Raw genomic sequence first — 144,179 nt, 5'->3', positions numbered from 1 at the left:
AAAATTTAAAAAATATTCCTCAGAAAATATTTAATAACTTGCAGCTGTTAAAATGTGAAAGAGCACTGAGATATTCTGAAAATATTTTCAGGACCCGGGCTTCCATGCAAGCGCTATTTCATTTCACAGTGCAAAAAATATGCTAAAATACTTCTAGTCTTTGTTGATCACCTGTCCTGTGTCGTACTGCCTCAGCACTGCTACATTCATATCTAAGTTACAGCATAAATCAAGAAAGCATCAGCAGAAAAGAAGAACAGTTACAAAAATAAGTGCTCATAAACCAGTACAAAATCTGATATTTTTGCTTTCGTCCATTTCCTGAAGTGGCAATAAAGCAAAATTTTCTGCCAAAAAAACCTTCAAGTAGCAATATTTAGCACTAAACTGGCATCCTTTTTGTCAGATAAGTGGGATTACTCATGTTAAGAATGGATAGGACCTGTATATCAAGACTGACAGGTCAGGCCCTGAAATGCTTCTGTAGTTGGCTATGTTTTCACAGTAGGATATTGCAGCATGTTATATGCAAATGTTAATGTTCATATACTGCTTTAGGATCCCTTGTTTGGGACAAACAATGTAAATTATACTAACAAATTTATTGTTTATTTATGAGGGAGAAAAATACTTAAAATACAAATTTGCTTTGGAAAGATTAATCACAGTTTGAATGTACGAGTTTGCTAAGTAAATTCAAACTTTCTTGTGTCTTCAACTGGGGATATTCCTGACACATTCGTCTTGTTGGGAAGACAAAAATCAAAAGCTGTGTACAAAGCCCAAGAAGTAAATTCAGATAACTGCAACAGGAATGAGCGTCTGCCGCCTGTTCTGGGCTGGCGGATACATCAGGAAGTGCTCATGCCTGGCTTGTCCAGCTCACTGCACAGTGTTTCTTACTTTCAATTGCTCCTGCTTTGCTCTGTCCCCACATTTTTGACAGGCAACTCCCTGCAGATCTCTATTTTAATATTTAACAGCTGAATTGGAGCAGTTGTTTGGGGAAAGAAGTGGTGGTTTTAGTATCTGGGAAATTTTTGCCTGGAGACAAATGAGACTTTCTCATTGGAGTGGTTGGCTTATAATTGCAGAGATTTAAATGTTCGTTTTTAGATTGCAGTTGTGGTCTATTGAGATAGATGTAGCACTTGACATCTTTCACTGCAATTGTTTCAGATCTCTGGAGGGTCAGGGAGATTGCTTTCAGCTCACGTTTTTTCTTTAGATTTTTAGTTTCTTCACAGCTATAGAGGCTCACTCTTTGAAATGAAAGATAAGGTTCTTTTCCAAGAGATCTATTTGATGACCATCAAATTATAAGTTAAATAGGACTCTAACCATAAATATGAATCTTATCTACCTATAGCAGGCAATGGAATGGGGTGTGCTAGTTTTGGATCTGTCAAAATTCAGAGCTTGATATGTGTGCAGAACTGGGTTGTCTGTGGAGCACTGCTGTCTTATTTCCCACAGCTCTTCTATTGTTTATCACATGTAGAAGTGTTTTAGGCACTGAGGTAGACTCCTGCTTACCTGAGCTGCTCCACACAGACACACTGATGCAGAAGCTATTTGGCCTCTCCTGAAGTGGAGCAATTTGTTCAGGTGTCATATCTCCCAAAGAACTCTGAGCTGTGCAGTAACCTGAGTGATTCTCAAAACTCACAGTCTCATCCCATCCCTTCACTCCCTCCCTCTCTCTCTCTGCTCTGATGGGACGTTTTTTGAAAGCTCAGATTTTCACACCTGTTGTTTTCCTCCTTCCTCCTCTAGCACCACTTTTATAAGCCAAGTTCTGGCAAAACAATACATGTTTCACAACGACCAGGTGGAAATTCAGGAATCCTGAAGCAGGGTTCATTGGTTATTGTCTCACTGATTCCACCCCACAATCTGTGAAAACTGATTTAGTCTTTGATGACAGAAATCTCTTTCTAAAATATAGAGTCTGACTTAACAGATGCAACTATTTGGATTTATTAATATTCTTAACTACAACTTTGACTAAGAGCACTGAATGACTGCCCCAGCTATTCTAGTATTATTCTATTATTTTTCAGTTATTGCTGTGTTATAGCCTTTTATATTTGGATACCTTCTCTATTTTATTTGTTAAATATTTTCTTCATTTGTTTCAGCTGTTCATAAATTGTGCCTACAATCGAGATAAAAAGCTGTATGAAACTCCAGAAAGGATGAAAGAGTAATTCCCATCAGATAGCTGACTGGAATGACCTAGTAACCTGCTTTCTTCACTCAAAATTAGAATTAGGATGTTATTTCTCTTTTCTTGCCATTCCCCTCACCAAAGACTCAATCCAAAGACTTCTGAGTTCAGCAGAGCTCTTCTCAGTAGCTTTTTTTTTTGTCTGAGCTGTCCATTGGGAACCTGACTGCGACACAGATGTAGATCACTGAATACTGCAAGTTCTTTTAACAGCTTTGGAGAAATAAAACATGCTTCTGAACCAACTGGCCAAACGACCAGAACTGCAAAAAACAGGCGTATGTATTTGCAAGGGAGAAGAGCACAGAAGTCAAGCACAATCACTCTTTCAGGTGCAGAGTGATAAATCTCTGCTATCTCTAGTGTCCTCTCAGTAAACACAACCACTGAATTAAATAAATAGATATTATAACTATTCACAAAAAATACTCAGATACAAAATATGGTTTCAGTTAAAAAATTATCGTAATGAAATCAGGTGTTCTCCTGAGTACAATGAACGCAGACAATAATAAAGACAAAGTTGAGAATGGCTGCCTTTCCCCCACTCTGGTTGTGCTGGGGTACTAGGGATGTGTGGCTAGCAGAGTGAACTTGTGCAGGAGGGAGGAAGGGTTCATGGTGTCACTTGTCAAACAGAGGTATTGGGGAGCCCCTAGGAATGCCATGTCCTTCCTGGTGGTACTGGGAAGAAGGGTGTTGCGTAGGGTAGAGAGCCTGGCAGGGCAGAGGGTCCCAGTTGTGCCACGCTCAGGCTGCTGGTGCTGGGGGGCAACTGACCAGTGGCTCTTTGTGCTGCAGGGCTGCTTTCCAAGCACAGCCTGTTTCTTGCAGGCTGATCCCAAGCAAAGGCCTGTGATGGCCCCATTTGGCAACAGAGGAAGACATTGACGCTCACCAGGTGAGTTTTGGAAGGAAAGGCAACGCTGGGCTCAGGCCGAGCTGTGCTCACTTTTCTCCTGAGTGTCATGCAGGTGTGGCACCTGGTGAGAAGACATCACCTGGACGAGCAAGGACACCCGCTGGGCAGCAGTCAATGGACATGGTCCTGCAGGGACAGAGAGCCTCTGCTGCTGCCCATAGCTTGGAAAAGGGCAGGGCAAGGTTTGGGACAGGCTGTCCTGCTGACACACCAGCTCTCAGGAGCCTCTCAGAGGGATCCACAGTTGCAGTTGCCGACTCCTTGCCTGTCCTGCTGCATCACTCAGTATGGCACGGAAAGCAGGGCAGAGCAGGTTGTGGGAGAGCATTGCACTCAGGAAAGTAATAATATATGTGAGGATCTTAAAAATATATAATTCGATCTTCTTTATTACCAAATTTTATGACAGTGTAATTATGCAGAATTTTCTACATCTGAATGTTTTTTTCTTCAAAGACATCAATACACATCTTGCATATCTACTCCATACAGGTAAGAAATTCAGACTATAATTTATTAAACAAATTTGGTTATCTGTTTTTTGTTGCTGCAGTATAAGATGATGGGAGGTAAAAATAAGAAAGGATTTAGAGATACTGAACTGAGCAGAGAGGTGTAATAGGTTATGGGGTTTTTTCACAGAATATTTTGCTATGGTTGCAGTATCAACCAAAATCTTACAGGCCATGATTTAGTTCACTATTTCTTTTCAGGTAAGTTTTCAAGCACATTTGTAGTCAACAAAACTTTTAAGGATATGCTTAATTCTCACTGCCTTAAAAACTGTAGTCAGTCTTTATTTCAGCTCAGTATCACTATAAGAGTCTCACTAGAATGCATCACTTTTCATGCCCTAGATAGACGTTGCAAGATGAACTTCTGAAAGCATTATCCTTTGAACTGGTTGAACTTTGTGTATGTTTGTACTCCTCTGTCTGTGTCAAATCTAGCCTTGCAGATCTGACAGAACAGCTGACTGTCTTCATGTATCTTTGTTCTTTCTATACTAAAGCATCAGGTATAGTCAAAGTAGTGATTTAAAAAAGGTCTTGGAGGTTTAGGGCATATGAAAGGGTCCATTATTTGTTTCCCTTTAGTCATGTTTGGATTTTAACATTGAATTACAGGGGCAGTATGACAGATGAATTTAGTCAGCTATTAGTTTACTGAAGTTAGAGGGAAGTCAAGGATTCTGTTTTTTCCCCAGAGATGACATGTTAGCTTTAATAAAAATTTGATACTCAATATAGACACCTGACATAAGTGAATTTGAAGTGCTTGCCTTGAAATGGCATGAATTGGCATTCTCATAAGGAAAAATTAAACTAGTGTTAATGACTGTAGCCCCAGATAAGCTGATGGTGCTAAATAAAACCTTAGCAGCTGAGTATAGTGTGTATCTTAGTATGACCTCAGGCATTTCAGTCAAGTATCAGACCTGAGAAGACGAGTTCTGTAACTAATGGTAGGTGCTTCCTGTTGTAGGTTTGATTGGTTCATGAGTGTATTGACACCAAAAATAGCAGAAACTGTGAAAGGCCACAAAACAAATTCTGCCAGAAATCCAAAAATTGTGGCCAATCTACACATATCCTGGAGAAAGATATCAGCCAACTGGCCTAAGCCTCATCAAATACTGACCGTTTATTTATCTTAGCCCTTGATAGGACTGTTCAAGGCTTCTGTTTTCTCATTTTGACTTTTATGCTTTCTCATTATGATATTCCTGAATAGATTATAAGAATACAAAGAGTTAGATACAATAGCCCAAATAAGCACTTTTGTAACATGAAAGTAAGCTATAGAGCAAGCTGTTAAATCTCCCTTGGTAGGGCTATTGTTCAGACTACAAAACATTCTTATGCTTCTTTCCTAACCTCACACATTTTCGCCATCCATTTCAGTGTGAGAGTACCTAAATTCAGTGTAACCCAAGTCACCAGAACAACCTAAATGAGTAACTGCATCTATACTAGATGACAAAAGAATATGGCAATTCCACGAATAATAGTTGTTAAGGAAAAAAAATACATGTCTATGCTACAGACATGGTGGGATTTGCCTCACTCCAAAGGGCCACTCAGCTAGCTGGGCTCCTCAGAGAAAGCATCTGTGGCTTACAGACAAGGCTGCTGAGGGTCAGGCAGCTGCAAATAAATACTACCACACTACAGACAATACCTGCAGTCTCCACAAAACCCTAAAGCAAACAATGGCTACTGCAATACAGCAGAGTGGCATATATCCAAAAAAGTGAAGCCCAAGAAAGCCACTGTACTTTTAATCAACCTAACCTGGGCTCTCAAGCAATTTAATTAAGTACATTTGACAAGACCGATTTTATTTTAAGCCCTATTGACTGTCATTAATTCTGCTTCAATCTTTCAACCATTCCATCTTTTGGCCGCAAGTCAATGCAAGATTGACCTAAAATTACTTAGGTCATTTCACTTAACTTTCTAAAAATATTGTCATGACTTTCATTCTGTCCCTAGATTCTTGGAACATATGCAGTTATAACTACAAGAAATTGTAGGCATGGCCCAGATACATCTACTACAAATACAAGCATTTTTCTGTCATTTGGTACCCTAGTTGGAGTCAAAAGGATGGAAGAGGCTGGAGGAACTTGGATCTCCAACCTGTGCATTTCTGTACCTAGGGGTGTTTGTCTGCTCTAGTTGGAGGTGGTATTTCATTAATCCCTACTACTCCCATACATCCCTCCTGGCTATGCTCTCCTCAAAATCTTAATGCATATTAGGGTGCAGTTTCCTTATACTAAGGAATTTGCAATGGGCACTTCTACAGAATTCCTCAGGCTTGTCACTTGTCACATTAGCAGAAAAGTATGCCTTTCGAATAGCCAAGAGACAGAGTAAAAAGAAAGGGATAAGAGCAGTGGGGCCCCATGTTCCTTGGCAGAATTTACAGATCACCCAAAGAACAAATAGGGAATAAACCACACTCCTGTACTCAATTGACGTGTATTACATCGTGACCCTCATCCGTTTACTTGCTGTGTTATCAGGTGATCAAGTGCCAATAAACAAGGGGTCTGTACACTTGTAGACATGGGGGTGGAGGTCACAATAATACATTGCAATCCTGACAAAATGCAGAGTCAGAGCACCCCCGTGTGGGCTTAGGCAATCAATCCATAGTGGGGAAGCTTAATAAATTGAGAATGCAAATTGGTGATTTGAACCCTCATAACTATTCTGTTATGGTTGTCTCGATTACTGAATACATCCTAGGTATGGATGTGTTGTAGGGCTCTACATTAGAAATCAACAGTACCTATTGGGCTTTCAGTACCATGCCATGGCTACATGCCAGAGCTATCACTGTGGGACTCATACAGCAGGAAGCAGATATTCCCATAGCTACAGAAACTGTAAACATAAAACAGCATAATATTCCGAGAGGAAATGCAGAAATCCAAATGACTATTAAAGATTTTCTACAAGCAGGAGTTTTCTGTTATGCACATTCCCCTTTCAATAGCCCCGTCTGGCCTGTGAAAAAAAAGCAGATGGCAGCTGGAGAATGACTGTTGATTTTAGGGCAGTAAACAAGAAAACACCCCCCCCATAACTGCTCCTGTTCCTGAGGTTGCTACATGAGTACACCAAATTCAGGCACATCCAGGGACATAGTATGCTATGTAATTGATGTGGTTAATGCATTTTTTACAATTCCTATTCCTTGTATCACTCAAGATCAGTTTGCATTTATCTGTGGAGGAAACCAGTACACTTTTACACATCTTCCCCAAGGCTGTAAGCACAGTCCTGCTTTTTGTCACTATGCAATACATCACACTTCAGTGCAACATACCTCACCTGCTGAGGTACAAATTTTACAGTATGTAGATGATATTTTGATTCAAGGATTTTGTTTGGAACAGGTACAACCAGAAGTAGATGCTATTCTTTCATTATTAGAGCACTATGGGTGGGCAGTCAACTCCCAAAAAATACGGGGTCCAGCTCAGAAAATTAAATACCTGGGCATTACGTGGACTCAGGGAGTTCAATAAATCCCAGAGGAAGTGCTAGCTAGTGTCCGAACCTGGCCCACCCCCACGGGATAAGAAGGGGGTACAGCGCTTTTTCGGGGCTGTTGGGTATTGACAATCATATGTGCCTGGCCTAGCAGTGTTACTTAAGCCTCTGCACAGAGTAACTCAGAGAAGGCTCAGTTTGAATGGGGACCAGAACAGCCTACCCATTAGATTCCCAGTCACATCAATAATGTATACTAATGGTGAGGTATATCAGGGCCAAGCAGAAAACGGATATCTATCTGTGGTGCAGGAACCTGCACTGACATTTCATCCAGGAGAAGTCCAGTGGTTAAAAACAGACCTGGTGATAAAAACTCCAGAGGACCTATAGGTGTTTTTGTATTTTCTACTTACCCCTGCTTTAGTAGCAAGTGGGTTCGTAGTGTTAAATCCTGTACAACCACATCCTAAGGGACCACTCTCTCTAAGTGTTCAAAACACTGTGTCATCTACTCATATACTTTCCAGTGGAAAACTTGGATCAATTTTTTTAGGGGTTATGCCCCCGATCTCTATTCAAGGTCCTTCACAATTTCACTTTTCAGGTGCAAAATATAGTATCAACCTCCTACGGAACCCGGCCCTATTGCTGTTGAAGTTATAGCAGCAGAAACGAATCAGGCAGTTACTATCACAGTTCCAGATACGGCATTGGTGCCGAGTACCCACTCAACACCTATGCTGGCGAGAGTAAAGGAAGGGAGCAGAAGGTGGGGGAGGGGAATAATAACAACTCTTCTGTTTATATCTTAACAGATTATTCCAAACTCATACTCCTTTGGATCGAAATGTCTGGGTGACTCTGGCTAATGCGACCAGACAAGATACCTTATGCCTCAGTACCGCCATGGCCCAGAACCTGTTCATGTGTCTGATCAGCATCCCATTCACCACCCTTGAGCTGCAGCAATTGTGCAGCAGCACCGCTGCATCTTTGGCTTGTCCAGACACCAGACTGTGGCCACACCTATCACAACTTGGGAAATTCCCAGCCTTACCACCACAGGAGTTGCACCTGTAGTGTACCTTGAATGCAGATGACTGCACCACGTTTATCTTTACCAGCACAAAGAGTAACGCTCTGTCTTGGTGGGTCAATGCCACGATATGTTGCCTGTGTATTTTGGTGCTGAAAAAAATCTCCGGAGCAGTTAATTAAGGGTGAGATAAGAAAGGGTTTATTTACCAAGATGTTATACGATGCGCACGCACCCGTGCCTGAGAGGTTACATTTTATAATACCATCTATCCAATCCCAGATGTGTCCACCCTTTGGCCCTTCCTCTGGTCCGCCCCTGGTCCTCCCCCTAAGAATTGGGTCTGGGGACTTTTTGGGACCACCTACTTCATCATCTTCAGCTTCATCAGAGCACAAAGGGTACATAGTTACCTAATTTTTGACTGTATTCTGTGGTTTAGGCCCTGATATGCTGTTCTGTCAACTGTTTAGGCCTTTGCCTTGACAGAAGACTAAACACTGCTGTATTCAGAAGCAGATTGATATAGAAGGCATAGAATGGGGTAAGAGGGTTAGGGAATGTGTAAACAAGGGAAAGGAACAAGGGACAAAGGGGTTTCTGCTTTTAAAACCTTACCTATAAAACTTACAAGTCTTACAAATATTAGAAAATAAAAAAACCATTAGGGGCTTAAGGCATCAATACCATGGTATAAAACCACTTCACACTGTGTAATTCAGCCACAGAAAGTCCAAACATGAGTTTTAATACACATATGCAACTCCCGTCAGGTATCTTTTTAATCTGTGGGGACCAAGCCTGGGTCAGAGTACCAGAAGCAATCAAAGGTGGCCCGTGTACTTTGGGAAAATTAACCTGCTTATCTCCAAACACAGTTGTTGTAATATGGCTTCAACAAAACTGAATCCACCATTGTAACACACAAAACATACATGCTTTTACTCCTGATTGCAAAGATACAGTCGAGTTTTGGGATGCTGCCAAAGCAATCACTGCCTCTTGGCTGGTTCCTGGGGTACCAAGTGCGCAGGCCCTCACTAGCTTAAATAAACTTGGTTGTTGGTTAGCAAAGTTTAGCAATGCCACTAGCACAGTTATATCAGATTTATTAATCAATGTAGACAGCATTAGACATGCTACTTTACAAAATTGAGCAGCAATTGATTTTTTGCTTTTAGTGCATGGACATGGATGACAATTTTGACGGATTATGTTGTATGAACTTAAGTGACTCTTCCAGCTCCTTCTGTGCACAACTACAACAAATGCAGACACTCACTCCACACCTCATCAAGAATAACGGCTAGAATCCATTTGCTGGTTGGACATGAGGCTGGGATTGGCTAAAGAAAGGATTGGTATTGTTTTGTGCCTTAAGTGTTGGGGTTTTATGTATTATATGTTATATTCCCTGTTTAGTGTTATTAATATGATCTTTAATAGTATGTTGCATTATACTGTTGTTCATACGGCAGAATACCAACGTGTTCCAACCATGGACCACATGGTGGCATGTGTCAGGGACCTGAGTCATGTCTGAGGCCCTACCACAGTTGGTCCGTGGTTGTGCTCATCAATGTGGCATGGGAAAATATAGTATAGTTTCACTGTTGGGAACTAAACCTTGGAAGGAACAACAGGAGATTAGGACAGGAACTGAACCTTGGAAAGAGAAACAATAGGTTGGGTTTACTGGTGGCAACTTGACTTTTGGAAGAGAAACAACAGAGCTGTTGTTGGCACTGAGTTGGTATCACAAGCCATTGTGGTCTTGGTTCACACGCTGGCCACGTGTAGGTCAATGTCACAATTGGAAAATGCCACTCCTGTGAGGGGGATATAAGAGGTGGTTCTGGGTTGGACGGTGAAGAGGACGAGACGCACACTGCTTTGATCCAGGGGACGCCCTGGAAGGTGCATTGCCTGCCTGCCCCTCCTGCCGAGTGCCATGCTCTGCGTCCTTCTCTGCTCAGCGGCTTTTCAGAAATCCAGGGGTCGGTATGTACTAATTGCTATCATGAGTAATAGAATAAAGTTGCTTTGCTTTGTGTCTCGGTGTCTGTGATTTTGGGAATTCTCACAAACCTAGAACAATGACTAACAGGGAAGCTTACATATTCACTGGCCAAACTGAAAGTATAGCATGATATTTTCAGGAATATATACTTTCAGGAAGCACTTCAGCCTCCAGAGCAGTTTTTTACAAGAATGAAAAATCATCCGAGGACACTAAATACTTAAAAGGCATCTCAGCAAAGCAAATGTCTCTATCCCATGAATCTTGCTCTATCCATAAAATATTCACCTTGCGATAAAGGCCCCAAAGATACAATGTGAAGTACATCAGCAAAGCACTAAGTGACTGAGATGAAGTGCTGAAAAGCGCTGCAGCAACCCATTTCTGAGCATGATTAGGCAGGTGCTTGGTACACACAGGCATTTGATTATGGTACTACAGTCTAGTGTTTGTCTAATTTGAAATACAGTCTCTTGTATTTGAGATGTGAATATACTCATTAAGAAACTGATAGGAATCAGTTGTTCATTTGTCATTCAAAAAAACCAACATCTTTGTGAGGTCTTTCTTTGTGGAAGCAGTACAACACTGAGTGGTGTTGGGACACAATTGTTATTCAAACAATGAACAAAGGTTTATGATGCAAGATTTATTTTTTTTTTAAATATCCATTTTTATTCCATTTACCAGCTACTTTCACAGACTAGTAACATGATAATATCAAGTCCTGAAGCAGAGAAATAACATAATGTTTATAATGTCTCCTTTGCCTATGGGTCTGGAATTAGAATTTTCCGATGTTAACTGAATGGTAGCAAATAGCCCAAATTGCTAATGGAAGCAATTTATAAACTAAGGATCATTATGAGGGCATCTTTATAAACAACCAAGAAGAAATACATCTCAGAGAATGCTTTTCTTAAGTGACACACACTTATCCTCACACAAACGTGCATATTAAACGTCTGCATTTATGTACAATATCTGCAACTGTGTAAGAAAATTTGGAACTTGGCAAGTATTTTTTTGTTTCCTGCTGTTTTCTGGCTGTAAGGTCCCATTCGTGATGTTTGCATGTGAAAGCATTTGGATCTCAGAACTGTCCTGAAAAAGAAACCCCACACTTCTATGCAAAGTCCCACACTGAGATGTTACAGGTCAAGCTTACTGAATTTTTCTGTTGTTTTACCTCTCTATCACACATACATACTCTGAATGAGCCTTGCCCTCTAATGGAGAGTGGAAAATCTCTGCAGTATGACATTAACTGTTGCTACCAGATTTCCCAGAGCCCTGTACCACAACTGTCACTCTCTGGTGCTAAGGCAGTGCTCCCAGACAGGGTGGCTTCCTGCAGCCAACCTTGTCCAGCCAGCACTGACACAGCCACTCTGCTACCGTTGCACCCAGGAGCCGGCTGACTCAGTTTACTCTGACTTGCATGGGTAGGCAGGATTCCCTGGGAAGCCACCTGTAGAGGATTGTGAGCTCTTCTGCCGCTCTGTCAGGGCTATTTTAGTTATACTTCCGAGGTAAAATAACTACTCTGCTATCTGTGGAGGATATCCTCTGCTGCACTCTGGTTCTGAAGCAGACACAAAACTGTAACAAAGCTTTCCACTACTTGATGAGTTGGCATCAGCAGAAGAGTTAGCAACACAGTGCTAAATATCACTGCCAGAATAGACTTTCAAAGCACCTATAGAATCAGTTAGGCGAGTAAAATCATTCTCATTCTATTGAGTATTATATAAATACCTATTTTTAATAAGATGCTGGACTTTCAGGCTGCTAGAGGGGACTCTGGTCTGAAGGTCAGTGTTGATCACTAGATGCTAAGGCTCCCAGTAGGCTAACTAGTGTGGCTATCAGAAAATTGCTTCTTTAGTTAAATTACAGCATAATAATGAAGAGAATTCCACAAACCTGACAGCAATGCTTATAGGCAAAGACAACTAGAAGAGATCAGAATATAAATAAATCATAAAAAAAAATGAGAAAGAAGAAATCACTGTATGCCTGTACTGGTACTTGATTACAGAGTAATTTGCTCATAATTGCATGTTACATTTCCATAATATGGTTTCATGTTCAAAAAGGTTTACCCTTTCCCATAACACATTGCTCATTCTCATCCGTTCAGTATCAGTCACCATCCCTTAAAAACAGTTGGCTGAGGATGTGAAAAAAAAAGTCAGGCAGCTGGTGGCAGTGTGGCCAGAAGGATCTTAGATCAGCTTTGCTGCTTAAAACTGTAATACGGGATTACATCATTGCTCTTTGCACAAAATGTCACTTAGCAGCCTTGACCTGAAACAGATCCCTTCTTCACTTAATCATGACACAGCGCTGGTGGCATAGTCCTTAAATAAGACACAGATGCTTCAGGGAAACCGGTGTGCAAGTGTCAGAGAGGAAAAGATTACTGCAGTTTCTGGGCTGATTGTAGGGTAAACTCAGGATGCTACTAAGTGTGGCTAATGTAATAATCCACAAACAAAAGCACAAAGACAGGAAAAGCAGGCAAAACACCTAGGGAAATAGAGAGTCAACATGTTGGGTCCCATGGAAATGGGACAAAATAGCCAGGGACAGTCCAATAGCTGAACTTGTTGAAACAGTCCATTCTTCTGCCAGGACCCTCGTCAAGCACACAGTTTACAGAACTAGAGGGTATAAAGTCCTAAAAGGTGTGAGACTGGCTAAGTAATGCCAGGTGAAATAACAGTCTTCTGGTCAACACCTTCAAAAATGATAGTTTTATAACTTCGATGTCTCTAACTAGTTAGAAGGTTTCTGCATTGCCTCCAGAGAAGCAGTTTCCTTCTTACATTAATTTTGTTTCCTTTTTAAGAAAAATAAAATATTTATATCTGCTTAAACTTACAGGCAAGAAGTCAATAAGTCTGGGAGAATAGGGACATATGTAATTCAAACTTTACCCCACACGCTTGCATATATGAGACATGTGAAACAGTTGTCTGCTGTAGATTAACTTTTGAGGCTGTCTTTCCTTAAAAATAGGAGCTGCTTGAGAGGGTCTTGGTGAGGGTTGGGGAAACAATCAACAAACTAGAAAGCAAGACTTTTAAAGACTGAAGACTGATAAAGAAGTTGGCGCAGAAGGTCATACTTAAAAAAGAAATTACAAAGGAGGAAGGGATGTGATAAAGATCTTTAAAAACTCAGCACACTCCTGAATAGAAAAGAGGGTGATTTGTTGAAGTCCATCATACATAAAATTTTATCAAGCAAGCCATACTGCTGCAGGAGAGAGTGACTCTACCAATACTGTCTAGGGAGTCTGTGGAAACTCCCATGTGAGGGCAGGTTCAGGGCACGTTAGGTAACCCTGTGTCAGGGCATAGTCATTAATGATCACCTCACAGCATGGCACGGACCCTTCTGCATCAATTATTCTGGTATTATGAAGGAATCATTTACTGAGTTGATCAGGGAAAAAAATTTATCTCCTATGTGTTGTATAAAAGAAAGTAAAAAATTCAAAAATACTCTTGCTGTTATACTTGGCAGTAGACAGTACCGTGATGGTGTCCTTTCCAGACTTGAATAGTTGTATTGCTTAGGAGGAGATTCGGAGATTCAGATATACAAGGAAGTGCTTTAGATGCCTACAGCCCCATCTAGACAACAAATTTAGAAAATGTTCTCTTGCCTGAGCAGCCTGCAGTGTAAATGGGTTCTGTGTCATCTTTTCTCCTACGTTTTCATTACCAGTTTAAGAAATGGTAGTGTGGTCTTCTCCAAGCTCTTTGGTTTTACGATTATTTATAGTCTTGGACACACAGTGACTGCAAATTGAGTGTTCAGTATTAGAACAAGCTGCATGTCCTTCTGGGAACATAGTGAACATATGCCAAGAACAGCCTCCAGCTGAGACAACCAGAGCTCAGCCAGAGGAAGGCTCCACTTCGTCTCACCTGGGGCTGCCCACAGACCATATTGTCCCCTCTGCGCAGGCCTGGGGGAACAAGGCAGTGTGTAGGCGTTGTAGGAACAGCTGGCACCAAGAACAGGACATGATCTCTTTACTACAAATGTGGGAGGGATGCAGAAGAGAAGGTAGTTGGTATCTGTTCAACTTTACTCCTAAGTGGGGAAAAAAAATGGTGTTTCAAAAGCTTACTCAGAACTTAGCACTTGCAGGAAGAGAAAGAACTCAGCACTCTTTCGGGAAAAGATGTGCATGCCTGTGTACTCACACAAGCAACCCTGATCACCCACTGATCCAGCAGCTGAGAAAGCAGATCTGGTGCCCAGTGCAACACTTAATTTTAGTTGCTCCTGCATATGGTGGCAAAAATCTGAGTTATTTAGGCTTTTCTAAAGAGAGTGCAACTGTAAGTCTTAAGCATGTTTTTTAGATACCTTAACCAAATGCAGGTAGGAATCTCTTTTTCTCTCCATAGGCCTGATCCTCAGCACTGCCAGGTGATCAAATTTCTTTCATTATATTTTACTGTATCTGTCTTACATGTTCGCTGCTGGGTAACCTTTAAAATCTCACTTTATGAACTAGTAGGGCACAGGATATTTTTAGCCCTGTAAAAATATGTACCTAATGTGTACAACCTGCCTAGTACCTAATGTATACCTGGTGTATACATCCCAAAATTTGTTCTTGCACTTTGCAACAGCTGTCTTAGTACCAGTGCAACAAAAGCAGACAGAGTGCAGGACTGGTAATCCTGCATCTCCTATCGCACCTAGATGGTCCACCGGTGTCCACACCAGGGCAGTGACCAATTTTGGCCAGCACTGCAGAACACAGATTCACTGTGGCCCTTCTGCACGGGGGACCTGGGTTAGCCAAGATTCGGCTGCTCTTTGGCAATCCAGCGGTGACTTGGCTTTGCTCTCTTCTGCTCTGCTCGGGAACCTGCTGGCAAAGCAATGTCTCTTCTGCTTCTCAGCTCTTGGAGGGGCTGAAGGACTCCCAGGGACTGCCCATCAGGGTCGAGATCTCTCCAGGCATCCGGCAAAAGCAACAGTGTCCGCACCTGTGAGGCTTTGCGAACCGCTGCCCCCGCTGCCGCCTGCCAGCTGCGGGTTGGTTCGGGCGCTGCTGTGCGGGCACAGCCGCTGGGGTGCCCCGGCTGTATTCCTGGGAGGTGGAGGCGCCTCTTTCACTCCTGGCAAAGCTGCCCGTGAGAGCTCCCGCATCCCCGCGGGCTCCGCGCTGGCCCCGCAGCCGCACCCGCACCGCGGGAGCTCCGCCGGCCGCAGGAGCTTGGCAGAGCTGCTCCCTGCCGGCAGCACCGCGGCACAGCGGCGGCCAGCCGGGAAAAGGGGGCGGGATGGTTCTGGTCGTGGGGTTTTGTGGTGGGTTTTATTCATGGGTGGGGGGGCTTGGTGGTTTGTAGTTCTGTTTTTTATTTATTTTATTCGGTTAATTTGTTTATGTTCTGGATTTTTTAATTTGTTCGTTCGTTTCCTTTTGTGGTTTGGTTGGCGGTTTCTTTTGTGGTTTGTTTTGGGCAGTGAGGGTTGTGTCAATAGGGGCTGCTGTACCTTGCTGCTGGACAGGAATTCCCACTATGCTTACAAACCTGCCGCTAGCTCTGATTATGGCAGGATTTCATTTTGGGTGCTACTCAGCAAGATTCATTTTGAGTCACACCTATACATGCACTGTTCACATGACTCCTTCCAAGGTCACTGGGAGGGTCACATTCCTAAAAAATCCCATGTATCTTGGATGGATGGCCAGATACACTGGAATTGAAGCAAATATCTTATGCTTTAAAGCAACAGAGTTTTAAACTGATTGGTACTGTGGGTGCTTGAGACCAGACACCCCTTGGCATGGAGTATTCAGATATTGTTAGTCTTTGACCTTCTTTTTTTTTCCTCACTGACATTTAGAAATGTTTTGCCTTTATAGCAGCTAATTTATATTTGCTTGCATTGAAATACACCCTAACAGAGTGTATCCATACATCACAAATTAATACATCTATATCTCTACGACCTGCAGCAATCCCATAACTGACTTTGAGCAGCACAGTGTATTGACTGCAGCTGCAGGTTTTCAATTTACTTCCAACTTTCCCCTTTCTTAACCCGGTCCTGTTGCCTGTCATGGCACCCCAAGTAGAAATGCATGTTCCTTGGCCTTTTACATGGTCTAATCCGACTTTTCTTTGTGGTCTTTCGGTCTGTCATCAGGTCAAAAAAAAAAGGAGACAGATCTGAACCTCTGTTGCTTATCTGCTCAAATCCACATCCTTCCTTTGGATCTCCAGGTGGCCCCTGTGGGGGGGTTGCTGGCCCTGGCCCAGCAGTGCCCCTCAGCTGGCCATGCAGGAAGGGCCCCACTAGTACTGTTGCAGAAGGGTTCCCTGTGCAGTCTCATCTAATCTGTCCCTTACAATTCATCCCAGGCATCTGCCTCACAGACAGTCTGGAGGGCATCCAGTATAATCCCTCTTGCCCAGCGTGTCTGGACAGCTCTTCCCCCTGTTGACCTTTAGATTTGGTAGTAAAATGGTAGAAAAAAACAAACCAGTCAAAGGGCTGCAACTTTTGTGTGCAAGATGCAATGGACAAGAACCCTGCCAATGTCCCAGAAAACAGACTCTGTTGCTATAGTTTCATGCATTCAGTGGATCTCCTGCAACTGACTTCGCTGCTCGCTTCTCTCAAAAACAGAAGAAGGCAATATCTTACAAAATAGGGGAAGGCACTAACTTAGACCTTCTACTTATTGCTTCCCAGTGTTTAATGAAAATATAAGACCTCTGAAGAACAAGGAGCTGAATGCTTTATGTCATTAGAAATTCTGTTTAAAAAGGGTTCTGGCTGCACTGTACCCACAGCAGTTCACAAGAAGTGCTGTGACCATCAGCTGCATGGTTTAATGGCAACATCGTAAAGGAACTAAGTTCATGACTTAATGATATTAATTTTCATATCTGGAAGACTGCAGACTGCACAGTGCTTCTTCAGCTGAAGAAATCCTATTTCAAACTGAATCTGAGCTTTTAAGTAGAAGCAGAGTGATCATGCTAACCACCATGATCTCAGAGGTTAAAAGTCCAACCACGTGATATCACTGTGTTTAAAAATGCTCATGCAATGAAAAGTAAAGCATGCAGGTGAGTAAGAGGAGAAACAGAAGAGATTTCTTTGCAACAAAAAGAAGTCTAAGACTATTTCTTTGCAGGAATCTAAGTTTTCTTCATAATATGCTATACATGTGCTTTCACATCTATTGTTATGATCTTCATCTTTCTGTAGGCATACACTTGCATCTCTCCAGCACAAAGCTAATTTGCAGTTGAACAAAATGTGTTGTTCTTGGCTTCTTTTGGGGTCTGTTCTGGAATTTATGAAGCTACGGAAGTACAGTGATGGGGTCTTGAAACTAATACAAGAAAGATGGGTTGAAATTACGTTCTCAAAGCTGGCTTTGTTCTGTTTGCTTGGCTTTATCTTTGACAGCCTTTTTGTGTGGAAGATATTCTGCAAAAGGAAATGATCAGTCAATGTTTTGTCAGTAGAGTACACTTTCTTAAACACAGGAGAGCTGAGCTTTCCTGGAGGGGATTAGCTGTTTCAAAATGAGAAAAATTATTTGGTATTTTCCAACTGAGGCTCAACACATGTTTTTCTTCTTTCTTCTATTGAATCCAGCAATAGGTTTTAATAATTAAATGTGCAAAATTTAGCATAAAACTTAAATAATCTCAAGCTTGTTAGTGTTAACTGTGTCAAATGACAGCTACCCAAGGATCAATTCAGGGCTTGTTAATGAAGGTGTAGAACAGGGCTTTCCTTCCACTTCAACAAATAGTTTGGTACTTGCAATATTGTAGTCTTAGCATTTTGCTAAGATAGAAAGCCCTAGCTGTTAAACGAAGCAAACTAATATTAACTACCTGTTAAATATTTCTGCCACTATCTATATCAGCATATAAATTATTTTGCAAGCATTTAGACTAAACTTATTATATGAAGTGGAGGGGCAGAGAGATAAAAATGTTCCGGTAACTCAGTTACAGAAAAAAGAATTAAAAATTGCCAGGCTCTTGTATGATGAGGTTACAACACTAACTAATTTTTCTGAAAAATTTATAATCATAGCCTTTTATCCTTTTCCAATATCTTGACTTAATGCTGTTTTGCTCTGACTTTTTATTTGCTTCAGCAAACCTTGGAACAAAGTCCATTTCATAGCTTCAACCAATTTTGGGTTGAATATGTTTTGGCTTAGTCACACATGAAGTAAACACATGTGAATGAATCCTAAACTTGCTTTGGACACTGGATAAATTCAGGCCATAAAACCAGAAATGCCGGGTTAAAGAACATGGTTAAAATCCTGTCTGCACTAAAAAGAAGAAATAATTACATCTGCATCAGACATCTACTTTGTTAGTTCAGGAACACAGAACCCATAGGTCACTTAGAGTTTTGTCTTTTTTAAAATAAAACTTAATATTGTTTTATAATTAGAAAAAGTTGTAGATTTGTTTTTTTGTTTTTTTTTTTTTTTCTCAGTACCACTTGCTTTCCCTTTTGGTATCATTAACAAATGAGGGAAGCACAGGGAGAAAAAAAGTTTTGTATCACTTTAAAAGGAAATAACCAAGTGTAAGAAGTTCAGATTTTGCTAAATCCACAAAGCAAGCACAAATGTCAACTAGTGATTAAAAAAATCTTTTTTGTATTGATAAAGAACATTCTTCTTAAATCAGAGTTCACCCTAAAGACAACTTAAGAACTTCCAGCAGATTTCTCAATGTTGAAGCTGGCAAAGCCAAACCTAAATTTGTTATAGCAAACACATTGCAAATGTGAACCATATTGATGTCAACTTTGAAACACAGTATGATCATTCACTGAGTCATACTGGGGAGGTGCAAGCTTTTAACTTAATTTCCAACAAGTTGTTCTCTGCAGACCTACTTGTTGAACTCTGTTTCAACAGGCTGTGCATTGCTTAGCATAACAGCTGTGGAAAATACAAATATGTTCTCTCTCCTTCTTTGCTTTTCAAAGCCTTTTGATTGTTGCTCTTTAGCATACTTTTGCATTGTATGTGTCATATCAAAGGGAACAGAATGGAAGCCACTGAAGCAGTGGCTTTATCTTTGGGTTTGCATTTCAAAGAGGAAGAACCATTTCCCATATTTACTTCAAAGCAGCCACCCCTTGTGCCTTAACACTTCTTGTATGTTCTGTTGAGGACAGCCCGATGCTACCAGCAGCATTGGAAAATACATTAAAGCTTAGGTTGGTCCCATGTCAAAGAGTACTTTGTGCAAACTTAAATCGTTCACTTCTCCCTTGAGAAGTAAATGGGTATTTGTGAGACTGCACACTGTACAAAGCAAAGCACACACTCACTATACATGAAGCAGAACAAAGCAGGCTCAGCCTGTCTCCCAGGAAATACTTCCAACAGCTGTGTGAAACCACATAGACCATCTCTCCCAACTATTTTAGTTTCTACTTATCCATCAGTATGTTTTGAGTATGCATTCTTATTAATACTTCAGCATTTCTTCCTTGCTGCCCTACCGCATGTTCCAGACTCACTAATACATGCAACTGACTTTATCAGGATGAACCTGGAGCTAGCTCTGGCAGGAGTGTCCTGGAGCAGAGGATCACACCAGAGCACCAGGGGGAGTTTTCCTAAACCAGCAAAACCTCAAAGTTAGCACTGACAGAGGTACTCTAGACCCTGGGCATGGAGAGCTGAAGCTCTGAGGGACGGCAGCTATCCCCCTCATGGACAACAGCCCCCAGTGGAGCATGAATGAGCAGGATGGGCAGAGCATCTGCTCACTCTGCCTGAAAAAGCAGCTTCTGAGACGCAACAAAAAATGGTGGCAGGGCCCCGAAGAAAAGCCCACCAAAACAATGTGTGCTGTTGTACTGACTGGTCTCACTGAAAGCTAGAAAAAGTGTGCTGGAAGATAAACTCATGTTCAGTCACTCTTGAATGCATTTTCACCACAAATCTGAATACTGTATGTTACTGCCCTTTGATTACAGCAGTAATGCACCAATATGGGTGCTGTGACTGCTGGGTGCTGGCTGGTGCATGGGGAACTGGATGGGGCTCAGAGATGGCCAGCCTGCTTCCGTGGACAAAACACAAACTGGATAAAGTAAAAAAAAAAAAAATATCTATAAATGAGCAATAGTATTAAAGTATTTGGAGAACAAATAGGATTTGCAGGGAGAAATCTTACTGGTACATCCTTTTCTCTCTAGTGTCTTGAAAATAGATTTTCCATCCTTTTTTATGATGTGACTGTAACAAAGTGCTCTGAAAGAAAATTAAAATAATACAAACCTGCTACTATACATGATTTTTCTCTCATAACAACTCCTAGTCTTATCCTTCTTCATCCTCATTTTTCTGTCTCAATAGCTTTCTAAAATGGACTCCATCATCATTTTAAAAAAAGATAAAGAAACAGTTTGAGTTACATTTACTTTGTGTAAGAGTTCGCCTGCTCCCCTGTGAAGTAGGAAAAAGTTTTAATAAAACCAGCATGAATGAATTCACACCTGCATAAACACCCTGAAGTATCAGAGGGTGCCTGATATATAGCACCTTCTAAATAAGGGAAGAAGTGACAAATTCAACTCGGGCCTGGAATGGCTGTGCAAAACCTGCTTCCTTTGCTAGTTATCTTCTGGGTAGTCTGTGAAGAAGGGTTCTTCCCCTTCTTCCTCACAGCAGATGCTGTGGGGGTCCACACCCTGAGTGGGTATCCTGTAGACATGGCCACGGAGTGTTCCTGCCAGGGCAGAGATACAGGAACTGGGCTTGAAAGGTGCTCCCTAACTTCATTCCCAACTCTAGATCCTTATAGTAAGTCCCAAGAAACAGTAGGGAGGAAGGTGACAAGTGTCTGTGTTGTCTACAGATTTGGTGAGGAAAAAAATGAGGAAAAGTAATCCTGTCAGCTCCACTGGAGTACGTCACATCATCACATCTTCTTCTGACTTAGCGTTTGCACATACAGGAGATGTACCATCAGCACAGGCACAGGTCCTTCTGTCCTACAGTAAACAAGCCCTTCAGCCTGTACACTTTTGGGTGCATAGGAAATGACCATCCCCTGCTACCTCAATAATCTAAATACCTGGATGCAATGAACACACTTAATCCAGCACTATGCAAAATCCTGAATAAATTGGTCCTAAGAACCATTCCCAGTATTATTTGAATGAGTCTCGGTGTCTTCTGACCTTCCTAAAAATTTCATGAGCAGTCAAGGAACTTTCTGGAATAAAGATACATGCACTAAAGCACAAATATAAATGCATATATCCAGATGTCTATAATATAGGTAGATTCAGTGAGGAATTAAATGAATTGTTTTCCCCAGCCAAGTAGTTAGTTCAAATTCCTGCAATTCTCTTCTGAAATGACTTCTCAAATGAATTCTCAGTTTATAATCATCATTCATTGCTTACCTCAGTTTTGAAGGAGTATTTATGAGACTTTTTCTTAAAGGAAATTTTTTCCTTCCACCAGTTCAGTCATGGTGGTTTTGCGGCATATTATATAGCAAAGTAGGATGACTCACTTAAATTGCTTTACTAAAATTTCTACCCTTAGAAGCCATGCCACAGTTCTCTTTTTAAGAAAGGATAGACAGATATGAAGACAAGAGTTTTTTTGAGATGGACATCTTTTAAATCAACACAGAGTCTAAATATAATCTTTTTTTTTTTTTTTCCTAAGCTCAGGCAGAAATGAAGTCATTTGCACATCGTGCCATTTAGGAAGAAACTGGGAGAAACACACTGAACGTTCCCCTGTTTTAGCCCACCAGGTAGCCATGGTGGGCTGCACCACCCCCACCAATCCGAGCAACGGCCACTTCTGGACCACATGCCAAGTGGTTCCGCAGGGTGTCCATATTTAGCAGCACCGGTGGGAATTTCCTCTGCCTGCCTGGCTCCATTCCCTGCTCAACCATCCTGGGAGAGCCACCAGATAGTTTGAGAAAGAAAATAGTTCTTTTTCATTTTCTCTGATTTTTTAAAGTTTTTTTTTATCCCAATGTGAGTTTTCTGTCTACCCAGGGCACTTTCTCTCCATCTTCATCTGATAGGTTGTATCTCTACAAGTATAAAAGTATAGCTCTGTATTTTTTTTAATTCCTTCCCATATCATTACAGTGATCAGAGGAGGAGAGGATACTGCTGCTGTAGTTGTTTTCAGGTCTGAGAAAAGAGCAGCAGGAAATTCAATAACTGCACCAAAGCTGAGCTGATATGGGCATGATAGAGGGAAAGAGAGGCAGAATTTAAAACACTGACAGTAGAAAATTAATGTTGAGAAAAGTATTTTTTTAGACTGCTTGAGTCCCCCACTTTTCCATTGCAAATGTCTTATGGGAGACAGCAGGCAGAAGGAATAAAAGGGTTAAGAACAAGGACTAAGCCTGTCAAACCAGGCAGGCTAGCTAGAACAAATGGATCCTTTCAGCCTAAGTTGAATTTGCTCAGTGCAATGTTTATAGTTGGGCAATAAATAAACAAAAAGCCTTACAATTTTGCCAAGGAGCTAGAAATATCCTTCAGGCCAAGTCAAAGCCTCTTCTTTCTAATTTGAGACTCCAGTGCAAACTGAAATTCCCTCTCACACAGATGCACCGTTTGTTTTTCTGAATCTCAAAATAAGCTTTCAGGAACTTGGTACTGAATAGGAGCTGAGCCAAAGACCATCTCAGCCTTCCCCGATGGCAAGCACCCCAGAAAGCAGGAGACAGCTCTGCATTCATGTGTTGATGAGGCACTCAGAATATTCTTCAGCACAAGCCTTTTTCGAGAACTTCCTCAGCCACCCTTCTGTCTCTATAGTGGCAGTTTTACTATGCCTCAAGCAATAAACAAACCTGTCATTTATACCTTCAAATTACATACTTGAGGATGGCAGTCAAATCAAAAAGTTGCTCGTGATTCTGTTAAGGAGCACTGAGGCACTCATCTGCCAGCCTGATAGAGAGGCACAAGAAGTATGCTGCCTACCAGGGCCTAAGATCTGTGATGCTGCCAAGAGGGTACCCCAACCTGTCAAGACCATGGGCTACTACCCACTACTACTGTTTCATGTGGGTACAAATGGTGTTGCAGGCCAAGAAATGGCTAGGATCAAGGAAGATTACAAAGCCCCAGTGAGGCAGGTGAAAAATATCAGTGCCCTAGTCATCTTCTCATCTATACTACATCTATATACATCTATACTAGAGAAATGGGGACAGCCAGAAGTAGACACATAGTGCATTGACTGCTTTAACTGCACTAGCACAGCTCACAGGACATTGCCTGTGAATACAGCCTCCACTGCAGCTCACACAGCTGGCCTGGAGGCAGCAACCACCAGAGGCTGGAACTTTAAAACATCCTGCAAACAGCAACATTGACAAATGCAAACACTGAATTTTTCAAAGGTATGCCAATTTAAGCACTGGTACTAATTTTCAGAACTGCAGAGTAAGGTAGGTCCATCCAACCCGACGTTTCTTGGCAGAGCTGCTCAGGTTGGAGAGCCAAGTACCATCTGCTTCCTCTGTCAGGGAATGTGTAGGTCCCCCTGAAAATGCCCAAGAGCCAAGTTCCTTCTGGATGCACATTTTCTTTCCCCAACTGGGGAGGGAGGCTCAGGCAGCCAAGTTCCTAACATCAGCATCTTAAGTAGAAGCCTGGTACTCAGTCCAAACTAGACTCCTTAGTCCTCCTAAAATCAGAGGTACTGGTGTATGGGCAAACACAAGAAACAAAAGCAGTGCTTTCTCCCCTCAAGTAAGTTATTGTCATGTATTGCAGAAAACATTATTTCAACAAGGGTATTTCAGATGTAATAATGTGAATTACTAAGATACTGTATTTTCAGCTTTTATTAAAAAAAAACAAGACATCACTTTTACATTTCAGAATATGTTTTAAACAAGGCCTTTCTGTTAAAGCTTTAGATTATCTAAAAAGTGTTTACACGATTCACACCTGCATGAAGCTTTGCAAGTCACACCATAGTCACCAAACAGCTATATTGCACAAAGATCCACACATTATCACACTATTTTTAGCTTAGTCTACATTGTAAAGTGCTGTTTCATAGGGATAAACTTGAAAAAATAATTATCTGGATAGGCAAGTACTGCTGAACTGCATTTTTGAAAGTTGACGCTTCCATGGTAGTGGAAAAAATATCACAGCATGTTGTCAGTGCCTCTTGACAGTGTGTTTTTTTATTTAATAAGCTGAAGTAAGCACCAAAGAGTATTGTCTGGAATGCATACTAAGTATTCAAGTAACACCAAAAGCCAAACCAATTTTTAAACTCAGAATGAGATAAATTCAAACAGATGTATCAAAAGGTAGATAAAGGTTTAAAGTAGCATCAGTTTCTGTCCCGTAGAGTAAGTAATTGCATAGCAGAACACATCCTAAATGAATTTAAAACTATAGTAGGAAAAAAAAAAACTTAAATTTTTAATTTCTTACTTCTGTATTCTCAACCAGTAATCCCCTTTTTTAAATCAATGAGTCTGAGACACTGTCTTCATATCTAAGATAGAGTGTTCCATTTATGAATATTTCCATAAAGTAGCAAAAGGCCTGGTGATATCGATCCAGATGCTTATAAAGAATCTAAATGTGGAACTGCAGAGTGCTAACCACGACATAAACCCTCAAATTTAGCAATTTCTGAAACAGAGGAATCAAAAGTGAAACATTTCTCTAAGGAAGGAGATTTGGTCTGGAAACAAGAAATCAGAAAGTTCAACCCTATGATATAGCTTTAAGCCAATGTTACATTTGGTAGATGAACCAATAAATGCCAATTATACAATAGGAGAAGTCACAGCTACTGAAGTGAGAATCCCTTCTCCGGGGTCTACTTGAGTGCTGCACTCAAGTGTCACCTACTCAACAGTGTGTATCAATATGTAAGAGTTTTCAGTGTTTGACTCGTGGTTTAATAAATATTGAAGGGTAAAAAAAGTGGGAGGAAAGAAAAGTTTTAAAAGTAGATAGACTTACTGTGTCTCATTACAACTTTAATTTACTCCAAGACCTGAAAACAAACAAACAAACAAATGGTCATGTTTGTGTTACCTATGAAGCTACTCAGGAACATCCAGGTCTAGAAGTGATTGACGAGCTGCAGAAGGCCCTCAGAACTTTGTGACTAGGTAAACAAGCATTATCAACATTAACAAATGCAAAACAACACACCGGGTGGGGAAATCCCTATGTGCAAAGCTTGTTTACAACTAACCATCAGGACTGCATGGAAAACAAGGGAGAAGAAGCTTCATCAACATCAGTTTAGTATCAACGAAAAAAGGCAAATACAATTTTAGGGCTATGGAAAGAAGGAAACGCAAAATGTTTTCATCCCTCACAGCAACAGTATCTTATGGAGCGCTTCTTCAGTCAGCCTCAGAAGATGAGAAGAGGGCAATGGCTTCAATCCAGCAAGAGGAAAGATGAAGGAGAAGGAATGATGGAAATGAAAGGCTATGATGATAATCACCTATCACAAAAGAAATTACCTAAAGGATAACTAGTGGGGGACAACTTGCCTTTTCTCCTGCAGGAGAAAATTCCAGAAGATATCCGCTGCTTCACATCTGCTGCCTGGGACAGGAAAGTGTTTCTCACACAAGCCCACACTGAAGCTGGGGAGTGCACTTCCACACAGCCTTTCCAAGATAGAAATACTTGCAAGTGAGACCCAGACAAGAAGTTGCCCTTGCTGGGCCTTTCTAGCCCCAAGTGGGCTGTCATGCTCACCTTGGAGCAGATAACATTTCTGCCAAGTTTTTCTGACAGTGGCCACCAGTCAGAGGCTTAGGAGAGAGAACACTGGGAGGGGCGGATCTGTACAGATCAAATTAGTACAACAGTTCAGACAGTAAAGCCTACAAAAGTTTTGCATTATGGCCTACATTCATTTAACTGTATTGTGATTTTCAGGTCTCATTTCACAGCTCTACAGCTGTATACATGTACTTAGTAAGCATACTTCACACACATTCATCAAGATGAAACACTATCCCCAAATTACAAAGCATATCCCCAAATTAGAAAGCATATCCCCAAATTAGAAAGCACCAAGTATTTATCAGAAACATCCTTCACTTTAGATCCTTACTTTTCCACAAATTGACAATGCAAGTAACCTATTCTTTTATATATATGTTTCTATAAATAGAGGCAGTCCACCTCCATGTCCCGTAAGATCATGTAACAGATTCACCTGGAAGATAAGTCAAAACTTATGGAAGACAAGAAAGTAATCAGGGACAGCCAACATGAGTTCACATGCCTGATTCACCTGGTGGTCTTCTGTGACCATGTGACTGCATCAGTGGATAAGGGAAGAGTGACAGAAATCACATACCTGGACTTCTCTAAGGCTTTGATAGGATCCCCCATAACATTCTTACCTCTAAACTTGAAAGATATGGGTTTGATTGGATGGACTGTTCAGTGGATAAGTAATTGGTTGGATAGCCACATCCAAAGAGTCACAGTCAATAGCTCAATGCCCAAGTGGAAACCAGTAATGAGTAGTGTCCCTCAAGGGTCTGCACTGGCACCAGTGTTCATGTGGATCTCATGAGGTTCCCCAAGACCAAGTACAAGGTCCTGCACCTGGATCCAGGTAATCCCCAGTATCAACACAGACTAGGGGATGGTGAGCAGCCCTACAGAAAGGTCTTGAGCATCCTGGTGGATGAAAATTTGGCCATGAACCAGCAATGTGTGCTTGGAGCACATAAAGTATCCTGGGCTACTGGGTGGCCATCAGGGTGATTCTCCCACTCTGTTCTACCAAGACCCCACCTGGAGTACTGCATTCAGCTCTAGGGCTCCCAGTACAGAGGAGAGACACAAAAATTGTCAGAGGGCTGGAACACCTCTCCTGTGAAGACAGGTCAAGAGAGCTGGAGTTGTTCAGCTGGGAGAAGAGAAGGCTCTGAATAGACTTTATTACAGCCTTTCAATGTACAAAAAGGGCTTAAAAGAAAGATGGAGGAAGGGGGAGAGAGAGAGAGACTTTTTACCAAGGCCTGTAGAGACAGGACGAGGGGCAATGCTTTTAAACTAAAAGAGCTTAGATTTAGATTGGATATAAGGAAGAAATTTCTAACAATAAGGGTGCTAAGACACTGGAGAAGGTTTCCCAGAGAAGCTGTGGTTTCCCATCTGTCATAGTTTGAAATTGGCCCCCCCTGAGAGTTCGGGGGCTCAGAGGTGATTGGGTGCCAGGGCAGTGTTCCCTGGAGAGCAAATCACCATTCATGTTGTTTGCTTCTGCTGAAAAATCATATATCACAGCACAGGAAGCTGCTGGCAGTGTTTCTGTTGGCATCTGCTGCGTGTGGGTGGAGAAGGCCAGGGGGTGGCTGGGCTCCTTCTTTCCCCCTCCGGAGGGGAGGGGGAGGCCTGCGGCCCCCAACTCTGCCTAGGCCAGAGTTAGAGTCAGCATTTAGAGTGAGTGTTTGTGAGGGATGTGACTCACAGCACCTGAGGTAAGAGGAGAGAGGCAGGCTTTGCAGCCAAGCCCTCTCCCCTCTCCTTTCTGCAGTTAAGCTGTGGAGGGGGGCTTTTTTTTTTCTTTCCCTTTGCTGTAAAGTGGAGGAGAGGCTCAGCATTGAAGCTGAGCCAAGAGATGGGCCAGAGAAGGAGGCTCGGCGCTCAGGAGAAGAATCCCAGGTGAAATTGGAGATGGGCCAAGAGCTTGGGAGTTGCCCTGCCGAAGCTGACCGGGGGCAGCCGAGAACTGACTCGGAGGACGCCTGATAAGCTGAACTACACTGCAGCAGCCTACAGACCGAGATATGAGATTGAGAAAGAGAGATCACGCAGCAGACCGAGGAGAAAAGACTCAAAGCTATCTTCTTGGACTTTGTGAGGAGGAAAAACTTCCACAAACAGCTAGAGCTGGGTGAGGGGGGAGCATTTGGGTTCCCCGAACACTCCCACAAGGGAGAGACTGGTTACTCAGCAGCCTGAAAAGGCTTCTCCTGGACTAAATTTAAGGAGAGGGGTTTAAAAGGACTGATAGAAATGTAACATATATATATAGTTGGCATTAGTTTGTATAGTATTTATTTGTGTAAAATAAATGTATATACTTCTCCCTTCCCCTATAGAAGTCTCTGGCCTGAAAGTTTCTCTCCGGTGTTGGGATAAATTGTGGGAAGGGGTGGGGGGAAGCCTGGAAATTGGATTTTGGATTTCTAATGTGGCTCAAACTGCCATCCCTGGAAGTGTTCAAGGTCAGGTTGGACATAGCTTTGAGCAACCTGGTCGAGTGGAAGGTGTCCCTGCCATGACATGAGCATTGGAACTAGACAGTCTTTAAAGGTCCCTTCCAAACCAAGCTATTCTGTGTTTCTATGATTCTAGGAAAAACTACTGTGTGATACAGTTTTTAACATTACAGGAACTGAAAGTTGAAGGGAGACATCCTTTAAGGCAGAAATTAGGTCTCAAAACTTAATCAGTGCACTTTTAACATTCTTACTAAGAAAAACCCAAGCTGCTACTAGATAAAAAAAATTAACCTATAAGAGTGAGTATTAAAAGAAATACCTGATTTTTTTTTCAAGTTCACGTATGATTACTCATGTCAATAACCCCCTTGGTTTTGCTTAAATACCAGGTACTATTATTCACAAATGCAAATACTTCTGATTTTTTACTCCAAATTCTGACTTTTAAGGTTAAATTGCACTTTATTTTAAATAGCTTATAGTAAAAGCATGGAAGAGTAAAGAAACTTACCATTATGCCACCAACTATATGACACTATGTGTCAGAACTTGAGTTTTAGCTTACAATCACATTAAAGGTATACAACATGCAATCATATTCAAGTTTACCCTCCTCTTTCCAAGTATAACTTAAATGTTCAACGACATTTCTGATTTCTTCCTGTTTTATATTGCATTTTTTAGAATGCTATTTTGTGCTGAAAGGCCCAACTGGTGCTCAGGGGTTAACAGGAAAATATTTGACCCCTCAGAGGCATTCAGGTAGATTTCTTAAAAGAAGAATAGCAATCACTCACTGTCAGCTTTGACTTCATTAAATACAAAACTGACTATGTAAGGATTTAAGTTAAATAAAAGGCAGATTTCTACCCCTGAAGAGTAAGTTTTGGTTGCTAGTCCTGAAGAGCAAATTTTGGTTGCTAGTCAAACTTCTTCCCTGCTTCCCCCAGGAAAAAAATCTGTGGAGGACAGCATTGCACAGATCACAAGAAAGGCAGGAGAATTCCTTTAGTGCGGAAAGTGCCTGGACCGTTTATCTCAAAAAAACATGGGCCAGAGGCTTGTGAGCAACACGTAGGTAGAATATAATTAATCAGGACTGAAAACTAAGGTAGAATTCTTCTGCTTTCATTTTCCATCTCAGAACAGCAATGGGAAGAGATCACTGCACTAGATGTCGTCATTGTACTCCCTGTACTTTGCTGTGGCAGCTTCCTCAAGATGAACTGCAGCACCACCCATTAAAGCAAATGCTGGGTACATTATGCCAGAGCAATCCACCTCGCACTCATAAAGGCATTTCATACGGCCTGCATCATAAAACCCTACCCTGCCTCTGTCACAGTCAAGGCAAATGCCCAAGCATGACGGCAGGGGAAGGATTCTGCTTGCTGGATCCTTGAGAGCAGCAGGTGTAGTGGGGATAAAGAACTTCTTCATGCCTAAAGTGACCAGTGTGCAAGGCTGTGATGAGTCAAAGAAGGCATCTTCACTCCCGCTGTCATGACCACTGTCTTGCTCGTATCTGGAACAGAAAAACAACCACGTGCATTTGTCAAATTCTGAAGCGATGTGAACTGGAGAAAACATGTTTGTAAGAAAGGAAACACCACACGATCACCCACAAAAACCTCAAAGAATATCAGAGAATCATAGAATACCCTGAGTTTGAAGGGATCCACAAGGACCATCAAAGTCTGACTCCTGGCCCTGCCCAGGACAACCCCAATAATCAAATCACATGCCTGAGAGCATTGTTCAAACACTTCTTGAACTCTGCCAGGCTTGGTGCTGTGACCACTTCCCTGGGGAGCCTGTTCCAGTGCCTGACCACCCCCTGGGTGAAAAACCTTATCCTAATATCCAGCCTAAACATCCCAACACAGCATTATGCCGTTCCCTTGGGTGCTGTCGCTGGTCACCAGGAAGAAAAGATTTGTACCTGTCCCTCCGCTTCCCCTCAGTTTCCTGTTCCCCAGGCTGAACAAGCCAAATGACCTCAGACGCTTCTCATACGGCTTCACTTCTAGACTCTTCAACATCATCATAGCCCTCCTTTGGATGCTAACAGCTTAATGTCTTTTTTGTATTATGGTGCCCAAAACTGCACACAGGACTCGAGGTGACACCACATCAGTGCAGAGCAGAGAGGGACAATCCTGTCCCTTAACCAGCTGGCGATGCTTTGCCTGATGCCCCCCACGACACGGATGGCCCTCCTGGTTGCCAGGGCACTGCTGACTCATATTCAACTTGTTGTTGATCAGGACCCCCAGGTCCCTTTCCATGGCACTGCTTTCCAGCATCTCATTCCCCAGTCTGTCCATGTATCCAGGGTTCTCCAATCCCAGGCTTAGAATTCAGCACATCTTTCTTAACCTGCATAGGGTTGGTGATTGTCCAGTCCTCTAATTCGTCGAGATCTCTCTGCAGGGCCTTTAAGGAGTAAACATCTTCTCCCAGTTTAGTATCAGCAGCGAATTTACTTAATGTACCTTTGAGTCCTGCATTCATTTGAGAAGATATTGAAGAGAATTGGGCCGAGGAGAGAGCCCTGTGGAATCTCACTGGTAACCAGTCACCAGTCTGATGCTACCCCATTCACTAAAACTCTTTGTGCCCAATCCATGAGCCAGTTGCTCACCCAACATACAATTTATTTATGCAGCAGTACACTGGGTGTTTCATCCAGAAGGATCCTGGGAGAAGCAGTATCAAAAGCTTTACTGAAATACAAAGAGATTACAAGTGGCTTCCCTTGGTCAGCTAGGTGGGTTACCTTTGTCATGAAAGGAAAGTAAGTTTTTCAAGAAGGACTTCCCCCTGGTGAACCTGTGCTGGCAGTGACTGATGACTGCACTGTCCTTCAGGTTTTGTTCAGTAATTCCCAGAATAATCCTCTCCATAATTTTACCAGTCACTGAAGCAAGACTGACAGGCCTGTAGCTACCAGATTCATCCTTCCTGTTCTTCTCAAAAACCAGAACATTTAACAGCTTCCAGTTGACTAAGACCTCTAAAGACCACTGAAATACTAGTGAGATCTCACAATGACACCAACCAACTCAGTACCCTAAAGGTGAATCCCCTCAAGCGTCACAGACTTATAGAGATTCAGGTGGAACAGAAAATCCTGCACAAGTTTGGGGTTGGCTGGGAGTTGATCATTCTCACAGTCATAGTCCTCAAGCTCTGGGACCCCTAGAGCCCATCAAACTGGTGTTGAAAACTGAGGTGAATAAAGCACTAAACACCTCTGCCTTATCTATGCTCCTGTTAGTGAGGTGACCATCCCCATATTGTAATGGGCCAATGTTATTTCTGACTGCCTTTGGTTATTAATTTTTTTTAAAAAAACCCTCATTTTATTGTCCCCCACAATATTGGCCAGCTTCAATTCCAATTGGACTTTGGCCACGTGAATTTTCTCCCTACAGTAGCGAGTGGCAACTCTGTATTTCTCCCATGATGCCCAACCTTGCTTTCATTGGTCTTTCTTTCTTTTTTTGCCTTAAGTCTAGAAGATCCCTGCTCAGCCAAGTCAGCCTTCTGCCTTGCCTGCTTGACTTCTGAAATTTTGGAATTGCCTGGTCCTGTGCCCTTAGCAGGTGGTGCTTCAAAAATCATCAGCATCTTCAATAGCATTTTCCCAGGGGACCTTACTCACTAGTTCCCTGAGCAGCCTGAAGTTTGTTCTCTTCCTGTCCAGAGTTGAAGCTTTGCTGGCACTTTTCCTCCTGACAACAGATATTTTAAGCTCAATTACTTTGTGGTTGCTGTGGCCAAGACAGCCACCAATCACCAATTCATTCATGAGACTCTCACTGCTAAAAAAGAACAAATCAAGGAGGGCACCTTTCTTAGTCAGCTCCCTTAGTACCTGTACCATAAGGTTATCATCCATGTGTTTTAGGAGTCTTCTGGACCTGTTTGTGCCAGCTGTGTGATGTTCCCTATTAACATCTGGCAAGGTGAAGTCCCCCATAAGGACAAGCACAGTTGATGGAGAGATGTCCCCTGGCTCCTTAAAGAATAATTCATCAGTGTCATCATCTTTGCTGGGTGGCCTGTAGTAGACTCCCAGGATGACATCTACTTTATCCCTTAATCCTTACCCAGAAGGTGATGGCTCAACTGTGCCATCACCAACTGCAAGCTCCATACATTCCAGCCCCTCCATTACACACAACACCACCCCACTGCCTCGCCTGCCCTGCCTGTCCCTCCTGATGAGCCTGCAACCATCCAAGGTGGCACACCAGTCACAAGACTCCTCCCACCAGGCGTTGCTTACACCAGTGATACACATCTAAGCCAGGAAGGAAGACACATTTAGTAGGTGGAGAACACTCACTTGGGCCACTTCAAATAATAAACTCTAATAAGGACAAGACCACAAAAGGCTTTACTAAGGAGCGGATGTGTCTAAACGTAGTTTTGCTGGGCAATCATTAATGAACCTACAGGTATAGTAAATTAGCTAACTTGAGAAGTAATTTAGCAGAAATGACTAATTCTTACAGATAAGATGATGTCCAGTGAGTTTTCCATACTGTTGCTATATTACAGTATCTTTAAAATTCACAACAAAAGATAGTGGCTTCGTGGTTTAATTTTTGGGGCTTTTTTTTTTAAGTGCTCTGTCTGAAGGCTTTTCTGGACCACTTCCCATATGGTTACTGGATAAGGTCCTAGCCATATTTGCTCAGTCTACATGTTTTTCCCCCGACCTCTGTCCAATAAAGACATACCAGAAAAGCACACATTTTTCAGTGCAGGCAATCCCTACCTAGGGACTCCAGGTGTTTCAGTTTCGGGGGCTTTGAGCGGCAGTTGGATATGCGTTGGCTAAAGTTTTGCAGATACATGTGTTGATAAGGAAAAAGAAATCAAGAAATTTGGATCTAATTTTTCACTTTGCAAAAATGCTCCGACTTTAATCAGCTCAAGATCGAGTTGACACACTTCCAGTGTGCTACACAGGTGGAAGCCAATATATTTGTTAAATTTCTGAAAAAGAGTCCGCAGGAGATAGCCTCCCAGCCTGCAGTTCCTACACATATCCAGGTTTGCTACAACTGTACTTAAGAGATGGATATCTTTTTATTAGTTTGCCCACTGTACTTTGGCTTGTGCTTAGTACTGTAGCACTCCAGTACTGTATGTAAGCATACAGCCTGGGATAAGCCAGTGACTTGGAATCCACTGTGAAGCAAGCTACTGCAAAAATATGCAAATATGCACAGTGAACATTGTACCTCTGAATGGCTGCCAAATCCAGTAAAGGGGATTCCCTAAGGGAATTAAGGCAGAGTCTTACCACTGATAATTAAGCATTGCTTCGAACTTACAACTTTCGCTTTTTTTTTTTAACCTTCTTGCTTTAACTGACATACCTTTACATCTACAGGAATCTGACTTCTTTCCTAAAAAGAAACAAAATAGGACTCTGGATATCAGAACATCTTCCTGTTAACAGTAGGGATGAACAGGACAATCTGCTTATACCATGTTCTTCAAACCACTTTTCACTGGTTAGGCTCATTTTGCATACTGAGACCAGACTTGCCCTTAATTTACTTTTTAAACAGCCATCTCCTTATATAGAGTATACATTAAGCAGAGTCTGCAATTTACCTTGGACTGGTCACATCATGGGTACTGTGGAACAATTTCTGTATCTTGTTGCTAGGAACAACTCCCACTTTTACCAGGTATGAATAGGCTTCCACACGAAAGGCCCAGAAGTGCTTCCCTTTGGCAATCCCAGTGTCACCAATGATGTAATCCAGGGTTGTGTAACATCCAACCTGCAGGCGCTCAGATCCCAGCAGTAAAGGAAATCCAGCCCTACTTTCCACAGAGGTTCTTCTTGGGTTCAGCTGGAGATGTTCATTGTTGTACCCACATTTGTCATCAAAAAGAAAACTGAAAACTGAAAAACAGTATCCCAAAAAAATTCTGCTTAGTTAACTATTTGGCCTTCTGTGCTTATAAACTACATTATGAGTCACACTGGCATTAGAATTTCTCACTTCTAAACGCTACCAGGAATGTCATGCAAGCAACCAGTCTCTGTATGTTACCTACTTAACTTTTAATAGTGCTTCTAAACATTTATGCAACTGGTAACCATGTAGTGGACATCTGGGAGCTACTGGAAAGTACTTACAGCTCTTAACACTGACAGACACAGAATCACCACATAAGAAAACCCAATACCTGGAGCTGGAGGTGTACGCAAAATAACTTCTCGGCTCCAAGGGCTACAGATGGACCCTTTATATCCTCGAACTCTAAAGGCATAGCTGCTGTCATCATCTAGATCAGACACTACTTTGCTCTTGCCACAAACTTCAGTCTTCTGCCATGTCACATTCTCCTCTTCTCTATTTAGCTTATGATACTCAAGAACATAGATGTCAGCTGAGTCTGTCTTCCCAGGGCATTCCCAACTGATCAGAGCTTGGTTGTACATTCTGCTCTGCTCTTCATTGATTTCTGGTATTTCTAGACCTGAAATAAATGAGAAAAAACCACTCAAATTTAGATATACTTTGTTTTAGAATTAACCATCCAACCCATTTGTTGAGTGGCTATAGCCCTGTGTAAGGAGTGAATCTGACTCACTCAGTTAAAGAGAGCAGATGAGGGTGGTTTTCTGTTCATGCACTTAAGTAAATCTCTTAATTTTTGTTTCTACTTTGAAAAGCTCAAGCCTTTATTTCTGGCAGCCAAAAAATAAATGTATTAAAACCTATTATTTTCTGCCATGCAGTAAGAAGCTTCTAGGAAGACCGAGTATGATGTAACTACAATATTTTGGAAGCAAGTGTAAACTGGTACTGAATCCAACGGCATCTTAGCTTCCTTATGAAAGCTGAAGATAACACTGCTGCCAGGTAATGTTTTCAGGATTACAGACACAGAAGGGACAATGCAAGTCACATCACAAGACTGAGCTCTGCAACTGCTGCCCTGTGTAAGTTTTGCCTTTCCCCAGAGAAGCCCTTAAAGCCATAACTTGAGAAAGACTTGATGCCCTCAGAATTTACCATTGGAATGGAAGGACAAGTCACCAAGGATGTCTTCTTGCTTAGCAATGTCCACCACAAAGTCTTCAAAAGTAGTTTCAGCTGCTGGCCTAAAGGTCTTCAGAGATTCAGTAGCTTTTTGGATTCTGAAAACAGAAGCAGCAGAATAGCAGAAGAGAGAAAAGGGAATTCAAGTAGGCATTCCTTAAAGTAAAAATGCTAGTTTGTGCTTAAAAAAAAGTTCCACTTTCATGTACTTACTGATGTCTCCCAGAAATTTTTGTCTCTCTAGACCGAATTCAAATGCAAAATTTAAAGGCCTTTTGTACATCAGTGTAAGCATAATGCACAGGTAATTGTTCAGGTGGGAAAGCATTTAAACAATTTGGAGCATTATGTTCAAAGAACAACATAGATGTGAAGGGTTAGTAGAGAACATAAATATCAAAGAGCTTAAAGCCAGAAGAAACCTGCTAGATTAACTTGCAAGTATCCGATACAATCTCTGAGCAAAGGAATTTGTCAGGGAGCCGAACAGACTACCCTTCCACTGCAATCCCACTGAACAGGGCTAGGCACTGTTGCATGACAGAGTTCTTACTCTCCTGTGTGTTGTTTCCTAATGCACACTCTACTGTAGCAATTTCGACTGAACAGTACCAGGACCATTTCCTGAGCCTCTGAAGTGTAAGGTACTGTGTTCAGTACTTTGCTAGCAGGTGCCAAAAGAACACAACCACATGGAAGTCCTGGAACAGTACCTGTATCTCAAACACAATATATTTTAAGATACCTGACATGAAGTTGTTTTGCTGTTTGAACAAAACAAGAGGGATCAGTTTCTTTAAGCACTTCTTGAGCATATCCTACAAGGCCATTATTTTCCAGGAGCCCTTGATATTCTTCCACCTGCGTTTGCAATTTTTCCAGCCTTATATTCTTAGAAGTTTCAATTGCCCTAAGAGCTGCAGATTTCTTCTCTTCCAGAACATGATATAATTTCTCAAAGCTCTGAGATGCTTCTTGTTTAGCTCTTTCACTGTTGCACTAGGAGCAAACAAAAGACATTTTAGACAGATTCCACAGCACTGTGGCTCTGTACAGAAACATATTTAAGTTTGTTCAAGATATCATAGTGACCTAATCATCCATTTCACAGACAACACTAATGAGCTTTGTTATGCTCTTTAGCACTGAAAATGAGATCAGCACTGCACCCAAGCTAGTCAGCGTTTACTGTCTTAACACAGAGGATGAAGAGCAGGAAGGTATTCCTCTGATTATATCTTGAGTTCTACATTACATTTGTCAAAGTAGCTCATGAAAAAGCACTTAAAAACAGGTCAGTCTCTGAAATCCTCATGCACAAGAGCTATGTGCTCTTCCACCTTCCCCAATAACTCTGAACCGAGGATCCAGCCGAGTTTCTCATGTATACCCTCTGAACTGTAATGTCCTTTCTGACTACTGCCCTCAATAAAAGGAACTGCAAAGCACAGAGGCAATCTGTAATCAAGATACACAGGAGCTCCTCCAACTTCTCTTCTGTGTTTTTCAGCTTGTGTGTGAGGTTCCAGCTGTGACTCTTCTGCAGGGAGATTTTGCCCTTAATTCTGACCTCCTCAAGGCAAACAGGCAGTCTAAATGGTGCAGCACCGTTAATACACAAATGCCATTAGTCCAACGCACCTGCCTTTGGTTAAGGTATCAATTAAGCTTTGTTTTATTTAAATTTACAGAGGCACACAAAAATTACCTTTCCTCTGTATGCTTCCCTATTTCCCACACTGACAGGGTTAGGTCTCACCTCACTGTTAACACAATTTGTTCAGAAACTGCTTTACTACTTAACTGAAAAAAACCAAAGTTTGCAACACTTCACTGAAAACAGTTTTGAGTCCTTGCTGTGTCTCTAAGGGGCATCTCCAGACAACCTGCAAGCCACTCTTACCTCTGTTTCTTTCAGCAGCAGATCCAGCTGTGTGATGTGAGCTTTCACCTGGCTTTCCTTACTGATGAGGTACTCGATATCTTTTGAAAGCTTCTCCTGTTGAAATAAAACAGTAAGATGGCAGAATAAGGGTATCCACCACAAAGTGACAACCAGCACAGGCAGGTCATCAAGCTAGTGCTCAGTTTACATGGCCACAAGGACAACAGCCTACAACCAGTTATGAGCAGCAACCCTGTGGAGAATTGCTTGGTGACCTGAGGTGACTGCACAGGGACAGCAGGACTGGGGACACAGCCTTGAAGGACAAGAGGTAACAGTGTCAGCAGGCTTATTCCTCTCCAGCCACCCAGGAGTCACCCTCTCTTAGGTTAGGAACACGAGGCTTCAGGACATTAATAAAACTTATAGAAAAGAGTTGTTAGTTATTAACTCATTTGTAGTGAAATATGCTAGAAAAATGAGTGGATCAAATGACAGTATTATGAGGGTGTCTGTACTTCCTTAGCTGCAAGAGTTAGCAGTTGTACAGGAAAAGCCTTGCAAACTGCTGAGGAGGCCAAAGAGCAGGCTAGTCTGTTTTGTTTTTTTTTTCTCTCCTGTGAGCAAGGGAGGAAGAAAAGGAAAAGGAGGAAATAGGAGCAATCATCACTTATTAACAAAGCAATGTTTGCAAGTTTTCCCTGTTGTGCTTTGTTTAGGAAATTAACAGCTATGCAACTTCAGAAACATTCAAGGTCCCAACAGATACTTCTGATGCAAACTTTTCAGAAGTGCTTCTGAAATATCGGCTACCCCAAGCTACCAGAATATTTATATTAAAAAAAATTGACTGCAAAGTATTAACTGCTTAAACTTTTTGCATTGTATGTACTGCTGTACAGTTGGCTAAAATTAGGTGAAAGCACTTGTAAGGGTTTATGTTTCAAGCCTCACAGAAAACACAGTGTAGTTTCTAAGACATGAACTACGTTACACTAATATGTACATTAACCAATGTTGCACAAGAGCACACCTCAAGAGTAGTTCAGGGTCTCCTAAACACATGTCCTGGCTTCCAGCCAGAGGGAGTTTGCCCTTACACCAGAAGCTCAATACTCTTCCTCGTCTTAAAGCCAGGTCCAATGATATTTACTTTTACCTTAAGGGTTTTGTAGGCAGTGCTCATGGTTGTTACTCTATGGTTTGCATGACATCCACCCAGTTTACAGAGATGACAAACAGGCCTTCTGCAGATTTCACAGTACATGTTTACCCTCTCCATTTCATGTTCTGGACACATCAAAATCTGTGGGGGGGGGGAAAAAGCAGAAAGAATACAGATTTACTTTATAAAACCGAGGTCCTCAACAAACTATCAAAGCAATTAACCCAAAGCAGCCTGAGATTTCATCAGTGGATTTTCTTTATAGTCAGTTTATCTTCCACATATTATATTTGTCAATGTCACATAGTTTCACAAGGTTTATGTCTAACACTGTCTGTGCACCAACATGCCATGTAGCCTCCATACTGCAACCAACCCTTTTGCTAATCCCTGCCCAAGTTGTTTGCATGCCTCCAGCTCCCTACACTCCTGATCAGAGATGTAAATGCAATGTATAACATACCCAGCCTGTCAAACAAATAAACAAACAAAAACCCAAACAAAACAAAACAACCCAAAACAAAACAAACCAACCAAACAAAAAACCCCCAAAACAAAACAAAACCACAAACAAACAAACAAACAAAACCAAAAACAAAAACAAACAAAACAAACAAACAAAAAAAAACAACGAAAAAAGTTCATGCCAGCCTCTCTTGAAACAGCTATGAACTGTTTCTTAAAGCAAGAGCTGACATAATACTGCAACAATTTATATGATAAACCACATAGTCACAGGTCTTGGAGCAACAAAGTAAACCATCACCACCAGCCACAATTATTTTAAAGACAAAAGGCTCCAGTGTTTCAATCTTTCTGTCTGACTCCAACTACAAGTTGTTCACACTGATGCTAATTCCAGGATCAGCTTAAACAGCATTGCAAAAAAACTGGTGTTCGCTAAAAATCATCTTTCCAAAACTGAACACATTGAAATAATTGCTCAAAGAGAAAAAAATGTGCCACTCAACTCCAAGTTCAAGCAACAGATAAAAACATATAAAAGGGGTGTGTATGTGTATTGGTTTAAAAAAAGAATAGCTTTTGAGAAGTTTTTCAGTTTCAAGATGCCCATACACAGAAAGGACAGGAAAGGGCACAAAAATAGAAAACTGTGAGTAGCACAAATATAGACAAAACAAGCTAAACTGCAGACCGTCTCTGAAATCAACTTTCAAACCTCAAATGTTATCTTAGGGTATGGTGAAAAGCCCAAAGACACCAGTCTCACTAGTGCCTTGGTACATTGAGACTATCATTAAGCCAAATATGCAATAAGCAATCCCGTTTTCATTGACTACTGGATTTGGAAGGAAAAAGAAAAAAGGGAAAAAAAAAAAAACTGCCAGGAAAATCAATTGTGCAGGCAGACATCTCCAAAAACTACATTCAGTTAGTCTGTGGAAGTTATTTTTCCACAGCAGCGTATAACCACACCTAACAGAAAACATGTATTTTTATTCATCTCCTCAAATAAGCAAGAATTACAGCCTGAGAGCTAGAGACAGCAGAGGTCAGCAGACTACCTTGTCTAGTTCTCTCAAAACTCAAGAACAATCAGCCCAGTATGTTCTTCTCCCATCCACACCACACACACTACAAAGTGCTCTCCAGTCTGCTGGTAAATTAAAGTGACAACTGTCAACATTGTTTAGGAAACCAACAACTATGCTTTCAAGTCAGGTCTTCAGAATGCAGGGCAATGAAAAATGCACTTTTCTTTCTTTACATAAAACTCAATCATTCCTTAAAGAAGTCTCTATAGGAGCAAAGTAAAGATCAGTTTACTGATGTTGGGAAGCTTTTCCACAAAGTAGACCTATCTATAGTTGATTTACCTATACTATGTTTTTCTTCTTTCTTTCCCCCTGTTCTTCACGTATAATTAAAAGAGCTAAACCTCACATGCACAGACATAGTCAATACGTCCATGTCAGAACAATCTAAACCACTTCTTCCCCCTTTGCTCTGCTTTAACAAAATTCAGCTACTGATTTTCAATCCCACATTCAGTCTGCATGTAGTACAAGATCATCTGGTACCTTTAAGAATACCTAAGGATCACAAGATGCCTCTGGCATTTTCAAGTAGCAATGTTACAGCTGTGAAGGTTTAGATACCATAGAAGCAAAGATTTTAAGGAGCTGTACAGCATTTTAAAGCAAGAGCTTTAAAATGGAAACTTTCACCTTTCTCATTTATCCCATAAAGGGACATTTCATACAATGTATGTGCTAGCACATTTGAAAGCATATGAAGGTCCAGTCTCAGAAGGAAAGTACACTACTAAGTCAAGACCTTATTACACACCACACATTAATCGAATTTACTTAATTTAATCAAAATTAATCAGGACTCCTTGACCATCAGCATTTCTGTTATCTGTGGGACCTCCAGCAAGGTCACCAGCCAGAGGCACAAAGCATGTGCTGGGACATTAAGACCTATTGTGGTCCTTTGTTAGAGAGATGGCATCTGTGACAGTTTCTCCTGTTGTGCAACTTGAATTCAATAAGGCACTGCCATGTACTGCACTACACTTAGAAGGAGAAGCAAATGTAACAGCACTTTGCAATCACTCTGCTTTGAATGCAGCAACAGCAGCAGCAGTGTGTAAACTATAAAATTTGCCATTACATTTTTCTCTTCTAGATGCTAGGAAGGAGAGAAAGAAGATACTTCGAGATGGATCAGGCACAAAGCATCCAAGGGGAATGTGTCTTAAGGGGGTATGGAGGAAGCCAGGTGTTTTGTTTTTTTAAGTTTACCACACATCCTCCCTATGGCAGTGCCATTTTAGATGCTCTTCTGCAACCCAAATTCTGTAAGATATGGTATACTTACCTTGGGTCTGAAGTTGGTGGTTGGTCCTACATATTCATGCTGGGCTTTCAGAGTTCCCCAAGGATGGTGTATTTTGAAACATTCATTGCAATAGCTTGCACTGCAGTCCATGCAGCTCTTTGTAGACTCCTGAGGTGGAGGTTTGCAGAAATCACACATAATAGCAATGGCTGCCCTGGCTGCCTGTCTGTATCTTTCCACAATGGTTTCCAAAGTAAAGTTGCGAAATAAGCCATTGATGCCACGTTCTCCGAGGTCAATATCCCGCTGGCAACCCGGACAAGGAAACAGAGTTGATCTAGGAGTCAGTGAATTGCGTTTTCTGCCTGTGTAGACACCAAATTCCAATTTAAAAGCAGCATAAACAGAACTGGTTTAGATTTTAGAAGACATACGGGTATGAACCAAACTACTGTAACACATTGTCCAAACTAGTACAACACCAATTCATATGCAGTCTGCCAAGCCAAAGAGAATACAATTACCATGACAAGGTAGTTTAATGTCTGACTCCAAGGGACATTACTCCTTGAAAATGTAATACTATGTTAAAATAAATTTAGCTGTTCCAATCCTATCTTCTTCATCTAGTTTTGGATGCACTTAAGTTGTAGTGTTTTGAAACACTAAATACAAAACATTGTGGAAGCCAGTTGGTTTTTAGGCTGACTGCCCATATAGAGAGCAACAGCTTTGTAGCATATTGAAGTGAAAGACATTTATTCCCAGAGCAAAACTACTTATTCCCAGAAAAAATATAGTCAACTTTGAGCTCCCTGAAGTTTGCTTTGGCTTAGTTAAATTTATCTTGCTCATCCCAAAAGACATCATAAAAAAAGGGGAACAAGAGAACAGTATGACATGTCAGCCAAATCATTTTGTCAAAAAATACAGAGGCTGACTTGATGCTTGTTAAAAGGCCTTGATAAAGGACGGCTGCTAAATAAGCCCAGCACACCACAGAGGATCCTCAGGTATTTATGTCTGAGAGATTCCTCTACCCTGAACTGAGAAACCACAGATCTCCACTGTTACACAGGGTACATCCATTTTTATTCATTTCAAAAGGAAAAGATGCCAAGCAGATGCACTCCTACCAAACAGCTACACCCGAATTTCTTCTCTCTCCAAAATAAAATCACAGGTTCAAGAAAAGCCACAGACCTAAGGAGCCTTTGGAGTCTGTCAGGGGGATGGCTCACACAGACTCAAAGGCTATTTACAAGGTAATGTTGTTGAGTTTATCAGACAGGGAAGTGCATCCCATGTCTCACTCATGAATGCCCAGGACGCAACTATCAGAAGGAATCCTTTATGTAATTTAGGAGCAGGCTAAGCCAGTCTTTAGGCTTAACTTGTATTCTTCCAGCTTCTCCATACAAAGAAACAAAAAAACTCCATCTTCTGTAGCTGGTACATTCTTTTAAGACCCCTTTGAGAGCACTGCATATTGGTATAACTAACTGTTCTGGTTTCAGCTGGGTTAGAGACAACTTTCTTCTTAGTAGATGGTACAGAGCTGTGTTTCAAATTCAGTATGACAATAATGTTGCGAACACACTGATATTTCAGCTGTTGCTAAGTAGAGTTTGCCCTAAATCAAGAAATTTTTATTTTATCATGCTCTACCAGTGAGCACAAGAAGCCATGAGGGAAAACAGCCAGGACAGCTGACCCAAACTGGCCAAAAGGATATTCCGTACCATAGAACGTCGTGTCCAGTATATAGACTAGGGGGATTCAGCCAGGAGTGGTGGATTGCTGCTCTGAAACACGCTGGGCACCTGACAGTGGATGAACAATTGCATTGTGCATCACTTGCTTCTCTTGGGTTTTATTGCTCTCTCTCATAATTAATTTTTTTTATTATTGTTGTACTCCAGTTATAATTAACTCTATTCCAACCGAAACCAGGACGATAACAAATTTGTAAATGGAGGTATGACTTTAAGGTGAATTCTTAGTGTTGAAACTGGTTCTTCTTCTGAAAGGGAAATTTGTTCTCCACTGTATTTAGTCAGTATTTTCTCATTAGAAATGCTGATGCTTTATTTCTTTCTGAAGTGTCCTTTGATGTTACCCAAGACACCTGCCTTGTGCTGTTCTCCTGCTGGTGTTTCACCTAACAATTCAAAACCTCCATTCCTATCATGCCCTTTCTAGTCTCTTCAAGAAAACACCAAACCAACACTCCCATAAGGAATTAGTTCCTTTAAGTATCTTTGAAGTTTGACCCATGGTAGTTATACATGATTGTCAGCTAAGAAGCCACAACCAGAGCATAAGTAAGTGTGTACTGACTGACAGTCTCAAACTCAGCTGGTCTCGTGCCTTTCTGCAGGTTCTGAGTAGAACAACTAGACTGCATTACGTAACAAGGATGGGTAACACGAGGCACAGGTGTATAACTGTCTTGCTAAGGGAAGCTGAGATTTTTTTCCTAATTTTATTTTTTCTTCAGTACTTACTTGAAGTGAATTAATTACCCAAACTGCACATCCTTCAGTACCTGTAACTTGGCATACACAGCAACACAGGCATGCAAGGTACAGTAACAGCAGTGAAACACAGACTGTATTTCCAATGTATGCTCCAAGCTAGCAGTGCACACAGGAACACAGAGAGAGATCTTCTACACAGACTTCTACAATGGTCTAAACAAAAAGATGACTTTGCATGCAGTGTCATGCAGAGAACAGCTACAAAAAAGGATCTGAAACTTTTGCTGAAACTAAGAAAATCATACATTGTGGTGGTACATATGCTATAGCAGAGAGCAAACAATGACTAAGCAAGACAATAAGAAAAAAAAACAAACACAGTGCAGTGGTCAAGTTTAAAAATACAATCTGAAATTCATATTCATCCCTATGGAGACCTTTTTTTCTGCCCATGGTGGACCAAAATGAGACTGTCATCATGAGCCATGCTCTGCAAAGACTGGTGACACTGCTTATGGAAAGCAATCCAGTATCAGGGAAGTCCCATGCACGTGTAGATGTCTCATCCCTTTTCATTGATAGCACTCTGAGGGTCTAAGTTGAGGGTTTTTTTCTGTTTTAAATCCCCAAAGTTTACTTGCTAAGCTCCTTGGAGTGCTCTGGCACTTTAATACTCAAAAGAAAGGAAACATTCTCTTTCTGCCTAACAAGTCTTAAAACATTATTATGCCGTAAGAATTAGTCTGCTTTCTGTTTAAAGGGTTTCTACACTCGTATTTTAAAAAAAAAAGCACTGATTAAGTAATTACTTTGAGCACTATCTTTCCTATCTGTCTTGTGTCCAATTTGCTAAAACGAAATTTTACTTATACACAAAAAAAACCCCAAATAAACAAAAAACCACATGGAACAGAGCAGCACAACCCCTGGATCTTGTAGACATGTCAGATATGAGCTCAGTGAAACTTAGGTCCTCCCCATATTCTCTTTTACACTTTGCCAATCAGGTTGCAACAAAAAAATATGTATTTTGAGACGTATTTTTGTAAAATATTAGGAATCATCACAAGAAATTTTCCACTGTGGTTTGTAAACAGATTGCTCCACTTGCAGTAAATTGCTCGATCTGTAACCAAAAAAAATCACAACATATGCTCATGCTTAGATTGCAAACTCACAAATATTACCATACAGATTGCAAAGACCAAAGACTCAAGTCAAAGAGCAATCTTAAGTATGTCTTTTAAAGGCAATGTTCAAATGTCCTCTTCCCAAGGAATTGAAAAGTCCAAGCTGCAGTGAATGGTTAGCAAAGGGATAAGACATCTTAAAGATAAAACTGTGTTTTCCAAGTAAACAGTATTACCAGAATTCTATGGTTGTGGAAGACATGGACATTAAATGTGTGAAAGTTTAAAAAAAAATAAGATTTTAAAAGTCAACTGGATTCTCTTAAAAGGTTGGGGGTTTTATAATATAACTGTATATTACCGCCCCCCCCCCCCAAGTCAGTTAATGCTTTTGGATGAACTTTGAGGAACAGAAAAAAAAACAACAAACCATGAGAGAAGTCAGTAGCTCTAAACTGTTACTTTCAGATACCTTAATTTTTCACAAAACAAGGGTGCTTTCCGCAGAAAGAGCAGATAAGGATAGCTTTCCAAGAGCTCTGATGGTATCATATGGTATCTTTGTTTTACGACACTTTCAGCCTTCAATTGAGGCACTTTAAACTTCCTCTTGTGATTAGCTGCTTTGTCCTTCACTGAGAGTGAAGTTCAGATTTGTGTTTAGCTCACATCTTTCTTGTAGGATAACATATTCCTATGGATTGCTCATGTGCCTGTGAATACTGTTGCAATATGGAGTTGAGGGATTTTTTTCCTGTTTTTGACAGAGCATCACATTAAAAAAAAACCCCAGTATTAATGTTAACAAGTCCACACAGTGGCTGAGTTACGCAGATGAGCTGACTTTTGGAAGTGAGATGTACTCAAAACACTGGCTATCCTTCAACCTAACTGTTTCATTCATTAAGCACACCAAACATTACAAGTCTGGAAGTTTAAAATGTTTAGCTTCCCTTGTATATTCATGTGCTTTGCAAAATTTTCAGATCCAGAACTAGCTACTCATATTAACATGGTGTAAATTTCAGTCTGCTTCTTTACCAAATTGAGCAGGTTCAAATACAATGGAGAACCAGTAATACCTTCCATTTAAAAGTGATGGCCAAACATGACCTTTAAAGGTTGGGAAGATCCGTCTAATAATTACACTTCACTACCAGTAAGACAGCAGTTTCACTAAAACTTGAGCACGTAAACTCATGAAAATTAAAAAGTAGGGGGGTGGGGGAGGTGGTGTGGTGGCTACTGGGGTTTTGTGTGCATTTCTGCACCCATCAATGTATATTCAGTCACATACAAACACAAGGAAAAAATATAACGCAACTCTTAACTGAATTCCAGTCCAGTTGACCTTTAAATCAATGTTACACAGAATGAAAAGCTGTCCTTATAGAACTTCTTTGCTGTACCTTTGCTCACTGAAAAAGCTTTTTTTGTGGACTTGACCACTGACAAAAAGCTATATGCTAACCAACAATATTTAACTCGAAATCTAAATGCTAGACTATCTGTAGCCAACACAAGAAGTGAAGCAATTCTACCTCTCCACCCAAAAGACCTCCTCTGTGAGGCTGCAAACAATGAACAGAGAGCTGTTTAGACACCAAAAAACAAGATATACCATTGGTTTACAATGGTTCAAACGAAAAGCATCAACTGTTTTCTCTCCTGTGGCTGTTAAACTTCTGCAGGGCTGAAAGGCAAGAATGTTTAGTTTCCTAGCACATGAAACAACTCTAGTATTTAAGCAAAACAGAAAAAGGGAGAAAGAAGAGATTGGGGGGGAGGGGCACAGGGAGAGATATTTCAAACATTCAGTTTCTGCATTACCCATCAGTGCTGCACAAGCGTCAACATAAACATATTACATGTTTTAATTACATTAACATTGTAATTACAGTAACATTACAGAAAATGAATTAGCAATAAGAAATATCCTTCATTTTACATGCAACTTGATTTTTTACATTAAAAAGTATTTTAAATATAATATAAACAGGAGTGTTTTTAAACCAATACACTGGATTTTAAGCAGCACACGCACTCCATGTGAAAAATACAGTTCTACCAGTTCCATCCTTTTTACATTAAGATAAACTATATTTGTAAATGCAAGCTGTGTGTGCACAACAAGTACAGAACATGAACCATTCCTTCTAGAATTTCAAGAATTTAAATGCCAAATCCATTTAAAAAATAGAGTATATTCCTTACGGAGACAACAGGGATTCCCTAAGTGGAAAAAAAAAACAAAAAAGAAAAAACACACAGTGGGGAGAAAATGTCATATCCATTTTCAAATGTGACACTGATGTCCTGACAGTGATATGCTCTGCAAAAGCCTACCAGAAGTTATACATGTGAGAACATACTTTGGATGTTTTCTAGAACATTTTCTCAACTATGGAGGTATTCTATTACAAATTCCCCTATGGATCACAAAACAAATTAAGCAAGGCAATGCACATTATGAGTACCTCAGGTGCAAGATGACAAACATGCAGATGTAAATTGCAAGTTGGTTCACCATTACTGGTACCAATCTGGTTTGAGAGCAAATCCCACACCCCATACAGCAATGAAGCTATAATGCCTGTAACATTAGAAGTGAAGATACTATAACTTGAATTTACAAATGTATTCTTTAAAGCTCCCATTTCCATATGCTTTTCATTTTGCAAATTTGAACTGCTTGAGATGATAATTTTCCTGTGATGTGCATCTGCCCAACGCTCTTTGGGGGCAAGTCCATTATGTCCAAGTCTCAACCCTCTCTTGCTACTCATCCAACAACTCTTCTGGAAAGCAATCACCCCTCTAGTAGCAGGTCAGATGAGGAGATATCTTCCCGTCAGTTTGCTGGGACGGTGGCAGACTACTGCGAATTTAAAGATTACAACTCCTGCAACAACTTGTGTGCATATATCTCAGGGCAGTCTGAAAGTGGCGGGGGGGAATACCAAGAACTGGCTTTTTGCTTATCAAACTGATTTGAAGGAGTACCGGTACTAACAACTCATTAATTGTTTAAAAGAAGCGGGTGAAATTGCACATTTGAACTGTGAATACTGGGGAGGATGAACTTTAGTGTGGCCGGAGTAGAGAGATTTCTCTGGACAAATTTTCCTGCATTTTGTAGGCCTTGCTTGACATGACTGTAGAAGTTGTAAGAGGTGTAATGTTTATACTTATAAGCTGTGTGAAAATATGCAATGTTTATACTTGTTAGCTGTGTGTTTATAATTATAAGGTATGTGAAAATAGTATGTTTATAGTAAGAAAGCCTTGAGAAATTGGAGATAATGAGACACCTGCAGATCTCAGGAAAACCCCTAAGGGCAGATCAATAGAAGGGACTTTGCATGCCAAGTATGATTTCAGGCCGTGTGGACAGAGCACCAGGTCCAATAAACTGAAAGCATGAGACGCGTGCACAGACTGAGCTATCCAATCACCTTGTTGTAAGCATGTACCCAGAACAAACTAAACTGTATAAAAGTTAACTCATTTCAATAATAAATTGGACATTTTGCCAATCAAATTGGTCTCTGAGTAATCTGTCCGTGCCTCTCCGCTGATACTTTAGTAGCAGGAAATGCAAGACAGAGCTTTAGAGTTTGCCTTGTTGGTGACTCTTCCAAAGCACCAGGGAGTGTGGTTTTAAATGGATAATTATGTCGGAAGAAAGCCTAAAAGCCAAGATGAGGTTTCTTTCAAGAAGTACAGCATGCACAAAGCACTTTCAATGTGTCTCTGTAAAAAAAGATCAACTCATCTGTGAATTACACGGACAGCTCTAAGAATCTTTCTAATATGATACCATGAAGAGCATGAGGAGTCCTATAGCTAAGTGCTCTTTAAAGCTTTGAGCAGACCACACTGAAAGAGATCTGTCCTCCAAATCTGCAACTGTGCAGTAATCATAATCAATGGGAATTTATTTACTGTAAGCATAATGAAGTGGGCAGGTGTGGTAGTTTGGTCTAGGCCTTCCTTGGTGACCACTTTGTACCCAAGGAAGGGCCCAGATTTACCCAGTATTCCCTACGATTTTTACGTAAGCCAGGCTATAAGAAGAAAGGAGGAGAGGCCTTCGCTCTCTTTCCTTCCGGCGGCTTGGAGGTGCAGGTTCCCTGCTGTTGAGTCTGTCGTGTTGGGGAGCGAGGCCTGGTAAAGCCTTGTCGATCATGGGAGACGGAGGTTGCTGGCGATCGTTCCAGAGCGACTCTTCGTTGTCCCAAGGAGAGTAGTAAGATAGTTTTTTAGCCAATTCTTTTAGTTGCTAGATATTGGGCTACTAATCGGGATGTATATATTTTTTATTTTGGTTTTGTTCCTTTTCCCTTCCCCCTTCCCTTTCCCTTGTGAAATTATATATATATATTTCAATTGTATATAACTGTAACGTAAGTGTAAATATATTTATATATATTGCTTTAGTTGTCTCTCTCTCATTTTGGTTTTCTTGGTTGTTATTTCCCTCTTCTCCCTGAGGTTTGGGGGGAAGGGGGACTTCTTGTGGTAAGGTTTGGAGACTTGGCAGGGAGCCAGCTTCAAACCATATCAGCAGGACAAAACTATAACTTGCAAAGTCTCTCTACAAGCTCAGAAGGAAGTCAGAACTACTGCACTGAGGCTGGCTGAAACACAAGAGAACTACCTCAACCGTGCTACTGACAGGCAATAAAATCGCTGAAATCTACATCTCCACGCTACTGAACATGATGCTATTGCATTTCGGTGTAACTGAATTACAGAAAAAAACAAACACAATGGTTATAAAGATTTACAGGATGCCACAAAGACAAATCTATATGAAACAGAGCGCATTGTCCTTAAAAATATTCCCATTGTTATTGACACAAAATGAACAAGACTTGCACTATCCCTAAGTCATCTCTCTAACCGCAGCAGGAGTAATGGGAAGCCATTTTACCAATGCAGATACCAGTCATCTTAAGCCAGTATACTAATAAAATTAGGAAAACATGCACAAATTCTTACATACCTGATCTACTAATCCTGTCAATTCTGTCCATGCTAGAAGCAGAGATTCTGATTCGAGGGCTACTCTGATTAGAGGATTCAGAGCCTCCATCAGCAAAAGAGTCTTCAAATGCAAAAAGTATTTCTTTCACACATTTGTGACAGACATTGTGCTGGCATGGAAGGATCAGTGGATGGGTAAACAACTCCTTGCATGCTGGGCAGATAAGCTCTCTTTCGATACCCTTAATGGCAACCTTCATGATAGAAAGAGGGAGAAACAAGTGTAAGCGCAGGAAAACACGAGCCATTAAGATTTATGGCACTGCTCTGTCACCAAAATTCCATCTTTGTAGAATAAATCCACACAGTGTTATCTGGTTTGAGGCACTTCTCTGGCTAAAACTGCAAACAAATCTCAATTAACATTTATGAAAGCACTGACAGTGTTCATTTCAACTGAAGTGAGCACTGCCACTAGGCAAACTCAGTTCATCTTTAGGTCATGTCTGCATTGCAGGGGAGGAAAGGAGGGGAGTAGTCTTAATTCCACTCAAGGACCTAGTGGAATGAGTGCAACCATACTTCTTAACAATAGGAGTCCATATGTTTAGCTTGCTTGCTCGCTTTTCAGGAAGGGAGGGGGAAAAAAATGATACTAAGTGTCAGATACTCAGTACTGGTTAAACAACAGGCTTTCCTCACGCGTAATTCACAATTAAGAGCTGAAACTATTAGGACTATAGTTCTGAGTGCGGAACATCATTTATTTATTTGTTTCTGCGTTTATTTACGTCCTTATCTGCCGCACAAAGATCCGCCCGTGGATCGGTGCAGCTCTTCAGTAATTCCGTGGCCCCCACGGTTCCCCTTGGCCCCGCGCCCCGCTAAGCATCAGGTGTCGGCGGGCGCAGGCACCGCCAGCCCAGTCCAGCGCCGCTCCCCGCGCCAGGGCCGCCGCCGCTCCGCCCGGGCTCCCTGCGGGACCGCTTCCCCCGGGAGCGCTTCCCCTGGGAGCGCTTCCCCCGCGCCCCGTCGGAAGGGCTCCGAGCGAGCCCTGCGCGCCGTCCCAGCTCCGCGGGGCTGCCGCCGGCGCCGCTCCCAGCTGGGCGGGCACGAAGCTGTCGGCGCACACCCATGAGGACGGACAGACGGACAGACGGACAGACAGACAGACAACCTCCAGCCCCCCGCACCTCAAGCGGAGGGACGACGCACCCCGCCCCGGCGGCCGCGCTCCGCCGGTTCCCCCCGAGCTCACCGCGCTCTCCGGCCGATCGCCCTCCATTCCGGTGCCTCCTCCTCCGCCGGCTCCGGCGGGCTCCGTCAGCCCGGGCGGGGGGCCGGGACGCGGACGGGGAGCGCCCACGGCGGCGCCCGGCGCAAAATGGCGAGCGAGGAGCGGGCGCGGCTCGGGCGCGGGGCAGCGCGGGCGGGGCGGGGCGGGGTAGCCGCGCCCGCGGCAGCCGCCGCAGAGCGGAGCTGTCCAGCCGCTCCCGTCGCTCCGGTCCCCGCGGGAGCCGCCGATTTCGTGGCTATTGTTTTGGTTCTTGTCTTTCGCCGAGCGGCACCGGAAATGCCGGCGGTCCCGGCGGCCAGGAGTATCGAGTGCTCTCCCGCTCAGCCCCTGCCATTGATAGCCTCCCTTGGTGCCCATGTCAAGGAATCAATGAATCGTAGAACGCTTTCGGTTGCAAGGGACCTTAAAGAGCACAGAATCAATTAGTTTGGAAAAGACCTCTGAGATCATCGACTCCAACCTATGAGTGAACACTGTGTCAGCCAGAACATGGCACAAAGTGACATATCTAGTCTTTTATTAAGCATCTCCAGGGACAGTGACTCCGCCATCTCCCTGGGCACCCCATTCCAATGTCTAATCACCCCTTCTGTGAAGAAATTCTTCCTAATGTCCAACCTAATCCTTCCTTGGTACAGCTTAAGACCGTGTCCTCTCGTCCTGATCATCTCACTCCAACCCTCCGCTATGGGCGGGGACAACTTCCACTAGACCAGATTGCTCAGCCCCCCATTCAACCTGGCCTTGAACACTTCCAGGGAGGGGGCATCTACAGCTTCTCTGCACAACCTATGCCAGTGCCTCACCACCCTCATACTGAAGAATTTCTTCCTAGTATCAAATCTAAACCTGTTATCTTTAAGTTTGAAGTCATTCCCCTTTTTACACTCTCTGCCCACTTAAAAACTCACTCTCCCTCTTTTTCATAAGCTGCCTAAGTACTGAAAGGCCACAGTGAGGTTACCACTGAGCCTTCTCTTTTCTGTCCTGTGCAGTCCCAGCTCTCTCAGCCTGTCTTCACAGGAGAGGTGCTCCAGCCCCCTCATCATTTTTGTGACCTTCCTTTGGACTTCTTCCAGCAGGTCCATGTCTTCTTGTGCTGAGGACCCCAGAGCTGGACACAGTACTCCATATGGGGTCTCATTAAAGCAGAGCAGTGGGGAATAATCAGCTCCCTCACCCTGCTGTTTTGATCCAGCCCAGGATAATTGGCTTTCTGGGCTGTCAGCACACACCATGTTGGCTCATGTCCAACTTTTCATTCACAAAAATTTTTCCACGGGGCTGCTCTCAGTGACTTCTTTTCCCTGTTTGCACTTGGACTTGTTGAACTTCATGAGATTCTCCTGGGCCCATTTATCCAGTTTGTCCAGGTCCCCATGGATGGCATCCCTTCCTTCTTTTGTGTCAACTGCGTGACTCAGCTTTGTGTCATCTGCAAACTTGCTGAGACTGTGCTCGATCTCGCTGTCTGTGTCACTGATAAAGATACTGAAGAGCACTGACCCCAAGACAGAGCCCTGAGGGACACCACTTTTCACTGGCCCCCACCTGGACATAGAGCCATTGACCACAACTCTCTGGCTGCATCCATCCAGCCAATTCCTTATCCGCCAAATAGTCCGCTGCCCAGGCTGCCTCATATCTTAACCTTTTTAATGAGCTGAGCTGCACTGGTGAACACCAGGTTCAGTAACCCTTCTCCTCCTCTGGCTGCTTTTTCTAATATTTGCACCAGGAACTTGTCCTCAATGCATTCCAGGAATCTCCTGGACTGCTTACAGCCAGCTGTATTGCTTTCCCAGCAGATATCTAGGTGGTTGAAACCCCCCAGCAGGATGAGAGCCCGTGAGCACAACGTAACTGAACCGAAGCAAAAAGTCCTCACCAACAGGCTCCCCCTGGTCATGCAGTCTGCAGTAGACCCCAACCACAGCATGCCCTTTGCTGGCCTGGTCATTGATTTTTAGCCGTAAACTTGTTCATGGCAGTTTCTCAGAGGCAGCTCTTCACAGTCCATCCATGTTAGAAAGGTGTGTGGCTTTCTTTGGGAAGAACACCACCATCTTACATGCAGTGTGGGAAAGGCAGCTGGACCGTACACTTTAAGGGTGCAGGAGGTACCAGGCAGCTTTTGTGGCAGCCAGGATGAAAAAGAGGTGGGGAAGTGGTTATGACTGTCAGTATCCCCTACTCTCCACTTACAGTGTATTTCCATTGGAAAAGGGATAGTAAATACCCTTTTCACCATCTGCCAGAACAAACAAAAATACTTTTAAATCTCCAACATCTCTGGGTTTTGGGAAGGGTGTGGACACCACCATTGCAGATGCAATAGTTAATATAGCATTAAGCTAAGGGATAAAAAAAAAGGAAACTTGGAATGAAAGCATACACTGTATGTACATTACACAACGGAAGGAGGTTTAGTTAATTAAAACAGATGAAGCCTGAGCTGTGTGAATGATGAAATGCTGTCAGTTTGACAAACCCTAAACTTGACCTACTTGCCTATTTAAAAAACAAACATCAGGATAATAAGTTCATTTTCCCTCAAAATTACCCTTCCTATGAGTCAATGAAACAAACATACTTGAAATGTCTTACTTGGGTATTATTTATACCTGGGTTTTGGTGGTCTGGACATGAAATTCAAAGGGAAAATTCCACTCAGAAATCAGGAAGGCAGGTGATTTTTTGCATGTCCAGTACTACAAAGAAGAACTTTCTACAGAAGACTTACAATGTTTCACATTTACTTTAGAAACCACCCTCATAAAAATAGAGAGTACTGTGCTTGAAATTGTTCTGATAATGCCAGTAAATGGACAGTATGCATATTCAAATTGAAACATGTCACTTAACTGAGAAGGTGGGAGAATGTGTTGGTAAGGCCATGGGTTGTCAGCCTTCCAACTACATTTTGAGTAATGATTTGCAAGCCTCTGAATCATTATCTTTATACCATTTGCTATTCTTTAACCACCTCTACTATCCCCAAATGATGCTACAGGCAGGCTTTAAGGTTGCAGCTCTTTATAAGCCCTTGTCTACAATAGCACACTACCCATTGTTGACACTGGGTGTCGTTGATTTGGGGGCCAGATAAACGATCAGCTGCAGATTAGAACAAAGACCCCTTGGCTGCCTTTGAAACAGTAGGAAGAAATGTTGTCTTTGGTGGCAGAACAAGGCAAGTCATTTTGCATTCATTTCAGAGCTGGAGGTGCCAGCACAGGTGGGTGTTACTGGTGTGGCCAAACCTGGAGCACACATTTTCCTCCTGTCCTCCCACAGCCTTCACGTGGGCTACAGTGCCGACTACTGTTAACGCCAGGACTTGTGAGTGATTCTTTTTTCAATCCCTTAATAGATCATTAAGGTATTATCTTGTTTGTATGCCTGTTTGCTCTGGCTTCAGGGTACTTTACAGCAGGATTGTAATTACCACCTCCATCACATTAAGATGTTACATGGGTGAAAATGTCCTTGAAGGCCTCCAAAGGACAAAACTTCCCCTTCTGCACTCACACCTTTTTAGTAGCCTCCACCAGCCTAGGACTACTAAATTTGCAGTGTCAAAATTTGCATTAGCTTTATGGTACTGAGAACAAAACACAGCAGTTAGGAATCACTGATACATTAAAAAGATAAGAGCAGGAACCAGTGTCAGAAAAGGCTCCTGTCCTTAGCCTCTGCAGAAGGGGTTAGTAAGACCGACATTGCCACAGAGCTTGGACCTACTCTTCTGCTTTGCTTCCAGCTAAAGGCACATTTCAATTAGACATCTGTTCTGCTCTCAAGGGACTCCCTTTGCATGGAGTAATGTCTGGGAAGTGTCAAAATAGTTCTAACACATCCTTCAGGAGGCAGGGTCTGACCAGGCATTATGGCGTACCTTGCATTCACAAGACAGCAAAAGATAGAAACTGGAATGGGTAGGGATTACCATCTTGTTTTCCCTCCTCCCTCAGATTAAAAGTGGTTGTTAATTTAATAATTGTTATGCAACAATCTCCCAAGTGCTCATTCCCATTAACTATCAGTATAATTTCAAGAAGGACGCAGCACTGGTTTTCAACTAACTGTAAAAATCCCATACTTGTTAAGCAGTGCAGTTGCAATCCTACTGCGTGAAGCAACACAAGCCTGTCCCAAGGCACCAGGGAGGTTCTGCAAACACCTCCCCTGCCTTCAGTAGTCAGGTCCTCAGACCAAAGTTTTTGAAGATATTTATTTTCATGCTGCTTTTGCAACCATGGCTCAAGACTCAGTCAGTTTCCTGATGGTCTGCACTCCTCTGACTGAAGAGTAGAGTCAATGCATCACAGCAGAGATACGCAGGATGAAGATGGATTTTTTTTTTCCTGAGCTAACATGACTGACTTAGGGATCAATCACAGACACTTTTCTCTCTGTGCAATGTAAGTATTTACTTCCAGGAGGGATGCAGAGGGGTTTTAGCTTGCATCCCGCTCTCTGTAAATTGTCAGTGATACAGTTTGCTTCTCTACTTAGTCCTGAAGATGACTCCTATCCAGAGGATTTTCCCAATCATCCCAAGATCTATTTTTAGCTCAGCAATAAGGCAGGAATTTATGTTGCCTGAGAGAAACGTGCCTGTTTTGGCTCAGAAATACAGGCTTAACTTTGTCTTTGCAATGGTTACCCTTCAACCCTGTGACCCTGAACAGCCAGCAAGGATCTATAGACCTTGGGTGTTTTAAAGTTATTATGACTTGAGAATTTCTTGTTGTAAAACAAAAGTATCAGTCCCTACTCCTTTGACTCAGGATTGTTTATCTTCTCTGCAAAGATGTCCTACAGGTCCATAACCCTCAAGTTTGGATGGGATTCCTAACAGATCCCATAACCTGAATCTGCTGAACTGAACAAGTTTTGAAGGTCCCACATGACACTGCTATGCACAGAGCACTGAGTCAGTAAAGGCTATGCTCATCAAACTGTCAGAATATTGGGGCTGCAATCAGCTTTAGGTAGGATTTGTAACGAGGACATCTCAAAGTATGCTAAGTTGGCTCAGAATATCTTTACTTTTTCACTTACTGCCATATGTACAGTACTGTGCTTCATGTCCAGGACACCTGGAAAGCAGTACTTGTGGGAGACCCAAGGAGCAGCTACAGGCAGCAGTCCACACAGAGGACTCTGCTCTTTCCCTTCATGCATTGTAATCACTTGCCAAGCAAATGAAAAAATTATAATGAGAAAGCTTTACAAAAATACATGATATTCAAATCAAAAACTTCCAGCTCTGAATTAGGAGAGAGTCATACCTGTGAAGAAATGACTACTGTTAAGTAGAAAGGAAGTGTAAAGGTTACTCTCAAAAGGATTTCGAATATAAAACATTTACATTTTTTAAAAAATAATAAAATCAAATTTACAGGAAGACCAGTCACAGACTACATTTCTGACACCATAAAGGTATTACATGAAAAATAAGGACAGTACACATGGAGCACATGGGGAACCTTCTCTCCTTCACTTCAGATTGTAGATACCCCTGTCAGAGAGGACAGGGTTGTCAGCTCTCCCTTACCATGTCATATCCCGTGCATTTGAACATGCTTCAGGGAACCAGCTACCGGAAAGATGAGGACCTGTCTAAGATGTGGAAACACACCTTTGTCACACAGGCTGACTAACTCAGCTAAGTAACTGTGATTAAAAGCCTGTGAAGACAGGCAAATTGGATTCCAATTGCTCTTGACTGCTGGGTTTCAAACTCAGATCCCTCTGTAGTATCTAACTTAATATTGTTACTTAAAATTGAACTCCAAGTTATCTTTACGTGCTCTTTCACCAAAGTCGTCTTTTTGTGCAAATACCTTTCACAATATATACACAGTCTGGCACGCTGTAAATCAATACTCTGTAAATTGAATAATTCACTCTTAAAGGTGAAGTCCTCCTCATAGGCACCCAAACCCCAAAGAAGTGCTTTTCTACACATAAGCAAGAAATACGTAAAGCCTTATCTTCTTCAACATGAGGAACAGATCTCCAGTTCCACTGAGTCAGGCAGCCCAGAGCAACCTGCCAGCCCCCACTACTAAATTATGCTGCATTTCCCTTCTCCAGCTTCTCATGTGGTTTGGATTTGGACCCCTATATGGCTCTATCCCTTAATTTCACCCCAATAAAAGCTGAAATGCTACCACAAGAGAATTTTCCATCAGTCTTTATATGAACCGAGCTGAAGAAAGGGACAGAAATCAGTGTCACCTGCTGGTTCCAGGTGCAGAGCATGCAGAATTTCAAATGTTCTTAAAATTATCTTTATATATTTCTCATGTTCACATCATGTGGGGTTTAGGGCTTGTTTCTACTAGTGTCTATCTCTCTACATGCTTTTTCTGGAGAATTGTTTTAAAGCTGTTCCTCCTGAACCACAAATTGTCAGTTTCTGCAAACAATGTGGAGGGTAGGAATAGATGGTAAAACAAAGCAAACAAGTGAGGGAAAAAAATTTAAAAATAGGGCAAGAAATCAACAGCTAGTGCACAAGGATAGTGTCAGTGCCATTAGTCTATCTTTGAAACTCACACATATCAGCTTATTGATTTTATTAAGTTACAGAAAAATGCCCAAAAATGGTTTTACAAAACAGATAACAAGCATTGGTGTCATTTACCCCATCAGTTATGAATATTTCTTTACAGCACCTAAAAATTATTTGAAGTTAATATTACAAGAGAATCAGATTCATTAAAAAAACCCAAACCCATACATCTATGCAAGTAAAACAGTTTGAAATGGAGATTGGGTGAATAATTGGGGGGGGGGGGGGGGGTGGGTATGTGTGAGTTTTGACTACTGCCAAATTCAACTTACAGGGAGGAAGTTGGGAGTAGGACAGGGAAGATGGGGCGTTGGAAGAAACCTAAGACTGTGTCTGGAATATTACATCATTTTGAGATGGTTGAGTGTTCGTCCTTGCTGTTATTTGAGCTGATACTTCAGAGTCCTGAAAAAAGGTCATATAATCTCCTTCTGCCCCAGTGACTCCGATACAAAATGCAGTTAGTTGTTAATCTATCTCACAGGGGTATTTTGGAGTTCTCAGATGCTTCTGTGACATTCGTGACAGGTGCCTTGGAGGCCCAGAATATCTCAGACATTGTGGATATATAACAGATGTTGTGGATATATGGATTACACAAGGACTGTTTTATTGGGACTAAAAGTGCTACATGAACCTTTCTGTTCTAGGTACAATATGCAAGTTGTGTATGTGAAAGAGACTCACAGAGGAATAATTAGTATAGATCATTAATAGAGACAATAGGTTTTTGAAGTGACATTCCCTGGGGAAAAGTGATATATAATGATTTGCCCTGTTTGAGAGGCCTGACAGAGGCTGCAAGCTAAGTGGAAAAACAGCATGCTTGCCAAAAGATGTCACATGCCCAGCATCTAAGAGCTGATGCATCGTACCTGTTGGGACCCATCGGGACCCTACGTATGGAGAGCTGAGTGTGCAAGTGTAAAGGATTCTTTATTGATCCTGTTGTTCTAATAGTTCTTTGTTCAGTGAAAGACAAGATGCTTAGCAGTTAACTCAGAGCACGTTAATGCTTCCAGGTTTTATGGTAAAAATTTTATTGATGTAGGGGAATGGGAAAGGGAAAACTGGAGTTCTGGAACCTCTAAGCAACAATACCCTGGCCTCAAGCAAGTAAAGTTTACCATACAGAAGAGTCCTTTTGCAGACATGATTTATGTCATCTGAGAAAGCAGTTTAATTATCCCAACAGAACACCTCCAAGCTGCTGGTTAACATCAATAAATTACAAAGTGGATGTAATCTAAAACCCTGGTATGAGGGGGAAAAAATGCAAAAGGCAAATGTGGAGAGCAAGAGGTCTCAGAGCTTGGCATTGGAGAGGGTCAAGCAGTGACCGCCACTATGGAAAGTCTGTGAAGGTCACAGAGCTGGTACTGCTCCTCTTTTCTTCGAGTACATCAAGTGTCTGTGATGATGGGACTTGGCAATATTTTTGTTCATGTATAAACAACAGCACTGTTTGTGATTAACTTGCATATTTCACACTACTGTGCTAACTCTGCTGTCTACTGAGCCATATGCTCTTCCAGAGGGTGCCTGATTAAAGCACAAACTGTTTAACTGTGGGAAAAGGGACACACATAGTGCGCCATTACAGGCTAAGGTAGCTTCTGGCCTGAACCCCTTTATGATTTTGTTTATTATGTAAAATAAACAGTAACAAGACTTGTTCATCTGAATTTTCCTTTAAGGCCACAGGCGTGGTTACTCCTGGGCAAGGAGAAGAAAATTATGCAGGAAGCGCTTCATTCACCTGCTCTAAAGGTTCATCCAAAACTTTTAGAAGAGGGAGGGAGGAGAGGGAGGAGGAGAAAGATGTGCGCAAAGAACAGGCTGTAAAGGCAGCCTTTGGAGATATGCTAGAAAGTCACCAGGATGCATTTGAAACAATCTTTCCAATAGCACCATTGTTTGCTACACTTGTTTTTAAGTTTAGAAATATTGTGACTGCTTCAGTGTTTTGAAACCCACTGGCGGAGTCTTTGGGGCTCCCGGGTTTTCATATATACCAGCAGTTCACAAGTACAAAAGTTGGATTCCCTGCTTTTTTCAACAAAAGACACGTGCAAGTCTCCCTCAAAACACTTGCTAACTCTGAATCAGTTCCTCAGAGAGACACTTCAGCGCTGCCCGCAGCCAGTTACTCACAGTAGAATCCCTCAAGGACAGGGGTGCACCGGCCGTCGCACCCCACATCCCTGAGCTGGCAGACCGCCGCACACGGAGCAGGGGCAGGGCTGTGAAGGCGCCGGATGCCCAGCTGTGCTGTGCTGAGGGACACTTCGCATTGAAATTTAATTTTTTTCTTTTAACTTTTTTACCCCACAGCTTCGGAAGCGTGTGGCAAATATAAGTCGAGCCTCCGAAGTACATTAGCTCTAAAGACGAGTGATTCATCTCCTCAACCTCCCTCCAAAACGCCCCCCAAAAAAACATTTCAGGAGGGAACCGGCTCTCCCCTCGGGCTGTGCTCTCCTCCCCGCGCGCTGTCCCGGGAATGCCGAACCACGCTCCGTCCTTACCCTGTCCCGCTTCAGCAGTTCCAAGATGTAGGAGAACCGGCTGCTGTCCGCTGCCACCTCCATGTCCCCTCAGCCGTGCCGCGGGATCACGCCGCCCCTCCAGTCCCCTCGTCCCTGCAGCGCAGCCCTTGCCCTCGCTGCTCTCCGGGGGAGTGCCGTCGTGCTGCGACAGATGCTCCGCCCGCCCACCCGCTCACGGGTCTGAGGATGCCCGTGAAAACCTCTCACCCTGCAGCAGCGCGGGACGACTGTCAGGTACCTGGAGGTGCTCAAGCACACCTCCTCTGCTCAGACGCTGCGACCGTAAAAGCTGCGTTAAGGCTGGAAGGGTTACACCTACTTATGGTCTCACCAGATCTGAGTGGTACTGTATAAATCACTCTCATCTTGCACGGAGCTGATGGTGGTGCATGCCCACAAGGCCAACACCCAAGGTGGGCATGCCTCTTTTCAAAGAATGGCTTGATGTGGGATATATGCTGAGGTACAGCATGATGCATTTGTCCCCAGGCTCCATTTGGTTTTCTTAAATTCCAAGTATTTGTTCAGATGAAAAATTGTGTCTAAATACATCTGCAGAGAAGAGCATCTACTAATATAATGTATGTAGGTGTGTGTATGATCTGCCTCATGTGTTTGCACCTGGCTAGTGGTGTGTTTGTGGGGTAACTCAAACAGGAGAAAAACTTCCTATCATCTCTTTTTCTGCATCCCAGAAAAATTTCTCATCTCCCACTAGAGATGAGGTGGATACAAGATGCCTATATACAACTGTGACAGAAAAACTGGTCCCAGCAACTCAAGTACCTTCTACTCCTTGATTAAGGCAACCCTAAGGTCCCACTGAAATGTTCACACCAGAGGGGAGAACCAGCTACCAAGAGAGGCAGGCACAACCACCCAGACCCAGTGGGCAAAGGGGCCCCAGAGGAAAGCTGGGGAATGGTGATTGAGACATGGCAGACATCGCATTCCTGCTCCCTGCCTGTCTCCACTCCATGATGCTGCTATACCTTCCTTCTGGTTGAGGCACTGCAGGTCACTTCAGCCAGCAGCTGGCTCATTTCTTCCTCTTCTAGTCTCAAACCTCCCTGAACCCAAAGGTACAGCTGCATCCAAGACCTGGGGGAGAGGGACAGGTGAATGGCCAGTACACTGCTCTCTCACCAACTCTATTCCAAACTGAGAGGTGGAAGGCAACAAGCCCTTCTTATGCTGTAGCTATCAGGTAGCCCATGGAGCATATCATCCCTTTGTGGTGAAAACATACCAAAGAGTATTTTATAACAGTATAATGTATCCCCTCAGAGGCTGTATTTCCTAAGCATACTGATATAGTAGTAATGTTATCCCAGATTCTTCCTTCAGGTTACTCACTGAAACAGAATATTCTGCCTTTCTCAGGAAACAAGATTCATGAATAGCTCCAGACATTTCTGTTACTAGATACTGTACAATTATATGTATCAAGTGACTCATTAATCAAATAGCTTGTTATTATGATATAGACAGGCTTTCAGTGCTCCACTTCTTGCTTTTGTGCAAACACCCTGGGAATAAACAATGGGCTGTGCTGCTGGGGACAGTCAGCTGCTATCACCCACATAGCTGAGAAGTCCTCAATACATAACTCAGCTCAATGTGAGATATTTTGCTTCTCTGATCTAATTTCAGCTCACCAAATGGCAGTCATGTAGGAAATTTTCAGTACTGTAATTTCTTTGGGTCAGTGTTGGGCTCTGGCAGAGAGCAGGGCTGGCCAAGGCTGGGACAAGGGACTGCCTGAAGGGATGCCTTGTTTCTCCCAAGCTGCTCAAGTCCAGTAGTCATCTGCAGGAAACCATGCTGGTTGTGGCCTCAGCAGCAGTGGCACTCCCACATCCAGGAAGGTTGTGTCACAGTATCGACGTGAATCTCCGGATGATAACCAGCACCAAGCAGCAAACATACCTTTGACCCTACTTTGTGAAAAGCCAAGGAATTTACAACCCCTTCTGTTCCACAGTGCAAGAACACAATATGTAGCTGTTTACACTACTGGAATCCTTTCATCTGGAGGTACACCTACATTTGAATCTCGTTGCAGAGTTGTTATGTTCATGTTAAGTGACTCCCAAGAACAACCTGACAAAACCTGTGAGACAAAGGTCTTCTGTGGTGCACAAACCATGGGCCTGCTCCAAATCAGTACTTCTGTCTTGCCTTCTTTGGCCATTAACCACACTGTTTCATTTTGAACTATGTGCTCTGAATTTCTGGCTCCTGTCTCATCTTCTCATTTTTTTTTTTTTTTTTTGAGGGGGGGTTTGTTCTGTTTCTGTTAGGTGTTGTAGATTATGGACAGCCTGGGTTGTAATTCAAGGACTTGGGACAGAAGGGATGATTTCTGGTTCCTCTCCCTTCACCTCCTCCTGTCCCACTTCCATAAATTCATTAATGTAAATGTAAAGAGATGTAAATGTAGCTCAAGTCATGAACTCAGCCAGGGCAAGAAGGATATAGTAGAAGATGGAAGAAGCTGATGGTTCTTTCATGATCTCCTCTTGGAGTGTTTTTGTTTCAACATTAGTGCTGTTAGGACTCCAAGTTCAGGTGGCTGCCAGTGATATTTAAGCAGGACGATGCCACAAACCACTTTTGCATTAATTTCACAGCTTCAGCAATGGTATCCTCCTAAGCAGTTCTGGCTGGGATGATCCTGGCCTCTGCATGATAGCACTCTCTTGCCATCAAGCCTCTGACACTGTCTCCCACAGCATACTCCTGAAAAAGCTGGCAGCCCACGGCTTGGACAGGAGCCCTCTGTGCTGGGTTAGGAACTGGCTGGAGGGCCAGGCCCAGAGAGTGCTGGTGAACGGTGCTGCATCCAGTTGGCATCAGTCACTAGTGGTGTCCTCCAGGGATCAGCACTAGGCCCAGTCCTGTTTAATATCTTTATTGATGATCTGGATGAGGGGATTGAGTGTACCATTAGCAAATTTGCAGATGACACCAAGCTGGGGGAGAGTGCTGATCTGCTGGAAGGCAGGAGGGCTCTTCTGAGGGACCTGGACAAGCTGGAGAGCTGGTCTGATCCCAACAGTATGAGGTTCCACAAGGCCAAGTGCCAGATCCTGTGCTTTGGCCACAACAACCCCCTGCAGCGCTACAGACTGGGGACAGAGTGGCTGGAGAGCAGCCAGGCAGAAAGGGACCTGGGAGTTTGGATTGACAGGAAGCTGAACATGAGCCAGCAGTGTGCCCAGGTGGCCAAGAGGGCCAATGGCATCCTGGCCTGGATCAGGAAGAGTGTGGCCAGCAGGTCCAAGGAAGTGATTCTTCCCCTGTACTCAGGGCTGGTGAGTCCACACCTGGAGTGCTGTGTCCAGTTCTGGGTCCCTCAGTTCAGGAAGGATATTGAGGTACTGGAGCAGGTCCAGAGAAGAGCAACGAGGCTGGTGAAGGGCCTGGAGCACAAGTCCTGTGAGGAGAGGCTGAGGGAGCTGGGGTTGTTCAGCCTGGAGAAGAGGAGGCTCAGGGGAGACCTCATCACTCTCTACAACTATCGAAAGGAGGCTGTAGCCAGGTGGGGATTGGTCTCTTCTCCCAGGCAACCAGAAGTAGGACAAGAGGGCATGGTCTTAAGCTGTGCCAGGGGAGGTTTAGGTTGGATATTAGGAGGAAATTTTTTATGGAGAGAGTAATCAGACATTGGAATGGGCTGCCCAGGGAGGTGGTGGATTCAGTGTCCCTGGAGTTTTTTAAGATGAGATTGGATGTGGCACTTAGTGCCATGGTCTAGCAACCACGGCAGTGTTAGATCAAGGGTTGAACTTGATGATCTAGGAGGTCTTTTCCAACCCAGTTGATTCTAAGAGTCTATGATCAGCCCTGCAGAAAAGTGTATGTCTGCAGAGTCGTGCAAGCCTGAGCAGAACCCTTTGGACCATTCAGTATAATTAACACAAGTTGCGTCCATAGATCCAGACTAGCTAGGAATTTGGGACTATCCTCTGCAGCAGATATCAATTCCTGTAGCCATTCTACTGGCTCACGTTTACCTTCCCTTGGATGGAAGACACTTGTGCTAGTCTTTGTCTTGAGTGACTGAAGGCTGACAGGGGAATGTGCTCTCGGAAGACTGGAGGTGGATGGAGAAGCTTCACATTGCAGCTGGTGGCCCAAGGACTTTCACCCTTCTTGGTAATGATTGCTGTGTTTTACATAACCTTTACTGAGATGGGCCGTATGTCAGAAATAGCTGGGAGCTCCTCACCTGTTCCACAGAATTGCAGATATGCAATTTGTTTTCACATTTTTCTTCCTTTTGTTTCATCTCTTAGCTCAGTTCCTTTCTGTGGAACCAGGATGTCTGAAAATTAATTTGAACTTTCTGTTGTCATGAAGTTATCAATATCAGACTGTCATATTATGCTAAAATGAAGCAGTAGGATTTTATTTGTTTTCTATCACTTCAACTTGAAGCAGATCTCCAAAAAACCAAGGATCCCAGTCAGATTATCAACTGATGTAAACTAAGTTGTATAATTTTATATCAGTAGAAAAACTGGTTCTGTATTGCAATCCTGAAATACCATGCAACACATTGTTCTGTCCTGTCATGTTGGTATACAAATTAAAATACAAAGGAAATTTGTGTGTCCTGACCTGTGAATTATGTTAATTCTCACAGGACAACAACAACAGCTCTAGATTTTCTGTTTGATCTCCTTCTCTGTCTTACTTTCTAATTCTGAACCAAATTGAGCAGTGAAGCCTATTCAGATGCTCTTCTGTTTCTGTTCCCCTAGGATTGTAAGATATTTTCCTACTTCCATTGCACAGGGAATCCACTCAAGCATGCACCCTTGGCAGCTGTCTAGCACCATGGTGGGGTGGGTCTTCTCCCTGTACACCACACTTGAACTTGTTTGCCGTCATTACCTGAGGAAATCTACTTAAAGAGTGTTTGAAACCAGTTGCAGGTGGTGATATGAGAAGAGTTAACACAAATAATTCAGTACAGAGGAGAGAAAGAATGCTTCAATTCTATAGTATGCATGGGGAAAATGGATCTGAGTAGATGTACTTTCATCTCAGACAACTCCGGTATCACTGAGTGTTGCAATACTAGAGCAATGCAGATACAAGAAAGATGATGTTAAAGGTAGTAAAAACCAGTAGTGGTGTTCAGCATGAACTGCTTCAGTGTTAAATTGCACATGTGAGCAAACACTGCAAGTCATGAAAAAAACACCTCTGAAATGCATATCTAAGTGTGAATGCTTCTGAAAAGGATTGTGACCTGCTTTTATTCTCTTAACAGCATTCAGACCTGCATCCAGCTCAAACAATATGAAAGAGAATCCATGTAAATAGTTTATGAATTTTAGATAAGCTACTTCCTTCCACAGGGAATGATGTAGATGTGAACTGTCACTAGCAGAAAAAACTACCATGAAACAGATGAGACCTTCTGATGGTTGGAAAGGTATTGCAAGCAGAAAAATGAGACCAAATTATTTCAAAGATCACTATATTTGCATGCAGACCTAAACCTTTTTCTGCATTAAACCCCATTCCCTCTTGTTCTTTTAGGTGCCACAAGGGGATTTTTTCCCCCATTCTCACCTGTGCTGCTCTGGGTTAGAAAAAGAAGCACAACTCTCTGGACTCTCCTAATGAGCAGTCAGGAAACCATCTTCTTCTCTGTCTCTTCCACAGCTTGGTTGAGCTCCATCTTTAGCTGGAGAACTCCTGCACCTTTGCCCTGTCAACTGTGTTAATAAATCCTACTCAGGATTCAGATTTAGCCTGTGATTGCGTGGGATCCCCAGATCTCTGACTTTGATGCATCTGCCAATTCATATCTTCACTTTCTTCTGGAGATCGTGATTTTTGCCCTCTTAATGTCTCTAGATTCCTTACTGATCCAATTTTTTTCTCCCCATCACCATAGACTGAAACAGAGTTTTAGATATTTTTATATACCTTGTTCTAATAGACACTGCCAAAAACATGAAGGTCACTAAACCCATAAGATAAAATAGGGCCAACAAACAACGTGAGATACTGAAGCAGTTTGGCTGCTGCTATATGGTAAGTCAACTCTATTGCTAATGGCCAGAATAAATGTTCTCACCTTCACCCATACCTCTCATTTCCCATACTTCTGGCCTATCCTCAGCCATAGGCAAATGTAATAAAATCAAAAAGTGAATTTCAAATCCACAATACATTGGAGCCAGATATTTTGTTCTACTGTGCTCAGACCTATTTGACACTGGGCATTTTGTCTTCCTTCATTTGAAGACCTCTATTCAAGTACTATAAGCATATTCATTCAGTGTTTGTGATACATAAACACACAAAATAAAATTATTTGAAAATTACCTTTATGCATGATTTCCTCCTAGCTTGTCCCATGCAACCCTACTACAGTGCCACATGCCCCCGGGAACAAGCTCATTTAAGAAATATGGGTTAAGTATGTAGACTACTATTAATATTTAATGTATTGAGTATGTTATTAGATATTTATGAAGAATCGGCTAAAGTACATAATGATGCATACTATGAATATATAATGTAATTGCCATTTTTTGTTGCAACTACAGTTAATCAAGTTTGACAAAATAAAGAGAATTTTGGGTATCTAGAGTTTTAACAAATATTAATTGAGCAAAACACAGCAAGCTTGAGTATATTAATTTACTCATTAAAAGAAAGTTGTCTAATGAAGAAATCAGAGACATGCAAATCAGGGAAAGATAAGGTAAAGATAAGGACTGCTGAGATCTGCATGCAAATGTTGTGATGTATGTTTTAGTGATTTTGTGTGTTTTGCAAAAGGAGTAGATCTGTAACAGTGAAGGCTCTGAAGAGTGAAGCATAGACACAAAAGCTTTTCAGACTCAGTTGGTCTTCAAGGATTATTACGCTCCTGTACAAAGGGGATAAAGCTTGTCCAGCTCTCGTCTTCAAGGTTTAAACATGTCATCTGGGCTCCTGCAATTTTCTTTCAGCTTAAATACACCAGGATTAGGTTTGAGTTAACTTTCCTTTTTCAAAATGGCCTGCCATGTTCCTGCAACAAAATTCTTCCCCTGCGTTTACCCATGGGTTAATGAAATCTTTAATATCCATGGAAATTGGATTAAGCTCCCTGTGGATTGACTTTGCACAGAGCAAGACTGGTGCAGAGCCCACTACGCCAGACAAAGGCTGACCCTCCTGGATCACACGGCACCAGAATGAACCTACCCCTTTACAGCAGATGTCACGTTGCTGGAGTACCTGCCTGCAGGAGCACTGTCTCTGCTGGCCTGGGCAGGTAGCACTGCACTGGTGGAGTTCCTGCATCTCTTTACCTCTGTGAAGGCTGACAAAGGTGCTGGTGACCAGTCAAAGAATGACTGGCTCAAACAAAGTGGACTTATGTATACAAAGGGACATGCATCACAGAGCAAAAGGCCAGAAATGTCACTTTGGGGAATTTATCTGAAATCACAGCAAAGCAAATTGTTCCTTGTAGTGTTAAGAAAAGCTGAGGGTAATGCACAGAGACACTCCTGCTCCCTGGTCCCTTGTGTGGAGCATGAAGAGGATCTGGGCCTGCAATTTTTTCTGGACCTGAGACTGATGCTAAGGCTGGCCAGCAGTTTTTGGGGTCCAACTCCTCAAATCATGACTCTGCCTGATTCCCCGTGTGTGTTGCAGTGCAGAATAAGCAGAGCACCAGGATGCAGAGCCACAGCAGCAGAGCTGCAGCTCTGAGTGCTTGTCCCTCACACTCTGCAGTGTAGAGTGAGCTGGTATGAGCTCTGCTGTGTGAGCCTTGTTGCTTTCATCACATGGGCCATGTGCAGAAGCACAGTCTCTCACAAGCACCTATGCACTGTACTGGAGTTTCTAGAAAAGGAAACTTCTCTGGCTTTCCATTCAAGTTCCTTTTCATTCCTTTGACCTCTAAAGGCTGCTCAACAACTACAGCAGTTCTCACTGGCACACTTAAAAAGGCCTCCCAGATGCAGCAGCTCAACTGAGTGGAACAGATTTCCCTCCAATTCAGTTATGACACACTAAATTCACAGAGACATGCTTGCTCTGCCCTGTGAAGGAAATTCAAATGCATGTTGGAGTGCTAAGGGTGGCTCCTTCCAGTGACCTCCCCAAATAACTTGTCAGCTGAGGATTTCAAAAAGGTTAAAGACAAGACAAACTCCTATTAGTTTGGAATATTGCATTATTTATTACATTTTTACTGGTTTTGCATTGAACTGAGGTATGTGAAAGGACACTGGCAAAAGGACATTTTAATCTCATTTAATTTATTTTTTTTTTTTTTACCATTAGTTTAAAAACATAAAGAATAATCTGTTCCCAACTAACTGCAGTAGATAAGCAGAAGTGTTTAGGCAAGAGCTGTCTCAACCCACAAGACAAAACACCTCTAAAGTGTCTGAATCTGCATTTGCCAGTGTTTGCAGTGCACAGACCTTCACTAGAGTGATTGACATCGGGGCATTTACTTATGAAAGCTGTTAAAAAAAAAGAAGCCTTCCTTTACACCCCCGTTCCCTCGAAATCTGGCTAGCATCAAAAGCACCAGAAAGCGCAGCTTATTCTAACAGGAGGGATGGTCTGTGGGTAGTTGAAGTAAGCAGTAGGGATGGGAGGGAGGTCCAGTCCAGGCTGGCTATCAGATCAACAGCTGCGGCAGACTTTAACTTCCTTTTATAGAAGGGAGACTGTGGGAACTGTTGCTCTCCATAGCCCATGGAGTCTTTGGTTTAAAGAACTGCTCCCTGGGGAACAGACACTATGTAACATCTCAAATGCCGGCCTGAGCGTTTGCTCAGGTTTCCACTGCAGCCGAAAGGAGTGCTTGTGTTCACTGCAGGCAGGGACTGTGAAGTGTCTCTGTTCTGTGCCTCCCGAACCATGACCTGGAGTCACAGGTGAGAAAGCCTGCAACAGTCCTGAGGGAATATAGGCAGATGGTAAGGGAAATGCAGAGTTAAAGCTGTCCGGGGGCAGAAGGAGAAATGCGCTAGGAAATGTGCTGCTGTGCATGGGGCCCCGTGGGATGGAGTTCAGGCTCTGGTGCCTGCCTGAGTCCTGTGCTGTTGGCCACTGAGCACAGGAGCACACTGGCAGCTGCTACAGGGCTGGGGAACAGCTTTCCCACCGATAGCTGTCATTCCCAGCTCATACTCAGAGCTGGCAACACCCCTCAGCAGCGGTGTGTGCATCTTGGGCAGAGTAAACATGTGCCTCTGCTGTTCCTCATTCCTGTGTTTAATAAAGGCTAGGATAATCCAGGGGCAGCAGAAGGGAAAGAGACAAGGCTTGTCTCATGGCCAGGGAAGTTGACTTTTTTAACATGGTTGGCACCTTCCCTTTAGATGCCAACTACCACAGTCCTCACTTGTACCAGCAGCTCCTCATTCTGTAGAAGGAAGTTGCTTCAGGCTGGAGTTTTTTTTATGCTGAAAACAGATATCAAGGCATGGAGCCATCAGAAAAGTTTGGTGGTAGCGGCAGTTTGCATGGTCTGTGGAAGAAGCTATCTATAGAAACTAGGAAGTCACAGGGGGCACATGTTATCACTGCTCCGCAGACTCACTCTGGCCGTACACAGAGAGTTATATATAGAGCCATATACAAAAATACAGAAGAGCCCAGTGCCTGTGTTGGGAAGCCTCATCAACACACCTCTCTAGCAGACTCCTCTCCTCAGCCTCACCAGAGAACTGCATATTTCAGAGGATACTTTGGAAGGACGCTGGACAGCCAGCACCTCCCGAGGACAGTTGATCTGTCAAGTATGAGCATACAGACCAGGGTGCAAATATACCCAATCTGTCTAAGATTTCTCATTTTCTCTAAAGTATTTTTGTGCTATTTATAGAAACATTCCCCTCGTCCCACTTCCCATCTATGTGCCTCGCAGATTGGCTCTATGTTAAAGTGACCCACCAGCAAAACTTTCCTTAATTTAAGAATGTAAAGGCAGAGGAGGGGGGTGGGTGGGTGTGGTGGTGTTGAGTGTAGTGGGGAGTGGTGTTAAAAAAACTAAAATGTTAGAGTGGAACTAAAGAACTGCAAGAAACAGTCCAGGAGTCACCAGGGCCCACCAAAGAGCCCCAAGGCAGGACAAACAAACTGTCCCCATGCCATTCCGACAGTTGTTAGTCTGACGTGCTGTGAAAGAGCCCCCTGACAAATGCTCCCTGGACAATATGTTTACACATATGATACCTTTCCATATGATGCTTCTCCACAATGATTCTAAGTTTAAAGGAGGCTTTAAGGCATATAATAAGCAATATGAAGATTGACAAAGATTAAAATGTAATTCTGTAAAATGAGCATATTTTAGTGGCCATAATTTGAAGATGGTTGTTAAATGAAGGCTCCTGGACAGCACAACAGCAAATAAATATAGCTCTGTGCTTAGGGAAACCTTAAAATTAACGAAAGGTAGCATGCAATTTCAACAGCAATCTTGCATATTTAGCTTTCTAGGCACCATAAGCATCACTCCTGTCCTACAAGCACTCAGGAAGGGTGATGAACAACAGAGAACTTGCCTTGACTTCTATTCTGTCATTTTCACTTCAAATTGTCATCTTCATTTCAAATTATCCTTTTGCAGATTTCACATAAAAGGATAAAGTGGGGTCCTCCCTCCCAGGGTGAGGTAGAGCCAAAGGGAACAAAGAGAAGATAGGGACAGTTTTGGATGGAAACCTGGGGATGCTGTAGAAGCAGCGTCATGAAAGCCTCCATGCTCTCTCAGACTGTGAGTATGCAGGGCAGTTGATTGAATGGTGCACACATCACTCCTGGTCCTTTTACCAGAGCCTGGTTATCATCCTTTTACAAGTTAACATGGAAGCCACCTTCACAAGCATACCTGACTAAAACTGTCAAAACACAGGGAATATCTCCCTCCTTACATTTGTGAGTTTAACATAAAAAACCTAATCTGGCAAGTTGAAAGCTCCTTCCCTACCCACAAACATTTCCTCTCCTATGCACATTTCTAAATTCTTGAAGTGAGAGGTTGCAGATGGTTCTCAGAGTTTTCTCTTCCTTGATGGACTTCCCCTTTTAATTGTGAGTCAGGACTGTTTCCTTCCTCAGAATCCGACTTGTTCTCCAGTAACAATGACCATTTCTGTCCCGTCCCATTCCCAATACAGAGCCTGTATCAACACACAGACATTTTAAGGGACACCAGCCTCACCTTGGTACAAAGCAGGATCATGGAGCAGATCCTCCTAGAAACTATGCTAGGGCATGTGGAAAATAAGTTGGTGATTTCTTACGGTTTCACTGTGGGCAAATTGTGCCTGACAATTTTGGTGGCCTTCTAAAACGGGTTTACACTGGTTGTTGTGGGAAGAGCAACTGATATCACATACCTGGATTTGTGCCTTTGACACTATCCCACACAACATCCTTGTCTCTAAATTGGAGAGGGTGGACCACTTGATGGATAAGGAATGGCCTGGATGGTCTCACTCAGAAGAGTTGTGGTCAACAGCTTAATGTCCAAGTAGTGATGAGTGGCCCTTCTCAGGGGTCAGTGTTGGGACTGGCACTGTTTAACATCTTTGTGGGTGACAGCACCAAGCTGAGTGGTGCTGCCAACACGCTGGAGGAGAAGGATGTCATCCAGGTCCCTGGACAGGCTTGAGAGGTGGGCCTGTGCAAACCTTATGAAGTTCAACAAGGCCAAGTGCAAGGTCTTGCTCCCGGGTCAGGGCAATCCCAAGCACAAGTACAGGCTGGGCAGAGAATGGATTGAGAGCAGTCCTGCCAAGAAGGACTTGGTGGTGCTGGTAGATGAGAGGCTGGACATGACCCAGCAATGTGCACTTGCAGCCCAGAGAACCAATCATGTCCTGGGCCATATGAAAAGCAGCATGGCCAGCAGATTGAGGGAGGTGATTCTGCCCCTCTACTCCACTCTGGTGAGACCTCATCTGAAGTGCTGTGTCCAGCTCTGGGATCCTCAGCATAGGAAGGACATGGACCTGTTGGAGTAGGTCCAAAGGAGGGCCAAAAAACTCATCTGAGGGGTGGAACATCCCTCCTGTAAAGACAGGCTGAGAGGGGGATATTCAGCCTGGGAAGGACAAGGCTCCAGGGAGACCTTTTAGAACCTTCCAGTACCTTAAGGGAGCCCACAAGAAAGCAGGAGAGGGACATTTGACAAGGGCATGTAGTGACAGAACAAGGGGGAATGGATTTAAACTGAAACAGGGCAGGTTTAAATTACATATTAGGAAAAAATTCTCCACTCTGAGGATGGTGAGGCACTGGAATAGGTTGCTCAGAGAAGTTGTGGATGCCCCATCCCTGGAAGTGTTCAAGGCCAGGCTGGCTGGGGATTTGAGCAATCTGGTCTAGTGAAGGGTGCCTATACCCATGGCAGAGGAGTTGCAACTAGATGATCTCTCAAGTCCCTTCCAACCCAAACCATTCCATGATTCTATGATGTCTCACAATGTAGTTATCAAACAAGGCGCTTTGCCAGTGCTTCAAAAATAAAGCAGTAGTGTGAGGGTTTGCTGCTGTAGGTGGGTCCAGCTTAAAAACCTTTGGAGGTTGTAATTTTCTGCGCCCTTGAGAAGTCAGTTCCTCACCCAGAACATGTAACTTGCAAAAAATGACATCACAAGAGTTACAGCTCACAAGGAATTATACTTTTCCCTCAGTTTCCCAACAGTTCATTGATTTTATTGAATCCAGAAACTAATCAGGCAAACAGAGATCAGGAAGACAAAAGCTTTAAAATGGTGAACTGAAAGTGTAAATCTGTGACACACTGTAACCACTCAGTGGAGTAATTTAATAACCATTTAGTATAAAGATGTTGAGACACACTTCTTTTTCACCCTGTGCTTGCTAAAGTGAGGAAAACCTAAGTAGTCTCTACCTGCAATAGCAAGAACTTTTTGAGAATCACCACAATATCTAACATTAACCTTAAGACACCAATAATCTCATTCAACTGATGAATTTTGGAAATGTTTTATATTTTAGTTGCAGCAATAGCATCTTCCTACCAGGGGTCTCTCTCCTCATGTCTTGACATGTCTTCTACCTCCACAGGGACACCGATAGCAAGGTTCCTCCAAAATGCAAGGAGATGGGGTCTCCACAAGGCCTCTGACTTTGGAAATCATTGCTTCTTCTCTTTTGCGCTAGGCAAACTCACACTGAATGGCTGCCTCAGTACAAAGTTGAAATGCATTTTTCAGGGAACTCTTCAGTTTCCATGGGGTATTTAATTTTGTTATTGGCATCCATGGAGAACAGCATATTTGATGCAGCTTCTTCAGCTCCTCTCAAGTTGTCTTTTACCTTGTTACAGCACATTTAGGCATGGAGCAAGGTACTCTTAATAGGTGCTTCAGCATACATATTTTAGTTATTTCTGCAATGCCTAATTTACTTGTTAACAGCTGATGATTGTTCCATTTAGGAAAACAATTATTAAGATGAAAAGTTCATAAATATGAACATACTTAACAATAGTCTTCCAAAATGGTGTTAGCACATCTGCCAGCACCTATGTACAAACCAAGTTGCTGTGAAAGCCCTAATTCTCATGGCTGGGCTTTGCGAACAAAGATTTGGGAAGGGCTCTACCCACGTTTGTTGCAAGCGCGTTGCTATGAAAGCCCTAATAACATTTTTTAAACCCTCAATCTTCAGATCCTATTGAAACGATACTTTTAACTTCCTTTGTTGAATACACCATTTCCAAGCTGTTTTTCTGGAAGAGAAGCTAGAGCCACAGAAATAGGTTGCGAGTCTTTCAGATAGGATAGGGGCACTCATACATTTGTCAGCCTGAGCCAACACCAGCAAGCTTTGAGTGCTCCTGAGGATTATATAAGGCAACAACTTTATAAATACATTCTCAGTAAACATGAGAAATTAGGCAGGGGGTCTCCTATAGACCACCAATGTAAGAACACTAACAGGTTGTGGCAGTGCAGTACAGCTGCTCTACGTAATCCAAGCCCTGATAGCCAAGAGTTTTTACATCCTCAAGCAGGTGGTATCAATTTATTAATTTCTTAGGTTCAGCCTCAGCAATGTAAAGCTGTGGTTAACACAAATTATTGGAGCTGGGTAGTAATCACTGCTTTGCTTTTTCTAGCTACATTTAAGCTTCACAGTTCACATTTAAGTTTTAGCTGCATTTGGACATATCCATTTTAAGAGAGATTTTAGGTCATGGACTTCTTATCTGTGAAACTGTTGTCCATTGATTTATCATTTAACATTTTTCTAGTCAGAAGACATGATAAACCACAAAAATGGTAGAGGCAATTCAATACACAGTGAGAATCAAAATGTTTGCTCCACAGGAACATTCCATGTTCATCATTTGTTTGCCTGACATCAGCTGGGGCACTAAAAATGTCAAATCATGCATAGAGCGTTGGTTGTTAATATAGATTTTTGTCAACCTAAAAAGATTAAAGATTTCAAACCAATTAAAGTAATTAGATACTCAGAGTGGGGTGAAGGCATACACATTTTGTTGGCTTCATTCAAACTTTGGGAGTTAATGCAAAACAAATATGCTTCGTGCAACCTTTAGAAAAGGGTAACTCAACATTCAGCCTGAAAAGATGCTGTTCTTTACTTGGGAAAAAAAAAAGGGGAGTTGTAGAATAACTGTGGGCCATGGAGATTGAAAGGTAAAATCCATGTAAACAACTCAAGATAGCTTACAGATATAGAAAACAAAGCAAGAAATATTAGCTGCTTTTTGAAGGAGAACACTGTTAAATAACTTGCCATGAGAATTGAAATTCTTGTTCACATAATGTGATTTTTCACTGTTAGCCCTTATTTCTGCTTCTCTACTCTGATGAGTAGAGAACCTCATCCCTCACAGATGAGAACCTGGTCACAGACATGGAAACTCAGGAACCATAATTTAGAATTCTGCAAGTATGGATTTGCCCCACAATAATCAGGTACATAATTCCTCATGAAGCTAAGTAAGAATCAATATTTGGGCTGTTTCCCAGTAGAGCCTAAGAGTATCTTATTCAACTCTTCTGAAATTCAAAGGTACTTCCTCTAACAGGGTATGTAGTAAATGCTAAAAAGCTTGTACATGGTTCACCTCATCTTCATTGTAACTACACCATGTTCCACCCCACCCTACCATGATTCAACTTGTGGCCACCATCTGATGTCAAGACAAACAAATACTGTGCTGTTTTGAACAATTTTTACTCCAAGATTTGTTTCGGTTTTCAGCTAAGGTGACCTCCCTGATCTGAGTCTTCTGTTCAGGGAAGCTACTTCAGTCCCAGCTGACCAACATCCCGCTAATCCTCTCCAGGAGAACAGGATTTCCACAAGAACCATTGTAGCGAGCTCCCAGCCTGGTAGTTCCCCCTCTTTTATGTATCTTACTATTTCTTTTTATTTGTAGCTGAACTTCTGGTCATCTCAGCATGTGGGAAATAAAACCAATCCCCAAGCTCTGTCCTCCTCCTTTGATTCCCTCATGTTGCTTGTACCTCAGTACCTCTCTTTTGCTCTTGCTCCCTTAATCTTATCCTAGGCAGCTCAAATCCTTTCCAGCAGTATGGTTTCGTTCTTACTCCACATTCCCTTCTCTAGTTTTCTCTTGCCTCCACCCTTCCTATCTCCCAGTTTTCATTTCTCTTACTCTGTACCAGTCCTACTCAAGCACATCATTCCCCCTCCGCAGTACCAGCCCCACAGTTCTCTTGGTTTCAACACTCCCAACTTAGTTTTTACAGCCATGTAGCCTCTCCTCCTCCAAGGGAAGTGTCCGCTGGGACGTGTCCAGATCACGTATTTTACTGCCCCCTGGTCCTCTTCTGCTTTTCCAAGCAGTTCACTTGCACTACTGATGTTCCCAATGCTGCCATGCAAACTAATCTGCTATAGAAATAAAAACAATTTATTTAGGTAGGAAGGCTGCTACAGGATTGGACACTGGGATTGTTCTGGTAGCCTGAAGATGCTTATTGGATCTCTCTGACATGTGTGACAGAAGTACAACTATGCTACCCTTTTCACTTGCCTCGCATTGCAGAATCAGGACAATGGTTACCCCTGAAGCTCTGCTGACTGAAAGGGTCTATATTCTGTCTCTTTGGGCTCAGCAGTGGTAAATGGCATACTTAAACTGTTTTCAGAAGTCTTCAGTTGTCTGTGTTTAGAAGTCCTTTAGAAAAAAGAATGTGCCCTAACAACTGGCAAGCAGAAAGACATCCTGGTGTCTGCTGAACTGGAAATGCACAAACTGACTGGCCAAAAATGCATCAGCTGCAAGGTTACTTCCTTCAATTCTGAACAGCACTTCATGCATACAAAGTAAAGCACCACTACCAAATGAGAATGTTCAACATCACTCTAACAGTACACCACTGCTGCTTACTTTAAAGCCCAGTGTTTCGCTCTTTACACAGAACGGTTATGAAACTTGGTATTACTTCACACTAAGAGAGAAATATATATGAAAAAACCACCAGAGTGCAGTTGTACAATTTTAATGTATTGCAAAGGCTTGTCTTTGGAAACAGGTTCTAATGCTACTCTTGCACACAGGTACACTTCCAAATGACTGTGCTGAGTATCTCTTATTGACACACATCAATATGCCACACTCTTACGGAATTTCACATGAAGAAACTATTTCAGATGAGAACTCTTTGTTTGCCTAACAATGCACTGCAACTGTGTAAAAACTACTCAGAAGAATTATGAAATCCATTTAGTAAGGCCACACAACATTAAAAGTCCAGTATATTGAATAAAATAATTTTATTTAATTCATTTGCTTTTTAAAAGAAAGTTTATGGAATCTGAAAGTTTATGATAAAAGGTAATTTTTAACTGAGACTTAATATGGGAGATTCTCTAGCCAAAATATGTCAAATAGTAAGATCATAAAGAACTCCAAGGTTCTGTGCTATACTGCATGATATGTAAACAGATTTTGAAAATATTTCCCCATTATATATTTTGACACAGTATGCACAAATTTAAAAAAATAAACTTGAAATGAAGTTTAAACGCCTCAAGGGATTTCCTAGAAGTAAAGCCATTTGAAAAGCCATTTACAGTCTGCGGTGACAAACTTCTATATAATCAAAATATCTCCTTTTTTCACAATGCAGAATAACCTGCTGAAGGCAACTCCCTACTGAAGTGATGCCAGCAACACAGATCTGATTGTATGACTCCAGCACTTAAAAGAGCACATTGGTTATACATGGCTTTTAACCCTGGGCTACAATTATGCTACCAGAACTAAATTCAAGTCTAAATCAGTCACATAAAGAAGTGTGTGTTGTCTGAACACTGTTTAAAGTCCGTGTTTTCCAGATCTGATGAAGGTGGTGAAGGCGCTCTGAGGTTCTTGTGCTTACATTCAGGGCAGGATGAACTTTGCAAATACCAGATTCTCCAATTAATGACAAACCACAGATCCCAAAGTAGGCATGTAAAGCATCTGAAAGAAGGACAGAAAAGGAAAAATAAAATTATCTCAGGCTGTAATAGCCAAATGTTCCTATATTCAAACACCCCTGAACAATTACATCCAAGGAAAACAAATAATCAGGTGCTATATTTTAAATCTGAATTTTGACAGAAGGAATCAGTTTTTGTCCAAAGCAGAACCAGCATGAACTAGTGACTAGTTTTGTTTTATAACTACTTGCACACTACTTTACTTTTTCTGAGTGCCATGGCCAAAGAATTTAAGCATCTGGAAACAACTCCAGTCCAGAAAACAAATTTTTTTCATGAAAGCATTTTTTGGCTGATAATTTTATGAACAGCTAAACTATTATGAAGTATTATGAACTTCCGAAACACTAAAATTAGTGCCAGCAGCTGCCAATAGCAAGATTTAGAAGAATGAAAGAAGTAATTACTTTTCCTAGCTTCACTCCTTCCTGAGAGAATACCCGAAGGATAGGAATTCATGCAGCTTGATCAACTGCCACCATTTCTTGTTCTATGTTGCTCCTGCTGCCCACCTTACACCAAGCACTAAAGTTTGCCAAATCTGCCTCCTCTGGGTAAAAGCAAGCTATCAGATTGGATTATCTGCCCATGGAATCATAGGCTAAAATGGAAAGAAGATGTGAACTTCATACGCCCCTTGCAAATTCTCAACATATATTAATCTGTGGAGGTGTCAGTAAATTCATATTTGACTAAAACGACCACAGAATCATTTAGGAAAAGACCTCTAAGATCAGAGTCCAACCCTTAACCTAACACTGCCAAGTCCAGCACTAACCCATGTCCCTAAGTGCCAAATCAACACATCTTCTAAAAACCTCCAGGGATGGTGACTCCACCATTTCCCTGGGCAGCCTGTTCCAGTGCTTAACGACCCTTCTGGTGAAGAAATTGAACTATACCTCCCTCTTTCCATTTCAATCATGATATTCTCATTACATTTTGAGGGATTTTTTTCCTTTTTTTTTTTTTTTTTTTTTTTTTTTGTTGAAGGAGACAACTTCCTTTATGCCTCTCAGATGTCGGACTGCTGCAATGTATTTCTAGCTTAGAACATACTCACCATAATATTTAAAAGTAATTTTACCTGGATGGCTATCTGGCCACTTGGCAAATCCACCAACAAGGCGATCTTGAGTTGACAGGATGTAATTTCGGTTTTTCTCAAAATTTGTATATTGGAATATATTCAAGAGCTGAAATTAGACCATAACAGTAATATAGTAAATCTTAGTATATTTTTAATACTAAAATATAGGGCTTATTTTAGAGGTAAGCAGTGACAGAAGGGAAAGCAGTAATCTGGTAAACCTCTATTTCCTGCCTTTTTGCAAGATGAAAGATCTTTATAATCATCGGTGCATTTGTGTTAAATATCTAACTCTTTCAATAGAGAAAATGATGCTTAAAGAAATCAAAACAAGTCAATAACTACCCTGTAGCTGTTCTGCACACTACCTTCAATGTTGCTCCCACCCAGAAGGAATAGCAAGTGTCTACAGGTTTGTTGGGTCGTCCATGGTAGCCATTCTGTTGTCTCATTATACACCATCTTCTTATTCTGTTCAGTTCTTTTTCTGAAAAAACTTCTTCCAGTTTACCCATCAAACACAGCGATGCAATACCACAGAATGTAGAGCCACCTGTGAAAAGAGAATCTTGTATTTGCAATGCTTTGATACCCAGATTTTCACCAAAACCTGTATGATCTCAGTCAGAACTTTAACTAAGGTGTTAACAATTAAATCAATGGATTTTTAGGAGTATGAAAATGTTAAGTTTAAAATCCAAATAGATAGAACACTTTAGTTCAGCAGGTATGTCAAAGAGGAAAAAATGCCCTCAACCCAGCTCTTGCACAAATAAACCTGAAATAATTTTCTTAAAGCTGGTTTTTCTCTCAATGCTGTGCATTTCTTCATATGTAACTTAAAAAAGAAAGCTATTGGGATGCCAGCAATCAGAGAGAAGCAGAGATGCCAAAGCCAGTCTCAGATACAATCCCCCAGAGGACATAAACAGACAGAAGTATCTGGTGAGCAGAAACTAAAAAAAAATTAAAGAGCATAGTTAATACCGTGAAAAGACTCTTGGACTCTCATGTTTGTAATATGTACAAATTGTGCTTCTAAGGAATTTTATGCTGTCAAGGAAACTCCATGGTAAAATTTGGAATTAGAAGAGAAACTCATGTTCTTTGTTTTTGTAGCATGATCATCACTTTTTAAAGCCCATCTACACTTATTATGAGTTTATTCCTTGATATGATAAAATTAGAGGCTGGGAAGGACCATAAATAAGCTGTTGACAGATGATCTGGGGCCCAAAGTTCCTCACACTATCCTGGTCCTGGAAGACCCCAGGAGCTCTAAGGTTATGTTCATTCTGATGCAAGAGAAGGCTGCTGCCGTAATGCTATCTGTTATCACTAGCACTCTACAGAAATTTAGTTAACCAATTGTTTTAATATGTAGGGATATAATTTAAGTTTTTCAGCTTTATCGATTCTGCAAGAAGAACACAGATGAAATCCTATCAAAGCTCAATAATAAGATAAATAAAGATAATAAATAATAAAGATAGCAAACATTTGATAGAATCATAGAATCACTCAGGTTGGAAAAGACCTCCAAGATCATTGAGTCCAACCTTTGACCAATCCCCACCTAGTCCAATAGACCACAGCATTAGATTTAGTATCACTCATATAAAAGTCAGTAGTTTCTCTGTCACAAGCAGACCACTACTTCATGGCATAGAAACATTTTGCTAAAAACCAGCAGTCTCTTGGAGATTCCTATCTTCAGAACTACTACCAACTGTCCACAAAAACTAACTGCTGCTGCTTCAAGATCTGAGCTGACAACAGATGCTGTGACTTATGAGAGGAAATGTTTCTAGATTTTACTAATAGCTGCTGAAACTGGAGATCATCAGGTGCATTGCACAAAATCTCTTGCAGATAAAATCCACAGAGTAGCAATGGCACGTGTGGAAAAAGTTTGATCTGTCAGCAAGAGATGAGAACCACAGCCAACACTTTTCAGTAAAACATTAATGAGGTAAAATTAATGGAGTTGATATATTAAGAGCCCATCTGTTCTGATATTAGGCTGGAACTAAGGGAAGAAGACGTCATATTCAGGGACATGTTTTGGATTTGCTCCTCCTCATCCCACTTCCTCAAAATCAGAAAAGAAGGAAAGGTATATCCTGCACCTCTTACAGCATTTTCAATCCCAGTCTTAAAAACAGGTTTAGAACATTTTAACATTCTTACCATGAGATTCCAGTCCAGCTCCCTGGGCCAGGCCGTTATCATAAGACTGAAGAAAAAAAATCCCACACACCAGTTGGTTTAGTACCACATCACTTTCACAGACATTGTAATTTCTTAGTTTACTAGCAAAATTGTCATCAGACCATAAGCACTATTTAACCTGATTAAATTCTGGACCTCCAAAAGCTCTTGGCCCCAAGCAGTTAAAAAATCAGACTTATTTTAATGTAGGCAGGTTTTATGACTTCCATGGAATTAATTTTAGTTGTGACGTATGTTAAAAGTCTGCAAACGGGTAAACATATCTTTGCCAAAAAGTAAAAGCATGTGATGCAGATAACCATTAAAGAAAAAGCCAAACCCATTTTTTTGTCCTTATAAAGAAAAAATGGGTACGTAATCAAAACAAAATTAAATGGATAATGTAATCTGTCTCTAACCCAAGAGCTGGCTAACATGCAAAAATTCAAGGTACTACTGTGTGTACAATACTCAAATCCAAGAAGTGCTTTAGTAAGAAGCAAATGTATCAGGCTTCAAAAAAAAAACAACAGAAGCAGTAAGACAAAATCTTTCCCCCATCCCCTCTACCGACTATGAATTTCTCATGTTTTCTCCAAAACACTCAACAGTGGCTAGTAGATACAGGACTCCTTGACAAACCACTAATGACTCCCACAGTCCTAACCAAAGAATGGCTACAGGACCTATCATGCCTTTAGGAATTACCTAAGGATTGTTTTGTAGATCTGCTTTTAAAGCTGACATTGAGAAGAAAAAGGGAAACAGAAGCAGACAAAGAAGTTAGATTAAAACTACATTGCTCGGTTTTTGAGTTGTTGCTGCAAGTTTAAGCAACTAAAAAGACTAACATCTGACACATACACTTCAAGCTGCAGCTTGACTTTCTAAAATTTGAACCAGTTAATTTTAAGCAATCCCCATGAACGTCTGAATGTTAAAGCACATGGTGTGACCTCTTAGGCACTGCCTTTTGAGAAAGCAATGCAAATGTTCTACCACACTCCACAGACCCATTAATTGCTATGCAAAGGCAAGTTGATTAGCAAAGCTATGCTGGCAAAGCTAATTACTCTACAAACAGCAATTGTAAGGGGAGGTGGTTTGCTTTAGTATGACAAAGTAATTAGCTCCAGAAAAAAGCTGTTAAGAGTGTATCCCAGGCAGTCTCCTATACTGGGCTGTTCAATTAGCTTAAAATTCTAATTGACAATAGCTGACCTTTGGCTTAACTTATTTATTTACAGGCAGCAGCTGTTTTTCGGGGACTTGTGTGCATTAAAAAACTAGGGAAATACTTCTATTTCTTTGTCCTTCTGAAAGAAATCAAGAAGCTATGCAAAAGAGGTTCTGGGTTACTGCAACATGAAAACTTCATAATTAAATACTATCCTCAGAAAACGTGTAAATCCAGTTGGGATTTGAAGCAAATCTTTGCTTCCAAGTCTGAAAGTTTCACAACCAGCTTAATTATATCAACAGACTAATATAATTGCATTTCAAGGAGACTCTAGGATACTGGCACAAGCAGATGCTATACTTAAAGCTTCTTGCAATATCTCTACTTTAAAAAAAAACAAGTAATGTTGCAAAAAGCAGTATTATAGAGTCTCTAGAACTAATGTAAAATTTCAGCATTTTAGTGTCTGTTGTGTTTTGATTAGTGATATACCTGACTTTTGAACATAAAAGACAAATATCAACCTGTACTGATAAAAATTGTGTGATTGAAATTCAACTATTTTACTGACAATAAAACTGGTCTAGAATTATTTTTGTGATCAGCATTGCATAAACACTTTTTAGTCAAGCAATAACAATAAGGCTATCCATTCTGTATAAAGACTCAATCCTTTTTAATATTTTAAATCTTATTTAATGTACCAATCTTCTACTGTTCTTGATATGCCTAACTACACAAACATGCTCCCTCCTTCAGCTGTATTGAATTGTATCTGTCACAATTCTTATGCTGCATCATGGAAAGGAACAAATTTCAAAGAATAAGCTAAAAAATTCAGAACCTTATTACAAAGATTACTGTGTTTAACCAGCCATGCTACTCTCAGTCCATATTAGTTGCACTTCACATGTATGCCAATCTGGAAAACTGGAAAAAGTTCTGTTAACTGTCATGTGCTTCATTTATGTGCAAATGATGACATACAATAGTAAATCAAACCCACACCTCAAAGCAGTTTACTACTGAGCAAGGCAATCTCTTTTGTTCTGTAATTAATGAAAGTGACAAAACAAGGTGATACTGTAGCAAAACAGGAATAAGCATTTGCAATAGAGTCTATACCTATATGCACTGCATAGTTAGCTACACAATGAGTAACAAATGATATGATCTCAAATAGAATTTCCTTTGAATTGTTCTATACATAGGTTATTTTTAGCATCATCTACAAAGTCTTAATGGGAGAAATCGAGCTTACATTCGTGGATGCCACATTTCAAATTCATTGTATTTATTTATGAGATACACTTTCAGAAATACTGTGTTCATATGAGAGGTAATTGAACTGGAATACATCTCAAGGAGAGTGGTGGAAAGAGATGAATGAAAGGAAGGAACAACCACTGCTGTGAAATGATTTTCACAATGAATGTCTGAATCCCTGAACGTCTGAGTCTTCTTCAGACACATCTTTAGCTCTAAGTGTGACTAAGCAGGAGGCAAAGGTTGTGTGTAGTTTCCTAGAAGTACCAGACACCTTGCAACTGAACTAATGCATTGAAATACTGTCTGACCAAGCAGTCCAAACCCAGAAAACACAGATGAAACTGGTGCACATGTGCATACCAACCCTAGAGTGAATTAACAGCACACCAATGGTTTTTAAAAAGTCCTACTGAACAAAGTGTATAGTCAACTTACCAATTCACAGTAAACCTGGACAAAAATACAGCATCTCATCACACATTTCTACATGCTAAGATTACTGCTGTCTACAGAACGCTGCTGATAGGATCTCTATAAGTTACTCTCTGAGCCAGCCAGGAAAAGACACAATCTTCATTATAAGCCACAGTAGCTTCTCAACTTTGACCATGCCCAGACTCCGGTTTTACATCACTGGTCAAATGAAGTATTAGTACAAGCCCTTCCAAGAAGTCATGCTCTGTTCAGGCTTCAATTATTTTAATTATTATTTAATTATTATTTTAACTGGTATCAATTATCCCAATAGGAACACAACAATTGGAATTTGCAGGTATAAGGATTAATGCTAAGTTCTAGAAGCAAAGCATAAATTTGGTTCAAGATCACTGTAGACAGTAAATCTCCAGTGCCATTTCAAAGCTCCAAACTTTCAAAGAATCTCCACTTGCCTGCTCCATTAATGGCCTTATATGATACTCTCTAGCTTGTCTTAGAAAGAGTTGCTTCCTCCTCCCTTCATCTTTTCAGTGCTACTTATTTCTTTACATACCTCTGTCACACTGCACTTAACAATCTTATTTCCAGAATAAAGAGTCCTAGTATATTAAATGCTCCTTTTACACAAGCTGGATCATACTTTCACAGTTCCATTCAACTTTCTTCGTACCCTGTCCAGTTCCATCTTATCTTTTGGGACCAAAACTGCACTCAAATGCTCAAAATGCTAACAGTCAATGTGATGTACAGAACTACAAAATGAGGATTTTGCTCTTTCGTTTTCTGTTCTTTCTTAGTATTTGATTCTCCTATTCGATTTCTTCTAAGCTATTTGACTAAAGGCTAAACTCAGTAAACCCAAAGGTCCAGAAAGGATCAGAGGAGGAAAAATCCTCCTGACCTAATCAGTAAAAGCTAGCACTCTGCCTTGGCTCCTCCCTCAGACTGTGAAAGGAGAATGGATAAATCACTGTCCCCAGGTGAAACCTACCAAGAGTATTCAGCAGGGATATTCTCACCCTGGGAACCTCTGCTACTAAGGTGAGTTACCACCCAGTGGGGTAACGGGGCTCTTATGGGATGCAGGGGAAGAAAACTGCAGGATTATATAAAAAAAACCACCAACTTATTATGGAGTGTTCTCTGGGGAATGCAGGAGTGTGCATAATTTATTATGGGGTGTCTAGGGAAAGGATCAATGGTGAGAAAGGGAAGTATCAAAGCAGACTGAGGAAGAACAAGCAAAAGAAAACAAAGGTAAAAGGTGCTACTAGAGTGTGAACAGACTGCAGGTCCATATGCTTCTATGACTGAGCCCTGGCCTTAACCCCTTAGTCCGTCCAAGACCATGGCAACGTGTCAGAAAGCTTCTTGTGAGGTGCAGTAAAAAAAACTTAGGCATCCAACTACCTCCTTTAAAAATAAACAAGAAATAAAACCCAATTTGGTATGAAGTAGGAAATTAAGCCTTTTTTAGACTTGTTTCTCACATAAATTTTACAATCTCACTGTTGGCAGCAACTGCTCATTTACAGCAGAAGTTGTACGTTGTTATAAATTTGGGTCTTTTTTGTGGACCGAAAGAGTTTACTACACGTTTACTCACATTCAAGGAACTGCAGTTTTCAAGCTTGCTCAGCTTCTTTAAACAAAATTTATTTTAATCTTGGAAAATGAAACTCAATTAAACTAATGAAATATCACGGGGGGGAAAAGAGGAAAAAACTCCTTTACTCCAACCAAATATGAAGACAGCACACAGATACAATCATGTGTATTTTCCTTCATTCCAAGTATCTAATAAATAAATAATGAAGTGCATAATTGAAAACACTTATTAAGTATGAACTGATGTCAATAATTAGTTTTTCCTTTAAATCTGTGTATCTTTTAAAAATCAGGCCTACAGGTCAATGAAATGTGAGGATTTTATTGATACAGCGCTTTATATACTTTTTCTAAGTTACAGGAACATCAGGCCTCAGTTTTCAAAAACTTGCTTTAAATTTTTTAATGATTTTATATATTTTTAAAAGATGTAATTTGAAATGAACAAACACACCAAATAAAATTATCTTGATAGCACACCCATTACAATGAAAATACAAATGCAAAAAAACCCAATGTACTTTGTCAATTTCGATTTGCTAAAGCAGGAAGAGGAAATAAAGGAATTACCATAATACATAAATTTGGAAAAAGATATTTTTTAGCCATAATTAAGAAATAAAGCTATAAATGTTAAACTGTAGAAAGAAATAACATTTTGTGAATACTCACCATACTTCTTCTGATGTAGTCTATAGCTTTCTTCATATCCATGCCTGACCAGTTATCGAGCATGTAGCAGATACAGGAAGCACAGTACACAAACCTCATATCATTCTCACTTCCTTCCAGCACAGCACAGAAACTGAAAGAAACATTTCTGTCTTAGACACTGTGTCGCCTGTTACACCAGAAAATGCGAAAAGCAGTTCATAGAATTGCACTGTGTTTCCTTTAAAGATTAGTTACTTCTATTTACAGTAGTCTCATAAATATAACCCAAAGCTATGCTAGATTTTGTTTTTAGAAGACGTGACTCTAAGCCAAGGAAAATGAATAGAACTACTAACATTTCAGGGCCTGGGTGACTATTTCCAGCAATGTAATGACACTGGTCTTTATTTATTCATTCATACCCTTTATAGTATATACTGATATATGAGTTAACATTTTGACATTTACTGTTTTGGGCAGAATTTTTTGCCTTCCTAGGAATCCTAATAGCTCACAAAGCTTTCTTTCCTGATTTTATCTTCAGGATCAGTTTCCAATGTATGTGTAAATGTAATTGCTAATACTAAAACAAACGGTGAAAATAGCCTTCAATTCAGTTTTTCATTTCTTATGGTTATAACCTTTTCAAACTCCATGAACATTTTAAAATTATTGTATCTGGGTTATTTTGGCACAGTCTCAGAAACTCTTAAAATGATGATGGATTCCATGATTGTGACACTTGTATAAGAAAGTGGCCAGCAGGGCCATGACAGTGACCGCCCCGCTGTTCTCAGCACTGGTGAGGCTGCACCTCAAATCCTGTGTTCAGTTTTGGCCCCTCGCTACAAGAAAGACACTGAGGTGCTGGAGCGTGTCCAGAGAAGGGCAAGGGAGCTGGGGAAGGGTTGAGAGCACAAGTCTGATGACGAGCAGCTGAGGGAACTTGTAGCAGTCAACCTGGAGAAAAGAACACTCGGGAGACTTATCACTCTCTACAACTACCTGAAAGGAGGTTGTGGCAAGGTGAGGGTTGGTCTCTTCTCCCAAGTGGGACAGAGGAAATGGCTACAAGTTGTACCAGGGAGGTTTAGATTGGGTATTTGGAAAAATTTCTTCACCAAAACAGGTTGCCCAGGGAAGTGAGGGAGTCACCATCCCTGGAGGTATTTAAAATACCAACAGATGTGGTGCTTAGGGACATGGTTTAGTGCTGGACTTGGCAGTGCTGGGTTAATGGTCGGACTTCATGATATTAGAAGTCCTTTCTAACCTAAATGATTCTATGATAAACAGAAGTAGGTAAAAAGTTGAATTACCTGTGACAATAAATAATCTTCAACTGTTTCTTGCTGACAAGCCTCTGGTTCAAAGAGCTAGTTAATATACTTTGATGACAACTATTTGCAAGAAGTCAGCACATGCACTGGCATGTGTTCTGTGACTGATATTGTTTCTAATAGAACAAAAAGATTATATAGCTACTTTCATAAAAAATGTGTTTCTTATGTTTTCTTCCACATGTGGCTTCCTATTAACCATCCAGAGAGTTGCAGACTACAGAATATCTTTTACCTTCCATCCTCCAGCTGGAGCGCTCTCAGTCCTGTCAGTATGGCATCTTTATTTACTCGACTTAAATCATCTCCAAGAATAACCAGACATGATAGACCTGTGTAAGTCATTGCTATGTGCCCGCTATCATAGGGATGAGATATACCTGGACCCTAGAAAAAACAGGAAAAAATAAAGATATTGAAACATCACAATGCCTTCTATTACAGTCAAGCTTTTTTTTTCTAATTAAAAGGTAAACAAATTTCTTTTCCCTTGACTCATTATGGTTAAACTGAAGGCATCTTGCTCAGCTTTCCTCATCAAACGAAGCTACTACTAAGCTCTGTTACCCTTGTAAACACTTGGTCAGAAGGAAGCTTTGGAAAAAGCTCTGCCACGAGTTTTATTTATGCAACAGTTAAGCAAAAAGATGGGATGTCCTCAACTGTACCTAAGTTTATCCTGACACAACACTGGGCATTAGCTTCCTGGCAGCTGGGTAAGCACTGTTAAACAGCCAAACCTCTGGAGGTCCCCTCAGCAAAGATTTTACAACCTAATGATCTACAAGTACAAAGGAATATGAGAGATTATTAGTAATCTCTCTGTCAATTAGCCACTCATCTGCTTTCATGTCTATTTTAATACAATAATCAGACCTTAAACAAAGTATTTACATATCAAATAATCAGAGGAATATAGAATATACTGTGTTGAAGGGTCACACAAGGATCATTGAATGGCAATTGAGAAGCTAAACTGAGAGTTAAGTGCTGACTAGTCACACAATACAAATCACAGAAATGGGCAGGGGATTGATGCTGCTGTGCTAAAACTATTATTTGTCTTTCTGGTATTTTACAGGCACATCTCGAACTGTACGACTTCATGAAAACAGACACTACATGTAACAAGATGCCTGTGGATACTTGGGATGGTTCAGTTTGGAGCAACTGAAGACAACTATTTTAAACAGGATAAAAGCTATTTCAATACTGAGTAGCAGATACATTTTTAAATCATTATATTACTGGCATTACTGCCTAATCAGTTGCCATTTTTATTTTGCAAGTAATTCTAAAAAATTCTAAATAAAAACCAGTATAAAACCGAATTTAATATTATGTTATGTGTAGTTGGTATTTTTCAGGAAAGTCATGCTTACTTCCAAAGCCAAAAAGCTTTGTTTCTAATAGGAAACTGGAAGAAAAATAGTTACCCACTAGACAGCAAGGGACTGCTCTCACACTAGGGAATCAAACACAGTTGGGAAAGCAAGGCTGATGCCAGCTCAGCTGATGCTAAGAAAAAAACTCAGGAGCAGTTAACTGAGGGTGAGATAAGGAAAGGGTTTAATTTGTGCCAAGGCATAGATGTTACAGGATGCGCACCGGCTGTGCCTGAGATGTTACATTTTATAATACTGCTTGACCAATCCAAGTTTTGCCCACCCCGTAGCCTTTGCTCTGGTCCGCCCCGGGCCCACCCCCTGGGAATTAGAGTCTAGGGTGTACATCGGGACCCCCTCTTCATCATTCTCATCATCCTCAGAGCACAAAGGGTACACGGTCAGTCAAGAACAACAGTTCTTGACTCTGTTCTGTTGTTCAGGCCAAGATATGAATGTTCTCTAAAACAGCATAGGCCTTGCCTTGACAAGAGACTAAACATTTCTACTGAATTCAGGGGTAGGATTGATATAGGAAGCATGGAATGGGGTAGGAGGGTTGAGGTATGTGTAAACTAAAGGGTGCTAAAGGGTGAGGAATACAGTATAGCTGCTTCTAAAATATACTTCTACTATAATTACATATAAAGCTTATAAAAATTAGCAAAGTAAAAAAAAAGCTAAAAGGGTCTTAAGGCATCAAGGCAGAAAATGAGGTGAAATGACTGCAGCAGTACTGGAAAAGTATGGAACAGAGAAAAACAAGAGACTTAAGTGCTGAGAGCTGCACCTTTTCTCCTTCATTTCTGCTCCTGGACCCTGTGATGACAAGGGGGCACAAATCTCAGCAGCTCCCACTCCATTCCCTGTGCTGCCAGTGCCCACATTGCTGTCTCCTGTCCTGCACATCCCCCAGTCACACACACACAACCACAGAGTGGCAGAGGCTGCAGGAGCTCTGGTGTTTGTCTGGTCCAACCTCCTGTTCAAGTACTGTCACCTACATCTGGGCACCCAGGCATCCAGATGGCTTCTGAACACCTCCAAGAATGGATATTCCACCAGCTCCCTGGGCAACCTTGCTAATGCCTGATCACCCTCACAGTGACACTGTTTCTGGATGTTTAGAGGAAGCTTCCTGTATTCTAGTGTGTGCCTGTCACTGGGCACCACTGCAAAGAGCCTGGCTCCATCCTCCTTGCACCCTTCCTTCATGTATTTCTACACATTCATGAGAAACCCCCAGACCTTCTCTTCTCCAGGCTAAACAGTCCCAGCTCTCTCACCCTTTCCTCCTAGGAGGGGTGCACCAGTTCCAGACAGACTTCCCCATGGAGCACCCCACAAATGGAGAACAGCTGTGCCCTTAAACAGCTTAGAAAAAACTACTGCAGAAATGAAACGCATTTTTCTATCTTGAGTGGATGACAGGCTCTAATCCCAGAAGGAACAAGTTGGCCTACCATAGCAATTTTAGGGTTTTTAAATCAAACAGTACCAAAAATTTTTTTTTCAGAATACCTTCACCTTAAAAATTTTATTGTAAGCAGCTTCACCCTTGTGACGCATTAACTTATTCCAAATCTAAAATTCTGCTCCAAACATACAGACATATTGGGTGATACAAATTTGCCAACACATAGAACTATTTAGTTCAATGAAACCGATTTACTTTTAAGCAAAGCAAGACTCTATTCTAAAAAGCCAAATTTGAAATGGTTCTTTCCCCTAAAAGGATTCTCAATGTCCCAGTTCTGCCCCTAAAGTTTCTCACAGTTTTTGTCAAATGAAATAAATGACACACACTAGGCAGTAAAAATCCCTGGAAAGGTTATCAGATATTAGGACCAACTGCTTACAAAATGTCCCAGCAGTTCCCATCAGCAACTATGAAGAAAATTAAGCTTCCAAACATCTACATAATTTAAGTTAAAGTAGAATCAGAGGAGCACTTGATTTCTTCCTCCTTGGATTAACCTAGAGCAAGGGAAATGCAGAAGATGCTTCTGCTGATTTCAAACAAATACAACTGAGCCTGCGAATCAACATTAACTGTTCACCATGGCTGTTCACACACTTTTATAGGTAGTTCATCTCCAAATAAATACTGACATCAGGAATAATTGAACAGTAATATGTACAGTGAAAGAGTTTGCCTTTACCTTTGAATATATTATTTCCACAGGAAGACTACACTCACTAAGCAAGGAAGGTTTACAGAAGTATATTGAGACTTGCTTTTTAAAACCATATTTATAAAAAGTCTACTCAAATGTTCTAACTAAAAGAAATATGCCTGACTATTCAGGAAATTTTCTAAGACATCTACAGCTGTCAAACAACGTTCTCCTCTAAATGACAATCTTTTCACAGTCTCTACACAAAGTAACTGAAAATTACTGCTTCACTAGATATTTTTATTCTACTTTTCTATATACATGCTAATTTTACATTGCTTTTAAAGCCTTAGTAGCCTACAAATATGTTTAAACAACTGAGCCCTTACTTTTTAGTGGATTCTTTATTTTAGCATTTCTTTTACACCACTAGTTGCTGCAGCAAAAATAGGCTGCAGACAAAGTGTTATAAGCACATATACTGTATGCTCACAAAACACACCACCATTCCTCCTCTAGCAAATTGCATCAATCATGACAGCACCTGAACAACATATGAATTCTATCTGTACTTGTTTCCTATGCAAATATTTCAAAATGTAGCAGTAGCACACTGCTTTTCCAGATAGAGGTTTTCAGAAACACCCGAGCTGTGTAAAATTTTTCAAGTCTGGTATTTTTAATAAAGAACACAAATGATACTGGTATGACACATATAAAGCAAACAGTAGTGTCTGCTGCCTGTACATGCAATCGTGAAGTCCACAGCTACATTAGTACTGTCACTCACTTCTGTCCTTGAATACCAAACAAATCCTTATGCAGAAAAGACTGCTAGGATAGATGGGTTGTAATGTTGTTTTGTGGGAAATCAGGGAGATGGTGTCAGCGTTCAAGAACAGCTATTTGTAAGTCACAAAACTGCCTTTGTTACTAATAGTTTTCTCTTATCACAGGATTATCATGTGGCAAGTAATTAAATTCTTTATATGATAAATCGGTATACTGCTAGGTATCTTGATAAATAATTACTAAAAAAGCCAGGGGACACTACAGAGGGTCCAACATACTGGTATGCATCCAATGTCTTGACAACTCTGGGTTAGGCCCAAAAATCCTAACAAATACAGTCAATATTTCCATAAAATCAAATTAAACACAGGAGGATTAGCACAAAGTATGAGATCATACAGGAATTACTGTATGACATACTCACAGAGGCCAACATGATGTTTCAGATGCGTAATTACTGTAGGATTTTTGAAAGTTTGGAGAGCCTAGCAGATCTTTGTTCACCACACATGATTTTAGAAAAAATTAAAACAGTATTCACCATAAGAATAATATACTCTTAAACTTTTAAGTCTACTGGAATGCACTTTATCTTCTAGGTTCCATGTAATTATTGCAAGATCACTGTGATACTACTTATAAAATTTTATGTTGTACCTACACACACCTATATATACTTCACACACTGATGCAACAGAACACAGAGTCCACATAATAGGATGCTTTTGAGGGGACAACAATCAGGACAATTGGATGTTTCAGACAAAAAACCCCCCTCCAAAACCAAAACCCCAAATTTTGCATAAAATTGAAAATTCCTAAAATTTGTAGTAACTGGTCCTGTGAGAATTTGGTACCACAAAACAGGACTCAAATGGATCCCCCAAATGCAAAAAATTACAGCAGATCTCAAAGGTTTCATGAGATAACTGCCAATATGTCTAAAATTTGCATGGGTGGGAGGAAGTGTTGCTAGACTGCCTCTGCTACGAAGAACAAAGTAATTCAGAGATTGCGTAGAAATCTTATCGAAGACAGCATAGTCAAAGCACATGATCAGGTTTGGTAAAAATAAGTTAACTTTTAAGTTCTGCATTATGAACAAAAAATACTTTTAGTTAAATCTACCTATTTCTGCCTCATAGACGCTGCTGACTGAAGTGACAGCCGCAACTAAGCAAACTGTCAGCCCAAATACCAAAAACAACGGCTGCCAGCAGCTCAGATTCATAGGCCAAGAACACAGATAAACAGAATGAAGTTATTTTAAATGGTAGAAGTTACATCTCAAAAACTAGCAACAACAAACCTGTTAAACTGCAGAGGAGTGCGTTATACACTTGAACAACCAGAAATACACTTGATCCAGTATAGTTATGTTTGCATGAAGGAATAACGCAACGAGAGTGGGTCTGGAGGGTAGTGTTGAGAGATAGCAGTTGTTTAGCATAAATTTTTAAGTAGAATGTGTCATACAGAGCTATAATACTGTGATTTATGATGTTGTTGTTTGCTTACCTTTACTTGCTTAGCATGAGTAGCTGGATAAAGCTTCAGGCAGCAAGCTTTGAAACTACACCTAGATATGCTTTCAGCTGACACAATGTTAATTTTCATAGAAATTTTCATAGTAGCTGGTACAATTTTTTTTTTTTATGACAACAATATCGATAACACACTGCTGGTTTGGTTGTTGCTAGGTAATGTTTATCCTGTGTCTAGGTCTTTTTTAGTTTCCCATGCTCTGCCAGGGAGCAGGTGCACTAAAAACGCAAATGAGGAGACTGCAACTATCAATTGCAGAAGCTGCAACTCAACAAGAGCAGCCTGTCTGCATGGACAAAAAAAGAACCCAAAAAGGTGTTATAAGATCCCAGACCAAAAATTACCATCAGACCAAGGGGTGCATGCAAGGTAGGTGAAGGATGAACGAGAGGCAGATGTGTAAGTTGTAAGGGTATAATTGCCCATGGATTTCATTGTTCTGGGTCTCTTTCCGGAGGTACCCATCTTGAGCTGACCTGCTGCTGTACCACTCTCTTAAATAATTTAATTTTTATAAATCCAATGGCTGAGACTCTGCTATAGGAAACCCAGGGCTCAGCCTGAAGACAGAAGCACATCTGAGAGTTCATGTGTGTGTGAGCAAGAAGTCGAAAGGGGCACCCATCAGCTCCCTGGGGCTGCCCACTGCGGAAGGATTCCAGTACTGGCACCTAAAGTCTTGGGTGGAGTGTGTGTGTAGCTCCTTGAATGGTGAAAGAATGTTCAAGCAGTGGCTTCTCCTTTAACAGGAAGAGCAAGGACTGCTAATGGGGAAGTTCATCTGGAGTGCACTGTCTGGCTCAGTTTCATTTAAAAGGAGCCCAGTCTTGCTCTTTTGGAGCCAGCACAAGAAATTGCTTTTATAAAGTGCTCTCTACTGATCTGAGCTAACGCACTGACACACACATATTCTGAGAAGACAACAAAAGGGTATATGGTCAGGGCGTGTTCTCTATACATTTCGTTCTTTTTGGTAATTAGTTTGTAAGTCTCACAGGAAACAAATTTACTTGGATCTCAGAGACAGAGTAATAAGTTCTAGTTCTATTGGCATTACCATCATGGTCTCCATAATGTGAGCCTTCCTTAAAAGACTTAACACTAAAAGATGCAAGGTGAGGGGAAGTTTTTAAAAATGGTTCAGTGACACAGCAGTGTCCCCTACCATATTATTTAGAACTGCTAATTAAACATAACTTATGGTCACCAGAAATTCCTGCCAACTATTGCAGAGAGAACTAAGAAATTCTCTTTGCTGCAAAAGCATGGGAAAGATCTCTTCAAACACTAATAAACATACACCTGCACAAGCAGAGTCCCACTTTCAAAAAACTTTCTTCTCACACCTGGCACTGCTGTTCCAAGAAAGGATTCTTTTACGCAGTGTGCAAGGAGCCAATCCACACATAGAGTTAACTGCTTTTGACATGTCTGCACAGAGATGGGTGCTGGATGGTAAATCTACAAAACCAGCACACCTGGTTACAGCCAAGAAGCATAATTATACTTTCAAAATACATAAGTATTCACTAATCTAATTTCTAAATAAATGCGTACATAATAGCTATTGGACAATCTTTTGCCTGCTTTGATTTAAAGGTACAGTGTATTTAAGTTTATTGCAGATGTTCAGTGGGTAGCTGTCTTCACTTGGAGATGGGTAGCCTAAGCTGCAGAGGTGTGGTTTTCACGTTACAATGACTGAAGTTCATCTAAAGTGCATGATTTCAGCTGATTTAGCCAATTTGAGTAAAACTTACAGTCCAGTGGTGAACACAGTATCTAGACTCTAATTTGAGGTGCCTGTGCTATGGTAATCTCTTTACTTGTTTCAAAACTATTCTGCAAGACCTTGCAATTTCCCATTTTGTAGGATCACAGAATGTCCTGGGTTGGAAGGGACCTTAAAGATCATCCAGCTGCAATTCCATGCCATGGGCAGCAACACTTTTCACTAGGCCGGGTTGCTCAGAATCCCCAAAAATAAAACACAGAGATGTTTGCTTAAAATAAAAGAAATACACAATACAGAGATGCTTTGACCCAGACTTACCTGAGTCTTTATAGTATTTATTGTTATCTTCTGTTTATTTTTATATTCTATTTCTTGTTGTCTTTTATTTGAGTCACTCTGCAAAATAGTTTCTTAAACTATTCATCTTTCATCAGTATCAGTGTTACAGCCTTGAGAAAATACAATGTTGTGTCAGGAACACAAAAGAAATCTTTTGTCCCCCAAGTGAAAGCATATGTTATTTACCACAATCTTACAAAGAAGTTTCAGGTATTGGCTTTCAATCTAGCCCTAAAATTGATTTATAGCATTTTAAAGAGACTGAAAATATCTAGGCCCACCTGAAACTCCGAGGAGACTGTTCACCCCTAAACTTAAAAAGTTAGTTCAAATCAGAGAGACTGCAGAACTTGGAGCCATTTTAAAAAAAATTATTTTCTAATTCTAAAGGAAATTATGTTTTAAATGTGGTGACAGAAGAGTCACTCTTATGCTTCCTTTACAGTTAAGACTGTTATGGTTCATAAAGGCTGTATGCTAAGCTGGTGAAGTGGATATGCTTTTGTTTTAATTTTGCTACTGTTCCAAAGAACTGCAAAGACATTACTATCAAACATTAAAAGGGTAACAGCTAAAAAAACACAACCCCCAAACTAAACCCCAACGAGCTATCCTTGCAACATTTAGTAAAGCTGGATATTCTAACATTTGCCTTGACTTTTTTCCTATTATTTTGAAGGATCCCTAGTGACAGAATAGATTTGGCTACCTCTGGTATGGCACTTTTTCAGGAGTTCAAGAATGAAATCACTCTAGCAGCACGTAATAAATTTTATCAAACATCAATGTAAATCCAAAACACAGGTTTTTTCATAAATTATTTTTCAAGACAGATTTCATAGAATGTTTTTAAATGATGAATAAAGAATAATGACAAGACCGTAAACATATCTCCAAGTCATGGCAGTGATTTCCAAGGTTTTTTTTCTGAGTTATTTCAGAACATTTCAGGGCAACAGTGCTGGAAATGCTTTAAACCTCTGCATGCCAATAAATCAAGCAGATGTAATCCTTCTACTGCAGATACAATGAAAAAAGTACTGCAGTGTTTGAATAAAAAGCACATCCATGTGTAAACAGTTTTCTAGAAATAATGACCTTATAGCTTATTTCCACAGGTTACATGGTTCCACCCCTTTTTTCGTTCTGCAGATTGGCTAACACATTCCAAGACACTGACAGACTGCAACACATTTCCTATAAAGAGAATATTTAAGTATGAAGCACATACTATTGGTAGTTGATAGTTAAATTAAAACACCAGAAAGTGCTGGGAAGGGAAAACAACGCTTTGCCAATCTTACAGACTTTTTGTCTTCAGGGTCCATTATAAGATCTCAGAACCAAATCCAGAATCAAATCTTCTAGCTTTATATACTGACTTAATGTACTACACCACATGGCAGTGACCCAAATCTTCGAGGAAACATGAGACTGATATATTTTTATTATCTCAGTTTGCTAAAATTATGTCTTTATCCATTATATAGTGCTGTTATGCCACGATATAAGTATGACAACCTCAACCTTCTTTAGGTGACTGTTATGAAAGGTAATCATCTTTCTTCTGAGTAAACTCAGTCTTTTCCTTATACAACTATATTGAAATTGTCTACTATTATTTTGCATCTAAACTTTATTTTTAACAAGTTATCTCAGTAAGTCACCACTACAGATTCCAAATCAATTTAGGTTTTAAGCAGAATTTTCTCCTTGTTTCCTTCAAGCTCAGTGGGTGGTTGGATTGCCATGGAAGTAAATTCCAACTGAAACTTGGAATTTACTTGAATACTACGGTGAGATCTCACTGCAGACATCACCTGTAGTGTGTAACAGGATAAATACCAAACCAAACCAAGAGACAAATTACCTTGCCTGTCACATGCTGCCGAGCGCTCAACATAGACATGTAAAATACTGCCTTCACAATTATTTTCAGCTTATTATAAAGTGTAACTTCTGAGTATTACTGCTATAAGTACTTTGCTGATTTGCATGCAAAGAGGCACACGCAGTTATTACTCCAATGTAGATTAACATTTCCACAAGCTAGTCAGAAGCATAAAGTTACTCTCAAACACAGGACAGAACTACTGTATGTTTTCACAGTTCTTCCTGCTCACTGGCCTCTACCTTCCACATCCAACTACATAAAACCTTCTGCAACACTTTTAGCAGCCTCTGCTAACCTCCTTTCTCTCTTTTATTAAGGGCACTTTCTTTTCATATACAAGTTTAACTCTCTTGAACCTCAGTTTCCTGGGCTTCAAAGCATTGTCTCTTAAGGGATGAACAGAGCTTTGCCTATGTGTGAGTGGGTATCAGGTGCAATCAAACACATGTGATTCAACAGAGGAAGGGGAATACCAGTTGCAGAAAGTGATATCAGAAGAAACAGAGAGGTCCAGTCTAATAATATGTGGCTACATGGCTGGTGACACTGTCAAAATTTTGGGGTCTTTTTTGACAATGGGATGGCCTACATGGTATGATTCATATTGGCATCAGATAGGATCTACTTTCTAAAAGATGCAGGACAGTTAGGGGAATCCACTGATAGAGCTTTAAAGCAGACCTGAGACCTCCACAACACCCTTCTCTCTTAATTAAGCTGTAGATTTGATGGGTGGATTGTTCAGTGGATAAGGAATTGGTTGGATAATCACATCCAGAGGGTAGTGGTCAATGGCTCAAAGTCCCAGTTGGCATCAGCCACAAGTGGTGCCCTCAGGGGTCTGTACTGGGACCAGGGTTACTTAATATTTTCATTAATGACACAGACAGAGGCATCGAGTGCACCCGTTGCAAATCTGCAGATGACACCAAGCTGAGTGGTGCTGTTGACACTTCTGAAAGACAGAATGCCATCCAGAGGGACCTGGACCAGCTCAAGAAGGGGATTCTCATAAGGTTTAACAAGACTAAGTGCAAGGTGCTGCATCTGGGTTGGGGCAATCTCAAACTGGGAGGATACAGTGGGAGTAAAAGTCATCATCAGCAGACCTGCCAAGAAGGACTTGGGGGTGCTGGTGAAGGAAAGGCTGGACATGAGACAACAATGTTTGCTTGCAGCTCAGAAAGCCAGTTGTATCCTGGGCTGCACCAAAATCAGCATGGGCAGGAGTGGGAGGGAGGGGATTCTGCCCCTCTATTCCACTCTGGTGAGACCCCACCCAGAGTGCTGCATCCAGCTCTGAGGTCCCCAGCACAAGAAGGATGTGGCAAGATGAGAGCAGGGTCAGGAAGATGATTAGAGGGAGCACCTCTTCTACGAGGAAAGGCTGAGAGAGTTGTGGCTGGTCAGCCTGGGAAAGAGAAGGCTTCAAGATGACCTAACTGTGGCCTTCCAGTACCTGAAAGGAGTCTATGAGAAAGATGGAGAGGGACTTTCTATAAGGGCATGTAGTGACAGGACAAGGGGGAACTGAAAGTAGGTTTAGATTAGGCATTAGGAATAAATTCCTCACTGTGAGGGTGGTGAGGCACTGGAACAGGTTGTCCAGGGGAGTTGTGGATTCCCCATCCCTGGAATTGTTCAAGGCCAAGTTGGATGAGGTCCTGAGCAATCTGGTCTAGTGGAAGGTGTCCCTGTCTGTGGTGAGAGGATTGGAGCGAGATGATCTTAAGGGTCCTTCCAGCCCAAACCATTCTATGATACCAAAGAACAGCGTGTTCTGCACCACTTAATATGGGGCTGTTCTGCCCTTCTCTGCCATGTGACAGTTCTTGAGCTAGAGAAGTTTCCCTAAGTTAGCAAAAGACCAGAGAAAGAAAAACTGCACTGAGACAAGCCACAATCTGTATGCCAATTTCTTCACTGATCTGGAAACTCAAGTCCTAGGTATCATTTGAACATGTTTCTTATGTATGTTTCTTTAAAGCTCTGCAAACGTTTTAGTGTATTAACAGTGCAAAAATCTCTGCCTTCCAGATATTCTGTAATTGTGAAGTTTATATTATAAAAAAGACACAAGATCATTTATTGCCTAATTGAAAATATTACATACACACACACACACACACACACACACACACATTCTTAACTGACCTTGGAGGGATTGAATGGCATCCCTAAATATGAAGAGCCTCTGAATCCACAGCGATGCAAGTTTGATCCTGGAAAAGATTAAAACAACATTCAACTAACTTGTTTAGTTAAAACACTCATTATAAACCATAATCCTCTACTGATATCAAGACCCACTAGTCCAACACTATTCATAATATAACTAGAGTTTGCATGTGTCTCTCAGTTTTGACCTTAGTTTGTTATCCATGATTAATTAAAAAAAAACAAAACAAAGAAAACTACAAGCAAACCTAATCCTGCTGTAATGACAAAGCACAATTTTTTTTTTAATTTGGTGAAAATATAGCCATTGGATCAGCAAAGAATTGTCTTCCATGCTCTCCAGAAAGAAAAAAAAAGGATTGCTCCCCTGGGAAAATGCCCAGAGTTAACATATTTTTTTATTCTTCCCTGGATTCCTGCCTGGTAATACCGTCTGTTCACAAGCAGAACTCTGCAGATACTCTGCAACATGTTCAAGGGCAAACAAATTGCACTTGTAAGCACATTGTAGCTATCAAACATTTCTGTCAGTGATTCAGTATAATTTGTTTCAAATGTCTCACAATACCTGAGCATGTTGCATACAGAAGTGTGAACCACATACCGTGTAAAGTACAGGCTTGTGAGGCTCAACTGTGCTTTTGCATGGCAAAAACTCAATTGTTTACTGCTCAGTCTCTGAAAGTAAAAGCCTAATGAATGCTGTAGTTAAACAGCACCTGGGTGTTCTTGAATTTCTTAAATTCTCCCCCCCTTTTTTTTTTTTAATTCTTCAGCCTTTAATCTAAAAATCCTCATGGATATTAGGGAAAATTGCACCAGACTAAAAAAAAAGAGAACAGTTATAAAGCTGAAAGTTCTAAAAAACTCACTGTATAATGTGGTCTACAAGTTCTTGTGTAATTTATCAGCATATTACCTTCTAATTCTAAATATGTTCTCCATATATGCAAAATTTAAACTGGAAAGTTTTTACTAGCCTAAGAACTTCAACTTGGCTAAAGTACGCAAGTTTCTCTACAAGACAAGTCTTTGGATCTAACTGAAATGGAGTGAAACACCTGCAATTCTCCACTTCCTCCACAGTTCAATCAAAACTACTTTTTAATGACTCTATACATGTAATGAAAGCAACTTCAGCCTTCACTAAAAGCTGATATGGCATAGTCATACCCACAAAGAGGAAAGAGAAACAGTATCTGTAATTGTGGACAAAAAAATTCATAACTGTTTTATTTTGTTATAATCTAAACATTTGCAGCAGAGAACATTTGTCTGGTTGCTTCCAGAGTCAAATACTTGAATTTCACGTTGCATCAGCCTTTGGAAAGCACAGTAAATTAAATTAAAGACTAATACAAGGTCCTGAAAGACACTGTCAAAAAAAAATCACAATTTCAAAAACGGCACAATGTGAATGAATCAGTAAGAGAAGAACTAGAATTCCAGCCTCTTAAGTACCAAATTTCCCAGGCGACATTGTGGAAAAAAATCACCATTCACTCGACCCATTTTCAATAAAAAAGAATCTGTGTCTTAAGTGCTTAAGCAACTGAGAAAACTCACTTTGAAATGGTCCTAAAGTGGAAACCCTTCATCCAGAAAAGTTGCTAGCCTACTAGCACACAGTTGTTCTGGCCTGCTGCAAAGGAAGACACACTACAATTAAGACAGCTCTGCGGTCGAACAGAGCTCAGCTGCTAGCTGCTAGATGGAAGGATTCATCCTGGAAATACTGATCCCCATCCTTTTAGACTGTAGCTTATCATTAATTATCAAGATAGAAATGGCAGCATGAAACCCAAGTGTCATGTACTTTTAGTGTGTCACCCTGATTGGTTTCTGAATTCACAGCTATTATGAAAAGAGATTAAAAATGAAGTACATGAATGAAATCAGGATCCATTACTCCCTTTAGCTGTTCAATTTTCATATAGTATTTTAAAACCTTTCTTGTACTACTAAACTGCTATCAACTACAAAACAGCATCTGTAATTTTAAAATGGATTTTAAACTATATTGCTATCAATTTAAAATCTGATTTGACTCTTTTTGTCGGTACTTCTGATCCCACATTCTAGACTTTACATACTGGCTCCTAGGAGAAACAGAAGACCAGCGTGACTCTTTAATGCCCTTACTACTAGAAGAGAAACTTTAAAGAGAATTTTATCCCCCCCTCCAATCCAGTAATGTGCATGTAATACATGCTACCTAGACCTTCAATATTACAAGAGAACTGCTGCATATCTGGTCACAATACATGAATTAAAAAATAGAATTCTGAGTTGATAAGGGAAGCATTAAAACAGGAATTGAAAAGCATTCATTTTTAACCAGATGACTCTGGAACATTGATGTCATGTCTAGAAATTTTTTTTAGCATCCTGTGAAGACACAAATTCAAAATCAAATGGGAACCAAAGAGGAGTCAGGGAAAACTACTGTCTTTCAGCTTATGAAAGAAACTTCATGACGTGAAACTTCACCTTCTGTGAAGATCGTTTTACTACACTGTTGCAAAGTACTTGTACTTCTTATTTTATGATAGCTTAGTAGTATTAGTCAAACAAATTGCCACAAATGCGCTGTCAGAATCAGAAGTAGAAATTAAATATACCCTAATTATGAGGGTGTGATCACAGTTTATGACCCTCCTAAAAAATTGCTGGAGTGACCAGTTCAGCTGCAGCACAGCTTGCTGAAGCTCAGTCCAACTGCAGCTATGAAACGGTACCACCTAGTGTCCACTTCCACCGTCGACCTAACAACCACTTTCTGAAGGAGTTTAGGACAGAGCAAAAGTAATAAACATTTCATCAATTGCTGCATAATTATTGCAAGTTGAACATGACCCACCTGGAAAAACTTTCACATTTGACAACTAAAGAAAACTGACCCTTTTTCAAAACAAAAAGACTCCATACTAAAATCAAAAGCTGAGACTTTCCTGTGAAAACCCTATTACTTATGTGTGCTTAGGCCAGAAAGTCCTTAAGAGGTAACAGAGCGTCAATGATGACCACAGATGACTTATCATAAGAGCTCTTTTTTTACAGACAGGACATTTTTGTTATTTGTGTTTTATGATTTCTCTTGCATGGGAAGGATTAATAACTTTTACCACTACTTCTTCACATTTAGATTACCCATGCATTCCTCTGTCTGCAAGGCTTTTCTCATTTTGCCAAGTACAGAAGCAAGCATACACACATCAATAAAATCTTATTACATATATAAAAAAGTCACAGCTTTAACAAAGGCTGACCCCATCAGCACATCCAGATAAAAACACGCGTAAGTTCTTCTTACTGAACTAGGGCTAAAGATGTAATCATTCCTGTAAATCCAAGTACTAGAGGATGTCATAAAATGCAAAGTTGCATTCTCTAAAATGAAAGTCCATTATACATCTAGATAAATATTTCAAATGTAGCCATTAAAAGAAAGTTATATTGGAAGAACATTCATATTTCTCCTCAAGAAACTTATGATCAAAAAGCACACAATGCAACAATAATTTCAAAAAACAGTCAATGGCATTTTATAAATTTTTTTTTAGTACTGACAACACAAGAAGAAATAATCATTATTACAAATCTAAACCTAGTCTTTGACAGAAGTAAGTTTTAGGTCTGTGACGTAGCATAATGGTTTTCAGTCTGCTATGCATGGGTTCTGTGGGTTCAGTCCTATAAATAAAACGTGTCTCAGTGTTCTTTTTGGTTCCATTTCTTAGTACAGCAAAGTTAGTGAAGCATCCAGTCGTCAAAAAGTACAATTTCCTTCCCTCTCTTCTAGTGGGCTGGCACTGGCACTCCCAGTCAACACAGCTCACCAACACAACACAAAGTTAACCTTCTGTTAGATAAATAAATACATGTTTTCCTGCCATTTCAGCAAGCTCTCAAGCAGGGTCAAACAAATGCCAGTGTTCCTATGTGGGAGGATGGTGGATGAATATGGCCAAGCAGTGTGCCTCCGCTGCCTGTAATTAGATTACTTGAGCACAAAGCTCTGGATTCACTCTCTTTTAAAAGTGCTGAACTGGCTTGCAAGAAAGTGGGATACATCTTTCTTAAACTGCTATGAGTTGCACTTTAAGATAATTATAATAAATTTGAAATTCTGTCAAAGAGCTGTACTACGAGAGGAAAAACATTAAAACTCTGACTTGATAAGGATCTTAGGAACAAGCAGCTAGGAGAAAGAGGGTCTTCTGTGAACCCTTTTCCAAAGTTTCATTAACATTTAAAAAAATACATCTTAGTCTAAATACATATAATTTCTGGTAAGGTTTGTAAAAGAGCACCACCTTCCTCAAAATGAAAAAAGAAAAAAGTACTTTTTCAAGATTCCCACTTCATGCAGTGAACACACAAACAAACCAAAAATATATATTAGCCACGCACCTAGGCAGAGCATTTCCTGAAGTGAAGGAAAGGTAACCATGGCCAAAATCTACGCAATATAAAGCCTAACTATTTAGCATGAGTTACAGAAGGCAGGGGCCCTTCAAACAAGCAGAAGGCAGCAATAAGTTGAAGCATTCGGCTAAGGATGTGTTTCTGTGTGAGAGTCAGCTTGCATATGTGACATGCCATTCCCTCCTAATTAAAACTAGTATTGAGCCAGTCTCTGAAACAGCTGAGCTAAAATTATGGTACCTAAAGGACATTATTTGTTTGAATCACAGTTGCAATAAACCCACAGAAGAATACTATCCTGACAGACCTTAATCTTTATCTTCCTTTAGTGCATTTCAATTAGGCTGACAGAGCATACATTTGCTTACTTACTCAGGTAGATCAAGATCTCACCACTTTGCATTAGTGAGCTTTAGTTTCACATAAAAATTTCAAAGACTACAAACCTCTGAAGCGAAGCTTTCTTCAGCCATAAGATACATTACACAGCAGTACATACAAACATGTTATTTAAAACTACCACAGGATATTGGGAGACCCTATCTAAGAAGTGCTCTAAACCACTAAATTCTGAATTTTCTGTCAGGTTCTGTAATGTCCCGCTGTGGTGGGTTGACCCTGACCAGCAGCTGAGCACCCACACAGCCACCCACTCACTTCCCCCTCCAGTGTCAGGGCAAGAAAACAGAGATAAGGGGAGAAAACACAGGGAGTGAGACAGAGACAGTCTGATAAATGAAGCAAAAGTTGTGGAGGGATTCATTCACTACTTCCCATCAGCCAGGCAGGTAAACAGCCACTTCCCAGAAAGCAGGGCCTCAGCAGGTGTAAGGGTTACTCAGGAAGACAAATGGCAGATCCACAAACATCGCCCCCTTTCTCCTTCTTTTCCCAAGCTTTTATTGCTGAAAATGATGCCAGATGGTGTGCAGTATCCCTCAGGTCAGTCCTCAGGTCAGTCCGGGTCAGCTGTCCTGGCTCTGTCCCCCAGCTGTATCTGCTGGGGGAAAAGGAGTGCAGAGGAGAAGAAGAGAGCCAGCCTTGACGTTGTGTAGGCACTATTCAGCAACAGCTAAAAGACTGCTGTTACCAACACTCTTTTAGTCCTAGGCCCAAAACACAGCAGCTTAGGGGCTACTATGAAAAACAGTAAATTCTATCCCAGCTACTATACATACTACAATAGTTATTGATAAAAATGAATGGGTACTAAGTTTGTAAAGCATCAACTGTTCTGCCTCCCATCCATTGGAAAAATGACTGCAAGGCAGCAGTAGTTCTAAAAATAATTTGAATTAGCCATCTGAAAAAAATGCTTTTAGCAAAAATCAACTGAAGTGCTATAGATAATTTGAGGAGAAAAGACAACGCAGAAAGAATCGTGCCTTGCAGAATACACCACCAGAGGAGTCTTTCTGCTGTGCCTTTTGCAACTGGACATGCCTATCTCGTATTGGCCTTTTTAGCCACCAACGCGCTCGTAGCAAATGTGGGTAGAGCCCTTCCCAAATCTTCGTTTGCGAAGCCCAGCCATGATGCTATAGATAACGGAACCTTTGGAGGGACAAACGTGAAGAGCAGAGAAATTTATTTATTCTGAAAAGAATTACAGAAATTCTCTTTTTGCCCATTTTAGAAATTCAACCACTGACATGACCAAAAACAAATCCCAAGATTCTGTAAAAATATATTCCAATTTAAAATGGAGGTTTTAAATTGGTTTTCAGTCCCAGAACCAAACTAAATAAAGACTTACATCAAATATGATACAGTTACTTTAGATTGCTGGAATTTGTCATTGCAGAAACTGCATTATAAAAAAGTGGTATAATTTAAATGTCTAAACCCAATATTCCACAGAAAGACAGATTTATCAGAATGAATGTTAAAAAAGCTGCAATAGTAAGTTTCTTTAAAAGCAAAGTATTGTGGTTGCTTGTTTGTTTTTTTACCCAGAAGGATTCTGATTCATCTAGCAGGCACCCATCCCTAACTAGAGATACACAAGCATTTTGAAACCAAAAACTTCATTGCTGTAGCCTACAGGAGTTTAGACACTTCTTCAAACAGGCCAAAAGAGGGAGTAAGAGCTCTGTTACTGGGAAGCTGCCAATTAACAAGCATTGCACACAACCAGGATTAAAAACCAGAAAGTCACTACATTTTGTTGAAAGTAGACATTACAGAAGGGTAGACATTCTCTTCTTCACATTTAGTGATCCAATATTCTACTTTCTGCTGTTGGCATAATTTATATTTTACACTGTCTATTTTCTAGTAGATGAAGTAAAAACTAAATAAAAATAATGCTGAAGCTTTAGGGGTCAAATGACCAAGATAAGAGTAGTGTTATTACCAAAAGCATAAGAAGAACAAGAGTTATTACAATGTGATATGAAAATACAGGATTGGAGGGAAGCTTGTTCTTATGGTAAAAAGCAGAGATTTATTATTTAGAAAGCACAGAATGCACTGCCAAAAGTACCCTCCCCAAAACTACCCTCCTGTAGTTTTATGAGGAGATGATAGCTAGAAAAAAAAGGAGCACATCTCTACTGCACCATGGACCACATCTGTGGGCTGAGATTTTTACTGCCCTCCCCAGGAGGTTCTTTACAGTGGGAATATTCCAAACATTGGCCAGGTAGAACCCCCTGAAAAACTACTGCATACTATCAATGACAAACAAATAAAAATGCCCATTTTAATCTCTCTAATCTTGCAAACTTCCCTGATCTTTTGGAATACACTTCTGAAGGCTGGGATAAAAGTCAGAAAGTGAGGAACTCCTGAAAACAAAGCATATACACAGGGGAAAAAAATTTTAATGGTAAGGTATAGGCACCTCCTCATGATTAAAATGTTGGAGGAATAATTATGTGATCCAAATTCCTAATTTTCTATAATCGGTCCTGGAATACAACAAAAGACAAAAGAAACCTATTAAAACTAATTCCTGGGGTGGATCCTGGGGTGATCTTTTTATTACTGCATAAAGAAAGCATCAGCTATCCTGACTTCCAAATGCTTACTTCATATAAATTTTTTTATTTCACAAAACTGATTTTAGAGACCCTATATATAGATTTTAGAGACCTGATTTGTAGTATATAATTAGACTAAATAATAGAAGAAAACACACAATTTTCTTTCTACATCCATCCAAAGTACATGGTCATGATTTTAAAGACAGGCACCTGGAATTACCTCTTCTCTAGACAACCACCAGCCTGGAGCTATACCCACACCAGCATTTAACACGCCTGTTGTAAAGCAGCAGCGCCTCACCCACATCTCCCTCCCTCCCACCCACTCTACTGCTGGTCACCACTCACCCGCAGTGCCACAGAAGAAACTGCCAATACCACCTAGCCCACAGGAAGAGCACCTCCCTAACTTCTGTCAAGTCACCAGGAAACAGACAATTTCCTGTGGGCTCCCTCTCCAGCTTGGATCTGTTATGCACCTTCCAATCTGAGGATAGCTGAGATACAGCAACAGCATTATTCCCTCTAAAAACCTTGGGTAAATTCAACCTTCACAGATCTAAAGAACAGATTTTATTTTCTCAAGTAGGGACTGTGCTTATCCTTTTTGCTTCTTACCCTTACACCTCCAGTTTTCCAAAAGCTGTTCCAAATAACCACACCTGTGCTCAGAGTTCCTGGTATAGGAGTGGAATTCAATATAAACACTACTAGACTTGTAATAGTTACATAACATATGCATTTCTTTTAGAACCAGGTGAAACATTCCTCTGAGATGCCCAAAGGTGCAACTTCATTATACTATTATATACTGGCTTATCTTCAAATTAATTTCTGCTTTTTCTACCTTTATTATTTGTGAGGGATCTATTTCCAAGATTTGCTTGACATCACTATCTGAAATTATCAGGACAGCACTTCAGGAAGATCAATCTTGTATTTTATAAAAACTAGAGCCATCCACTATTCCCCAAGTAGAAAGCAAAAGTAAAGATGTTAATATCGATAAAAAAACTAAAAACTCACTCACTGTCTTCAGTGGGAAGGACCTGCAGGGAATAAATCCATTCTATTATATCATCTTTGTTCACCACATCTAAGGAATCCAACATATCCAGACCAGAGAGCGCGAAAAATGCAATTGTCAACCTAAAAGAAAAAGATAAGACTTACACTTCCCACCATAAATATCACGGGGAAATTAACAAAATGTTGCAGAAACAGATTCATCTATGAATTCGCAGCCTTTGACAGTGGTGCAACCCAGAGACTAGCTCAGAAAACATGAAATGTATCTACTGGATAAAATAATGTCCTTTGTACTGTAGATATTTCTCTGTCTCAACAAGGTTTTTTATTTAAGCTGCCCCTTCTTTTATATAATAATGATATGCCAATTCAAAATTAACCTATGAGCCTGTTTACCTGAAAAAAATACCCAACAAAACAACTTACTACAAAGTAAACTAGGTTATGTTATTAATATATGGAGCACTAGTTCTCTGTGAAAAATTCTTACATGAATAATCCCCTAAATATGCATTAAGTGCATATGCAAGGTAACCCTTAACTACAGCAAGCTGCTTCTCATTGTGCCCCAAACCCAGTTTCAGACGTTTAGAATTCAAGTGTCAAACAGCAAAGCCTACTTTGTAAGCAAACAATGCAAAAATATGCACACAGGATGAATTAACATCTAGAGCTATTTATTTCTTGTCCTTGGGCATAAAACAACCTAGATGACTACCTTTTTTAAACATCTAGAATTGAGTAACCAAATTCAAGTATTCAATAGAGTAGTGGAGAAGCTAGGACACCAAAAGTCCTTCTTTCACACAGTCTGTCTCCTTCCATAAACTTATCCTACCAAATCTGCTAACTAACACTTTTTTTGCAGGGTTTGTTTTTACCTCAAACCACTGCAGCCACCCAACAAACAGTATGGCCCTTCAAACAGCTGCACTGCTCACTCTGACAGAGCACCAAAGCCACACTACTCTCACAGAGTTTGCTATGAGAGAAAACACTCATGTAATGGTACCTTGGAAGCCCAAAGTTCTGACTCAGATTAAAATTAGCTAGATGTATATTTTTGCCACCCACACTTGTGTCTGGCTATCCTCCTAGAAATTCTTGCTCTCCTTTCACCAGATAAGACGAGGGATTGTGAAACAACCTGTACATATGCAGAAACTACAATTCAGCATGTCAAGGAAAACCAAAAGTTAATAGCAGCTTTCCTTAGCAGATCAAGTTGTAATTTGCATTTTCCTCACAAGGTGGTGAGCCACCTTGGTCACCAGCAGTAGGCACCTCTGAAGAAGAGGAGACAGATGTGGATAGGCACCTCTACAACCACCTAATTTCTGCATGTGGTTCTGTATCAGAACTCCAAACAGTAAGACCAAGGAAAAAATGGTGATATGACTCAGCCCAAAACACAACTCCATAAGAATTATTCTAGTTAAAACACAGCAGCCAAATGACAATGAAGGAGACACTAATCTCAGCACAGTGGCATAACCTCCAAGTGACATTTCTACCAGTGGGCTGGTAAAATGTTTCTTTACATTTATTATTATTACAAATCCATTTTTTGAGTAGAAAAAGCTAAAAAAAGTATGTTGTACAAAAAGGTACTTCTGTGTAGAGCAAGAGTATCTTTTAACTCTTCTGATACAAAAAATTGTTTTTGAAAGTGGAAAATTAACACTTCAAGGCTTTTATCAACTATTGTATTGATCAGATCTGTTTAACCCAAAATCTGACCCTGGATAATAAACGACTAATTCAAACAAAATCACTACTTTTATTAAAAAACTCCAAGGAATTTACTGTTCAGCTACAGGAAATTATTTATTTGAAACACTGCCTATATGTTCTGATTTTCATGAACACTGACAGTCTTCTACTAGAACTACTTACAAAACATTTTCACACTATTTTACTCAGCTGAGCTACTTCCAGTAAGGCACAAACAACATGCCAACATCAGCACTAGAAACTGCTGCAAAGTAGGTCCCAAACCACAAAGCTGTGCATACAATACAGACAGTAAATCTCATCTATAGTTAAAAATATATGTCAAATATATGAATTTAAAAAGTGGTTTTACCTGGGCTGGGCTTCACTTTACTTATTCGGAGTTGATTGTCTCCAGCATTACTAAGGAACAGCCTGTGTCTGTTGGAATTTTCTTGTGATGGGCAAGAAGATCTGGCACCACTGGACATAGAGAGGTCCCAATACAGCCACTTAGATACTGCATCCTTACTCCATACGCTATCCTACTTCACAGAAACTTAACAGGCATATGTTCCTACAAAAACAACTCTTAGCAGCATCTTAGGCGACACATGCCATGAAGAGTAAGAACTTTATCTACAGTCATTTCCATAGAGGACGGTCAACAGGACATCTCTGATGACATATTCAGACCTCTTTATCTTCAGCCATGAACAAAGACTACAGTTTCTCAGCAGAGTTCAAAAAGCATTTGAAATGACTGATCTGAGAAACTGATTAGCTGTGCTACAAGGAGCACCATGAAGTACCACAATTTGAAGGACTTCAGAGACTAGGAGTTGACTTTCCTGCAAAACCTGGTACTGGCAATCTATGTATGAAACACTGTCAATCAGAACACTTAAAAAGCACTCTTGCTGCAACTACTGTTGCATGCAATAACTACAGACAAAAATAATTATGAAGGCTTTGAGCCAAAAAGTAGAGTAAAGAACACTAAATGAATTTTCTTTATTCTCCCTTATTATTTGACAATCTACAGCCTAAGTCAGAATGGACCAGCAGAGTGTGGAAAATTTCAGTCTCTACCACCCGTGTCTGGCGATAACAAATGCTGCACTGCAGTGAACAAAAAACATCTCACTGACAAATGATTTTATTTATTTATTTAACGTATCTTTAATTTAATTGAGTTTCCCCTCTAATTCACAATGGAACCATGCAAAGGCAGGAACAGGGGAAGCAAGAATAAAAAGGTTAAAAGCATTTCCTTCTGCAGCAGTATCAGCTCCAGAGGTTTGCTTAAGGTTTGCTGAATTCAGTGACCTTGACCTTGGCAAAAAGGCAAACTTAGTACCCTCGAGGTCACACTGGGGATGATGCATTTATGGTTTAATCCCCCCTTTTGTCAACAGTCATGCATGCACACCTGCAGAACACTGATCTAAAAATCACTGTAAGAGAACCAAAAAATCTGTAGCTGGGTAAAAACTTCACAACTACAAAAAACGGGTGAATTTACATGGCCATGATTTTTATTCCAATTGAAAGCTTAGACTGTGCTCATTAACCAAAAATTAAAGCATCATGAAACAGTTTCAAATTGATGGTTCCAATTTTCAGAAAACAAGTGTTTTTCCACTACTGCACAGCTATGACGTGCAACACACTAGGCACTGGTTATTCAAGGTACTGAGGCTACTATGACCACACATCAAATTAAAGCTCAGACATCTAATTAATTTCTCAAGAGTTCTCAAACAATCATTGTTAGTATTATTCAGTAAGATTGTGGAAGACTTTTTGTAAACTGGAACTTCTGTTTCAGATCAGTGGCAAGCTGCAAAAAGCTTGACAATGCAATCAGAGCCTCTCACTGATCTCACCTTCTGCAGAACACAGGGTTTCAGATGAGATTCCAAGGACCCTGACAAGCCAAGTCCTCAGTGGAGACTCCATCACTTCACTGGGCAAGCTGTTCATGGTTAACTGCTTCAATGGTGAAGAATATTATCCTACATCCACAGAATTCTTTCTGAAGCACCTTATTCCCGTGGTCTCGTGCCCCATCACCATGGTCCCTTCTAAAAAGCACACCTCCATCTTTCTCTGTAGTTAGTTTCTCAGTAACAGAAGACTGTGATCAGATTCTTCCTCTTCTAGACCAAAGACATCCCATTTCTTTAGCATTTTCATATGTCAGTGGGCTAAGATTAGCTATTTGTTATCATTCTAACACATCTCCATGTTATTGTACCTTTAAGGTCTAAAACCTGTTAAAAGTATAGGAGGTCTAGACTTCCTCTTGCTGTCATCTAAAATAACTGAGAAAGTACACTGAAATACCAAATAATTCTTAATGAATAAATTATTTGCAGCTCTGAAATAAAAAATTCACAAAATTACAGAATGGTTGGGATTGGAAGGGACCTCTGGAGATCATCTAGTAAAACCCTCTCTCTGCTAAAGCAGGTTCACCCAGAGCAAGTTGCACAGGATCATGTGCAGGCAAGTTTTGAATACCTCCAGGGAAAGAAACTCAACAACCTCTCTGGGTAGCCTATCCCAGTGACTGGTCACCCCCACAGTGAAGAAGTTTCTGCTCGTATTCAGATGGACCTTCCTGTGTTTCAGATTGTGTTTGTGGCCCTTTGTCCTGCCACTGGGCACCACTGAAGAGTCTGGCCCAATCCTCTTGCTGCTCATCCTTAAGATATTTGAATGCATTGATAAGATCCTCTCTCAGTCGTCTCTTCTCAAGGCTGAACAGGCCCAGCTCCTTCAACCTTTCCACACATAATAAATGTTCCAGTTCCTTAATCATCTTTATAGCCGTGTGCTAGCCACTCTCCACACACAACCTGGCACTACTTGTGCTAGTCCTTACATGGTTCTGCCAAGTGTTTGTGCTCTCAACTGAAATAAAGCTTGATTCAGCAGGGCAACCTGATCAAAGCCATTGAGCATTCTTCACAGAATGACTTGCAGAAGATGATACTGTGAAAAGAATCTGATGATTTTATTGGTTGAATAATATATCAAACCATCTGCATATCTCCACGTTTTTATCAGGTAAAGCTTGACAATCAAGTTATTGATCTTCTTGTGCCTCAGATGTAACCAATTACCTTACGTGAAGACTTCAAGAACATGAAGTAAGTACATTCTCAAGTCATTACAGGGACAAATGTCCCTCTAATTCATAACATACTTCACTGGTATTTTATCTCTTATACTAACAAATGAAGACTTAAAATATTTCTCTTACATGAACAAGAATCTTATGCGTGTTGACCCAGAGCAACAAAAAGCTTAAGTAACTTATTTTAAAATGGCTTCCAGGGCGGATTAAGCAACGGACTGAAAACCGATTAAAAGGATCAACAAGTCTTCCCGCTGGGATATTGAGCAGTTTACGCGAGCAGAGACTACGCCTCTACATCAACCCGGTTTTTTGGGAGCCTTCTGCCAGTGGCCGGATTTACAAGGACGCTTTTCCTTCCGGCCACGGCGGGGCTGCTCCCTGCCCACGGCCGCGGGAGGCCAGGCAGCCTCCGGCAGGGACTTCCCGTGGAGGCGCCCGCCCGGCGGGGAGGGGGTGAGGGCGGCATCCCGGCACGGGCGGGGGGCGCCGGGCGGGACACGGCGGCGCGCCGCCCGCCCGAAGCACGAGAGCCCGTCCCGCTGCTACCTGCTGGTCTCCAGGGACGAGTAGCGCTCGGGCAGGATCTGGAGGCAGCGCTGGAAGAAGCGCACGTGCCGATCCCGCAGGAAGTCCAGCCGCTCCGGCTCCCCCGCGCACGGCGCCGCCGCCATCTCCATCCCACCGCCGCTGCCCGCGCCCGGCGCGCCCGGACCGCGTCACCCGCGGGACCCGCCCCGGGGCGGGGAAAGGGAAGGGAACAGGGAAGGGGGAAGACGAAAGAGAACAGAGGAAGGGGTAAAGCGGAAAGGGAAAGGAAAGGGCGGGAGCCAGTGTGACGACCCCCCCACACCCTGAAGGGATTGTCCCAGGCAGCTGTGGGGAAACGTGCTTTTAATGCCAAGGGACATCACGCCCGGCCGGTCCCACAGGCGGCATTGCCAACCCGACACTCTCAAAATGCAAAGGGAATACACGTCATGTGTCAAGCCAACTCTGTGCTGGCTCCCGAAAAGTGCTGGCTGCTGCTTCCTCTTGCGGCAGGGACAGGCTGGGGCGCAGCTATAGCCCTCCTCTCCAGGCTGGGACAGCCCTGACAACAAAGCAAAAAGGCATAAAGAGCTCGTACATTAACTGCACCTCTGTCAGGCTACACGTCCAGGGCTCCCTCCTCACCTGTGAGTAACACGTAACAGTGGTTCTGAAGCTGCTGGTGCCATCTCCTTCCTACGTTCTTCCCAGCCCTTGGTAGCTTTGTGCAACTCGGATCGGTCTCTGGTTACCTGAATCTCGACCTCAGAATGAAACAAACAACCCCCCCAAAAATTGATCTTTTTCCTTGATCACAGGAGTTACATTACACTCCTCGGGTCTTCATCACAGAAACAGGTGCAGAGTAAACATAACAGAGCTGGCTAGACAGAACGAGACATTTCCCTCCGTACAATCACAGGGAATGGGTGAAACATGAAATCAGTAAGAGGGGCAACAACTGCTTGCTGTCACTAAATTTTAGTAATTTAAAGGGTTAAACTCTTTCAAAACCCAGTGTACTCAAAATGCTTCCAGAAGCCAGTCTACTTATTTAACCAATAATAGAAAACCACTTCAAAAAATAAAAGCCAGCACCCATATTGCAGCATTCTATGACCTATAGGCTTTACCCAGGTAAATACTGCTATGAGATAAATAAATGCTCATCTTTCGTTTTGTTTTTAAACACAAGAACAACTATGCCTGCTGCATTTTTGTCTCCTGATAACAAGAATTACTTTATCAACCATTTAGATAATTAAAAACCATTGCTTTTTAGATCAATGAAAAAAAAAAATTGTTTAAACCACCATGCTGCACGCACCTCAGATTACAACAAACAAAAAGTTACCTTCTCTCTCAACTTTGCCAACTTTTTTTCTTTTTCTTGTTCCTCTATTTCTTTAGCTTGTTTCTGTAAAACCCTTAGCTCCAGTTTATGTAGATCCTGAAATATAATTAATGGAAAAGTAAACTTTTCTTTGGAAGTAAAACAAATGATATAAAGATATATATGTAGCCTTTTTACAGTTAATTATGTTTTGTTTTGAAATTATTGGCATAGTACAGGAAGTTTCACTAGGTAGCTACTTGCTATAGCTTGTCCTGCACAAACAAATTATAGTTACGTGACTTTGAAAAAAATGGAGTAGTTTAAACTCTTTTTATAGAACTCTAGTTTGAATGCTGACAGTAATATCAGTTCTCCAGTAGTGGCACTTATGCTGATATGGGATCTAATTTTACCTAACAGCTACTGAAAGCTGCGAGGATATTAAAATACCTCTTTTTATCTCATCTGCATCCAACACTCAGGTCCTCTGACGTTTTCTATAGCACAGAGGACAACACAGCCCAAGTACTTTTTCTCATTTTTACACCGAAGTAAATAAAACCACTTCTATATGTAGAAAGAAACACGGGCTTGAGTAATCTTGTAGAATTTAGATATTGAGGAAAAGGAACACCTGTGTCTAAAATCAAGTTTCATACTATTTTTTGTCTGCAATAGATGCTGTTTTCATAGTGAATCAATTATGTGTATGAAACTTGGATTTTAAAAATGTTTAACATGTATATAACATATGCATAAATGAAGATGTAATTACGCACACGCTCTTGAAACCTAGAAATTTTTTCTGCAGCAATTTTCTTCCCTTCCTCCTTTTCAGCTTCCTCTCTCTTCTCAATTTCAAGCTTTTCAAGTTCCTCCTTTACTTTCTTCTGCAAGGTATTCCTTTCCAACAGTAACTTCACGTGGCATTGGCGCTCTTTTTCCTGCCTTTTCTCTCTCTCTTCTAGTTTCAGTTGTGACGCTTGTTCCATTGCAAATGCTGTTGCTTTCTGTTTCTTCCATGCTTCAACTGCTGCTTGTTTTCTTTTTCTTTCTTCTTCTGCTTTTTGCTTCTGAGCTTCTTCATGCTGTCGCCATTTTTGCTTGAGCATTTTTTCTGATTTCTCTTTCTCCTTCAAGTTTCTTTCTTTTTCTTCCTGCTGCTTTTCTTTCCACTTCTTAATTGACTGCAAGAGACCGTCAGGAAAAAAATCCAAGGTTTTAATGAAAATTTACAGATTCATATTCATTCAGTCTGATGGAAACATACTGCAGATAGGAATTAGAAGTTTACTTAAGGCAAAACTTAAGGCAAAGAAGCACCTACATATGTTTTCTCACATTTTTTTTTCTATTTTATGGATCACGTGGGCAGGTTTAATAAATGTCTGCTAAACCTGTTTCAGTTACAGCAAGTATAATAACTTTGGGTAGTTATGAATGTTGGTGTAATATGCTTTTTCAATATAAACACATTTCAGTTCCTATTTTTCTCAAATTAACAATTCAACCTATTATTTCATAATAGTTTTTATGTCAGTGCATCCTTTATTACTCAGATCGATAGTTTCTGAGAGAATCATAATTCTGTATGTCAGTCTGGTCTGGCATAGGTAGATTGTCTATAGAGAGGGACCAACATTCTTAGGGATAAATGTAATAGGAACTGTAATTTCAGATAGGATCACTTGCTGCACCGGGATTGGTATCTAACTTGCCAGACCACTACCACCAGAAGCATTTATAACATACTTTGGCAATACACAGCCCACTTCAGTGTGTTATTAGGTCTATGCTTATTGGTAATTATTTATTAAAGACAAGTACTTTTGGCAAGTTGAGGATGCCAAAGACCTCAGTTATATACCAACAGAAATCCATGTAGCACTACCACCAGAGAGGCAGATACAAAAATAAGAAATGTATGTATTTTAAAAATAAGTACTTTTTCTTAAATCTCCAAAAGCCCTAGAGGGGTTATTTTACCTCTTTCTTTCTTTCATGTAAAATTAGAAATTCTTGATACCATTTGTCATGCTGTTCAATATCTTCTTTTGTTCTCCCACCGAGATACTGAAGGGCTTTATCCATGTAAGACAGCCTTCCTCTGTATTTAGTCCGTACTTTCAGAAAATTTTGATGATCATAATCATCCCAGCCTCCTTGCCGCCCTCCCGTTTGCTGAAGGAATCTTTCAAACTCTACTACTTCTTTGGGTAGATGATTTTCCAGTGTTTTATCAACTGTAACCCTGGCTGATGGTAATTTCAGAACTTTTTCTGTTGTTAAGCTGCCTAATGCCCACAGTTCCACTTTTCTCTCAAAGAGATTGAGCTCATTAATGGTAGCTTTTTCCTCTTTCAAAAGCTGTTCATATCTGAAAGTGACAAACACTGCAATGTAAGAAAAAAAATCCAGTATTCATTGTCCATTCACCAAAAATGAATTTTGGAATTGTTCAATGCCACACAAAAGCTATTCTTCAAAGATTAAGAACTGAAGTGGTAACAGCACAGTTGTAATGATCTGATAATAAAGCACTACACAATGAGAATTAAGTTACCCTTTTACTGAAAGCAGCCATTTATGGCACTCATACAACTAACTCAATCCCCTCCTGACACCAGTAGAGAGGAAGGAAAATCCCCACAAACCCACTCAGAAAACAGAACAACAGTCATCAACAAAACCCCCACAATCTAATGTCTTCTGCAGCCTTTCTCTAAAAAGCCTTTTCTTAGGCAAATGGTTGTTACATTGGAATGCTGGAATAGTCCGTCTGAAACAGAATTTATCAGGATTCTAACATTATAGCTCGTGCTTTGATTTACGTACCACAGGAATCACTAGTAAAAGAGTAAATCTAAAGAACAGTTTGCTGGACTAATGCAAAGTTTTCACTGTGTATTATGAAAGCACTTTTTCTTGTAGCTGAAGCATGTATAAACATACATTTGCCTCTGTTCCTCTTTAAAAGCATTGATTGCGTTTTCAGTTTCTTCCATCATTTCCTTGAGCTTGTCAACAACTAAAAGAGGAAAAGAAAAAAAGCACATAACTTAAGAAGTCTACAGTATTTACCAGCACTATCCAGAAATGCAGAGACTTTCAGGACACGTATTTCAGTGCACAAAAAAGCATGCATTTCCATCTCAAAGAGCCTTAAAAGACAGACTCTTATTTATTCAAAAAGTGTGTTTATGCAGTGACTTAGCTAACTAGATGCAAATCCCAGTATAAATGTTTATTTCCATTAAAGAAGTCTCATTTTGACTAACTGATTGTCTGAATAAGACAGCCTTATCCCTAAAGAGTTCTGCTTTTGTTTTTTTATAACAGTTTATAAAGAGTTTATGCAGTTACTGACTTAAACACACTCAAATCTTTGGTTTATACCAGGCTGTAGCAATCCTATTTAGCCTGCAGGTCACTACTTTTACAAAGCTGACAAAAAACCATCAAAGTAAGACTGTCCTGTGCTCTCAGCATGCTGTAGTCCTGACTTTGAGAAAGAAGGTAAGACAGTTTTCCACAGAAGACTGCTTTTGTAATGGTAGAAAAAAGTTTTAGAATCTGTTTTAAACCAGCATAAATCTCTGTGGATACATACTGAACACATAGTTTAACTAACATGGGTTTTGGTAAACTTTTATAACCTAAAACTCTTATTTCAGCTTTCATGCCTTGCTAGTTCTTGGTATCTTCACTGACATCTTAAGAAGATAATAATTTCTTTTTGTAGATAAACACTGAATAAATGAAATGAGATGCATTTTATCTAGCATCAGAAAGCCCTCAGCTAGTAGGAGGGCCTCAACTTAAGCTCCACACAAGGTAGTAGAGTATCACAAGCAAATGGTTCTTTTAGTGCCTATTTCCCAAAAGTTTCAAACCATCTTACCTGAATAAGTTGCAGCATTTGCTATAGAAGGACAACGACAAGTCCAACTATGCAAGAAACCTGTATGTAGACGAAAATGTTTTTAAATCTGTCACCATGACTTACATTCTGGTGTAGGCTTCACATCCTTTAATTGTTGCTGAAGTCTCTTCACATTGTTTTGTATTTTTGATAGCTGCTGCAGGATTTTAGCTTCTGTTAAACAAAATAAGGTGCTGATAGTTCTAAGTTTCTCTGTGCATTAAATTGCACACAAGAACAAGACCAATGAAGTATCCAAAATATACTGGGGATTTAATCTAAGCAGGGACACAAATTGTGTTTGATCATAAGAAACTGCTGTAATATCTGTAACTGCATGTAGCTGACCACATGGTCCTTGCACCTCCCCACACAGCATCAACAGATTTTAAAATTAGTAGCTCCCATTTCCAAGGGGGAGTCTGGAGAATACTGCCTATGTAGATGACAACTTCTCTAGAGTTTTGAGGGCAACTTTGACCTAGGCCTCAAAACACTCGCCTGTGAAGAGAAAGCAAACTTGGAAAGTGTACGTGAATGAACTGCTTCAATGAGATTTATTTGTTTGCTGTGTTAAATAAGGTAGAATCGATGTTTTTGTGTACTCCAAGCATGCGTGCATTTATTTGCTTTTTTACCACTTGGCTCCTCCTCAGTCCATAAATAAGATACTGAGGAGGATGAAGTTCTGGATACATCTTAGGTACTAAGGAGCTGTATCTTCCATCCTAAAAGATTTGGTTTAAGAAAGGGATAAGAGATTCCAAGACCTAAATGTAACAAAAAGTAGCTAAGACATGACCCTACTGGTTCCTGCTGAGACTATAGAAAATGCAAAAGCACACAGATCATGCTGAAGTAAATGGAAATTTTGAGTGTTCTTCTACATACTCTACAAGGTCATACTCCAACATTCCTTCACATCTCACATGTAGTGTCTTACACCTCTCATCAATGTCCTCTTTGTTATCTCATAACATTATCTCCATTCATACTTCCCTGCTCCCTTCTTACTCATGGAAAATTTTCTGAATTTATTAGCTTAGTCATTCCTTGAAAATACTTACATTTCTTAAGGACTGCAAGATGTAAAGGATGTTGTAAGATTCCTTAAAGATGCGTATTAAAACATATGTGAGTTCATAAGGTAAGCGTACTTTTAGTTGTCTCTACATTCCTTTCCTTTCCTCACTTATTTTGATCTATATCAGATGACATAGCATGATTTATTTGATTACTTTTAAAGAATCCAGGAACTGTGATCAGGGAGTAACTTTTTTTCTAGAATTATATTATTAGTCTGTAAGTGGAACAGATACTATAGGACAGAGTGTGTACCATCTCACAGCACTATTTAAACTAGGAATAGTCATGACCCAAAAATTCAAAAAAAATGCAAACACAGAACTGTTTATATTTAAAGACAGCAATCAGTGTGTGAATGTTACGGTAAGAATGTATTTATTGTTCCTTAGCTAGACTACATTAGAGTTTGCAATACACGCACAAAATTGATTCCAAGTTTCTGGAACAGTACCTTTCCACCAAAGTTTTGGGAGTGGTATCTCTTACATTCAAGATTAAAAGAAAATATAGAAGGCCCAAAATGTTTACACTTCTGAATTTTGCAAGTGAGTTGTGGAAGTGTTTATAAGCAGTACACTTGGTGAAATTATCACACTTATCAGTACGTAGCTTCCACCTAAACTAATCTCTCTGCACTGCTGATTATTAAACCATTTACACAAACAACAGCAGATTAAAGAAAAAAAAGGCAAACAATAAACCAAAATAAAACCCCACTTACTTTCCGTTTTTCTGCTGACAGTCATGCTGCGTTCCAGATCCTCTAGTATTCTGTATTCTACCCTGAAGTCACTCTTCCTATTATAAAGAAGTCCACTTTTGTCTTTTTCTATATTTGCAAGCCTAGAAAAAAAGGGTGCCACAGTGAGAGGGCACGAACACTCAGCAAAGCCCCAAAATTTTTCAAGGTTAGTGTGCAGCTGAGGCTATGTCAACAGGACTGTCTGAGATTTTTTACAACTCCCTGGTTTGTTCCTACAACTGTTTTCAAGGAAAATCTTTCTGCAGTTACAAGACTACACACCAAAGTAACTCAAGAACTTGAGCGAGAGAAAGAAATTAACAAGGAAATCACCTCGCTGATAGGCAGCGGTTCACACACTGAAATAGCCTGAAATTCTATGTGTATCCTCACGATCTGAAAGCCTTATGAGAATTTTCTCGGAAAAGTGCAGGCAGACAGGCTGTATTAATACAGTGGCACACCTAGATGGAGCCCCAGCACAAACAACACTACAGAGAGACAATGAGACACAGTTAGATGGCATGACTCATTTCAAGCTGCTTAGGAACATCTACATTACCTAGCAGTCAAATTTGGAGCCATATCCCAGGATCCAGGGTAATCAAGGTGAAATCAATTCAGTCAGACAGTGTAAACCACTGCTGTGAGACTTAAGTGCCACTGTTCATTCTGGATTCACAACTACAAAGGTCTCCTTCAGCCAAGTGGCTACACCACTATTCTGCCATCACTATTCCTCATAAAGCTCATCCATTCAGGAAGAAAATTCCCTTTTCTTTCAGCCACCAGTGTAGTTGTTACCAGCACTTAGTCAAGATGTAGGGAAACAGATTTATATCACTTCTGTGCCTGAGCTGTCTTGAACCCTCATTTTCCAAAGCAGTGGCCTAAATATTTTAGATGAAGTCTTTCAGTTTTCTCTGAAGGAGCTGTTGTAATGCTGCTGCAATTCCCCTTTTGTTAGTATGTCCTAAGGGCTTTAGTTCCTTAGAAGTGTAAGCACAGCTGAGTAGGAAAACTGAGAACTCAATTGTGCCACACACACACTTCCTTTTTTGTGCACCTAAAGCAGTTCTTACTAAACAAGATGACTGGCCGAAGTCCAAATAGCAGTTGGAACAACAGGGCATTTTGGAGCTCGTAAGCCTATCCTGAACTCCTGTAACAACCACAGTAATTTTTCTGAGCTCCTGAAAAGGAAACCTTAGCCTGAAGATTTCATTACTATATATTCTAATTTAAATATCAAGTTAATGCTACCTCCAGAACAGAATGAAAACATACTTATGAAGTGTTTAACTTACTGAGCTTTTAGCTTTTCTGCACTTCTTATGAATTCAACTTTCTTAGCTGGCTCAGCTTTCATCTTCCAGTTCTGAAATTGCAGACCAGCACCTGCAGCGCTGGAACAGCCCTCATTCTGTAGATAACAAAATAAAGTATTATTCACAACCAGTATTTTTTCAAATGCTCGTTCGTTAGTTTTAAGCAGACAACACCACAGTGCAGAGTGACAGCATCACTTCTGTTTTCTGCTGGCGCGAGTCAACTAATTTCCAGCCGCCCAGGTACGAAACTGGAGTGACGAGTGACGGCGACCGCACACAAAAAAGCACTCCTTCAACAGAGAAATGAAACATCACCGGCTTGCTTTAGCAGAGGCTGCCATTCCGCGGCCAGCCCCACAAACCCGCGCTGCTTCCTACGTGTTCCTGTCGGAGGCTCATCCCTCCGCCCCCGCCGGGACACCGGGAGGCCTTTACCTGTTGCTGCCCGGCGGCCGCCGCCAGGGCCGTGGCCAGCGCGGCCATGTTGCCGCCGGCTGCGCTGAGGGGAGGGGCGGCCGCGCCTTTTCCTCACACGACTTAACTCTTTTTTTCCCTTTCTCAGCTGCCGTAGGGCTAGTGTTACTGGCCCTGGTTTCGTCTGTGTCGAGATGTAAGGCTTTGTATTGATTGCTTTCTTCAGGAAGACTGGAATATGCCCTCATTGTCCTGTCAGAACGTAAAGAGTTCCACATTATCCAGTAAATTTTTTTGGGACTCTCAAGATCACGTTTTTCACTCATGTTTTTACGAATGAAAGTTTAAAATGAGTTGCCATTTAACATTTATGTGGAGTAGAAATAATTAATCGTGCAGTGGCTCTCCTAGCTAAAGAGATTTTAGGAACTGGTGTTTTCCCAGCTGCAGAACACAACAGCACTCATAGATGCTGGCCGAGCTGCCTAAGCTGAAGACATTTTTTTGCCTAATTTGTGTTTTTAACAGCACTTTCCTGATACATTTTCCTCTTCGTATTTTTTGACTGTACTAATATTTGTTCTCTTTGTAATCGGTGAACGGGAATTAAAAAGTAAAGGAGAACATTTCAAAACCTGAAAATAGTTGTCAGCAGAAATTAAAGAGGATTGTTCTCACAGATTGTTACCTGGAACGGCTTATAAAAGTATTCTCTCCATGGCAATGCTTCAAAGTCTTCTTTACCTTGACCTTCACTATTGGATGTAAGAGGAAAAAGTTAGTAGTGTTAGTATTTGTTTTCTTTTGGTGATTGTCAGCCCTTCCAGGTTTTGTTGCTGTGATCAACAAATTGGCCACTGGCCAGGGACTGCCCCACTGGAAGCACCTGTTTTCAGCAAGCATTTAAGTAAGGTGTCTCCACTCCTAGTGTAATTCAGATACTGCTCAGCTGTTCACCAATTTCCAGATAGACAATCCCTATTATTATTTGCCACACGCTTTACTTGTGAGTTACTCAGAATTCTGAGAACTTTACGCAGTTGTGCTGGAAACCATTTGCAGGGATATTTCAGGTATCAGAGCAGAGTTAGACTTGGTTACTTCTGGCTTTGAGCACCAGGGAGTCGGACATCAAGTTGTGATGCTGGTATAAAGATGAACCTTGGCTTCCAGCTGTGTCAGGACATTACTTCATTCCCTTGGTGGAGTAGGACTCATCCCCAATATGCCTGCAGTGGGTTGACCTTGACTGGGCACCAGATGTCCACAAAGCTGCTCTGTCACTCACTCTGCTCAGCAGGACAGGGGCAGAAATAAGATGAAAAACTCATTGGTTGAGGTAAAGGCAAACGCCACTCTCAGAAGCAAAGAGAAGCAAAAAGATTTATTCCCTCCTTGCTCTTTGTAGGTGATGTCCAGCCACTTGTGGAGGAGTGTGGCCCCAGTACATATTGCAGTTGCTTTAGAAGGCAAACACCTTAATAAAAAAATACACCACATTTTAACATTTGTTTTTACAACATCATATGGTATGGAATATCCCTTTGGTCCTTTTGGGTCATCTATCTGAGCTGTGTCCCAACTTCTTGCCCAATCCAAGCCTACTGGCCTTTAGGGGAGATTTTGGGGAGAGAGCCCTGATGCTTCCTGAGCACTGTTCAGCAATAGCCAAACACTGGAGTGGTCTCAACACTGTCATGGCTACAAACACAAAGCACAGCTCTATGTGAACTGCAACAGGGAATGTTAACTCCATCCTAGCCAGACCAAATACAGTGCCACAACTCCTAGATGACCTCTGTGCCCTTTTTGTAAACAGGTCATTAAATCCAGAAGAAACAAGCTAGATAATTACATAATTACCTCCTGACCTCTCCCACATTCTTTCTCAGCTTAGTTTGGTGTTTGAAGGCCATGAATCCCTGACTTTTCTGTGTGTTTTGCTTCATAAAATATTTCAGGATTTTGCGAAAATGTGAAACGTGGAAATACACAAAATAAAAGATAAAGCTGTTAAGATTTAAAGTAACATAAGGGTATACATAGAACAGAAAAAAAAGACGAAATAACAGGGAAAAAATCCCATTAACCTGGAAGATGCAGTGCTAGCAGTCAAACAATTGATCACAGTCACTTTATTTATGCAGGAGGCCTTCTGTTGCAGCGTTGGTTCAGAAGTATCTGATATTTTCTGAAATTCTTCAAGCCAAATGGATAAAAAGGACTGCAACAGAACATCATATTCCCATCTGTGGGATCCTTGAGGAAACCACCTTTCTTACCAGGAGAAATAAGTATCCACTTTTTTGAATGTTTTGTTTTTAATTGGTGCCTCTGAGACCTCGGCAGGAATGCATTAGGACAGTTGTATGAAGCAGAAAAGACAGACACTGTTAGAGAATCAAAATCAAAGCGGTTTTAAAGAGAACAAGTAAATTAATGATCAGAAAAAATCAAAACCTTTAACTCTCTGAGTACAACTATCAACTTGTGAAGGTGTTCATAACATTGTCTAGTTATCCCACACCTAGTAGAAACACCTAGTTGCTGCTAACAGGGGCTTAACTTGTGTTTTTGTTTCTGAAAATGGTATGTCCACTCTATCCTAGCCTTTAATTTGCAGATCAGAATTGAACAAACTCAAGACATCACTCATAATAAAAAAGAAAATATGGAAGCAAGTGCTAAACAAAAGCTATTGCTGGTGCATAGATGATATGTGCTTATTCTGGGGACCTGTAATAATAGATTGGGAGGAGGGGTGGATAAGCAGAGTTGGGAGGTCACCTGATAGGTACACCAGCTGTAAGTGCAGTAGTGCAGATGTGAGCAAGGATTGTACAGTTCTTTACTACGAAGGCAGGCTGCTTTAATTTCTTTAGCTTTTGTCCACCAGGTGTCATCTGAGAAGCATCTGATAGCTACTAAGGGCAGAGCCTGCATCCAACCCTTTAGCTGTCTCTCTCTCTCTTTACAGGATGATCTGGCCACATATTGACACCATTAGCTCCCCTTTATTTGATAAGGACAGTCTTGTCGCTTCTCACTTTGAGACCTGGCCTGGGTTGCTAGCAGACCTGACAACCTGGACACACAAAGGTTTGTTGCTCTGCAGCTGTAGCCCAGTGTCAGTGCCAACCCCAGTACCTTCTCCTGCCACTGCCTAACTTGCCCCAGAAATTGAGAAACTCCAGACTAGACAGTGGCATTATAGAAGATTCCTTTTCTGTTTCCCAGATGAGTCCCTATTCCACTCACCCTAACTCATTTTCTCATAAAGCTGTGCTTTAGGTACCTGCTTGGTGGGATGAAGGCAAGGAATATAGGTGGCAGGAAAAATAATTTTAAAAAGTTTCCTCTCCTCCCCTCGCCTTGCCTCACCTCCCCTCGCCTCCCCCCCCCCTCCCCTCCCCTCCCCTCCCCTCCCCTCCCTCCCTCCCCCCCTCCCTCCCCTCCCCTCCCCTCCCGTCCTTCCCTTCCCCTGGTTGAAGTCTAGATTTCACACTAAAATTGAAGTGGAAGACAAAAGAGGAAATGAAACAAAAATCTGGACAAACCCAAGAGTTCCAAATGAACAGGAGTACAAAATTTTAATTTCTTCACTTTCTCCTGATTTATAGCTATGTAAATGAAAACTGGATAATTATTCATCTTATTCATTCCTTTTTTACTCTAATTCTATATTTCCTTTTTTCTCCCCGTTCTCTAGAACTTTTTAATATATTTTCATGTTATCTCCCATTCTTGCCTCTTTTGTAATTATGTCCTTATTCATCTCCCTTTTCTGTTATAAAAGGAGAAAGAAAATGTTTCCCACAACTGTACTCGAGACAAACAAGAAGAGATTGCAGGCATGCCAGCAAACAAACAATTCCCAATGTGTTGCTTAAGCCTCAAAGGTTTTCTTGAAAATCATTTGGAATGTGATGAAGGTGCTAGTTCTGAGTTCAAGTCCTAGTGTTCCAAAATACTGTCCTTAGATCTGGCACAGAAATGTGCTCTGGCAAAATTACAGAAAATTTTAGACTTGGCCAAACCTCAACACAGCAGAAAAGTTGGATGCTGTCCCTGGTACACATTTGTAGATTCAATCAACAACCTTAGCAGCTGCTTGTGTTTGAAACTGGCACAACTCTATAGGTCACACTACTACATCAATCATGCTCGGGCTTTAAGACGTTACTCAGCAGCTGTCTCTGCCACTTCTTTTTCATCATGAGTTTTTAGTTTATCAGCACCTATGCTGCTCTTCTGTAATGTTATTAATGCAATCAAGTGTGAAGGACTTTCTTTTGGCTTTTCTTTGGCTTCTGCAAAAAACTGGCAGCCTACTTTGGGCTGTCAGGAGCTCTTCTTCTCCCTGTCACTTAAAGGCCAAGAGCCTACTAACTCAAATACGTCAGAGGCAGATAAATCAGAATGTGTTATCAGTCAGGTTCTCTAGGGAAGCATGTCCTTCAAAAAAGAAACGGATTCCTAGATGCATGAGTAAAATGACTAGCTGGCAAAGCTGACCTATAATAGGAGCAAGTGCAAGGATATTTGTGCACAAAAGCGAAACTGACATACACAAATAAAGAGAACCACCTGGTCTGTCACAAGTGCATGGCCTAGCATTGCTACAACTGGAAGTGTTTAAGAGTTTCAGCACTAATTTCATAATGAGCACATTAAAAGTCCTAATTTTTATGATTACTTTTATTTCTCTCAGTTCTGGTTGCTACAGCTTGCTGCGGTAGCTATGAGAGTTGAGTGATTAAATTAGTAATCGGTTAAATTTTTAATCAGAATTAAAAAGGTACAGTTTAGAATGTTGTACTTCTACATTTTTTATTTGTAGCTACTATAAGTCCTTATGCTTAAGCAGCTGAATGAGCATGAGTGTGACTTGGGACTCTAATTGCACAACCAGTACAGCAACACATATGTCAGTCACAGTCACAATTTTTGCCTTTGTTTTTCTGGATATATGACTGAAAGATACAAGACACACTCACTGCTAGTTGACATGGAAACAAGTCTTTGTGGTTTAAAAAGGGAACAGATAAACAAAAAGTCCATTTACAGAAAATAAAAAAAAAAGAAATATTGTCCAAATTTAGATTAAAAAATAAACTTGACATGGGGACAACATTTACTATTTTTATGGCCACCATAAGGCTATCCCAGTTTCACAAATTATCGTGGATTTCGGTAGCACAGAGTTAAACGTTGTGGGTTTCACAGATCAACTCTTGCAATGAAAACAAGCAGTTTGCTAGCAGATTTTCTTTGACCAACACCCGTTTATCAAAGAGATGCAACTTCCAGACCATATTAAATATTGCCTCTACTTTTACACCTGGCTTCAGAACAGTGTACTATAAAATGTGACAGTACCAGTCTGTGCCAATATTACATCAAGTAAAGGTTTGGGCAAAAGATGAAGTAAAAATTTGTAGGCATAAGATAGGATCTATTTAAGAGGAAAGGATATGGTGAAGACCTTCAACACACTGTCCTGTTCCCGTGCTCTTTCCTGCTATCTCTCATGTGGAGTGTACAGTCTCAAAATCATGTTATGCTGGGATAAATACTCCTGGTTTCTGTCCTGTTCATGCCCCAGTGAAGTCAGTAGAAATGTTGCTGTATGAACAAGTTGACACAAAAAGCATTTATGTCTAACTTGATGCATTTTGCTAGGGTTTTTGACAGGTTTTTCACCCCCGAACACTACAGAAGCAATATTGACAAGCAATTAGAGAGGAAATAGAGAGCTCCGGAGGTCTTTCATATTGCCTTAATTTTTAATTTTCCTTGATTTTAAAACAGTGCTTAGAGTGAGAAGACACCCAGTGGAAAAACTTGAAAGCAGGCAACAGGGAGACTACCTGTTACATACACAGGAACTGATCTGGTAGCCTGGATACCATTGACACCAGTCTTGCGGTTCTCAGCATAGCTCCAGGAAGCTGAGACTGTGAGAAGAACCCAAAAATACTCTGTGTAGATGATCTGCAGATGTGTTTGAAGACATTGACCTCTTACATATTTGTCCAACAAGAAGCACAACATAACATAAATATTTTTTTTCTCTTGGATTGCTACTACTGCATAGCTACCTTAGAATAATCTGCATAGGCATTATTGATTCCTGTCTGCAGTAGCCTGAAATTAGAAAAGGTTTGAAATGAGCCAAAAGGGAAAATTAATCCCATGAGTGTTTTTACTCCAATGAACGTTTTACTCTTCTTTTGGAAACCTCTAATGTCAGGCAAGTGTTGTGCTAACAGGGGTTGAAAATGGTATAACAATAAGTGACCCGGGGTCAAACTGAGATTAGCAATTACATTGTGTTCTTGTATTTTTTATTCTTTCCTATTTGTGCTTTTTGCTTTTCTTGGGGTATCAGATTTTTGTGCCTTTTAAAGTAGAAAATGACAGCAAAGCACTTTTGATTAGTTCCTGCCTGTTCCTGCCAAATATCAAGCTGTTGTTTTCAGTGAAAATGAACAGACTATCAAGGTGTACAAAACACAGTCACTCGAATGTAGGTGAAGATAATTTTTACATGTGTAATGTGATATCAAATGTGTAAGGTGCTGGAAACAGCTGGAGTGAAATAGCTCACGGTGGAGGTGCAGTGACAGAGGATGTCACTCCTGCCTCCAGCACAGCTGCTCAGGGAGCTTGAGGCAGATCACGTAGACACCACTGGCCCCTACACGGAACATGCATCCAGTGTGTAGTGCTTGGGGAGCTTGTGTGGATAGTGCTGGGGCATTGCCACACATCTTAGGAACAACTGTGTTGAGAATTGCATGTCAGCATTTGTTCAACCACTACTTTGGAGCACACAAGATCAAATAAATAATCAAATCTGCATTTGTGCTGGGCCTGCTGTTAGACACAACTGTAAAACACATGATTTAGGAAAAAAACCGTGCAAACATATGCAAACACATGGAGTGTGCGTATAGTATCTTAACCTTGTTAACATGGACCACAAGCCTGGAGGTCGCACTAGTCTTCTGTTAGATAATCCACAGAAATGTGTTTGCTTGGAAAAAAACCAGCATTGTGGGGCACAACAGAGAAAGTGAGGGATTCATGCTTAATTTCTCCTCACAAACAAGCTCTTATATCAGGCTGAGCCATGCTTCAGGCACTGATAAGGAAATGCAGGAAGTCATACAATGAGATCTTTTCCTTTAATGAAGTCTGTAAGAAGGGGTAATGCTGCTGATTACACCTCTGAGAGGAAGCAGCCTGCCATATATACTTTTGGAAGATAAGAGGCATGAGAAATGCAAGAGGCATAACTATATGTTACAGAACTTTCTGTCAGATTGGGGAAAGAATACGTAGTACAGTAGATTTCATTTTTATAGAATAATACAAACAGATGGGACTGTTAGCAGCAAGAATAATTCATCAGCAGACAGGCCAGGATAATTAGACGGTTTTATCTGTATATGAGCATAACCCAAAATCTAAAGGTCAAGCTGAGATTACAAGTGGTTTTAATGCTGGTGAGAGTAGTGTGCTCACAAAGCCAAATGGGTGTCCTGGTGTAGGCTGTTCTGTAACACTGCTGAAAACAGCAACCACAGGTTTCCACTATTTCCTGTGTTTCCCATGGATAGTAATCACAGGCACCATCTACTTCCCGCATAAATCTTCACAGGACACTTCCAAACTCCACTCAGGTGGGTTGTATCTAGAGCTAAGGCCTCACTAAAGATTGCTTAAAGCCACTTTTGCCCCTACTGCTTTCCTCCTTGCCTTCTGGCTGGGTGATACTTCAGTACCCACAGGAGAAGGAACCAAAAATGAGCTGTAGGATGCCAGGGCTTTTCTCTTGTCAAAAGGCACGTGTTCGTAAAGTGATGAATACACACTTGTGAGTGCTATATTAATAAACAAATGGCAGTTACTACAAAAGCCAAACAAAATATAGATGGGCACCTTTTACAGATATTTAGCCGAAGCTATGTTGAGAGAGATATTAAACCCCTGAATATACAATAGTCCATTTAGAAGCATATTATCAATTGGTACATGATGAAGGCTGGAAAACATCCTTAAAGTTCAACATTCCCCTTGGAAACTATTTCACTGCACAATTACACCATTAAGCAAACTCTTATATGCTCTGACAGAACTTCTCAGGGGATTTTCTCCATTTCCAAGCAAAGTTCATATTTCTCTTTTTTCCCCCCATAGTGTCATTTTATTCATTGGAGAATTCCAGTAGGATTGATAACGCTGTCTCTCCTTCTGACTTCTGTCAAGAGCTATTTCCATTATGTTTTCTTTTAAGGAGACCACGTGTGGATCCTGACCATTCCTGCAAGTCAGGTTACACTATCAGAGCATGCCACTCTATTGAGAACCTTTAGTATCCCAGTTACAATGCTGAGGATAACTACAGTTTATGACATGGTACTATGAATTGTCTGACCCCTGCTGTGCATGAGACGAATTGTCCTTTTTTTTTGACTGTACCTCTGTTGACCTTCTCAGGTTTTTGTTTCTAAACTGGTGTTTTTCTGTCACAGCAACACAATGAACACTCAAATGAGTACCATTTGCTGGGATGTGGGAATACCCCTGTGGCAAGTGAACGTGCAGTGAGTCACACTGATGCTCTGACACTGCTGACATAATGTGATTTGAAAAGTTTCCCTGCTTGGAGAACTACAATGCAGTGAGATGTGTGGCTTTAGCATCTTTGCATCTTTGTGTTGGAGGCCTCTATTAACACAGCAGCACATACACACTAGAATTTCAGTACCTCTTCAAAACAAAAGCAGTCCTTCTAACACTCTGCCTGTGTGTTCTAGATCCTGCCGTGCATTAGAGGTCACTTTGTCTTCTCCCAAAGTCAGCTAAAATGACCCAGAAGGATTTTCCCCATGTACCCATCTCTCAGGTAGCAAAGAGCTGACATTATGTCTCTTTCATTCCCCGTCTGCTCATTGCCCACAGATGGGGGACAGAATATTTGGAAATGTAAAAGGCTACATATCTGGAAACTGCTGTGTTTGTTGGGGATCTGGCATGGTGAGTTCCACCATGCGAAACACAGTTTACCTACAGACCAAAAGCTGTGGTTCTTTCCATTCTGCCCTCAGTCTCTTTATGGGTGCAGTCAATATGGTCTGAGTGTCTGCCAGGTTATTTTTCACATCACAGTTGCTTCTATTGTGTTTGCACTAATAAAGGCTCCTGCAAGGGTAAGAGGAAAGGCACAATGATGTGTCCTTAGCCATGAAGTCAAAAGGAAATGCTGAGCCTTTCAAATCTGACTCTTAAGTGTCCTGTCACCACTTACTCTCAGAAATATGCAAATGAAAGTGACCAAAACATATTTAAAGCTCTTACATGGCTTTGCTTTTATCAGGTAAGATTGTACTTGGGTGGATGAAGAAGCAGGTGCTGACATTGCCCTTCCTACCACTGGTACTGGACCATCTGCAGGAAATAAGAGCTGTTTTTTGGCCATGGGGACACTAGTTCAGACTGAGCCTGTGCCTGTCTGCTGTGTCATGTCACTTGTAGTGTATGTTAGTATTAAATCCTAGTCCAAGTTCAAATCCCGTAACCAGGTACATGCACAGATAACTTGACATGGCTGAGTAGGTCCTCCATAAAACAGATACTTGTGGTCTAAGACTCCAAGGTACTGAGGAATATGTTACGCAATCCCCATCCCAGTACTTCATTGGTAGCCTCAGGACACATTCTTGTGGGAACCTACTGATACATATATATATTCTGGTTTTAAGCACTTCTAAAAATAAGCTTAACTATCATTTCTTATCTGACAGTTCTATCTTATCTCTCTTTATTGTGCATTATCAGAATGCTTTCCTTATATTGCTATGTCTGGTGTGCCAGAAAGGTTAAAACCCTGTTTATAAAGGTTGCAGAGGAGCAAGGAAATTAAAAGAAAGATAACTGCTTGGGTCACAATCAGCAGTTAGAGGAAAGGGAATTTACAGGTGCATGTGCAACCCCAGTGCAACTCCTGAGACTTAAGGCACAGGAACTAATGTTAATCCAAAACATAAACATCAAATTCTTCCAGTTGTTTTTTATTTATAATAGCAAAGCTTAGAACATTTCAGTCATGGTGTGGTTCAGTGTGCTAATTAGTGAGTCAGGCCATGGCTCTCAATATGCACTTCTTCTGAGTTAGGCTCCATCTGACCAAAAAAATGTTGCATTAAACACAGCATCCACAAGTAAATGTGATACAAAATCGTACTGATTGACCAAACTCCAGACCGGTGTCTGAGATGTCTAAGCATTCCTCCCGATGTGTGTTAAACCTTCTGTGGGAAGCACCTGAGATGGCAGGAGCTGTCAGAGCTCATCAAACATCATCGAGCCTATCTGTTTTCTCTCAGTAAATGCCATTTTCTCTCATGCTACAACCAGTCCTGAGGACATTTTCGCACTGACTGCACACGTGTATGCCATCTGCTGGGTGCTGACTGGGAGGCATGGACACTGCCTATGCAGTTTCCCTACACCATGGAGGGTAGACCCGCCTTGGGCTCTTTTGTTCCAAAGCCAAATGCTCCCCATCTGAACTAAAGCAGGTGTTGCCCTTATTATAAAGGCTAGTAATTAGCAATATTGATAAATTTACCTGCATTTGCATTAGTACTCCCAGTGGATATAATTGAAAAGCTGGTTTAAAGCAGTTACTGTTGCATTTTCATTTGAACTGGCTGAGCAAAAGCCCATTGTCTAAAAGCCAGAGGTGGATCAGTATTACAAATTTTATGCATTGCTTGCAGAACTGTTCCAGAAAGCTGCACACTCTGAAAATATTAATGACGTAGCCAGAAACCAGATCGTAAACACTTTTGGTGCATGTGAAATTAGGGGGCTTAACTACTGTTATCTTCATAACTGCCTAAATGGCTAGCAGACCAGAGCATAATTGTGTTTATGTTTTGAATAAAATACAATCCAATACAAAGATTAACATAAATATTTAAGCTGAAAAAAGTCTTAAATGTCTTCTGGAAAATAAAAATAAGTAATATTGATAGAGAAATTAATCAAATAATCTAATATTGAACTGGTCCTATAGAATGCCTGTTCACATTTTGGAAGTTTTATGCACAATCCAGAAATGTGTAGGCCTCTCACTCTTGATAATATTGGCACAAGTTTGATTTCTAAGTACAGTTTTAAAGTTCTGTCTGTAGAAAAGTAGGAATGTAACACCTGGACTATTCCAATGTAAATCAGGAAGAGAAACATTAATTCTGCTGTTCAAGGTGTCTCTTTCATTAGTCTTAAGGACATTTTCGTTTTTCTTGCCTTTTGTCAATATGTTAAATGTCTTCCAGAAACTTACCTTAAGGAAGAATTTTAGCACACTTCCACAGTATCTAGAAAAAAATCAATACTGTGCTATAATGTCTGCTCTAAAATGCATCAAATATCACAATGCCTGAGCAGCAGCTCAAATTATCTAAATAAATACATGGACCTCTGTTTTCTAGTTTTTATTTGTTTTTACTGCTGCAGTTTGAAAGTATGTTTAAATATCAATTAAAATGTTAAAAGCATTAAATGAGTCAACCACAGAAGTCAGTGTCCCGTCAGAAGAACGACATGAGAGGCATGCAAGGCAGTTCATAGGGGAAGACAAGACTTGTCCTCTGCTCTTGCATGTGGCAAATCCCTTTAAGGTAATGACTGAGCTTCTGAGGGGCTGCCTGAGGGGGAAATAAGATAGGGAAAGGCTGCTGGAAAACCACAGCCAAAGCTCACAGGGGAATAACCACCCTGCAGCAGAGTGCCCACCATGACCTGGAAGCTCCAGTCGGGACAAAGGCAGAAGTTGTCCCCAGAGGTTGTTGAAGGGCTGCTGTTTTGGGATTGTGGTGAGAACCTGCTTGTGGGATGGTGACCACCTGGAGACACGTGGCTGTCCCAAAATAACTTCTAAAGCTTCTAAAGCTGGACTGCAGATGTGCTAAGTACATGTGCTTGTCAGGTACCCCCTTACTGGCATCTGACAGATATTTGCAGAAAAGGACTCCATTGTTGTTCTCTGCATCATATAACTCCCGCTATGAATGGCATGCTTTAAATTTAGCTTATTGATCTCTTTAACAGGAGAGGATTTACCTTTTATCTTACCTGTTTTTTTTTTTATTTTACCTTTGCCAGCAGAGGCCAAACATGTTAGATATTAGAGGGAAAACCTGACTTTCCTAAGTAAAATAAATTATTTTTGGCAAATAAAGAGGTCACTAGGTTAATAGGGATTATTTTTATTTCCTTCAATTGAGTGCAGTTCATAGCAGACATAAAATGATTTGCTTCAGCTCAGCCTTTCTGCTGGCTTAGGAAGCTGCAAATGTGCTCCTACAGCTTGACTAACTAATATTAGAGTTTTAACTTTTGGGTATCTATTTAACTTCTCTTGTCTCCCAGAATTTTCTGCATGTAGTAGGCTAATTCTGTTTTAATCAGCACCTTTTTTGGCTGGTGTTCTCTTGTTGACTTCTACACAGTTGATCTTGTAGACCCAGCTATGGGTCCCTCCCTGCTGTTGAGGGACCTACTACCTACAGCAGTGCATTTGCAGTAGAATATGTTTCAGACGAGCACAGATCTGCTAGGAATCCTATTTAAAGACCCAGGTGCTGCAGCCTGAGGTGTTAAAGTAATTAATTTCTTTCTGGTTAGTTAGAGCTAGTTTAATGTTAGCTGGGGAATGAATAGACTGCCACCACGAAGAGAGCTGGTGATTATATAGGCAGATGTCATGCCAGTGAGACAAAAAAAAAAAGAGCCAGGGCTATTCAAGTGGTGCCTCAAATGTTATGGTGTGGGAGAATATAATAGGAATGCCTGATCCAGCACCTCTGGACTTAGTGATGGTCCTTTTATGGCTTTACTCCAACAGGGCCTTGGATACAAATAAGAGCTGGAAAGCATTTGAAAAACATTACTTTGACAAATAACAATAATAATATAATCCTTTCCTTTTCATAGCAGGCTTTCCTTTATGCCGTTTTGCTTTCAGTGCTTGCTAAAGGCACCTGTGATTTTTCAACTTCTGTGCAAATAAATTCATGAGACCTTACTGGAAATGTGTGCATGAGCTTTAGACATGCCCATGCAAAGACTAAGCCTGAGCAAAAGTTAGGATTTGTAAAGCCACTTGAAATGAAAGATATTTGCAAATGTATATAGTTATGGTAATTTCTTTCCTGATATTGCATGACACTTTTCTCTTAGGAAATTTCACTTCCTCAAAAAAAGTGTGTAGATATCCCATTTATTACAATCAGAGAAGACAACATAAATATAGATGAAATTTTCCTTCAGATACCAGGACCTAAATGCAAAGAAGCAAATTGTTCTGTCCTGTTCTTAATGGGAGGACACTTTAAAATTAATCTGAAAATACTTGCCAATAAATTTGCAATTGCTAAGACTATAACTGCATTGGGACTTTAGTTTTGCAACATTTCTATGGGCTGAATGTTGACACCTCTTTAGAAAAGCATTTTTGTGACTTACATTTGAAATTACGTGCAGCCAAGCTGACAGTGCTACAGACACAGTCTCAGCTGTTAGAGCTGCCTGCAAAGCTCCAGACTGTGCTGAAATGTCTCTTTGATAATGAAGGGTGACCATCTTACAACTTAAAATAGAAGACATATATGTTTTGTTTCCGATATGCCTTTAATACCTTTTTCAATGTAAATACTGTGAAATTACTGTCTGCCGGGGAAAAAGTCACAGAGGTAGAAAGAAGTCACCAGTTCTGAAATTTCTTGGTAGTAAAGCTGTAGGTGCTTGCTGGCTGTTTGCTGTGCCCAGAACTTTTGACTGTGTGGCTGACAGAGGTCTGGCAGTGCACAGTTTGCCTCTGAGAGCCCCACAGGTCATGCCCACGAGAGCAAGCTGGTAGGTGCTGCCCCGCGGTCTGACCGGTACACGTTCTGAAGAGGCATACAGCACCATAAAGAACATTTCACAGGCCTTCACAGGGTAGCTACATGTTGGCTCATCATTAGATATATTTATTTTGTATAAAAAAAGAAAGAATCAAAAACTAATTTTCAAACAAAAGAAACTTCCTCAGCTAACGGCGAAACCATGAAGACTTGCCACAAGAAAAAATCTCAAGCATGTATTTAGGGTTTAAAATATGTGTTTTCCTATGTCTCTGTCCAGAAGGGGACTTTTTCTAAAACAGTGTGGAAGTTACTGAGCATGGCTTGGGCCAGACTGGGAGGCTGATAATCTTATCTGGCAAAATAAAGGCACTTTAGGAATCTCGTGGGAAGGGTCTTGCAGTAACTTGTGCACCAGAGAGCTGTTGACTTTGACAGTAAAAAAACATACATTCAGTGTGATTGAGTGGTGAGGGTGAAGGTATGTGATAGTAGGCCTAGAAAGTCAGTTATCAGTAAGATTGTTATTAGAGATGTTGGGATTAAAACTCATTTGTGTAATTTTGTAATTAGCTGAAAGAATCTTAGTTCAGGGGTGGAAAGGTGGTTGGCAATTCATTGGTTGTCAGGTGTGGGAAGTAGTAGGGCAGGGAATAATATTGAAAGAAGAATTAGGGGATTCTTAAGAGGGATGGGCTTGTGAATTGGTCAAAGAAGCTTAAATTCATGGTTGGGTTCAAGGGGTAGTTTTTGTGGTTGTGAGGGTTTTGTTAGAGGGGAAGTTGTGTGGGGGGGTGAATGATGGAATTTTGAGTTGAAAGATTAATGAGAAGGCTAGTCATGATGTTAATATAATGAACAGACCAGCTAGGCAAAGTCCACATGAGGTGGATGTGTGTGTGCAAATATGTGTTACACATTCTGTCAGTGTTAGTTCCCTTTTTATGGCAATCCAGTTTTGTATTGATTTTTTTTCCAGGATCTGTTATTTATATGACATTAATATAATTATGTGCTATTATTGTTATTAATGTGGTAGCATTATTGTAATTATGGTATTATTATCACAGGGTAATATTCCAACACCTGATATTTAGTAAACCATAGATGCATTTATGGTTTAGTATGGGAACACAGCTAATCACTGTGCTCCCTGCAGGCCTGCTACTTTAAGTTTCCTACTCTGAAGCCAAAACAGGGGGCCCATTTGGTTCAAATGATGATACTCTTGACTTGATTCCTGAATTTGTTTGCATCACATATGCATTCCATATTTACACATAAAAAGGCAGGATAGAAGAAAGTCCTGTGACTTGTCAGGTGGGAGAATGATGTACCATTAGGCTAGAAAGCTCAGCTTTGCAGAAAACGAGCTTTACGTCAGTACAAAAACATGTTTATCAGATAGAATGTTCACCCACAAGTATCATTGCTCAATTTACCTTGCTTTTATCACATCACATCATTTACCAAGCTTATCTAGTGAGTGAAACAAGTGATTGACATAAAATATTGCCCAAACAGAAAATGAACTTTGAACAGTTATCGGGGAATACAAGCAAGTTACTGGATTTATTCATATCACCTTAAAGTAAAATAAATTATCTAGATTTTTGTCTCTTCTGTGGGGACTTGACACAGTCAATATCGAACTCAAATGAAGAGATATGGGGTTTTTTTAAACCCACAAATCATTGTAAACCTGGATATAAATCAAGAAAAATAAACTGCAGCAATATATACTGCAGTGACTAAGCACTCTAGATTACACTTTTTCTATACTTCAAAAATCAAAAAAAAGTGGTTGTTAGAAAGAAAGTCAGTAGTGTGAATGAAATAGGTCCATATGGGTTTTTTTTGAGCAGTCAAAAGTTATAGGTCAGTTTGAATTTGAACCAGCAATAGCACTATCTTATTACACTTGGTTCCATTTGATTTAGTTGGCTATGATTTACTCTTCAGCTGTTCTCCCATTCGTAGATGTGGCTTGGGTAACTAATTACAACATGTAACTTTTTAACATTTTTTTTTATTTAGCTGGATTGTGTTCTCTTGCTTTATTTTATCCCGAGGGATTTAAAACTCATCAGAAGAGGGGCTGAAAACCACTTGGATTTCTATGGGGTTGGGGTCATGTCCAGCCAAACCCTTACAGAGGTTCTAGAGGACCCCAGCTCCTTACATGCCACAGCATTTGGAGTTTAGAGCTTGAGACAGTCACTATCCTGACTTGCACCTGGCTTCTGAGGTGAGTCCACTTCCATTCTCAGCAGCCCAGGACAGTGCAGTTTGCCGCTCTGTAGTCACTCTCTGAAACATTCCATTTCACTCTACCATCAGTCCTGTGAATGTGAATAAGTTTTCATAGGATCATGGAATGGTTTGGGTTGGAAAGGACCTTGAAGACTGTCTCGTTCAAGCCCCCTCTGATGGGGAGGGACACCTTCCACTAGATCAGGTTGCTCCAGGTTCCATCCAACATAGCCTTGAGCACTCTCAGGGGTGGGATATCCACAGCTCCTCTGGGCAACCTGTTCCGGTGTCTCACCACCCTACGATATGCATATGTTAGCTCATATAGGTAACATGCAATCCACATTCTCTACCCATACAATTCATAGATTAGACCTACAGTCATGCTAATTTGATTTGATTTGAGGTGATATTTTCAGATAAAATAAGGCAGGCAATTTCACCTTTAACCTGCTATCTTTTTCCTATTACTTTTAATTGAATTAATTGCAATGTATATTTGTAGGAAATAAGCTGTGATGACGAGCTTTAGTAGTAAGAAGTCCACTACCCTCTTCCTTTTCATGAGCTGGGTGGGAGGCATTTTCCATCTGAATTTGACCATTGTTTAATGGTAATCTGATAAGTTTTGTGTCTTTCCTGGATTAATCATTATCTGCCTCCCTATCGTTTCATTTGACACCAGGTTTGTGCAAATGGAAACTGATGACTCAGAAGGATTGTTCTGGGACTGGCTCATTAGACTCTGCAGAAAATACCACAATGGCTTTTCCAGAGAGGGCAAATGTGATTCCATGAATAAACACGCTGTACTAACTGGTAAGACCCGCTTGGTGTGGCTGGGCTTTATGCTCTCTGTGTGTATGTATCTTCCTGCCTGCTCCTGAACCAAGCTTGTTTATGTAAAGGCTACTTGTGCAAATGAAAATGCTGTTGTTCCAAAGAACACAAGACAAGCAGTCAAACCGTGTATTGAGTTTCTAGTTGGCATAAAACCAAGACCTTGGTGCTTTGCACAAAGAGTTCCCAACTCATGAGTGCACAATATGAGGGAAAGCAGCGACGGAGTCTGTGATCAAAAAGCTTTTACATAGTTTGGAGTCTTAATTACAAGAAACCCCCAAAAAGGTGCATTTACAGGTATGCCTATCGTATTGTGAGTTTCTGTTGTCAATACTGTAAATAGTTAACATTTGAAAACAAAGGTATAAAGGATTAGCACAGCAATAGTAAACATAGCAAAGCGGTGCTGTGGAGTGTCACAAGGTAACAGAGTGGGAAACATATGAAATGAAACATCTATAAGGCTCGAAAACACCATATGTTGCTTTGCCAAGAACTCTAGCTATGCCACTTAACTGTGCTGAGCATTAGTCATGAAGCAAACCATCCTCCTGGGAGGGAATTGGAGTTAATAATCCTGCCTTAAAGAGGCTTCACAGTGCAAGAACTCTCTCCAACCGCAAACCCCTAGTCTTCTTATGCATCAGGGGTCATCACCCTTGTTAGGTCTTCTTCTGTAGTATATCCAATAAAAATAAAGTTTGCAAGCCTACTTAAAAAGTGATTTCTAATGTACTTCCTAGGATTACTATTACTCCACAAGCCATGGGCTATTAATATCCCTTGATGTCTTTTGGAAACAAAAGACTGTCCCTAGTGGGTGGTAGGTTTCTCCCAGCCCACCTTCCTACATCATGGGTGAGAACACATCTGGGAATCCAGGTGGCTTTGCCAGTGCCTTTCATTATACTGACTTGATTCATGCTGCCTTTTTTTCCCACTAGGCAGATGTTGCCATTGCAAAGGGGCTCCAAATCTGCCGGATTGCTTCTCGGAGTATCTCCCAGAGTTAGTGAAATCCCCAGGTAGCTTAAGGGGTGTGCAGGTGCCAGGGGTGTATTCTCAGTAACAATGTTGACACCAAGCACCAACCTTCACTGATGTGAAGGAGATAAGATAAACCTCTGGTGTCACCTGTAATGGCATTTTGCTTTCCTGATTCAGTGACCACTGCAGAGCCTTGGCACTGTGTAGCTCAAACATGTTCCCCTCCCTCTGAAGGAAGCTGGAAATGCAGAGGTGGAGAGAGACTGAACAGTGAATGCTATTATACCACTGTGTGTTTGGCTATGATATGTCTGCGTCTTTGATGCTGCATTTTGTTTGAAATAGCTTAGAAAAAGTCAAAGAATTGAGAAAAAAAAGTAAGATTTGTGAAGCTAGAGAACAGCTTTCCTCTGATAGAAATTTGAACAATTTAAGACTCTGCAGACTGGAAAGGGGCAGAACTCAATGGTCTGTAAATTGTTGAGTGACTTAAAGGAGTTGGCTGTTTGTCACAGTCTCTTCCAACACAAAACTTCAGGAACATCAACTGAAATACTCATAGGCAGATTCCAGACAAGCACAAGGAGGTGGCTTCTCACAAAATACACAGTTAACTTGTATCACTCGTTGCTGTAAGATATTGTAAATGATAAAAGTTGTTCGAATTTTCAGAATAACTCAGGACATTGATGGGAAAGGTCTACCTAGGTTTGCTAAACACGAAGAAACCACCATCTAAAATTAGAAGAACTCACCAGGTTTTTCTAGGTCTTCCCTGCCCTTTTATCCAGACTAAAGAAGTCTCATCAAAAGTTATCTGGTCAAATTTTATGAAACTGTTTAAACCAGCTTGGCTGTTAATGATACCAACAGCTTTGGAATTAGTCAGTAATCTGTCCATTTCTGGAAAAATATTCATGACTGAAAAATGCTAGGCAGATATTCACAAGTGAACAAAAAAAAAATTGAATTTGTCTGTGGATAGTAAGATTAGTAAATCAACCTGTACACCTAAGTGTAGCTTTGAGAGTGAAGCTTCTGATTATTGTCACACACTTATGAGTGTGCAAAGGCTTATGAAATCTGGTTTTGAAATGCACTGGACTGGCCTTCAATCCAAACTATGCACATGGTCTAATTAATTATCTTTTGAGCTGCTAGTCAGGTAGATATCAAAAGCAAAAACTGCAGCCCAAGAATGGGAAGGGAAGAAAATATTCATATGCAAGAAAAGAAGATAGGGCCCAACAAGAAACCTATGCAGATGATGAACTTCACCATCCACTTCTATCTGACCCTGATGAGAATGTTTCTGCTTGAGGTTACTCCTGCAGTCTTGTTCATGTCTTAACAATTTCTGGGGATTTTCCATTCATGTTCCAGGTGCTGTAATGGAATAGAAAATGTATGTGTAGCTGAACTGTGACATGAAATCTCTAGTATCCAAGGAAACAGAGAACATGTATGAGCAACTCATCTTGTAAAAAGTTAAACCAAATTATCTGTATCATTTTACTTGTCCAAGACACTTATTATTTTACGCAGATAAGCTAGTGTAAGGATATTTTAAATGTCAAAATAGAACCCACACTGCAAAATATAGATCCTAGTCTCAAGCACCCTACTTCTTAAGAGGGTTTTTGTCCGTGGGTGTAATTTTGGCCTATTAAAATCACAAGGATGAATCACAGATCAATTATTTGTCTCCAAAAACCAGGATCATCTCTCAAGATGAGATGCTGATTGCAGATAGCTTGAAACTGGACATATTTTCTCGCAGCTTGCTGGTTTGTGCCTGCCTGTAATAAGGATATAGTAATGAGGTGATTAGGCAAAAAATGAGATGTACTGGAGGGAAAATACTGAAATGCTATCAGTAATCTCAAAAGAACCACAAAAGGAAAATGTCCCCTCATGTATTCACTACAGTTTATCTGCTGCTGCCCAGAAATGAGAACTGCTGATGCACTAGGAAAGCTGGTTCTGTCTAGAGCTTCCCATTCAGGAGGGCACTCATATTATGAGTAAAAATGAGGAGAAATATTTAGGTGAGTAGTATGGATAACTGGCTCCTTTTGATCTGCTTTGTGTTGCCAAGCAAAGACCACATAATGCTATTTGTTCTGTTCCTTGCTTTTAGATAGATATATCAAGGCAGTATCATTATCTGGAGTTGCTATTTCAGGGAATAACAAGGTGCAGACAAACCCATAGGCGTAATGAAAAGGGTCTAAGATGGGGCACAGAAGCTGTTTCTGTGGCTTACTTTTAGAGTCAGGTAAAATAAGGAAAGAACAAATGTAAGATCTTAATGAATCAGTGCAAGAGAGAGGTGTGTTCTTTGTGTTAAAGTGTTGGGCTTTAGTATTGCCCCACAGCATGCAGGACTGCATACACACACTCGTGATGGGCTGACTGAGGTTGCCCTAGAGAATTCACATTTACCATAGATTTTTGAATCTAGGGAGAGATTATAGTCTACTGAGAGTCCAAATTTCCCAAATACATCATGACTTTTTCTTTTATCACCTGTTGGGTGAAAAGTGGATCGGTAGAGCTTGGGTACAGACAGTCCCAGCAAGTCCAAATGCATACATATACCTGTATGTGCACCTACAAGTGTATTCTCCTCTGAAGCAGAGAGCAGAAGACAAGGCTAAAAGGATCTGAATATAAATGTAGTCTCTATATAGGCATAAAAATTGCACTGTTTTTCAATGGGAAGAAGGTCGGAACCCCCTAGCAATGGTGCTGGAGCAGTGCACAGTCCATCCAGATTGTGAGGAGTCATGCAGACCCCTAGGAAGTCTGCAGCCTTATAGACAAATGATAGCTGGTAATGAGGTAGCAATCTGACTATCTGCTTGCAAGTTAAGGCAATTAATTTCTAGACCTCCCTGGTGTGAGGGAAACCTAAGCATCTACAGAGGTGTGGGAATTCACAAGGAGATAGAATAAACCTTTGCAATCTTAATGACTTCGAAGAGAATCCTATTATTCTGGGAGGGGATTAGTTTTTGCTGATCTAGGCTCGGTTCTACTTATTTGAAAAGGAATAAAATGGGTCCAACTGCACAGTCAGGACTTCCTTAGTCAGTACTCAGACCAGCAACCAGCTCCAGCAGCTGTGGTGGACACTGATACCTAACAGCTGCACCAAAATTAGCAATTAAACAGAACAAATTAATGTTTACCCCGTGGAATTTGCTTGGCTTAGTCGCTATATGACTTAGAGTCAAAAAATGACCTATTGTGAAGATACACTTTTATAGCCTGTGCTGAAGCCAATTCTCCTCCTGGACAAGCTCTACTTTTCAAATAATAATGCTCAAGGAATGGCATGTCTGAGAAATTCCTGTTAATGTTTACAGTATTGCAGAGAAGAGGTTGCTCATTTCTCAGAAGAGTACCAGGTTCTCATTTTAGACCAGATCATTCTGTCACTCCTCTCCAAGTGAGTGGTTTCACGACCTGGGGGATTGCTTTCTGTGTCCCAGAACACTTTAAGTAGATATGGCAGGAGGCCATAAGACCTTTATTGAAGATGATTTCCCTCATTTTCAGGGTGTTTCCAACTATTTCAGCTGTCTCTCCAATTTCTGCAGCCAGGAGAAAGAACACATGAATTAAAGGTGGTCTCAACTCTGTTATCATTTATTCATCCCTACAGTTTACCACATCTGATGGTATAGTCCAAGCTGTGTTGTGAGACCCTGGTGTGAGGTGCATTAACTATCAGCACTTA

At 40.9% G+C, this 144,179-nt stretch overlaps 3 protein-coding genes across 6 annotated transcripts; all 3 read right to left on the bottom strand.

The window, feature by feature from the left end:
* Positions 1–29,569: 29,569 nt before the first annotated feature.
* Positions 29,570–60,518, bottom strand: TRIM36 (tripartite motif containing 36). 3 transcript variants are annotated; one of them, XM_039383104.1, is made up of 11 exons: positions 51,303–51,421; positions 50,064–50,298; positions 46,597–46,626; positions 41,485–41,810; positions 38,635–38,781; positions 37,494–37,589; positions 36,336–36,589; positions 35,564–35,688; positions 34,731–35,024; positions 34,146–34,443; positions 29,570–30,033 (listed from the first exon to the last, which is right to left on the bottom strand). In XM_039383104.1, the coding sequence occupies exons 1-11, from the start codon at positions 51,327–51,329 to the stop codon at positions 29,679–29,681; spliced, it is 2,187 nt and encodes a 728-aa protein (XP_039239038.1). In that variant the 5' UTR covers positions 51,330–51,421; the 3' UTR covers positions 29,570–29,678. The 3 variants fall into 3 exon arrangements, with proteins under 3 accessions (XP_039239038.1, XP_039239039.1, XP_027566087.1); XM_039383105.1 differs by lacking the exon at positions 51,303–51,421 and adding an exon at positions 51,238–51,260; XM_027710286.2 differs by lacking the exons at positions 46,597–46,626; positions 51,303–51,421 and adding an exon at positions 60,456–60,518.
* A 16,742-nt stretch (positions 60,519–77,260) lies between these two features.
* Positions 77,261–113,798, bottom strand: PGGT1B (protein geranylgeranyltransferase type I subunit beta). Its single transcript, XM_027710239.2, is given in 10 exon segments — positions 77,261–77,833; positions 77,836–77,970; positions 79,078–79,186; positions 79,449–79,633; positions 81,271–81,316; positions 86,459–86,591; positions 88,016–88,167; positions 99,742–99,809; positions 108,211–108,329; positions 113,617–113,798. Coding segments are annotated over 10 exon segments (1,122 nt in total). The 5' UTR covers positions 113,748–113,798; the 3' UTR covers positions 77,261–77,789.
* Positions 113,799–113,944: 146 nt separating this feature from the next.
* On the bottom strand, positions 113,945–122,524 carry CCDC112 (coiled-coil domain containing 112). 2 transcript variants are annotated; one of them, XM_027710237.2, is made up of 10 exons: positions 122,451–122,524; positions 121,992–122,107; positions 120,664–120,785; positions 118,941–119,030; positions 117,887–117,962; positions 116,921–117,311; positions 115,714–116,121; positions 114,953–115,048; positions 114,244–114,362; positions 113,945–114,160 (listed from the first exon to the last, which is right to left on the bottom strand). In XM_027710237.2, the coding sequence occupies exons 1-10, from the start codon at positions 122,496–122,498 to the stop codon at positions 114,130–114,132; spliced, it is 1,497 nt and encodes a 498-aa protein (XP_027566038.1). In that variant the 5' UTR covers positions 122,499–122,524; the 3' UTR covers positions 113,945–114,129. The 2 variants fall into 2 exon arrangements, with proteins under 2 accessions (XP_027566038.1, XP_039239016.1); XM_039383082.1 differs by lacking the exon at positions 122,451–122,524 and adding an exon at positions 122,331–122,413.
* Positions 122,525–144,179: the final 21,655 nt, after the last annotated feature.

The sequence above is a fragment of the Pipra filicauda genome, unplaced genomic scaffold (assembly GCF_003945595.2).
Source record: "Pipra filicauda isolate LSUMZ 115617 unplaced genomic scaffold, ASM394559v2 scaffold29_size4552773_pilon, whole genome shotgun sequence".
Lineage (NCBI taxonomy): Eukaryota > Metazoa > Chordata > Aves > Passeriformes > Pipridae > Pipra > Pipra filicauda.
This window is presented reverse-complemented; position numbering and strand designations above follow the sequence as displayed.

Coding starts and splice junctions, on each gene's coding strand:
- CCDC112 (XM_027710237.2), bottom strand. CDS start 122,498: ATGGCCGCGCTGGCCACGGCCCTGGCGGCGGCCGCCGGGCAGCAACAG. Junction 117,963..118,940: donor TGTGAAGCCTACACCAGAAT/GTAAGTCATGGT, acceptor TTCCTCTTTTAG/TTGTTGACAAGCTCAAGGAA. Junction 116,122..116,920: donor TACATGAAAGAAAGAAAGAG/GTAAAATAACCC, acceptor GGTCTCTTGCAG/TCAATTAAGAAGTGGAAAGA.
- TRIM36 (XM_027710286.2), bottom strand. CDS start 60,518: ATGGAGGTGGCAGCGGACAGCAGCCGGTTCTCCTACATCTTGGAACTG. Junction 38,782..41,484: donor CCACCAACTTCAGACCCAAG/GTAAGTATACCA, acceptor CCCCCCCCACAG/ATTTTGATGTGTCCAGAACA. Junction 35,025..35,563: donor CTTGTCCTTCCATTCCAATG/GTAAATTCTGAG, acceptor CATTTATTTCAG/GTCTAGAAATACCAGAAATC.